General features: G+C 32.1%; 11 protein-coding genes and 1 non-coding gene across 25 annotated transcripts; 5 read left to right on the forward strand and 7 right to left on the reverse strand.

Annotated features, from left to right (window-relative positions):
• The first annotated feature begins 2118 nt into the window (after positions 1 to 2118).
• On the forward strand, positions 2119 to 7402 carry LOC133688792 (serine carboxypeptidase 24-like). The gene is made up of 9 exons (XM_062108404.1): positions 2119 to 2739; positions 4629 to 4736; positions 5103 to 5198; positions 5297 to 5389; positions 5505 to 5590; positions 5696 to 6087; positions 6205 to 6300; positions 6650 to 6755; positions 6862 to 7402. The coding sequence occupies exons 1-9, from the start codon at positions 2481 to 2483 to the stop codon at positions 7003 to 7005; spliced, it is 1380 nt and encodes a 459-aa protein (XP_061964388.1). The 5' UTR covers positions 2119 to 2480; the 3' UTR covers positions 7006 to 7402.
• Positions 7403 to 12012: 4610 nt separating this feature from the next.
• Positions 12013 to 14668, forward strand: LOC133690044 (uncharacterized). The gene is made up of 4 exons (XM_062110188.1): positions 12013 to 12957; positions 13648 to 13718; positions 13816 to 14203; positions 14298 to 14668. Exons 1-4 carry the CDS (start codon positions 12826 to 12828, stop codon positions 14487 to 14489), a joined length of 783 nt encoding a protein of 260 aa, XP_061966172.1. The 5' UTR covers positions 12013 to 12825; the 3' UTR covers positions 14490 to 14668.
• A 3491-nt stretch (positions 14669 to 18159) lies between these two features.
• On the reverse strand, positions 18160 to 30406 carry LOC133689643 (uncharacterized). Its single transcript, XM_062109593.1, has 3 exons — positions 30178 to 30406; positions 29441 to 29847; positions 18160 to 19311 (listed from the first exon to the last, which is right to left on the reverse strand). Exons 1-3 carry the CDS (start codon positions 30269 to 30271, stop codon positions 18442 to 18444), a joined length of 1371 nt encoding a protein of 456 aa, XP_061965577.1. The 5' UTR covers positions 30272 to 30406; the 3' UTR covers positions 18160 to 18441.
• A 7948-nt stretch (positions 30407 to 38354) lies between these two features.
• Positions 38355 to 38934, forward strand: LOC133689042 (UPF0057 membrane protein At4g30660-like). The gene is made up of 2 exons (XM_062108754.1): positions 38355 to 38587; positions 38684 to 38934. Exons 1-2 carry the CDS (start codon positions 38498 to 38500, stop codon positions 38819 to 38821), a joined length of 228 nt encoding a protein of 75 aa, XP_061964738.1. The 5' UTR covers positions 38355 to 38497; the 3' UTR covers positions 38822 to 38934.
• A 5324-nt stretch (positions 38935 to 44258) lies between these two features.
• LOC133690328 (protein MULTIPOLAR SPINDLE 1) lies at positions 44259 to 48749 on the reverse strand. Its single transcript, XM_062110579.1, has 10 exons — positions 48481 to 48749; positions 48286 to 48343; positions 48061 to 48207; positions 47902 to 47961; positions 47549 to 47634; positions 47370 to 47424; positions 45702 to 45815; positions 45250 to 45442; positions 44833 to 44903; positions 44259 to 44602 (listed from the first exon to the last, which is right to left on the reverse strand). The coding sequence occupies exons 1-10, from the start codon at positions 48670 to 48672 to the stop codon at positions 44418 to 44420; spliced, it is 1161 nt and encodes a 386-aa protein (XP_061966563.1). The 5' UTR covers positions 48673 to 48749; the 3' UTR covers positions 44259 to 44417.
• A 2123-nt stretch (positions 48750 to 50872) lies between these two features.
• On the reverse strand, positions 50873 to 57479 carry LOC133689746 (eukaryotic translation initiation factor). Its single transcript, XM_062109753.1, has 9 exons — positions 56963 to 57479; positions 55711 to 55782; positions 55204 to 55299; positions 54793 to 55023; positions 54104 to 54201; positions 53173 to 53260; positions 52737 to 53087; positions 52403 to 52645; positions 50873 to 52319 (listed from the first exon to the last, which is right to left on the reverse strand). The coding sequence occupies exons 1-9, from the start codon at positions 57131 to 57133 to the stop codon at positions 51273 to 51275; spliced, it is 2397 nt and encodes a 798-aa protein (XP_061965737.1). The 5' UTR covers positions 57134 to 57479; the 3' UTR covers positions 50873 to 51272.
• A 6921-nt stretch (positions 57480 to 64400) lies between these two features.
• On the forward strand, positions 64401 to 70180 carry LOC133689830 (translation initiation factor IF3-4, chloroplastic-like). Of its 9 annotated transcripts, none has more exons than XR_009841336.1 (7): positions 64402 to 64741; positions 64832 to 64871; positions 66324 to 66379; positions 67344 to 67416; positions 67515 to 68333; positions 68660 to 69644; positions 69825 to 70180. XR_009841336.1 is itself a non-coding variant. In XM_062109895.1 (5 exons), exons 1-4 carry the CDS (start codon positions 64506 to 64508, stop codon positions 68704 to 68706), a joined length of 534 nt encoding a protein of 177 aa, XP_061965879.1. In that variant the 5' UTR covers positions 64401 to 64505; the 3' UTR covers positions 68707 to 69644; positions 69825 to 70180. The 9 variants fall into 9 exon arrangements, 1 of the variants encoding a protein (XP_061965879.1); XR_009841335.1 differs by having other exon boundaries at positions 64837 to 64871; XR_009841337.1 differs by having other exon boundaries at positions 64407 to 64741; positions 64837 to 64871; positions 68123 to 68333.
• A 1352-nt stretch (positions 70181 to 71532) lies between these two features.
• Positions 71533 to 76308, forward strand: LOC133689358 (cellulose synthase A catalytic subunit 7 [UDP-forming]-like). Its single transcript, XM_062109192.1, has 13 exons — positions 71533 to 71692; positions 71789 to 71984; positions 72091 to 72290; positions 72388 to 72481; positions 72573 to 72687; positions 72814 to 73080; positions 73215 to 73560; positions 73661 to 73924; positions 74030 to 74242; positions 74342 to 74549; positions 74650 to 74846; positions 74966 to 75319; positions 75537 to 76308. The coding sequence occupies exons 1-13, from the start codon at positions 71618 to 71620 to the stop codon at positions 76116 to 76118; spliced, it is 3111 nt and encodes a 1036-aa protein (XP_061965176.1). The 5' UTR covers positions 71533 to 71617; the 3' UTR covers positions 76119 to 76308.
• Positions 76309 to 77309: 1001 nt separating this feature from the next.
• Positions 77310 to 80025, reverse strand: LOC133689359 (pentatricopeptide repeat-containing protein At4g30700). The gene has a single exon (XM_062109193.1). The coding sequence runs from the start codon at positions 79838 to 79840 to the stop codon at positions 77438 to 77440; it is 2403 nt and encodes an 800-aa protein (XP_061965177.1). The 5' UTR covers positions 79841 to 80025; the 3' UTR covers positions 77310 to 77437.
• Positions 80026 to 82405: 2380 nt separating this feature from the next.
• LOC133690139 (AUGMIN subunit 8-like) lies at positions 82406 to 91225 on the reverse strand. 6 transcript variants are annotated; one of them, XM_062110344.1, is made up of 8 exons: positions 90858 to 91225; positions 88884 to 88942; positions 87494 to 88779; positions 86878 to 86997; positions 84600 to 84716; positions 84420 to 84509; positions 83822 to 83929; positions 82406 to 82742 (listed from the first exon to the last, which is right to left on the reverse strand). In XM_062110344.1, the coding sequence occupies exons 2-8, from the start codon at positions 88912 to 88914 to the stop codon at positions 82641 to 82643; spliced, it is 1854 nt and encodes a 617-aa protein (XP_061966328.1). In that variant the 5' UTR covers positions 88915 to 88942; positions 90858 to 91225; the 3' UTR covers positions 82406 to 82640. The 6 variants fall into 6 exon arrangements, with proteins under 6 accessions (XP_061966328.1, XP_061966327.1, XP_061966330.1 ...); XM_062110343.1 differs by lacking the exon at positions 90858 to 91225 and adding an exon at positions 89069 to 89532; XM_062110346.1 differs by lacking the exon at positions 88884 to 88942.
• An 11809-nt stretch (positions 91226 to 103034) lies between these two features.
• LOC133687830 (large ribosomal subunit protein uL5) lies at positions 103035 to 104792 on the reverse strand. The gene is made up of 5 exons (XM_062107163.1): positions 104709 to 104792; positions 104500 to 104607; positions 104352 to 104394; positions 104077 to 104272; positions 103035 to 103411 (listed from the first exon to the last, which is right to left on the reverse strand). The coding sequence occupies exons 1-5, from the start codon at positions 104709 to 104711 to the stop codon at positions 103219 to 103221; spliced, it is 543 nt and encodes a 180-aa protein (XP_061963147.1). The 5' UTR covers positions 104712 to 104792; the 3' UTR covers positions 103035 to 103218.
• A 56-nt stretch (positions 104793 to 104848) lies between these two features.
• Positions 104849 to 104921, reverse strand: TRNAE-CUC (transfer RNA glutamic acid (anticodon CUC)). The gene has a single exon. It is a non-coding gene; the product is annotated as a tRNA-Glu (tRNA).
• Positions 104922 to 118391: the final 13470 nt, after the last annotated feature.

Consider the following 118391-nt stretch of genomic DNA (forward strand, 5'->3'; position numbering starts at 1 on the left):
AATTGAACCAAAATTGGTTCAAATGTTAGGGTTAAGGCAATGTTCTTTCCAAGAATAAAAAGAACACTGCCCAGCAAACCCATAAATGAAGATCAAGCTACCAAACCCAGAAAATGGCCTTTATGCCTTTAAAACATGCTTTTTTAGTTCCAACAAACCACATTACCATAACTATCAACTTAGAGTTCCTTTATCAATCATTTCTCCCATTTTCCTCCTTTTTGCTCTGATTTTTCAGGGGTGTTTATAGGATTTTGCTAGGGTTTTGATGGATTCAAATGTAGTTTGATCAAAACTTAGCCTTTTGATCAAAATAAGAGGGTTTTGGAATACATTTTACAAATGTGAACTTTGTACTTATATTGGTTTTACAATGGTGGTTTTGCAACAAACTTGGTTTTTAAAGGTTTTTGTGATTTTCCAAAATTAGAGACCAAGAAGCATGTTTATGGCCTTTTGATCTTGAGATAAACATGAACAACCTTTGATAAAAAAAAAAAAAAAACCCATTGAAAAGGCTTGAAGTGTGAAAACACAAAAAAAATTATATAGTGGTTTTGTGAAATTGTTATCATGACCATCAATGATTGAATTACCCCACTTTCGAGGATTTGTCAGAGTAACTTTGATATAAACGTCATCGAAGACCATCTGATCTTGGTAGAGGAGAAGCATATCTTTCATTTGGATCCATCCTTACTTAATTTGGAGGTCTATAGCTCCACTTTTATTTGTTTGAAAGTGTTAACTCAATCAGCCTATAATAAAAAAAATATAGTGATATTGGTTAATTAAGGACAAAATATTGTTGAGTTTTTTAAAAAAAATGGGTTGTAAGTGTTTAATAAGAATAATTAATTTTTGTTGAGGAGGTATTTCTAAATATCAATGTCTTTCTTGGTTTGAAAAAAACCATTAGTGAATCAATAGGTCGCCCAGTCAAGCTTGGTTGAATAACTATGGATTGGTCAAACTTTTTAATAAATTAAAGTCATGCGTTTTATTATGAATAGCAACGATATATATGAATTTAACAGGGAGAGCGGCAGTTGGTCAACCATTTAAACCCTCCGGATCTTACCATCAGTCATTATATAATCAAGCTCCAGTTTACCAACTCATTACTCAATCCCACATGCCAATGCTCCTGTATGGATAAGTTGGTGTGCTTGTTAGGTTTTGACTTGTTAAAATTCAGTTATACAATAATTGGTAGTGGGTAATTTTGCCTTTATTTTTGACTTGTACAATTTAGCTTTCGCCATTTAGCAAGTTTTTTCTCTCTCAGGAGCAAGACGACGTACATGATAAGGACTTTTTGTTGTTCGGATATTAATTGTTGAACCCTAATTGATCAGGCTTGGTAGCTAGCTAGCAAGCTACCACCCTTTGTTTCATGCCATATTCGAGGAACCAGATAAACAGGCTGTTAGAGATCACAACCCCACAGCCATTAATCTTGATGAGTTCTTCTTTCGTATACCCTTCAGATGATCAGGACCGCAGGATGACAGAGGAAGGGAGGGAGCCTGCACTTGCACAGTAGCACTTTATAAGAGCTTATTTTGAGGCTTGTAATTAAGATCAAAAGAAACCATAATATGTTTGCGTTAGCTGTTAAAAATATTGTCAGCTAGGCGTATTAATAATACTGTAAAGAGACTTTTTATGGTAAAATCTCAATACGTGTGTGTGTGTGTATATATTTTCTAGCTATTTGATTGTGTTTTAATACGGATTGTATTTTGATATATTTCAAAATATAAATCAAAAAATTTATAAAAATATCTAATTAAATATATCAATCATCATCTATATCTATATAAGACCAAATATCTCTTAATCAACTGTTTTAGATTTTGTTGGTGTTAGGTAAATTTGTTGTTTTAATTAATATGCATGAAATTTTATTAAAAAACAACTTACCCGGAACAATATTTTAATGATGAAAGAACCCCCCCGGAAAAGAACACTTAATACCCGCCATTCCTTGAGTATTTGTTTATTTAGATGGTCCCAATTTAATACCTGTTTTCTTAATACAGGGAAGATACCAAATAAGATATTAGCTGGTCAGCTCTAGTTGCTTGTTGAAGTACTGTGTACAGCTCAGATTGAGAGAGGGACTTGTGATGCATTTATGATCCCTGTTCTGGGTGGCTCCTAGCCAAGTTCTGATCTAGCTCCATCTTCACTTCTTTCTGCGTCTCTTCCTCTCAAAAATCTCAGAGAGAGAGAGAGAGAGAGAGAGAGAGAAGGGATCGAGGTCCACTTAGCTCCCCAACCTCCACTACTACTAGTGTAGTAATGCAGCAACATTAAACTTTAAGTAATTGCCTTGGAAACCCATAGTTGAGGCATCAACACCTCACCCAGCTCCATGTATTAATATCTCACAGTATCTATAGCAACAGTATCTTCTACTATTTCATAGTTTCTTGAAAGAGAGAAGGGACCCTTCTCTCTTTGTGGAAGGTGCAATGGCAGTTCAAACAAAATCCCATCTCTTGATCTTGTCCTTGCTTCTCGTATCTTCACTCACCACCACCATTGCTGCTTTGAATAGACAGCAAGAACTAGATCGAATCTCAGCTCTCCCTGGTCAACCAGCAGTCACGTTTTCACAGTTTTCTGGCTATGTTACTGTCAATGAGAAACATGGGCGTGCACTCTTTTACTGGTTGACAGAAGCTACATCAATTCCTGACAAGAAACCTCTCGTTCTTTGGCTCAATGGAGGTCAGTTTAACTAGCTAAATTATACTCTTCCTTGAATGTACCTTGTATGCTTTCTTGGCTATCATCTTGACATGAACCGGTTTCAATTGAAGTACACAGCATAAATTAAACTATATATCCTTGCTAGGAAACGAGAAAGAAAAGTGTTAATTGGGATCAAATCAATTATGATTTCTACTACATTTTTCAAATTAATTCCATAGTTTGATATGGTTGACTTTAAGCAGAAGTATCCTTCAAGGATTCGATTGTCTTCCTTTTTGTTATGAAAACGAGTTAAAAAAGAAAGAAAGATGCAAAGCAAGTAGCAGTCAAAACCATTTTCAACTATTCCATGAAGCTAATTAGTTAGTCGCTCTATCTCACCATTTATGATTTGGTGTGAGTTAAGCAAGGATCTTTAATAATTATTTGTTGATGTTATTTTGAATAATAATGCCTTAATGATGAGCCAAAATATTTGTGCCTCTCAATAAATAAAGGAAACGTGCATGCCAAAGTATAGTCCCACTCGTGCCTAACCTCTTGTGCGTGACGACATGCCCAGTAGTCAGTCAACAACACATAACACACTCTGCCCTGGGCCTTAATACCCGCCCCCATTCTATCAGTATTTTTGCATGCTGAAATTTACTAATGTCATTACTAGCCAGTACAGAAAGGAAAAACGACTGTATAGGTACACCAAAAACCCAAAAAAAATAAGCCAAATGGGCTCTCGTGATCTCTCTGTCTCTGTCTTTCTAGGGTTTTATCCCACCTTTAGAACAGCCCCAGTATCTCAAAAGGGCCAAGCACCATGAGTTTTTCAGTTCGATTTTTCTTTCTCTCTTGTTTGTGATTCATAGTGTAAGCAAAAGAAAACACCCCCACCACCCCCCCGCGGGACAAAAGGCACCATAAAGTGAACCAACTTTTTTATGTCGTCAATGGTTTCCAAATTATTATTATTGTTATCCAAGAAAAAGGATGCTTCCCTCTCTCTTTTTCTCTGGTGTTTTTGTCTTGCTTGTTTGAGTGACCTCGATCGGTCAGAGAAGGAATAAAAAGTAGTGGAAGATAGAAACTTGTGGCACCTATGAGTCTGTGTAACTTCTTTCTTCGAAGCACGCGCATTCAGAAGAAGAAAATGGTCACGACGATGATGATGATGATGGTTTCTGGTGACCTACAAATGGAGGAGGAATTTGAAAATTCTCAGATCAAGACAAAGCACTGGAAAGAAAGAACAGCAACAATAAATAATATTAATCTGCAAACTGTATTCTCTAAATATTTAATTTTTTAACTAAAAATTAATATTTTTTATGTTTTGAATCATAATTTTTAGCACAATTTTTTTTTATCCATTGTCTAATTAATTAACTATAACAGTGAAATTTACTTTATCAAAAATTTCTCGAATAAAAAAAATAATAAATTACTGATGTTGTTTGTGAAAAGATTGAAGTGATATCATGTAATCGAATATCACTTGGAAAATGCATTTCAACAACTAATAAAGTGACATTTGAACTTGCCGAAATCCGTTCAGTTATTGACATTTTAGAATAAAGAGTACTCCTGGGAATTTTTGCTCTGTAATTTGTAGGTTAAAATTCCCTTTATTTATGTTTTTTAAAAGTAAATTTATTTTGAAAAAATATTAAATTAATATTTGTTTATGATTTTGATATGTTGACATTAAAAAAAAATTTAAAAATCCATTTTATTTTTTTCCTCTTTTATTTCTTAATTTTACCCAATTGTTTTGAATAATTCGTACATATGCCTAAGTAATTTTAAATTGCTTCTGGTCAATATTTTCATGTCTAACTTCAACTTCCAATATTAAATATGGGAGAAATAATTAATCACACGGGTCTCGATATTTAATCATGTGTGTGCAGGACCAGGTTGTTCATCAGTGGCATATGGAGCATCAGAAGAAATCGGACCGTTTCGGATAAACAGAACTGGTTTATCTCTTTACATGAACAAATATTCATGGAATAAAGGTAATTAAAAACTATGATGCAATAATATTTTTATTTTATTTCTTTCTCGCATAAAACATCATTTAATTTTTTTATAATGTTCAAAAATTTAAATATTTTAGAAACAAATTTTTAGATTGAATAATCAGTTAATTAATTAGTTCTAATAATCTTGTTTATTATTTTTAAACAATATGGTTAATAGCTTGTAGTCGGTATTTAATTCATTGTTGAGCCTAAATTTTTTAGATTTGATATATTTACCAGGCTCATTTTATTTTTAAAATATTTTCTATATATAAAAATATATAACAAAAAAAAAGATGGACTCGTCAACTTTGTAAAAGTTTTCTCATGTTGAAATCATTTTGCTTTATACGTTTACAGAAGCAAATATTCTTTTCCTGGAGTCACCAGCTGGTGTGGGATTCTCATACACAAACACAAGCTCTAATCTTCAAGATTCTGGCGACAAAAGGACAGGTATGTATTATATCATCTATAATAGTTACATTTACTGACACAGATTTAATTGGTCATGCTCATCCCATGTGATCGTAAGTTTCCCTTTCATGACACAGCTCAAGATGCTCTGGTTTTTCTTACAAGATGGATGTCCAGATTTCCTCAATACAAATATAGAGAATTCTATATTGCTGGTGAAAGTTATGCAGGTATTTTAGCAGCAATACATAAAAGAAACTAAGTATTTGTTTCTTAAGAATCTCGGGATGATACCTTTGTTTAGACTAAGTAACTAATGTTCTAATCTTATTTTCATGTGCTTAGGGCATTATGTTCCCCAGTTGGCAAAGAAAATCCATGATTATAATAAAGCATATCCACATCCCATCATCAATCTCAAAGGATTCATTGTGAGTGAAACTGAAATATATTTGCAAATTTGAAAAATATTGGAGGACCAAGTTGACTGCAAGTTCAAGAAATTCTAAGTTTCAAGTGATCAAATATTTATACAGGTGGGAAATGCAGTCACGGATAACTACTATGATAGCATAGGAACTGTTGCATTTTGGTGGACACATTCAATGATATCGGATCGGACTTATCGAGCAATTCTTGACAATTGCAATTTCACGGAAGACAGAGTCTCTAACAAATGTGATGATGCTGTGACTTATGCAATGAACCATGAATTTGGGGATATTGATCAATACAGCATTTATACACCATCTTGTATGCAACTGCCAAACAGTACTGTAAGGCTGAAAAATACTCTGCTGCGCAGAAGGGTTTCTGGTTATGATCCATGTGTTGAGAAATATGCAGAAAAATACTATAATCGACCTGAAGTGCAGAAGGCAATGCATGCTAATGTTACTGGAATTCCTTACAAATGGACTGCTTGCAGGTATATCCTGGTTCCTCTGCTAACTTTATATTTTTTGCAATTGAAAAAAAAAAAACACTAAGGAAATGATACTCTGCTTCTTCTTTGATCTGCATGATAAAATTTGTTATTTGGCAGCGATGTTCTTATTAAAAACTGGAAGGATTCTGAATCTTCTATGTTACCCGTATACAAGGAACTAATTGCAGCTGGTTTAAGAATCTGGGTTTTCAGGTACTTTTTTTATGTGTTCCAGTTGACAAATATATCACTGGTTAATTATGTTGTTTATATTAATCTGTTAAACAGAAAGATACAGTTTTTCAAAAGTGAAAGGTGTCAAATCACATAAATAACTAGCGATTGAACGTCTTATTTTTTGGATTGCAAATTCTGTTACTGTAAAAGATAGGGCTCTAGAGAGGTGAAGTGTTTGACTGTCCATGGGGGAGTTTCTGATTGGTTGTTTGGTGTTGATACTGAACTTTTGGGCCATCAACATATGTTTTTCACATCCACTAGCCATGGCAGAGTGATGGAGTTTCATAGGTTACTTGATGACGTCGTTTCTCTCTTGATGCAGTGGTGATACAGATTCGGTGGTTCCGGTGACTGCCACCAGGTTTTCCCTCAGCCACCTTAATCTCACTGTTAAAACCAGGTGGTATCCTTGGTATTCAGGAGACCAGGTAATGCACAAAGTGTCTCATGAGAGTAGTTTTTAACTGCTCTTCAAGTTTGATTTTAGCTACTATTTTATAGCAGAATCAACTTACAGTTCAGCCTATGATACAGGTTGGAGGATGGACAGAAGTTTACAAGGGGCTAACCTTTGCAACTGTGAGAGGAGCAGGCCATGAAGTTCCCTTATTTCAACCTAGAAGAGCTTTCATTCTTTTCAGATCATTCTTAGCTGGAGAAGAATTACCCAAATCTTGATAAAAGCTGGAGAGACAGCGGCGAGAGATTGAAAGTGCCTGATCTGTGGAGCAATCCATGAACAAGTAGAAATCCCATGCAAATGATGGGTGAGGCAGCTAGCTAGGGTAGGCTCATTCATTCAAAGTAAGAACTATGTTTTGAAGGCAACTTGTTCTATTCTAATTGTCATTCCAGATGGTCACTGAATCAAACGCCATACCATCTATAAATATCCAATGCAAGCAGAAGAGTTTTAAGGTTTTTCTGAGAGACAAAATTGCCAATCAAGAACACTACTGCCGCTCATGGCTGATCAAAATTACCAAATGCATGTAGAATTTGACTGACTTACTTGATTCAGTTTAACAACCAAGTATTAAACAAAATTGAAGAAGAGGCATTGTTCTTATTATTATTCTCGTGCTCGGTTATAATAGTCGTTATATTCATATATAGCATGCTTATACTTCTAAGTTTTTTATTGTGGTTCTTCATCGCATGTTCAAATAATGCTTGAAAGTAAGTATTGATTCTACTTTTAGACAACTTATTTTCTTTTATATTCTCAACCTCGAATCTGTACCTCCTATCTCCCTGGAGCTTATGCATAAAGTAGTCATTGAAATCTTTTCAAATTGATAGTAATTTTTCAATAATTATAGTTACTCGACATCTTTCTTCAGCATAAATATCATATAAAATAAATGAAAAATTTTAAATTTGATTAAATCGATCATCTTAAAATCTAGAATTTATTGATTATAAACTTTTTCACACTAGCATTTTTAGCTTCTAAAGCTTTCTATGGTGTATTTGCTATCTTAATTGAATATTATACATGCATATCATATAACGGTTTGTTCAAACTATTCAAAAAGTAGTTTTTACATAAGAAATTGTTTATGATTTCATGCCTCCACAACTGCGCAGTTGGATTTATTTTAACTTATTAAAAATATATTGTATTATTTATTTTCATTTTATAATAAAACTAAATTTATTTTTAAGATAACAATGATACATAATTCATTTTATTTTTTTGTCAAAACAACTATTAAGATGCAATACGCTATAAAAAAAAAAACTCTCTCGCTCAATTTGTAAAAGAAATATATAAAATTTTGTTGTAACAAGAGATATTTTTAATTTCTAAATATGCTTATGAAAAAATTTATGATTTTTTACTTTATCCATTTTAGAAGTTCCTCTAATATATACATGTATATAAACACACTTTGGACTATCCTTATGCCAGCTCAGCTTTATTTTATATGACTTTTTAAAAAAAAAGAATTATTTTAATTATGAGTTAATTACCAAAGTATATATAAAATTAGTGAAGTCTTGAATATCAAACATTTAATTTAACTCAATAAACATCATGATTTTTAAATAATAGCTACACCATGTACATGCACGGCTATTTGATTTAGGTTTATTTGTTTTTTATTTTTAAAAATGTTTTTAAAAAATTTAAAATTATTTTTTTTCCATCAAGTTAATATTTTTTTATGTTTTCAAAACATCATTTTAATATACTGATGTTAAATAATATTTTAAAAATAAAATAAAATATTATTTAATATATATTTAAATAAAAAATATTTATAAAAAAACAATTAATATATTCTATAACATCTAAGAATTAATTCGGCAATCAGTTTCTTCAGGATGAACTGATTGGCCCAGTTTGATTTGCAGATGCAATGGCAGCTGGGGATGCTTTATAGTTGTTTGTAACGGTTCGTTTTGCTTTGCATTGTAAAGAAGAAAAGGACAAAACTGGGTCACAGCTTGAGCCCAACAGAAGCAACCCAGCCCGTTAAGATAACGGTGATAAGCACGCTGTAGCGGCTAAGTTCTTGACTTGGTCCAAACCCAAGCCCAACGGGTAAGGGAATGTTTTATTTTTAAAGTATTAAAATAATATTTTTTATTTTTTAAAAAAAATTATTTTTAATATCACCACTTCAAATTAATTTAAAAATTAAAAAAAAAACAAAAATAAACAAAATGCACACAGAAAGTCCAAGCCCAACGGGTAAGCTAATGTTTTATGACGTGAATACATGGAAGGTGGATGGATATTCTCTGATGGTCAGCTCGGTGGAGCAGCCACAACCACTTGAGTGGTCTATTCTATGGTTCGCTTTGATGTATTCAACACGTGAGAAGACTTCAAGCTCATTCGATCATGGAAAAGTGGCTAGGTGGCTATGTTGCCTTTCTGTTCATAGACCAATTAACTTGTGCTTCATTGCTGGGCACATCTCTTACAAGAAGCCTGTACAAGCTCATTGGATGTTGGAGGGCCCATGTAATAAATAAATAAATAAATAAAAATCAAATATTAATTTAAATTGAAGTTATATATAGTTCATTGACATTTGCTGGCTATATGGCTCTAGCTAATTTGGCAGCTTGCCTTGTTAACTAATAGCTAGCTTTTGCATTCTTAAACCCTACATGAATTTGAGATCGCTGGCCCCTTGTTGCTTCACAAATAGGTCCATGAATCACAAGGCACTAGTAAATTAGTTTTTTTTTTTTTTTTTTTACTTTTTTCTTTGAATTTATACATGTCGAAACCTCTATATAATTTAAGTTATACTACTTTGAAAAAAAAAAAACATGTCAACAATAAAGTATTGGGCGAAGATAAGACCACCTTGTGTATTTTGATTTTCAAGCCCTTTGACTTAATTCAACTAAAATACATCATATTACAAGTATGGTAAATAAAAAAAAATAAAAAAGCGTAGTTATTTTCAACAATAGACATGCATAATAGCTCTCTCCAAACTACAATGATGAAACTCTTTTATTTTGATCATTAATTTTTTTTAATTTTATTTTTTTAAGTGTTTTTCAATTAATAATTATATTTTTTTATATTTCTTTGAGATATAAAGGTTTTGATGAGATTGTAGAGTTTGATTATGAGTCAATTTCTTGAGGTATGGTTTTAATTTGTAGCATTGAAATGTAATTAGAAGAATAAGGATCAAACAATGGAAAAAATTAGGGTGGCCCATTACAAATTTGCATTAAAAAAATTATTTGTAGTCCCTATATTGTTCATTGACTTTGTTTTAGGCCCCTTTAGTTTTAGAATTTTATTGTTTGATACAAAAATTTATTTTATTCACGTTTTAATCGCTAAATTTAAGAAAAGAGAAATAAAATTATTAGAAAATAAAAGGGCACAAAAAAAAAAACTCTCGGTTGACTATATTCCATGAAAAAATTATTCTTGGTGTCAATGAATTTCATTTGACGAGAGAAGTTCATTTGAGGTGTTTTTTACCTTCATCTTATCGAAAAAGAAAATCGAGATTAAGAGAATTTTTTTAATTTTATTTTATTTTTGGGTCCAATTTAGGGGTTTTGAAGTTGAGAAATTAGTTTATTAACATTGCAATGATGTTTATTAGGTTTTTTTATATGAAAATAGGTTGAAAATGTTTTTTTTTTAATTAAAAAGACTCCACCCTAATTTTTTGGTTATCTCTCTAGTATTCAAAATCTAGACAATTAGATAAAGCGTCATCTTCTTAAAAAAAATTGGTTGATGACATGTCATCCATCCCTTGAACCAAGCCAAAAAAAAAAAAACAATAGCAAGCGAGCTTGGTCTTATTGGTCCATAATCTTACTTATTAAATACAATTCAGTTTTTATTTTGTTTTTAAATAAGATTATAACATTTTTTTAGGATATTATTTTATTAAATACCATTTAAATTTATATTGTTTTTTAATAAGATTATAATATATTTTTAATAATATTACCAAGTATTTTTTCTATATAATCCTTAATATTTTTTTTTAAAAAAAATGATTTATATATACATACATAATACCATACAAGTAAATAAAAAACAAATTTTAAAAAAGTTCATTAAAACTAAACAAATCCATGGCCTGGGGTTAGGGGTATATACAATATAGATTGGAGGTTCACTCAACAACAACCTTGCTAGTTGCTACAAATGTTAAATGAATAGGGCCAATAGGAAAGACGAAGAAAAGGGCAACAGAGAGAGACCTCATCGCCTGTCAATTCTTTAAACAGATAATACAGCCAACAGCAGCCCTCATCTTCCAATGTCAATCTCCCTATGGATCATGATTTTTAAGAGGTAAAAAAAGTAATCTGGCCAACGACAAAATTGTAACAGGAGGGAACTAATCGAAGCCCAGATGCAGTTTTTACTCTTTCTTTCTTTTCTAGCCCTGCTGGTAAATTTAGCTTCTCTAGCATCCAAAGCAGCCGTGTGACCTGTGCATGTTTGTTAGAGTTCTTCAATGGTGGGTGGCGTTCAAGTTTGAAATGGGCACACTATCATGGAAAGGATGGGGTCATCATTTATTCTTGGAGTGGCCATCACATGATTGTTGATTTAATATAGAGAAAGAAAATGTTATGTTCAAGTGGAAATCTAGCATAGCATCATTTCAACCTCTTTTCCATGGAGCCTGCCTCTAGTTGCAATTATCAAAGGCCATGTTCTGCTATTTGTCAAATGCAAGTTGGCTAATGGCTAGGCCGGTAGGATGGTGTGCATCACAAATCTAGGAAGGTTGGTGTTCATAAGAAATAGATTTTTCAGAATTACTATTAGTTTGTCCCTGCAGGAACTTCATTTTTTAACGCAGTTTATAGCAGCGGGCTTGAAAATTGATGAAAGATTGACCCTGGGAAATTTGTTTCTGGCTTGAAGCCAAAATTGGGGCTTTACTCTTTCTTTACTTCTTGACAGCAGGATCCTGGCAGGCCGTGTGGGAGGAAAAACAGGAAGAAGGGGGGGAGAAGGAAGGAATCCTTGACAAATGACAACAAAGGAACTTTGAAGGGGCATGTGAGTAAAAGCATGGTGTGCGTGTATGAAATTAATAATGGGGAAATGAAAAGCATCTCTCACAGAGAGAGAGAGAGAGAGATGACCGCAATCCGAAGCCTAAGAATAAGGTACAAGCAATAACTGCAGCAGCAGCACAGCAGAAAAACAGCATCATCCCATTTATCTATTTGCTTTGCTTTTTCAGCCCACCCCGTTCTCTCCCTGTCTCTTTCTCTCACTAGGAGGAAGGAAAAGAGGGTAAAAATACACCCGCAAAAGACCCTCTCTTTCTCTCTCTATACAGAAGCTAAAAAACACAAAGACACCCAAATAAGAAAGAAGGAAGAAACATGGAAACTCCACGCACCCCATTCTCAAAAACAAAGAAGAGTCCACACCACCCAACTCTCTCTCTCTCTTTCTTCAATGGCCCAGCTGGACCAAAATTCATGTTTAGAAGAAGAAAAACAAAAAAGAGAAGAGAGAAGAAAGAAGGATATCATAAGATGTCTTCGAATGGGATGTCTTCAAATGTTGTCCTCCAACCAAACCCACCTCACCTCACAGACCCATAATTCAGTATGCCAGAAATACCCTTCTGCAACCCCCAAAAAATCCCATCTTCATCACTGTCTCATGTCTCAAAAGAACACATTTTTTTCACCGAATTATGTGGGCTTCTTTGGGTTTTCTTTGTCTTGGTCAGAGTTTCACAGGGAAAACAGGAAAGCAAGAACCTTCCCATTCCTCTCTCTATCTCTCATCTCTCTTCACTACCCTCACCCTTCTCGATCTCATCTTTCCTTTTATTATTTCTTGCCCATCCCTTTCTCTTTCTCCTTTCTCATTAAAACTCTCTCTAACCTGTTTCCTTCCTTTTATTTCTTCTACCTTTCTCATCTTTCTCCTTTCATTTTTCTCCTCCTATCCATCAAACATACAAAGCCTCTTCTTTGCTTTTAGTTTCTGGGTGCTAGTTTTTATCTTTTCTCATCATGAAGAAGATGAAAGCTGCTGTTGCTGCTATGGACTTTTCTCCTCCTCCTTCATATGCTGCCATGTATGAAGATCCAAGGATCATGCTCAAGCATCAGAGTCTTATGCAGGACTATGATGAGTTATACAAGGTAGTAGCTTTTCTGGGTTTTCTAGCTTTTCTGATTTCTTTGTGGGTTTTCTGTTAGATCTGCTGTTTTGTTAGATCTCCTTTGTTGGGTTTTGTTCATATGCTCTTTTGGTTGCTGAGATTATTGAGAATAACAAGAGAAATGAACTTGTCTTTGATTTGTTTCAGTATTTATGTGAATCTTGCCTTTCCTAAGCTAGATACTGGGAAGGGTTAAGCCTGCAGCTTATTAAGCCAAATGCTTTATAAGGCTTGTCTGAGGGTGGATTTTGTGCTATTTTGGTATCTTTTCATGATCTCGCACGTTTCTTGCCCTGAACAGCATCCATACAGATCAGTTGACTTGTTATCTGGCAACTGTTTCTGGGTTTAATTCATGAATTCGTAGTGTCTAATCTCTTTGATGTTAGCCCCTGGCATGTGTTTGTATGCATTTTTGGTTTTCACACAGATGATTTGTGTGGTTTATTAAAAAAAAAATGCTTTTACCCCTATTTCCTATCTGCCCGGTTGAATAATTCCCAATATTATGGATTCCCTACCTTTCCCTTTGGATGTTCAACAGAAAAACCTTTTTGGGTCCTTTTGTTTGTCTTTTAATTACTTGATATGTAGTTCTTCTAAGTTCTCCATCTTAGGTTGCAACATAGAACTGTTTATAGATGGATTTATAATCCTAAGCATTTCTCAGGAAACAGAAGCCAAGAAAAGGAAATTGCAGATGATGAGACAGAAAAAATTGACCCTAATGGCTGAAGTCAGGTAAAGTATTCTGCCTTTATATGCTTTTATATATGCATAGACTCGTAATCAGATATTAAAGTTGGAATATGGGTGGTGTTTACCTTGTGAATTGTAGGTTTTTGAGACGACGATACAAGTACTTGACACAAAACAAGTCTCAGAAACCCCCAATGGAGCAAAATTTTGTGCAACCACTGAACTTAGTAACTGCTAGTAAAAAACTAAAGGAGAAGAACTCTAGTGGAAATAATGCTTCTCTCAGACCACCAGTTCCACGTTTTGATTTAAACCAGAAAGGAAAGGCTTACATTGAAAGGCAAGCCACTTTGCGAAACCCTGCTCCAATTTTTGACTTAAACAAGAAGCAAAAGACTCACATTGGAAGGGAGGTTGCATTGCTAAACTCAACAATTCCTGACCTGAACAAGAAGGAAAGGACTTACAGTGTCAAGGAAGCCACTGTTCATAATAATACTCCAATTTTTGACTTGAACGAAATTTCGGTAATTATTTATCAACTGTTATTAACTACCGAGCTTTGAAATCGTGCATTTGCTTTCAATTTTGGGCTAACATGATAATTTAACTCCATTGCAGACTGAAGAGGAAGAACATGTTAACGGTGACATGTTGAGAACAGAGGAGCCAAAAATTAGTTTGATGAGAGGTGCAAGTGATGAGATGCATAATGAAAGGAAGTTATCAGCTTGTAGGAATGTTGGAAGTGGATCCAGCAGGGCAGGGAAGAGGAAGATTACTTGGCAAGATCAGGTGGCTTTGAGGGTTTGAGTCCATTCTTATTATTCCAGTTGTAGGTACTGTATTGTGGCACGTCTGGAAAAGTATCCCTTGCCTCAACTTGTTATGGTTAATTCTCGTTTTCCTATTTGTAAAGAAAAAAAAAAAAGATAGTTCCATATATTGTAAACATAGATGAAATGAAGAAATTGATGCCCATTGTTCAGAAATCAATGTGTTTGCTAAATTCATTAGATCTCTTTATTAGTTTTTGTTAATAATTCTTGCAGTTTGGTCAGAAGGAGAACTAGGAGTCAGGAATATTTCAAGAAGTTGCTTTTAGGTTTGGTTAATTGATGTGGGGCTCCTCTCAATTTTGTTTCTTTGCCTCGTGTTCTTGGTTGTTGAATAGGCTTATACTATTGTATCATTCGACTTTCTTGACCGGCAGTGGCTGTTAGATTTTGCCGGATAGAAATGATATTATTATATTCATATTAATATATATTTATTATTAATAAAAATTCAATTTACTTTTAATATTTATATAATATTGGATTAAAAAATTTAGAGTGAAGATAAAGTTCAGGGACAAAAATCTTGTAAATTATAAAATTATTATTATTATGGGATTTTTATTATATTAAAATATGGATGCAAAAATATTTATGGTGGATGCTTTTTTAAATAATATATATTTATTAGTGTCATAGAAATCGATATATATTGTGTTTTTTTTATAAAAAAAAAACAGTTATTCTTATAAGTTGAGATATAAAGGATATTTAAAACTAATATGTACGTGTTTGTCATAAAACATGTATAGTGAATTGACTCACATGTGAAGGAAAGATCATTCATATCTATGGAAAGGCTCATATGATGGTTGTGTAAGTGATTTTTAAACTTGAAATCATAAAATTATCTTACATAGAAAATGTTATGCATTGATCATATTACATATTATCTTAATCGAGATAACAAAAAGGCATACATTGGATATAACATGAATTATATAAAAGTATTTAAGTGATGAAAAAAGGATTCATCATCGTAGGTGAATTAAAAAAATTATTCTATCTGTTCTCAAATAGTATTGATTGAGAAATTTTTACTTAAGGTAAAATGAGATTTGAAAAGGGTTTCAAATCTTATTTAAATAATCAATTATTATTATATAGAAAACAAACATAATTCAATATGACAGACATACTTCGTATTTTAATATTAAATCAAAATATTATTGGTGAAAGAATTCAATTACACCGAGAAACCATTTACTGAAAAGTTAAGTCAAACACTAATAACTTTTTTAATATTTTAGGAATCATGACACTTTTCTTTATGATGCACCTGATCTCAAATAAAAATTAATCAATTGTTAAATTGATAATAAATTAATTTATTTAATTTATTTAATTATAATTATGATTTATTATTGAGATAATATATTAGGAACCTAATGGGTCACACACATTAAGAATCATCAGTCAGAAATTAAACTGTGATGATTTAATTAAGTATGATTTGATTAAATATATTTTAGAAATTAAGGACTAAATTATAAATAATATATAGATTATATTTTTAGACTTAGAAGAATCAAGTAAGGAATTGGTTGAGTTATTTTTTAAAATTGTCTTGATTTAATGTATGTATATTATTTAGAGGGGAATTGATGTTTTACTAATTTATAGGATTTTTCAGATTTTCTTATAATAAGTAGGTTATGTTTTTTATTGTAAGAAGGTTGTCTGTTAGACAAAAAAAATAATATAAATCACAAAATAAAAATTTAGCATTTTAAACATAACAATCTCTTTTTTCTAAATAGAAATTTAGAAGATTTCTCAATTGTGGTTCGTGTGGATTACCGTTGAAAATCTGACAATTAAATAACTTGTGATTTGCGACATCTTAACCTTTAAAAAATTATACAAAAACAAAAAAACATTATATTTTCATATAATAATTCACTAAATAATTTTAAATTTATCTAACAAGATAAACTTTCAAATAATTTTATTTTATTTTATTCATAGCGTTTACCATATTCAAAACCTATCAGCAGCACCCATATTTCCATAAAGAAACGTGGACTTCGAATCTTGGTGCTGTAATGGCTACAGCCAACAGTTTGTATTTTGACAAGATTGGTAGGTCTGTGATCTGCTGGAATTGAAGTTACTTTTCTCGTACGTTATCGGGCCTGTGCTGGTTAGGACTTAGGAAGGGAAATGCCTTCAAGCTTCAAAGATGGAGTTGATGGGGCCTGCTCTGCTCTCTGGGGTTAGACTAAGGACCAATTCATCAAGCCATGCATAACGATAGTGGTTAGCGCGTTCCTTTCATGAATGAATGGAGATGGAGAGTGCAATCAATGGAGATTATTATTTGTTGCTTTCGGTGGAAGAACAATTCACTACCAAATACTAAACATTAAAGCATTTTTATGGTTTCTCTCACAAATAACTTTGTACTTGAATAGTTAGATTTAAAAAAAAAAAATTGATTCTCAAATTTTTTATACAATTAAGCTCTTTTAAGCTTCAATTTAAGGTTGAAAGTGGAAATAACATGTAACATAGATGGTGGCTCCGAGTTTCATGTAAAAAGTTTATTTTAGTCTCTTATATTTGTTGGTTTAGAGTGTTATTAATCCCTTTAGTTTAAAAAAATTTAATTTTAGTATCGAAATTTATTTCCTGTATTTTTCAATTTATTTCTATGAGAGGAGAGGGAAAAAGAAGACCACTTAATTTTGGTTTAGAGAGAGAAAATCATCATTTACAACTATTATGACCATCAAAATAATTTAAATTTGTGTCAATGAGTTTCATTCGATGGAGAATTTTAAGTAGTTGTTTCAAACCTCAATATTGTCTAAAAACAAAATCTAGACCAAAGATGAGAAAATCTATTTAGTTTGATTTTGTGACTGAGCCTTTTTGGGGCTTATTGGGCTACTAAATTTATTTCTACAAGTTCTTGGATTCTTTTTTTATGTTTTTTACCTTTAATAGTTGAAAAATAGATTTTTTGAGTTACAAACTCATAGTCTTGATTTTTAAACTACCTAGTGGTCGGATCTAGGCTGAAAAATAAAAACCATGTTGTCCATCTCTTTAAATGAGAAAAAAGCTCAAGAGTATGAGCCTGGACTTAAAAGACCCACTAGCTCGGGTTGCATGTTGAACTAGAATAATCTAAGTTGTCTAACATGTTTTTTTTCTAGATAAAAACATTTAATATATAATTAATTTTAAATTATAAAATATTTTTTAAAAATAAGATACCAATATCTTTTTTTTTTTTGGTAAGAAAAATAAAAACTTGGGTTAGTGGCCGCTAGACATGTCAGCGTAATATCTAGTGTTGAACTTATTGGTGGGCCTTTTCACGTCGTAGAAAAGTTTTATTCACTGTAGATGGTAGGAAAAAAGAGTCAACCAACCGCAAGCGCACACGGCTGTTTTACTGTAAAAAGCACGTGAAGGGTTTAGACGCCATGGTACGAGGCATGAAGAACATTACCATTCCCAAAGTGGACCTCGATGCCGAGATTTAGATCTGCTTTTGAAAGGTTTTTTTTAAAAAAAAAACATGTATTAAAAAGTTTTTTATTTTAAAATTTAATTTTAACATCTTCATCATAATAATTTAAAAATATATATAAAAAATTAAAAATAATTCAAATTTTAAAAAAAAAAACATTCCCACGGAAAAAATAAATAGATGCAGCTTTCAGCAATGGATAACACAACAGTTTTAAGAGTCTATGGTCACGTCAGCATGAAGAACATTTCATTCCAAAGACCTTGTCAAGGAGACTATCTAATCTACCGAGTTTCCAGATTTGAATGATCTGCAGGCATCGTCTCACAATTTTACGACTCGAATGAAAAAACAGGGGTTCGAATATGCTACAGAACAACACTCCTTTACAGCCCCAAACCTATGTCTACGATACATTTAACTTTCTGAAGATTCCAGGATGGTTGTTTCACTTGCTCATCTTCTCTTGGTTGCTTATTATTTCTGACTGATGCACCCCTTCTTTCTCCATTGTTATTGTAGAAGGTGGACGTGGTTCATCTGCATTTGCAACAGCAGTTTCTGTTCTCTCTGTGTTTGATCCCCTTGCGGCGAGTCCTGAATCAGTTGCTCCTTCAGCCACAAATTCTGAATCTTCAGTTTCTTTAACCGCAACTTCTGAATCTTTTGCCTTCTTATCAGCCTGTACAGCTTCACCGTTTTGACTAGATTTCTGAAGCCGAGCCAGGTGTTTCTTCCCTTTCTTATGAGCCTCCATCACCATTTCAGAGTAGGCTCCAATCTGGCACATTTCACACCAGAACTTAAATTTCTTTTTCATCTTAATCTCCGGTGTCCTCTCCTTTGTCTGAACTGCTTCTGCCATACTTTCGTTCAAGTCCTCCAGTTGCTGATTTTTCTGCTCTAATTGCACATTGTTTCTATTCCCTCTCTCTTCCTTATTCTCAATTTTCTTGTTTGAAAAGTTATCACTCTTGTTAAGTTGAAGTGATTCATCTTCGATTTTTGCCTCCATTTCTAAGCCTGCAGTGGGGATGGTTACCTTAGCTGTCTTTGTGGTTTCCTTTGGCAATGATGCTTTATTGGGATTCCTCGCCATCTTCTGGGCTCTCAATCCTGCTTCCTTGGCCTTGTGCCTTCTGCCTTGAAGGTGTTCATTCAAACCTCTCTCACTTGTAGCACTAACCTGACATAGGGCACAACTCCATTCTTCCTTGGGTTTCTTCTTTATACCAGCAAAAGGAAGTTCACCAACACCTTCTGCAGCTGGTGTTCCAGCCTTCCTCTTCGCTCCACAAAGATTTGGATCCGGTTTCTTCTGCAACACAACACTCAAACATAGTAAGTACATAACCATAGTCATGTGAAACAGTAATTGCCTTATGAATGGTGCAAACTTCATTGGTGTTTTTCTCAAAATAAGAGAGATCCATGCTCCAATGCTCAAGCATTGATTACTACAAAAAAAAAAAATTAATAAAATACAATAAATCAGATTGTATTTAAAAAAATGCAAAATCAAAGCGTACATTGATTGAATACTTATTGACACTAGTAAAAAATTGTGGTGATAGAATTTTAACAAGGATATCCTCCTATCACTCGTCATTTTCTGCCATAACATACTGATTTATAGAGGGGAAATTTAAATGCAAACATCTGATCCAGTAAAGACTTCCAAAACAGACATCCTCTTTCTATGATCAACAAACATGCTTGCTCAGAATAAGGGTTCCTTTAATTGGTCCATCTCAAATAAGTCACTGGTTTCTTAATTAGTACAACGAACAGTAATGCTATTGAGCTAACTAAAGTCTAAAACGTACCTTCATTCTTCTTTTTTTTTTTTCATAACATAACTTGCATATGTTAAAGGGGACCTCTGCTTCTCCTCTGTGCGACATTCAATTAACAGAAATATATATAGCAGAGTGCAACAATTGCAGGGCACACAACCAGACATAATTCACTATGAAGAAAAAACTGAAACTTCTTTGATAAATTTCTAAAGAGCCCAGGCAGGCAACCATTATGCACTTATCACACTTCGCATCTGTAAATCTTGAAACCATTTCAGAGAACCACCACACTAGTTCACACATAAGGCCAGATGAATTACAGTAGTTAATGGTGCGCAATGAGGGTAAGCATTTTTGGTTCATGTGGAATTGTTAGCGTTTCTCTTTACGGTTCAAACCATGGACTTAAATGATAACAGAGATCAAAAAAACAAAAAGTAAATTCTGAAGTGATCAGAATAAATTTCTCCAAATCATGCATCAGTAAAATTTCTTGAAGTCACCTTCATTTTAGTCAAATTACCAATTAAGGCTGTTAGTTGAACAAAAGTTGAATAATGATTCCTTTGTCAATTTTAAAACAGAGAAAAAAAGAAATTGTTTTTTTTCCATAACGGTGTCCTTTCTTCTCTTCTCAATTTCAAAAGCCTTAATCATCTTCCTTGGTCAAACCAATGACGCCCATGAGACTCACATGTACACTAATCTGACCAATAATGGAGATTGCAAACTCTTTGGAAAATGGCTTCTGATTTTAGGTTGTTTTATTTTATGATGTCCTCGGTCCATACCATTCATCTATCGATCTTACATTTCCAGTTTTCAGTCATGTATGATATTAATATATTACCACCACTCATTCAAATTGTGAGGGGTCTCACCCCATATAAGGGGATATATGGCTTAAATTGTGTAAATTGTACGATTTCAACAAAAAAATTGGCAATATAAACCATATTCATCAAGATTTTTAAAACTGCCAAAAATAATGCTATGAATCTTGACCCAAACTGATAAGAATATAGTTTGAAATCTGTCATGACAGAAAAGTTTTTCATCACTTAAATTTATTAAGTATAACTTGAATGAATCTTAGATTCTAGATTTTATATATTTCTAACTTGACTTATGTTCAAATATTGTGCATCCAACAAAAGCACTGGCTATGCATTTTTGTTTTTTCAATCATCCTCTCTTTAAGAACTGATACATCTAACATCCATTCTAAAGATTCATCTAATCACCATTCTAAAGAGAGTATGATGTCATAATTTTCTGGTCCAAATACTCATAGAGATCACACTGCCTTAATACCAAAATTTTATGACCAACTACAAAAGTATCACGGCTCAAAGTTGCAGATTCTATCATCCAATAGAGCAGAGCAATCTTTACTAGTAAAGTTAGGCCTGAGATTATAAGCAAATGCTATAGCATTTGGGAACAAGAATAGTATATTGTGTACATTAAAATTAACTCATGTGTGCATTTAAACCAAACAAGAAGTGTACCAATGAAACTGATAGCTTAGGCCAGGTAAGAAACAACCAGTTTTAGTACATTTCACAAAAAATCGCACCATGTAAAAAGGTTAATTAACAAACATACTAACTTGAATAGCCGTTTAAGTTCTAACCTTCAAATACCAGCAATCATGACATCTCAACGCACATTTTTCAAAAGAACATGTTTTCTTTCCTGAAAGGATAAAAACCAAAAAATTTTATCAACAACAACTGTTAGATTCCAAGGAGTGGAATCAGAGAAAAAGGAATGGAGGAGAAATAATACTGAAGCCATGCATTTCTACATGTCTTACTACCGGAATACAAAATTCCTCCACGATTAAAGGACCCCCTTAAATGTGCAAAATAATATAGTATGTAGCTCATAGATAGATGCCAAAGTGCAGCGTAGCGGAGCGAGGGGAGCAAAGCGCACTGAGTAGAGCGGAGATATTTATAGAAGACCCTAGCTGTCCTAGGGATATTAGTAATTTTCAATAATACCCCTTTACAGTAATTTGTCATTTAGTGAATAAAAGCTCATCATTCCTATGGATGTAGACACATTACCAACCCACTTTAAATCTGTATGTTTTTCTTGTTTTCTCTCTTATGCAATATTCATCATTATTGCTGCATGTTTTACAATAATTGGTATCAGAGTCTGGCTACAATGTCAAGGATTTCTTATGCAAATTCAACATGGTCAAGTTCGATGTATCTGGTCATTTCAAATTATGGCAAAGGGTAAAAGATCCGTTAGTGCAGCAAAACTTGGTGAAGGTGTTATCTGAAAAACAACCAGAAAGCATGAACATCACAAATTGGCAGGAACTGGAAGCGAGGGTTGTGACAACTTTTAGGCTTTGTCTGGATGATGACGTGATGTATCACATCATGGATGAGGAATCACCAACAACAGTTTGGGAAAAAACTAGAAAGTCGGAACATGTCCAAGTCATTGATAAACAAACTTTATCTTAAGCAGAAACTATTTTATCTTAAGATGTCGAAGGGCAAAAATTTGAATCAGCATATCAATGTGTTCAAATTGATGTAAAGTTTGCCAACGAAAACAAAACATTGATGTTACTAAATTCCCTACTTGTTTCTCCTACGTACAAAAATTTAGTTACAACTTTGATGTGTGGGAAAGAAACAATCCAATTGGAGGAGATCAAAAGTAACCCATTAAGCTTTAATATAAGGAAGAAAGCTAATGATGAAAATTCACAAGGTGAAGGGCTGGTTGTGAGGAGTAATCAAAAGTGTGAGAGAAACAAGTCCCAGAGCAAATCGAGGAACAACAAAGCTCAGTCTAAATCCAGGAAGAGGAAGGACATACAATCTTATAAATGGAAAAACAAGACACATAAAATGAGAATATTCAAAGAAAAAAAAAAGGAGAGATACAAAGAACAAAGAGAGCACATCAAAGTCTGCGAATGTAATGAAACAAGACTCAAAGAGCGGTATTGGAGATATGCTTTCTGTTTCATCTAGTTCAGGTCATCTCACAGATTCATGGTTATTGAATTCAGCATGCTCTTATCACATGACACCCAATAAAGATTGATTAGACACCTACAAGTTAGTTAATTCTTGTTCTATTCTTATAGGTAACGATAATCCATGCAAAGTTATTTGAATAGGAAATATCAAGATTAAAATGTTTGATGATGCTATTAGAACATTGTATGATGTTAGACATATACCGAATTTGAGAAAGAATCTGATTTCCTTGGGCACTTTAGACCGTATTGGGTTCAGTTTCAAATCTGAAGGTGGGAGTACTAAAGGTGAGTGAAAATGCTATGACAGTAATGAAAGGACCATATTCACTAGTGTAGCTATGTTGAGAAAGTGTTAGAAAAGTTTAGTATGAATAATACAAAACCAGTGAGTACACCTTTAGCGAATCATTTCAGAATATCTATCGCTCGGTGCCCAAAGACATATGATGAAGTACATGTCAAAAGTTCCATAAGTTAATGCAGTGAGGTGTTTAATGTATGCTACGGTTTGAGCAGGACCAGATTTGGCAAAAGCAGACAGTGTGATGAGCAAGTTTCAATCAAATCCAGAACGACATCATTGAGATGTATTCAAGTGGATCTTTAGATATTTAAAGGATACTACAAATTATGGCATAATGTTTAGCAGACAACAGAGTGATCTTTTAGTTATGGGATATGTGGATGCAAACTATGCAGGGAACTTGGATGATTAAAGATCTACCGCAAGTTATGTAATTACTTTGGTAGGGGGCCTCTTTGTTAGAGGTCTATGGTCCAGTCACTAGTTGCACTAGCTATTAATAAGTCAGAATATATGGTAGTGGTTGAGGCTGCCAAGGAAGCCTTGTGGCTTATAGTTTTGGTCAAGGAGCTAGGTATTCAACATGGTGGAGTTCGATTACATTGTGATAGTCAAAATGCCCATATACTTGGCAAAAGAACCAGATGTATCATGCAAGGACCGAGCACATAGATGTGAGGTTTTATAGGATCAAGGAATTGGTTTTATCTAGTGAACTATTGCTTGAGAAAGTTCATACTTTTGAGAATGCAGTAAACATGTTGACAAAGCCTATTACTATAGATAAGTTCAAGCATTGCATGAACTTGATTAATGTTTCCAAGTGCTAGATGAGAGACGTCCCAACCTATTGTCCCAAGTGGAGTTCCAGGTTATGGTTACTTCAGTTTTCTCCTACGAGATAGATATTTACCAAGGTGGAAATTGTTGTAATATATAGCTTATAGATAGATACCGGAGTGAAGTAGAGCAGAGCGAAGGTAGCGAAGCGAACCAAGAGGAGCGGAGGTATTTATAGTAAACCCTAGCTGCCCTAGGGTATTAGTAATTTCTAATAATACCCCTTTACTGTAATTTGACATGTAATGAAATAAAAATTCCTCACTCATGTGAATGCAAGTATATTGTCGAATCACATTAAATTTGTGTGTTTTTCTTGTTTTCTCTCTTATGCAATATTCATCATTATTGCTGCAGGTTTCACAACACAAAATTATCAGTGTATTTCTTTATTGATGCAGGTTTCACAACACAATTATTAGTGTATTTCTGTTCCAGAAACTAGGTTGTCAAATAATGATGACCAAAAAATGTGGAGGTAGGTAGACAAGTACACATCAATTTCCTTTATTTTCAATCTTTAACAAAGAATAGAGGCGCAAGGTCATGTCACTTCCAAGAAAAAATAATTAGAAATGTATTGGAACACTCTACTATCATGTAAAATAAATCACATATTATTTTATTAGTAAAGTCTATCATTTTCTAGGAAACAAAAATAAACAAAATCTAGGGAAAATAACACTGACTCTGTAAGAAGACAGTGAGCAGTGCTCCAGGTCATATACAAGTTAAAGCATGCTTACAAAGGCTTACACAGCTTATAAGATATCCTGATGCAAAACTATTTTATTTTCATCGACAATCTGCGTTAACACCAGTGCACTTGTAAATGAACATCTTTCACAAAACTAGTGTTGGCCTGCATGAAGCCAAAAAAGTTAAAAGGAAAGTACAAATACTTGCTGCATATACACAAAACAGCGTTCTCCAAGTAAACCTGCAAATGAGAAATCAGAGCCCAAGGGATCAATGAAGCCATCAATGTAGATCATCCCTTCCCAGATGAAGAAAGACCAATCACAAATTGCTGTAGCAGACAAGAGAGCTACAGTGAACTAGGAAGATATCTTTACTCAATGGCTGCAATGCCCCTTAAGAACAGACTTCAAATTTGCTGGATCACAAGTAGAGCCACCACATGTATTGGCAGCAAGCCTAGATGTAAATCATGGGCATTGATGGCATTGCTCAATCGACAATGGTAGTTTTTATTCCTCCCTAAAATATTTATCATGTGTTTAGCTTACATAAAGTTTTTTTCTTTTTCAATCTTTGAGAGAATTTTCATAAGCATATATTTTCATGTTTACTTTATCAACCTATCACATTTCGTTACCACAACAAGTAAAGGACATGATTTTCCTTCAACAATGTTTCCTGCGACAACATTGGCCTAACACCATGAATTAATATTCCACTTGTAGCCTTCACAATAAACATCAATTTTAAGATTTGTGTGTTGTTTAATTGGTTGAGATTCTCAATTGTTTTCCTTAATGGGATTGTTGTTGTAAGAATGTTGTCATGCATTGCTTTTATGCAATTCCATTATCAAATTTGCAATCTAATTTCTCTAAAAATAAACTTGTTCCTCAATTGAGATTTAATTCAATCTATGCATGGCTGGATTGATTGTAGGAGAAGCACGGTTTGAGAGAAATATGGCCTTCAATATGCTCCTCATGTTCATGTTTTCATGTGTGTTTGGTATAAAGGTGGTACAAGGATGATGTTTGGTATTAAGGTGATGGTGGGGAAAAAAAACTTTTTAAGTGTTTTTTCATCTGAATTGAAAATATAATAGGGTTTCAATTTGGATGAAATTGCACTTAAAAACTCCTTTTTACTCACTGCTCCCTTAATACACACTTGAGTATCTGTGTAAGTTACTTTTCCTGTCACTTAAATAATAAAAAGTACCTCCTTTTTTGTGCAAAGTATAATTTAATGCTTTGCTAAAAAACGAAAGTATTTTTACCATTTAAGAAAAGGAAAACCCCCTATCATTTAGATGAATGGATCTGTGCTGCTTCAAATTATAAAAGCAAGTCCTGCTGCTCATAAGGAAAAAGAAACAACAAATCAATGCACTCCAAAGTTCATGCTGTCAGAATTTTAGAGCACGAAAAAAAAACTGTGCAAACTAAGAATGAATGGGTTTTGTTGAGAAATATATGGTCATTCAAAGCTATTTATATTTCATTAACTGTAATCGTATTTAGTTTTTTTTTTTTTTTTTTTGTACTTAGACTACCCAGAATAGAATAGTGTAAATATAGCAACTCCCTTGTATAAAGTTTAGTCTCCTACTGCAAAACAATTATTTTGAAGGAAAATATTCTTGTTTTATTCTTTACATGATATCAGAGGAGGGAATGATACACAAGCTTTTCTATTCTTTCCTTCTTCTGAATGGTTCCTATTATCATGGAGGAACAACAACCTTTGAATGAAGACAAACTTGATTCAACCAATCCACATTTTCTGCACCATTCAGATCATCAAGATATGATGCTCGTTTTCAAGCCTTTTAATGGGTATGGTACTCATTTCCAAGCCTTTTAATGGGGGTAATTACTTGACATGGTGTAGGGCCATGATGATTTCTTTGAACGCCAAATCCAAACAGGGTTTTATAGACGGAACCACCATAATGCCATCTACCATAGACAAGCCATACGAGTATGCTTCATGGAAAAAGTGCAAAGATATGATTCTATCTTGGATTCTAATTCACTCACACAGGACATTCCAGATAGTGTTATTTTTTTGGTCACGGCACAAGAGGTATGGGAAGATCTCCAGGATTGTTTTTCTCAAAACAACACTCCTCATATTTTTCAGATTGAGAGAGATATTGCTTGTCTTGCTCAAGATCAGATGACTGTTACAGCCTAATACACGAAACTTAAAAAATTATGGAATGAATTAGGATCCTATAATAATACCATTTGTTCTTGAGACATCGACTGATGCAAATTATGGAGCGGACCATAATAGACATCGACTGATGCAGTTCCTTATGAGACTCAATGAATCCTACAGTGCAATTCAAGGTCAGGTTGTGTTGATGAATCCATTACCTGACATTGCTAAATCCTATGCTTCTATTGTACAGGAAGAGAAGTAGTGTAGTCTAGGGAGTACCCGTGAAACAACAGAGAATTCAACTATGGATAAGCAAAGGACTGAATCAGCGGCCCTGGCTGCTAGACATGGACAAGGTATTTCTTCTCGTTCCATCTCTTCTAACCAAAAGCCATTGCACTGCTCTTATTGTGACCGTGACTGTGACCGTGACCGTGACCATCATGTGCAAGAAACATGCTGGAAGTTGAATGGTAGCCACCAGAACACCCTAAACATACATCAAACAAGTTTGCCCAAGGAAGTGCTCACTTCAAGCGCAATAATGGCCATCAGTCTTCTGCCAACAATGTTAAGAAGGGTCAAATAATACAGGAGGTATCTTCGGCGACAAATGGGCTTTCAGAATTGCAGAGTCAGCAAATATTGTTCACCATGCAAGGAAAACGAACAGCACAACCAGCCAATTCCCCTACCAATTCAAAAGCTAATATTGTTGACACTTCCTCATGTTTGTTACCAACATTGTTAAGCCTCTATCAATTGATTATTGATAGTGGTGTGACAGACCACATTACTCCCTCTTCTACTCTACTTGTCAAGAGTCGCAAAAATATTGTTTTGCCATCAGTCATTATACCGAGTGAAGAACAGGCTTCTATTACTTCCATTGGAAATTTACCTTTAAATTCTGCAATTACTTCAAAAAATGTGCTTGGTGCACCATTTTTTAAGGTGGACTTAATGTTTAATGCCTGTGAGCAAAGTTACCAAAGATTTGAATTGCTCGGTAACCTTTTTCCCTTACATTTTGCAAGACTTGGTGATGAAGATGATGATTGATTTGGATAAACAACGAGATGGACTTATCACTTGGTTGCATTGGCATCAGACAAACCACGAACTCCATCATCAACCGCAACCACTTCTTGTCGACCATCCAGTCCTCAAGTCCCCTCTTCCATAGCTTTGTGGCATTGCTAATTAGGGCATTCTTCTTCCTCCAGATCAGGTTTTATGGCAAAGCACCTATTAAATTGTCTTTTTCAGTTGAATAATGCTTGTGATGTTTGTGCACTTGCAAAGCAAAGTCGACTTTCATTCTCTGTTAGTTCAATTTAATCCATTAGACCTTTTGAATTAATTCATTGTGATATTTGGGGCCCTTATAAAATTACTACTTTTTTGGTTCAAAATACTTTTATCTTTGCAAGCTTTTTTTAATCGAATTGGGGTGGATATCTGACATCACGTAGATCCACTATAGGCTATTGTATTTTTTTGGGATTTTCCTTTATTTCTTGGCGGACAAAGAGGTAGAAAATCGTGTCCCTCTCTTCAGCAGAAGCCGAAAACAGTCATGACAGGTACATGTAATGAATTATCTTGGCTACGCTCATTGTTGTTGGATTTGAGAATATTGCATCCAAAGCCAGCATTGTTCTATTGTGATAACACATCAGCTTTATATATAGTAGTCAATCTTGTTTTTCATGAAAGAACTAGACAAGCAGAGATGGACTGTCATTTTATTCATGACGAGATAAAAGATGGTTCAGTTAAAACAAAATATGTTTCTTCAGCAGATCAACTCACATATGTATTTACAAACCCATTTGGGAAGGAAGCATTCTAAACTATGATATAAAAGATGGGCATTCTTGACATCCACTCTCCAACTTTAGGGGGGGGGGGGGGGGAGGTTGAGAAATATATGGTCATTCAAAGCTAAATATATTTCATTAACTGCGATTGTATTTAGTTTTCTTTTGTAATTAGACTACCCATAATAGAATAGCGTAAATGTAGCAACTCCTTTGTATAAAGTTTAGTTAAAGAAAATATTCTAGTTTTATTCTTTACAGGTTTGGGTCAGAGTTTATGTGTTTGGTGTAATATATGATTCATAGTTAAAGCGCAAGATTTGGCTAAGCTGATAAAGGCATGCTAATATGAAGAGATGGAGTGCTAATATCATCACCAATAAATTTTCATCTTTGGATGTTTAATAGACAAAAGAACACTCTTAAAAAAAGAAAGAAAAAAGAAAAGAGGAGAACCTTTCCCTCTTACATGAAAGTATCTAAATCTAATACAGGTTCAAGTGACCAAAAGAAGTCACATAAAACACCACCAAATCAAGCCAGAAAAAGAAAACCACAGCTGAAAATCAACAGAGATTCACACAAGCAAGGCATTCACATGATACTCAATTATCCTTGTGACAATTAAACAAAAACAAAAAAAAATGTTCCTAGTTTGGAAAAAAAAAAAAGATTGCTAGACGGGCAAGTTAATAAAAATATAATGCAGGAATTTAAGGATAAATAAATAAATAAACTATGAGTGAGGGAAAAAAAACTAAGAATATTAGCAAGAGTTTTATAAGACTGACCAGCACGATTACTTTATCCTTGTTATTTTCCGTTGAAGGTTTCATCTCTGACTCTGGTAACCTTGGCACCGGCGGCAACATATAAGACACCCCATGACCGTGAAATGCTAAACGATCTTCGGGCCAGCTACAATCAAATTGGTTCACGAAAGGACCCGGCAGCAGAGGCTTCCTCGAATCAAACTGCATTGTCAATCTTTCTTCAAAAGACATCCCTCGTCCTCCTCGCATTGCCATTTCTCTTTCCACCATCAACTCCCTCCTCACCTCCGCTTCCAGCTCTCGTCGCCACGCCATTTCTTGTGCAATTATTTCCTCTCTTATACGCTCCTTCTCGATTCGGCGCAGGATTAACTCGTTTCGCATTGGCTCGGGAATTTGTCGCGGATCAGCGTTTGGATAGGAAGCTGGAAGAGAAGATTAAAGCATAAAAATTTGTGGCCTTCAATCGGAGAAGAGAGTAGGGTTTTTCTGAGGTGTGACGGTGTTTGGTTCCCAAGAAAATCAAAGAAAGGGAAGCAAACTTCCATCATTTGAGCCACAATGAACTTGGAAATCAAGAAACTCTTCAAGAAAATAAATTCTTGATTAGAAAAAAAATAAAATCAAGCGGTACTGTAAAACTTAAGAATTGATCAAGGCTGTTTTTATTATTATGTTTTTCTTTCCTTTCAGTTTCTTAGGAACCAAACAGAGGTTTAGAAAAAATGAAGGTAAGAAAAGAAGATTGCACGGACCTCGCAATGCTTGTTCGTAAAAATAACCGATACTAGATGACGGGGAGAAGCATACCGGTGGCCTGTTGTCTCCAGCTCGAAACTTGAACTCCATGGAAGCAGAAGAAGAGAGCTTTAGAGATTTTTAGACGGTGGAGGAAGAAGATAAAGATGAAAAGTTGGGCCAAAGTGAAAGACGGAGAGAGATAATGCTTTAGCAGAGATTTTTTATTTATTTTTGGAAAAGTACAGTGATTGTTTTTTAAATTTTTTTAATATTTTACAATAATATTTTTTAGTTTTAAAAAATTATTTTTTTATTAATATATTAAAATAATTTTAAAATATAAAAAAATAATTTTAAAAAAATAAATTAAATTTTCATAAAATCTCCAAACAGCGCTGAAAAGAAAAAAAGTTTTGTTACTCAGTTCTCTGTTCTGGAGGAGAGCTGCAAGCGGATTGGTTGTAATAAAAAAATGAAAAATAAAAAGATAAAAATATTTTTTTTAAGACATGTTTTCTTTAAAGAAAAAAAATTGAGATTGACATTAATTCGATCAACAATTTTTATTTTAAATTTTATTTTATTTACCTATATTTTTTTATTAAAAAAATATATATAAATAATCCACTATTTTATGACTTTTTAGGAGTTGGATACTTCAGAGTATTTTTTATTTATAAATTTATTAAAATAATATTTTTTTATTTTTTATATTAATATATAAAAAAATTTAAAAACACTAAAAAAATAATTTGAAGTAAAATAATAATTTTAAATTTTAGATAAATAGTATTTTAATTCTGCATTTCCAAACATCCTCTTAAAAAAATAATTTGAGATTTTTATTAAGAAAATTCTCTTGTATTTGAGATTTTTAAATAACATATAAATTAACTATTTATTATATATATATATATATAAAAAAGAAAATAATGCATAAAAAATAATAAGTAGCTTTAAGACTTTAGGATTTACAATATGAATATTAGATTGAAATTGTTTTTTAAATATTGTTTATTATAAATATATTAAAATAATATTTTTTATTTTTAATATCAACTCATTAAAATAATAATAAAATATTAAAAATATTAATTTAATTTTAAAAAAAAAATAATTCTAAAATACAAGCTGGAACACAATAACAAAAAGAAAATTACTGAACACACGAGTTATTAATAGAGTGCAGTGCATAGTAGACCGATGTAAAAAACGTGCTGGAATTGATGTGAATGTTCAATGAGTAGAGACATGGTGGACAGCGTTCCTTGAAGATAAGACGTGCTATCTTTCACCTTTGAATGTGACATGAACAAGAAGTCAACACGTGTTATATTTCAAAGAAAAATTATTTTTGTTTTTTTATTAATACCGGTGTTTAACCGACTTACACGTACTTCAATTAATTTTATAAATTTTAAAGTTAATAACTATATAAATCTTCAGTGATTATCATATTAGTAATTATAAGACTCGAATCTGAAATATAAAAAAATAAATATCTTAATTCTAAATTTTTATTATTGGACTCCTTGTAAAATAATTAAAAAATTATTTTTAAAAGTATTTATTATGATAGTAGTAGTTAAAAATAATTTTTATTTATAAAAATATTATTTTTATTTTTAATATTAATATTAATAGATGAAAATAATTTAAAATTATCCTACTTGTATGTATTTAATGCTCAACTTCCAACGAATCTCTGTGCAGAATCATATCAACAGATATGAGATATACTTTTCAATTTTGGATTGGGTAAACATTTATTCACCACTGAAAATGGACCTGCTTCCCTATGCCCATCCCTTATGCTTACACTTCCGAAAATGTACACAATGAAAGGATTCTACACATACGTACGTACGTACATACATACATACATACATACGTATATATTATGGATTACATAGTGTAATTTTTTTTTATTTTAGATATTTTTTTCTTGATTGCATTCTTTCATGCCATGTTTATTATGTTTTTTAATTGATAGTCTCTTACATTGACATTTGATTGAGGATTAAAGGTTTCAATAAGGTTTTTGAACTTGATTGAAGGCTTAATTAGTTATACTAAGCTTGAATTTATAGTATAAAGATAAATTAAAAGAAATAAGATTAAAATGAAAACTAAACGAATTCAACATTCCATTTCTTGAATTCACTTGACAAGGTGTTGTAATCTTTATTAACATACATTTTGATCCCTTTAATTTTAGCTTTTGATCCATAAAATATATTTTGTTCACATTGCAGTCTGTAAATTTGTTATTACATTTTGATCCCTTTAATTTTAGTTTTTTATCCAAAAATTTTATTTTGTTCACATTGCAGTCCCAAGTTTGAGAAATGAGCAAGAAACTTGCCAAAAAATATGTGAGAAAAAAGAAAGTTGTTTATTACCTACAGTTTGATCGTCAAAACAATCAATTTTGATTTTAATGTGTTTTATTTGACGAGGAATTTCATTGAATTGTGTTTTACTTGTCATCTTTCTAAGAAAAGCAGATCAAGTCTCAAATATTTGTGATTGTTTTTGCTAAATTATGTTACTTTTTTATTTTTTTCACTAAGAGTGCATTTATTTTGCATAAAATATTTTACATGTAAAATATTTTTTAATTGTGGTTGTAATGAGGTGATCATAGTAATTGTAGAGGAGGGGGTGGTTGTGGTGGTAGTAGAGGAGATGATGGCGGTAAAGTGGCTGTAGTGATAATGGTTAAAAAAGAGGTGATGTTGATGAAAAAGAAGGAGATAGAGGTGATAGTGGTGATGAGATAGAGATGGTGATAGTTGTAAAATGGTGTTGATGGTTGAAATATTTGGAAGATATTGAAAAGAAATTATTATTCATAAAATATTTTATGAAACTTCATGGGCTGGAAATAATTTCCAGCAAATAACCTTAGTTTGAAGGTTGACTATAAAATATTTTACATTGATTAGCTTTCCTGTAAAATAATTTACAAAAAACAAACACAAAATATAATATTTTCCAGAAACAAATAGAGAAAAATTTAAAAAATATTTTATTGTCAAACATTTTTTATTATATTAGCAAACACTCTTTTTATACAACCCCTTATAATATATTTTTATTTTTTAAAAAAAAATATTTGATCACTTTCTTACACATGTCTATTTTGAATATTTTATAATTGGATAAAGAATTAGATTTAAAAAAAAAACAATTTTTTTGACCTAATTGAGCCCATGACCTAGGTTGGGTGTTTCGTCGGGTTGATTGGGTTAACCCGAGTTGATCCAAAACTCAATATTTAAAAAAAGATAAACATCGACAACTTGAAAAACAAATTAGTCAAATCAAGTTATTTATGGGTTGACTAGGTCACACCTAGACTCACTTGGCCGATTGGGTTACATAAGGTTAACTCTAATCTGGTTCATTTTGAAACCTAAACCAAATAAAAGTCGTTGACGTCTTTGATTTTAATTGAGATTCATTAAGATCAATTAAATAAAAATATATTTTAAATATTATTTTATATTTGGGGTCTATTTTATCAAATTTTTTTAGTATTTATTTTATTTTTGAATAAGATTAAATCATTCTTTTTTTTCTAATACTAGCAACCACTCACTTTGTATAACCCTACATGGTTTTTTTCATGTTTTCCTTAAATTTTATTTGATCAGTTTATTATGCATATCTATTTTATTGTTATATAATTAAATAAAAATAGATTTTAAAAAATTAAATTTATTAGACAATCAAGCTTATGACCAGGTTTCCAAGTTTGGCGGGCTAATCAGGATCATCAAAAAACATTATCATTTCAATATATTTAAAAGAGTTGTTAACAAAAATCAAGAAACTGGAAGATATATACAAATTAAGATATCTGATCTAGAGCCATGAGGAGCTGTGTGATTTTTATCATTCAATTATGTCAATGGATTACTAAATTGACTATCTATAAATTATAGGCATCCTATCTCGGGGTCAACATGGTCCAAGCTTTTTTAAAAGAAAAAAAAAACTTAAAACGAAGTTGTTTTGAAAAAAAATAACCAAAATTCGTGTCAATGGATTACTGAGTTGATTCTTTGTGGACCATATGTATAAATGATCCATCACATCTTGGTATCGATCCAATCCAAGCTTTTTTTTAAAAAAAAATACCTTTTAAACAAAGTTGTTTTGAAAAAAAAAATTGGATCAAGCTTTAGGTCAATGAATTACTAAGTTAACTTATAAAGTCAGGCTAATTTTTTTAACTAGGTTGCAAACCAGACTAATAACGACAAGATACATGCTTGAATTCATATATCATCACTTAAGATTCACTCACTTTTTTTTTCTATTGAAAAACGTTAAAATTTTGTTAATTTTAAAAAACAAAACCTAGACTGGATCCATCTCGGGATGGGATAGATCATATACATATAATTTATAGAGAATCAACTTAGTAATCCATTAACATGAGCTTTGGTCCTTATTTTTTTTTCAAAACAACTTCGTTTTAAGTTTTTATTCCTCTTAAAAAATCCTGAATCAAGTCGACCCCTCGATAAAATGGGCCATATACCTATAGTTTATATAGAGTCAGTTTAGTATTCCATTGACGTGATTGAATGACAAAAATTGCATAACTCCTTACGGCTCGAGATTAGATATCTTAATTTGTATATATTTTCTAATTTCTTCATTTAGTTTTTTTATTATCATTAACAACTCTTTTAAAACTTATTTGTGTATATAATTATTAATTTATTTTATTAAATACAAACATCAAACTTTCATTTAACAATTAAAATATTTTTTTGATATAAAAAATGACAACACTTGTATATTCTTTTTTTAAATGTTAAAAAGTAACTTTTCATCTGACCCATGACAAAGTATAGGTAAGTTGACTAATATATATATATAGTACGAAAAAAAATATAATTAAAAATGATAGATTGAAAGCTTGATCTTGTTACTATTAAAAATCTATACACTAATATTTAGTTGGTTCATTAATGGATTCACGTTAATGAAATAGTTGATTAATAAAAATAAATTAATACAATAATAAATCATTCATCACGTAATTTTATGACGAGGGAGATGAATAATGTGAAGATAATTTTAATATTGATGAGGTCATGCACCTTTTAGGATGAAGTGACTAATTTTATACTGCTAGATGAAAATTGATTAAAGGTAAGAAAAGTAATTGGTATATATGTAAAATGAGTTATCTTGATTATGTAGAGAACTCTTTTGTAATTAATAAGTTAGTGGGGAAAAAGATGTATGAAAGCAATAAAAATAAAGTAAAGAAGAAGGAAAAGATATATGAGAGAAAAAGGTGAAAACATCTAAATCCTAAATCCTATTTGTTAATTTAATATGATATGTAGCCAATTGATTAGTTACATGTGATATTTTTATATTTGTGTTAATATATATTTATTATTAATAAAGGTTTAATTTATCTTTAATACTTATATAATATTATATTAATAAATTTAATATTTGATTTATGATCTAGAGTAAAGATAAAGTTCATGAGACAAAAATATTTTGTTAAGAAAATTATAAAGTTGTTATAATTATGGGATTCATATTGCAACAAAGTATTGTTACAAAAATATTCTTAGTTGGTGATCTCTTAGATACTGGATATTCATTAGATATGTAGAGACTAATACATATTATGTTCTTTCCTTTATAAAAGAAAACAATTGTTCTTATAAACTGAGGTATAAGAGATACCTAGAACTATTATGTAGGTGCTTATCATAAGACATGTACACTGAACTGACTCGCATAAGAATTTCATATGAAGAAATCACCTATGTCTATGGAAAGGTTCACGTGACAGTTGTGTAAGTGATTCTTAAACTTGAAATCACTAAATTATCTTATATAAAGAATGTTATGCTTTAATCATGTTACATGTTATTTTAATTGAGGTAATGAAGGAACAAACATTGGGTATAACATGAATTATATAAAAATACTTGAGTGATCAAGAGAGGATTCACCACCTTAGAAGAATTAGGAAAAATGTTTCATCTTTTCCAAATAATATTTATTGAGAAATCATTGGTTAAGGTGGAATGAGATTTAAAAAGATTTTCAAATCTTATTCAAATGATCAATGACTATTATGTAGATAACAAACATGATTTTACATGACAGACATACTTCATGCTTTAATGTTAAATTGGAATATTATTGATGAAATGATATTAATTACACTGAGAAACCGGTCACTGAAAGGTTGAGTCAAATCACCAATAACATTTCTAATATTTTAAAGATCATGACACGTTTCTAGATGATGCACCTGATCTTCAAAAAAAAATTAATTAATTGTTGAATTGATAATAAATTAAATTGTTTAATTTATTTAATTCTATTAATTATAATTATAATTTATATTTAGACTAATATATTAGGAACCAAATGAGTCACACACATTAAGAACTATAATTAGAAATTAAATTAGGATGATTTAATTAAATATTACTTGATTAAATATATTTTAAAAATTAAGAACTAGAATATAACTAATATAAGGATTATATTTTTAAAATTAAAAAAATTAAGGACTTAATTGAGTTAATTTTGCAAGTAATAGACTTATGAAGACTTTCAACAACTATCTAAGATTTGACCATCTAATTCCATTTAATGGGTCGAGAGAATTAGCTTAGATATGTCCATAATCACCCAATTAAAATGACATGCTAGGGGTGTATGTTTATATATAAATTCCTATGTATGAAATGTATGTTTGTTATGTCATGTTATGTATGGGACCCAATTAATTAATAATAATACCTCATTAATATATTAAGTACATGTTGAGAACATGAATAGTTACCCTTCAATTTTATATGCATAAAACCAGAGTTTTATTCATGAATAACTTATTGAGTCACTCAAGGTTACTGTTACTCAAATATATTTAAGTTGTAAAATTAGATTTTACTTAACTAACCTATATGATTTGGATGAGTCACTCATGATTATATGAGATTAGAGGCATGTGTTAAGTGAAATATATAAGATATGTTTAAATAAAGAGTTGTCACCTAACTAATTTAGGAGTCACATAAAGATGTGATTGATAAACTATGTTATCTACCTAATTTAATTTATTTTGATTTGTTGAGTCACTCAAGGTTGGATAAATTAAATGGAATCCTTGCCCATTAGAAATATCTAAGCGAGATTTTTCAAATTAATAGGAAGAGCTATTAATTTGCAAAAAAAAATAGTGAAATGCCAAATTAAAATTAAAGACCTTATCTAAATTTGAAATTTAAATATATATGCATGAAGCTAATCTATCTTTATATAAATAGGTTGGTAGATCAAAATAGGTAGTAACATATTGCTACAAAACATATTTAATATTAATACATTGACTAGACAAAATTTCTTGGATTGACATCGAAATGTGAGAATTGACCTAAAACAAGAAAAAAGATATGTTCTAGAAAATCCAATTCTAAATGCCCATGTTAGGATGCTGAAAAAAAAGTTAGGAATGAACATCAGCGTCATATTAATGACAATCAACAAACTGCATGTGTGATATTAGCCAGTATGTCACATGAACTACAAAGACAACGTGAGAATATTGATACTCATACCTAACTTTTTTGTTATAACGCAGTAAAGAAGCAAATGGTGCCGCATTAGTTGTATGAACTAGTTTTTTGTTTTGCCTAATAGGTTAATACTATAACATTATAATTGTTATTTTGTTTAGTATTTTAAGAGATTGTTTTCATTTTATTTAGTATTAAATGGATTTATATTTATTATTGAGGACAAATGTTATTTTTATTTATTTATAATAATGATGTTTTTATGAATCCAATAATTATAAGAATGGTTTATATATACCTAAATCTAATGCACTCAAGTTCAATATAAACTACAATAAAATTAAAATACAGATTGAAATAAGTATTAAGAAATTTTGATTAGATCATGGTGGTTAATATTTGATAAAAAGAAAGATATTTTATATTTTTTATAACACTAAATTTAAATGAAATATATTCTCAAGATTAAAATATTTGATGTTTAACATAAATCTTAAAACACATAAAATCTTTATAAAAATAAAAGAACACATGATGCATTGAGATATGGATCTCTTATGAATAACATGTTAGACATAATTTATAAGACTAATATATATATAGAAAATAGTTGTCCTTTAATTAATTTGTGATCCACCGTCCTTGAATTCCCAATTTAATACGACGTCCCATGTTTGTTTTCTTCTCCATTAAGAACCATAAATACTTTTGGATTTTAATCTTGCAGATCTATCATCAGCCTTTGTAGCGAGAGAAAATGCCAAGTCGTTGTGAGATCTGCTGCGAAATCCTCATCGCCATCTTGCTCCCTCCTCTCGGTGTTTGCTTCAGGCATGGCTGCTGCAGTGTACGCCTCTCCCTTTCTCTTCTCTGTTGTATTCTTTTTAGATCCAAGAAATTTAATGTTGTTGATAACTATTTTTGATTATTATTATTTCTGCAGGTGGAATTTTGCATTTGCTTGTTACTGACTATTTTAGGCTACGTTCCTGGAATAATTTATGCTCTCTATGCTATTGTGTTTATCGATCGCAATGAGTATTTTGATGAGTACAGGCGTCCACTTTATGCCCCGGCGTAGCAGTGAACGGTAACTAGTCCCTTTCGTTTTGTAGAACGCCATTTCCTGAATGGAATTTGTACGTTGTGTTTAAACTACTTTTCTTTTAATGGAAATGCTCTTAATTTTCCAAATGTTTTTTTCTTGTGATTTGGTGTTGTGGGTTTTCGATTGATTTCATCAGAGATAGTTTGTTTATTGAGTGTTCATGATTATACTTTTTACTGGATTCTCACCTCTTAGCATCTTAATTTTCTCAATCTCGCAAAATAGCCTTCTCTTCAGACTTTTTGATTGTTAAGTATTTTAGCCATCTTCAGACAAACAGAGTAGGTTGTAACAGGGATTTGCGGTTTGCTGTTTACTTATTTTTTTGATCGATATGAGCAGTCTACTTTCCGATTTGGATTCAGTTGTTCATATCTCTAGCCATGAAGTTCCTCTTCCCTGGTTTCTTTCATTCACATGTTAGACATTTTTATTAATCCGCAGCCCATGTTCATGGATTTTAGCTCAGGTTTAGAGGCATAAATTGTTGCGAAGAATGAGTTGACTGAACTGGGATCCCTGGAAAATAAGATTGTTGAGTCTTCTTTATGGGTTGGGCTAGAGAGAGAATGGTTAGTTAACTGGAATGAAGCCATTTAGCAGGCAATCAGAGCATATCATCTTTGTTTAGAAGAAAATTTATTGAATGATCTATAAGATCACCTTGAGTTCTTGCCTAAGAAAGTTTTCTAGTAGTAGTTAATCCAATGTTGGATTTCTATATTGTTGTGCTGCGGCAACCTCATGCCACTTCTCTCGTGCTTCATGCTTCTCCATAACCCTGTGTTAGGTTGCAGAATAACAATAACAAAATCATGAGATAGGTTCTGCTTGAGTTTTTCAGGTGCGAGCAAGGTTGTTTTTTCCCAATTCTGTAATGAAATAATCATATCATATGATCTGATATCTCTTTGAAACATTTTCTTGGTAAAACGGGCAAAACCTTTTCATTTTCTCTGCTCCTTTATCTATCTAGTCTTGTCTAGATGGGCTTTGAAGCATGCTGCTCTCCTTGAATCAAAAGAGGAATTCACTACAAAGAGATGCAAGCTAGACTCCCTCGGTGCTGTCCTTTTTGATACACCCTCTTGGGCTGTTTCCCCCATCTATTGATAGTTGTATACTCAAATCTTACCTACTAACCTTTCCCTCTGATCGAGCTGCTACGTTTTTTGGCAGTCAGTCTCCACCCCTGACCCCATTCCTTCTAGCTCAGGAACTTCTATTTTAAATCTGAGTTTCTACCTTTCTCATTTCCCGTGTAAGCTTTGGATTGTAAGCTATTCCATGTGATGTCTTTCACAAAGGTACAGGGATTTGATAATCGATAGAGCTGGTGAATCTTTTCTTCCCTCGTAGGAACTTGGTCTCTCTAATACATCAATCAATATGGTAGATAGATCAAGTAGAAGATCAGCTGTTACTCTCACTGACATAAATAGCTGAGAGTAAAGAGAGAGCAACAGCATGATATAATATGATATAATATGATAAATTGTTGGACATCCCCAGCAAGTTGTTTAGACTTGAGCAGATTACTTGTTTCCTTACAATTTGTTTGGGAAAGAAGTGATTGGAGAGGAAGGGAAGGGTTAATGGTATTTTAATTTTGTTGGGGAAGATTATTTTTAATGGAGAAGAGAGGATTAATAACATCTTGTTCAGGAAAATATTTTCAATCTTCATCCTCCTTCAAGTCTCACCCCGGCAATGGAGGGGGAACTAAATAACTTTATAATTTCTTTTTTATTTTAATTTATTATTCTAACTTTATTTTTTCTAAAAAATAAATTCTATCCTTTTTAACAAATAATTCCTTTCAACCTAATTTATCACTTAATACCCTCTCCTCACCTCGCCTCTAACTAAAACACGCTAATGATATTTAATACTTATTACCCTTTTTGTTTTTTTATCTATCCAAACAAAAAGAAAGAAGATTTTCCCAAACAAAACTGCTAATTAATTAATAAGATAACTCCAACATTTGTATATCCTTCCTCGTCAAAATTACCGACACCAAGTCCACGTCCTCTCTAGGGTACTGGCACCTGATCTTGCCATGGATGAGTGTCGTTCAAGATGGACGACAATTATAGCCCTTCTTAGCAGCATTTGGCATCCGATTCCAGCAAATAAAGAGTTAATAAAGGTTGGGTTATTGCCTGTAAATCATTGTGCTTCAAGAGTTAATGAAGGATTATACCTAGAAATTAAGGACTAATAGGGATTGTGTTGGCGACGTTAATGGCTTTAATTTTATTTTCTATCTATTTTATTGTTACTGTTATTATTTATGATATCATCATCAACAAAATAATCATTATAAATTGGTGTAGAACATTAATCCATATCTATCTCACCATAAATGTGATCCTTAAAATCTCCACGATACTTATCCTAGTGCATTTTAATATAATAGCCATAATTATTTTTGTATATAATCATATGATAGTAAAAACACACACGCATGAAAGAGATCGAATAAAATCCAATATATATAAAGCCTATCAATATTAGAAGAAAAAAATGTTACTCTCTCATGTGAAAAAAAAAATAGTAAAAAATAAATGATATTTAACCGAAAACTAAATTGGAAAGTTGAGAGTTAGATGTGGGTCCAGATATCTAATCTCGAAACATAAGGTTATAGACCCGATTGTATTTAATAACTTTATTTTTTGAAACCAAATTTTTATTTAATAAAATGATAATAAAAAATAAATGCATGGAAAAGCAATCGAATAAAATCAAAGAAAATATAAGTAGAGATGCACACAAAAAAAAGAGAGAAGCCTACTGGTATAAAAAAAATGTTGCAATCTTATTTGTAAGTTAAGTAAAAATTAAGAGATATTCTATTAAGAAACATTATAAAAATTAATCTAGTTTATTTATTTTAAATAACCTCAATTAAAACTCAATATTTGTTAGGTTAGGCATTTTACGCATACATTTAATTAACATATTTTAATTAATTAATATTTAAATAAAAAAGAAAAAAAAAAGCTAAAAAGGAACCATACATATAAGAATGGAAGACCAAGTGTGTCTAACCCATTAATACATTAATCCATATCTATCTATCAATTGCGGGGGCATATGATGGTGGATAGTGCATTTATCTTTTGATAATTGAATTAGATGCCTCCATTTCCCCTTTGAGGATATTATATTAAAATGATGTTTTTAATATGTTCTTCTTTATTTAATAACTTGAGAATATGGCTACCCACTACTTCAGAGCAATTGCCTCTTTGAGGAATATTTGTCCAAAACAAGAAGATAAGTATTAATACCAGGCCCCATGCTACCATTAATATCATATACTGCTAATAAAAGAAAAGGTGGTGGTTAGCCAAAGCTGAAAGGCAATCCGCTAAACCTGATACGCAAAACATAGGCTAATATTTTATTTTCTTAACAACATTGTCACGTTGTTCAACACAAGAACCCAGATCACACGGACATCAGATGTGAAAACACATGTATTCACTGCATGGTTGAAGAAAAATAGCAGCAGCACAGGTATCAGTTAAAAGCAACTCCCTATTACTACCACCTTCTCTGTCTATGCAAATACTTTTGAGTTGTCTTAAGACGATCTGCTAAATAAAACACAAGGCACACGCAAACATCAAAAAAAAAAAAAAATAGACATCTTTTTTCAAATATGGTAAAGCACTACTTGGTGTAAAGCCACTCGATATGAGGATAACTTCAACACATTGGACCGATTAACCATACCAAGACCTAGCTAGAGCAGGAAGAAACTGAGGAAGGCAAAAACAGAACCAATCACATGGCTGGAAGGAACTTGGGTTCGGATAGCAGATGATTTGCGGCCAGAGCGTGGATAACCACGAGCCCTTTTTCTGATGTAAACTCCTAACTTCCGAATCTGCAATGAACTGATCACGTCATTTTGTCTTCCCTCAGGCAGCTGGGACGTGGTAAGAGCTTTATCCAATTGCCTGCCGACAGCTGAACCTGGAAGGGATTGAGATAGCAAGAGGAGGCTGAAGAGCAGGAGAGTGAATACATGTCTCATTTGAGTCATGTCTTCTGAGCAAAAGTAGCTTTGATATCTGTTGCTCGAGGGACCAACACGAACTATGTAATCAAGGAGGAGATATTGTGGAGGATGATGGTCTTTAAAATATCCCCTCCTTCAGTAATTAACAAGTTTTGGTGGTTGAGGTGGGCCCAATGTGACTACTATGACAATCGGATTAGCTTCTGCCGACCTGTAAAGCGCCACTACACGTGCCGGTGGAAAGATACCGACAACAGCCCAGCAGGTCGATACCATTACTAAGAGAAGCAAGGATGATTGTTTTGTTACATTGTTGTTAATTTTAGGGCTTGTGAAATTAATCAAGATACGCGCAAGCTAATTCAAACACCCATGTTAAACTAAAAAAAAAAAATGATGTTTTTGTTTGTTGGATAGTAATTTTTTAAATAAAAATTAATTTTAAAAAAATAAATTATTTTATGATATTTGATAGTATAATAAAAAATAAATTAAAAAATATTTTCTAGTGTTTAATTATATCATAAAAAATGAGCTAAAAAATAATTTATTAATGTTTTATTTTTAAAAAAGTTTATTAAAATAATAATAAACAAATCTTACAAATTAAAAAGTTGAATAAGAATGAAATTGAAAAAATATATAATTTCATAAATTATCTCAAATAAAATAAATAATAATTAAAATAATAGAGATCAAATCTAAAAAATAAAGAAATTAAAATAATAATAATTAATATTTCATAAATTATTTCAAATAAAATAAGTAACAATCAAAAGAATGAGGACCAATTTTAATAGATAAAAAATTTCAATTAAAAAATGATAAGGAAAAAACAAATATTTAAAACAATATATTTATCAATTAAAAGTTTGAAGATCAAATTTGATATAATCAACAATAATATGACATTTTTAAATTTTTCACTATTTTCAGAAAATGTTTTCCGTTCAAAATAAAAAAAAAATTTCTGGAAACCAATCCAATTTTTTTTAATTAAAAAATATTTTTTATTGATCAATTTTTTTAATAACACACAAATTAAAAAAAAAATTGATTTCCTAACAACCACCAGAAACACACCCTAAATAAGGGACCACTTTCCGGAAAGAAGAGGGAACATGGAAGAGCATGATTTTACTACGTTTGATTTCATGATCAGAAAAGGCAGAACAGAGTCATAGATCACATGTCAGGAGATAAATTAAGCTAAGACCCCTCTTTATCCTAAGCCCTAGCTTCGAAGTTTCTACAGGATACCCCGACTAATAAAATTCATAGGGTGAAATGCCCTGATTACCTAAGCAGACTAGACTCGAAATATTGACTACCAGGCAGTGATGCAATGTCAATAAACTACTAAAGCGCCGCAAGTGGAAGATAATTCTTAATTGCATAAAATCTTTCCATCTATCTGTTCAAATACAATGCTTCCATAAGTCGGCTTTATTTGGATCTTAGATAGGCAAAGGGCTTCCTAGTCTGTTGTTAAGCATGCTCCTTGAAGAATATCTTAAAGAATTCACGCTTTCGTCAGCAGAATAGATTGTCAAGAATATCTTGGCTGAGTTTCTGAAATGATGAAACCTGGCCCACATGTTTAGCCAGTTCACCTGTGACTCGATCCATGTACAAAACATAAAGCCCATTTCTGCTCTCAAGAAGTTCTAATGCTTTACGAGCATGGAGAACTGAGGTCACCCACTCTTCAAACAGCACTGCAATGAAACTATCGGATGTCATGTGTATGGTTTCTGATGCCTGCTTATAAAGTTTGATCTTGAACCCAATAAAGAGAAGTATACTAACAATGTTCAATGCTGAGAATATATTAAATTCAGATCCAGCTTTAGAGAAATATTAATTGTAAAAAACCTAGCATGAAACCCGAGTGCGAAATGAACAGGAAAGTTTAATCAACAGACACCAGTGCTGTAAGGATACATACCATGGTCAAAGCCCTCGTCCCTCGACCAAGTTAACAAGTAGTCTGATATCAAAAACTCAATAAGTTGGATCCTGTCATCCACAAAAAGTTAAAATAATGGTAATCATAGGATAAATAAAACCAACTTATACTTGCATCTGAGTTCTATATGGAAGAACCAATGTGGCATTTCCATAGTAATGAAAGTCCAACTCAAAATGAGATCGCATATCCTCAAAGACATGTCCGATGATAAGACATAATGGATAAGTAGAGCCAGTAGAAATTATGCACGGATTAGAATCTCATTATAATATGCCGTTACCAAGCTCAAATTAACAGGCTTTGGCCTTTCAATGGACTTAGTTTTGAAAAAACGGTTAGGTTTAGGGATGGAATTGATGATCATGATTGTGAATCTTACCATAGATTACTTACATTATGAACAAGCACTCATGCATGTTTGAAAAGGCCTCATCGAATGGATCCAAGAATAACAAATTTTCTGCTACCATGGAAACTCTCTGAGAAACTGAAAGTATTGCTCGCTGCCCAATGTGAGGTTCACATCCAAGCTTGCGGATCAATTGTTGAATATAGAGCTGGGTGTCAGTGTCAGTTTGACGTGACTCTGTAACAGCATATCAAGATATTAACATGAAGAACTCATTAACAAGCCAAACTACAATAATATAAAACAACCTATAGTATCACTCATTGGAACAGACCAAAACATTGTGTTCTTACAATTTTGTTAACAAAGAAATCAAGAGTTTAGTTCAAATAAAAGAGAGAGGTTGAAAAAAGATCAAAGTTCCTACTGTTTAAATATCATGTGTATTTACTAAGATTTAATACATCTGAAGTTCCAAAAGAAGCCAAATGCTTACCATCTCCATGTGAAGGGGAACACATCCTTTTAACTAAACGCACAATTAAGCGACTGACAATTCCTTCAATGAGCTCCATGTTATTTCCTATTGATAACAGGTTCCTCAATGATGCTACAAGAGAAAGGGAGAAGATTAAAACTGAAAATAGCATAAGAAACAGGGGAAAAAATTAGCAGAAGTGGTGATTGCGGGTAGATATCATGGCCCCTAACCAATCTATCAATGAGGAGAAACTGTACGAAGAAAAGAGTCTGATAACGCAAAGCGGTCCATCACTAGACATATAAATAAACAAAAAGCAGAAAATATTCAAAATTTAATGTTTGAACCTAAAACTTTCTTGTACTGAATCAAACAAATGCCAGATAGTTTCTGGTACTTAATTGAACAAATGCAAGCACCTAACTGATGGAGATTGGCTAGTAAAATAAATAGGCATATTTTTATTTATTTTATTACAAGTTCTCCATCACTAACTACTCTGAATCACTTACTTGAAACATTTTCAAGGTACCAGCACCATTTAGAACCAATAATCAACCCATTGAAATTTTGAGATATTATGTCCTCTAACAGCACTGCAACCCACTTTTGCTCTGTAGCAACTTCCACTTGAATTAATCGACAGCTACTACTGCCTAGGACAAATCCAACCTCTTCCTCCCCTCATCCTATGTTACTTTTCCAACTGCTTGCATGAGTTCATACAGGATATAGCCAGAATAGCATCATGTTTCATGGCATCGACACATTCAATTTAAGTTATGAGGTTTAACTAGGTTGAGAAAATTAAATAGTTCAGGTTATATCTTATAATCCTAGAGGTGTGTTATACCTATTATAGCAAAGACAGCGAGAATACTTCCCTTTCTATCTGCATCTGCTTTTTGTCTAATCAGTTTGCACATTTTTTCCTTAGTGAAAGTTAAAAGCAAAATCACCAATCTACACAATATAACAGCAGCAATGGGATTGCACCCAACTCATTCCTGAAATAAGAAACAGATGGTAGACTCATTTGCCATCACAATTCCTTCACTTGCAAAAGAGCAAACACCAAATCCTAAAACAAAATTCCAAATAAATCTCTTGAATATGATAACAAATCTGGAGGTCTGCCTGGCAAACTGAGTAGAATTCTGTTCAAATTCATTAGAACGCTGATTGGGACACTCCATCATCTTAATATACCAACATATTTGTTCCAAATAAACAGAAAGGTGTCTATAAATTCCTCTCATTGTTCTTGCCTCCCAAATCCTTGCACTTATCATATTCTACTAGATCAATCATATAACTTCCATGGAGTAACCATCAATGAACTAATATGTAGGTTTTGTGACTTCCTAAAATGACAAAAAAAAAGTCAACTGAAGATGTTTTAAGCTTATTCCACATGTATCAAAGGTCAGGACGATGAAAAGAAAAGAAATCTCTATTGATCTCAGTGTCAAAAAATTACAAATACTCATGTGAAGAAAATAAAATATACTAATCAAAAAGCATTTTAAAGCCATAAATATGCCATTCAAGGTGCTTAGAAATTCAAGAAAATGCTATTTCATGGAGATTAAACACTACTCTGTCGAAATAGATGCTAAAGCTGATTGTGATTATTTTTAATACTTCCTTGTGGAATGAGATCTAAAAGAACTCTGTGATTACCTAAAATGAAGTCTGCAGCTTGGTGTGACCAGTTAGCAAAATTAGCCTCCTCTACCTGCAAAATTTAACAGATGTAAAATCAAAACCTGAAAGATAAACTCAACCAAGTAACATGGTTGTCTTGGTTAGTGTGAGAATATTAAAAAAATAAAAGCACCAAACAATAGTAAGTAATTCACTCTTGCAGGCAAAGTAGTGTCACAAAGCTCCACAAGAAAATCAACGGCGGCCCTAAGTTGCTCTGCTTCATTTTTGCTGTATATATCTGCCATTTTATAATAAATAAAACATCCATTATTAGTGTAACAAGAAAAGGTCTAAATGTGCACCCACATTGCTCTGAAGTACTTGAATTTTTCTCTTTTTATAAATTTCCGAATATCTAAGTAAATTAAGCAACAAATAAAAGAAGAAGAAATCATAAGGATAAACAACAAGGAAAGCAATAAACAGGACTTAACTCAATTAAGCACATTTGAATTAAAACGCCACTAATTTGAGGTAAGAAAATAGTCAATATAAGCCCAATTACCTGAAAAGCGTAGTTTTATATTTGAGTTATTTATTCTCTTCCTTCTTTCTTTTATCCGCACTGCAAAATTCAAAAATCCAATCAAGTTATTGAATTAATTGAATGATGAAACTAATTAATAACCTAAGAGTGAAAATCGTATGTCAATCATAATGAGACCTTGTCTAAGAAATCGACGGCGGAGAATATCATTAAATCTGCGATCGGAGCCGTCTCCGACTGGCTTAGGGCTTAATTTCCCCAAATTATCAAAGAAATAGCATTTGCATAACGCAGTTTGAGGAAACAAATCACACTGTGAAGCATCTAGAACACAAAATAGAAACAAATATGAAAAAACTCGAGAACCTAAACTGAAAGAGAGAGAAAAATATATTCTAGAACCTTCGGCTTCCCTGAGATCTTCTCTCAGTCGAAGAAGTTCTTGTTTTCGCTCTTTAGCCTTTCAAGAAAAACATAGAAATCAACAGTGGAGCAATTATACTCTGTTTATTTTCTCAAAACCTAATCGCATTCATTTTGACTTAAACGTCTGCATTTTATAGTGAACCAAACAGAGAATAGAGATGATGAAAAAACCTTTCGTTTCCAGCGAAGAGTGTCGGATTCTGAAGGAGGATTGCGGGGGGGAGGGGGAGGGGGAGGGGGAGGAGGCTGTTTTTGGAGAAGTTTTGATCGGAGAAGTGAAATTGCAACGGCGAGCTTCAGTGACTGGTCATCTGTTGGTGATGATGCCGTTTTGGTGTCCGTTGCTGGTTCGCTAGAGGTCATTCTTTCTGAAGTATTTTGAAAATTCCTTAACGCGGGAGAATCTCAGCCATTTTATAGGAGGCGGAAGCTTATATAGTGGTTTGTTTCGTGTTATTTTTCGTAAGAAAAAAATAAATAAAATATAACGTTTTTTATGATTTGTTTTGCATTTCTTTTTCTCTTTTTTTTTTATTTGGTGGTTACATTGTTAATAATGTGCATCAAATTCTATAAAATATTTGCGATACAAATCTAATTATCCTGGAATAAATTCTCTCTTTTTTTTTTAATGACTGGGATCGGTAGCCATTTATTAAAGTTATCACATGTTAATAGTGCTATTTGACAAAATTTGGAATCTTGAATAGAATTTCTGGAGAGAATTTAGAAAAAAATATTATTACATGAATTAGTCTAGAATTATAAATCAAGCAAAATAAAGACACGTCAATAATTGTATCAATAAAAAATCTAGTTTATTAAATAAAGACACATCAAATAAATTTATTAATCAAAATCAAGTTCTTACTTCGATCTATGGTCATAAATAATATATCAAGGCAATTAATAACTTCTCAAAATTTAATGTGGACTCTTGTTAAAGAAAAGTTAAAATGCACAGCGTTTTCATTGTAGATATGCATTTGTTTATTTTGAATTTTAATAATAAAATAATGATTTCATCTTTGAAAAAACTCCGAGAGTATTGTCTTCTTAGAAGTAAAAATATATTTTTCTTTGGTTAATTTATCATTTGATAATTGTTCAGAGATTTTATTATTTTTTTTATCATGTTTATATATAGTAAAATAATTTTACTATCCTTGAAAGCAAAAAATTATTTAACTTTGATCAATAGCCTTTTCGAACATTTCATATTTTAATATATCAAAGCTTGGAAAGTCACATTTAGGCCTATAAACCTTATAAGAGTGATGGTTGTCCGTACAGTGACAGCAAGCATTAGACATAGAATCGTGGTTTTGAACACCTTGGGTTTCCATAGCTGTACTAGATTCTTCAGCAGTTAAATGTAACTTCTGCAAGAGGGAGCTATGTTCGCTGGTAGCATAGCCCACTGATAAGATTTTTTAACTCTTCAATCTTCAATGTGTGGCTGGATGCGGTGCTTTCCAGCTTCTAACCATACCTTTCCAGTAGCTTCATTATTTGTTCGTATTTTAATTGTTGCTCCTTGTTAGCTGATTCAAGGGAGTCTTCTAGCTTCTTAAGATCTTGGAACCTAGTATCAGGTGCCATCTCTTGAGTTCAAAGATCTGCTGTAATACTACTTGGAGCAAGTTGGATATTCACAGCACCAATTTGGATGTTCTCCAGTAGAAAGAATAGGGAAAAGTTTTTAAATGAATAATATTGTTAGAAAGAAAAGAAAAAAGGTTATTCTCGATCGAGCAACAATAGAAGATAAACACAGTTAGTAGTAGAACAGAGGGAGGGAAGAGCAATATGGTTCCTTAATTCCAGGCTTTCATAAATTCATCATTGTATTCATATGCATAACCTGGCAAGGTAAGTTACATGTTATATAGCCATAATTTTCTTCTAGAGATTGATTCTGCTTCAGGAAAGTACAAGAACTTGGGAGATGAAAACTAGAATCGTTAACTAGCTTAAACGCTGCGTGTATGTAACATTAATAAAACGGTGCGTTTAGTAATAGTCACCAGGGCAACGATCAACTCAATTGATAAAGCTGATGTTCTTCCTTCTGCCCAGTTTAACTCCTGACAGTCTGCTAGCTTCAAAAGGTACAAACGAAAGAATCAAATGAAGTGGAACCTGTAAGTTCAAGCACCGATTTAAGATGTCCTAAGACCAGTTTGACACCTTCCACTGTTGTTTTCTCTTTTCACTAAACAAATCCCACCACTTGCGCCATGGCCACTCGTTCATCCTTTTGAGGTTCGTTTGGCGAAAGGGAATTTGTCTTCTCATAGCCAACCCCAGATAAAAAGAGTCAAGAAAGATCATTTGGCAAAGACTTGTATAGCATAACTGTCGCATGACTCGTTACAAACTTTGCCGGAATCGTGTTTTTCTTAAATCCATGGCAGCTTGCACTCCACGTAATCAACCAAGTGAAAAAGGAAATGATTAATCTTCAAAACCAACCAAAACCAGGCATACAGCACCACCAATCAGGCTAGCATCAAAACTGAAGGTCAGCAGAGAACACAGCAGCGCCACGAACAAAAGTTGATAATAGTGAATGTAGAAAGTAGGATTTATGAGCTGATTAATTCAAACAATCAACTAAATTACTCAGTCTGGAGAACAAAAATTGATAGCTAATCAAATACAAAACAAATGGATCTTTTGAAGGGCCATTCTTCTCGAGCTGAAGGCACTTGTTTAGCCATGCTCGAGACCAAAATCAACAGCATTATGCTTTGATTTCTTTTCTTCGATAACACCCACTACGACCTCAGGCAAAAATATACAGCTCAAACAATGAATTGTTCTTGGCAGCTCCACCTTATCACATATTACAAGTTGCTCGCCTCAAAATGGTGTAGGCGGAGCATCATGATCTAAACGTAAGCACAAAAAGTTGAATACAAGTGCTGAAGTACTCGCATAACAGAATGGCAAGACTGTAACTAAAACAAACTCTGGCAAGCCTTAATATCGGATGCTTGAGTATCTAATACAAGTTGCCCATCCGGACTTGAACTAATGATCCTTGTTGCTGCATCAAATACAGCTCTCTGATACATATCATCCTCCATCTTCTTAAGGACCTCTATTACCACTTTGAAGTCCAATCCCCCCACCAAAACTAATTTCCCGGTAATTTCACCAAAATTATACGGTGCCTTTGGCAAATCAATGCCAATATCTTCCAACATAGAGCCATAGAGTAAGCACCCAGTTCCTATGTCTTTCACTGTGATGACCTTCTTGGCAAACAAATATTCCAGAAGTTTGGAAACTGGTTCAACTCGTGGTGGATTTGCCTCTAATGCAATGGAGATAGCTTCCTTGACAACTTCAGGGTGGTAAGCTGGAGACTTCAGCTCTTCCACACATTGCAATGCCTCATCCAGAAGCAAGACACTGAAATATTCTTTCAGGAGCGAGAGAGTCTTTCTCCTAAGTTCATCAGGATTCACCCTGGAAGCTGGAACAACTGGTCTATCTGCAACTGGAGGCACATAAGGGGCAGGAAGAGTTTTACCAGGTATAGGGGCTTGAGCAGGAGGCTCTGCACCAAAACGAAAGTTGGATGGCCTAGATGGAGGACCACCACGTCCCTGCAAGGGGGCACTACTCTTTCCACTCATAAAACCACCACTGCCCTGAGGTAACAGCTTCGTGTTTACTGACCTTGACTTGTTAAAACTTAGTGATTGGAGACATCCAGCAGGCTGCATTAGACCATCACCCCTTGGCATTGAATGGTTTCTAGGTGCCTCCCAATTGTCATTATCAATTCCAGGCATCCCAGGCATTCTCCTAGCTCCTGGCATGCCAGGCATCATGCCCCCAGTGCCAGGTCGGTTGATGGGGAAGTCCCCAGGGCCAGCAGTCCCTGAAGCAGCAGAAATAACACCTCGGTTATTTCTAATGCTTGCGGCAGCACCTGGACGCAGCCCAAGATTCTTTTCTGCCTCAGCATGTATCTCTGTGATGGTTTTAGCTTTGATCTGCAATGACAAACCAATGAAATTTTCCCATAAAAAACAGCATCTATTTGCTAAATTAGACATTAACAGGATAGAAGTCTTACCTCTTCACGCCTGGGAATCCAGTTGTTCATCCGCAGATCAAGAACATCTTGAACAATGAACCTCAGTCGTGGAGCCAGCTGGGGATTTGATGACAGTTCCTTCAGTTGACCAAAGTACACATCATTTATATGCCGTGACCTTGGGCTCTCATCAAGCTGCTTACCAATGGTGTTAAAGAACTGACATGTGGCCTCAACATTTTCTTCAGCAGGACAAACTTTATTATCATGCCCTAGAAGCTCCTGTTCACATTGCAAAGTAGTTGTAAACAATCCTAAAGACCCCCACCAGTATCATCTGAGGTGTTATACAATTGGAGGCTTCACTGCTAACCTGAACAATATGATGGACAATCTTTTCAGGAACCATTTTCTGCTTCAAAAGCTCTCCAATCAAACGGATGTTTCCAAGAGTGCGAAGCTTGACCAGTCTTTCCTTATCCCTACGCTCAAGCTCTTGCTCTGGACCTGTCATCTGCCTTACTTCCTCCCTCAGTTTATCAGCACCCTCAAATGCCTCCTGACAGATATTTAAGAGTACCCGCTTAAATGTGATATCTTTCCCACCAGGTTCATCTGATGGAAATGGGGGGAGCTTTTCATTAAGATCAGAGCACAGCTGTGCATACATGAAACAGAATGTGGGTTCCAGAACAGCCTTATCGAATATAAGTGATATCACACCCTGCATTCCAAGAGCCAACCTTAAGCTCAACTGGCAGCTGCTATAAATCTTGAGGAATAAAAGAACTATGAACCTAAAAATTAACCTTTAAGATATCAGCTGATGTAATTCCAGAGTTGATAAGTTGACCCTTGAGAACATCAAACTTCTCAGGGGTAAGCTTGTTCAGTATACTGCACAAAAAACAGAAAGCTTTCAGCATACAACTACCATGGGTAATTGTGTTTGACAAGCACTTTTGATTATTTTAAAAGAAAATAGCATGTGTCTGAATCACATAGAGAACCATATAATCCAAATAGTTAAAAGCACAAAAGGAAATGATGAGTATATCCAGCAAATTAACAAGTGAGAAACAACAAGGATTAAAAAAATTAAAAAACGAACCACTAAGTACACAAAGTGACATATACTTTTAAACTATTTGACGCTGTCATGTTTTCTTTGTTGTTCGTAATAAATCACCAGTTCAAGGATAACGAAATTTCCTACATTCATAAATCCAATTTATAATAAAGCATATACTTTGAGCACATTTTAAAACCATGGTAAATCCTTAAATTTAAAAAAAATATACCAGGTACAATTTGATATTCAATTTTAACAAGTGGCAAATTCCAAGCCTCCAGAATTACAGTAGAAAATTAAATTCATAGGTGCTTTTGTTACTCAAAAGTAAAATCAAATTATACAAGTTTTAACATAGAAAAGAATTTGCATAAACCCAAGATGACAGCAATTTGTGGAAAGTGTCCAGAGTTCAAGGTATAAAGTATCACCAAAATGCTGTCAATTTACCAACAAGCCCACACTATCAATATGTATATATAGAACCATTGCTCGTTGGAATGGAAAATGCCTTGAGCTGGCAACCATGTCTTGGGTACAAGCACAGGCATGCTTGTCCCCATACCTTAATGCATTCATCCATGACCATGAAATGCCACACACAAATCCTATTTTGATAATTTCCGATGATAAAAAGATACACATAGAAAATCATTAAATTAAATTACCCTTTTACAGTCTTCAAGACACGGTCCTTCTCTGAAAGATTTTCCCTTCTGGCAGACCATGGCGCCTCAGCCTTGATCAAAGCAGGAGCAGGTCCTCCCTGGTTTAAAAGAAAATACAGGATGTTGAAGCTAAAAGAAAATGTGCACCCAAGTACAGAATTCTGTAAAGCACCAGAATACAGCATGATGATGATGATGATGATGATGATGATAAAATAAACCAGTTACCAGAAATCATCACAGATACAAAGTTAAACAAGTGGCATATTCATAAGAGTGGAGTGGAGCTGAAATTCAAACAAAGAGAAAAATTTGCAATTCTAGACTTCTAGTACAATGTTCCTAATTAGAAGATCAACAACAAGCTAAAGAAAACTTCTAACAACATGCATTTCATCAAAGATGATATGGTTGATGTCAAGAGCATCTGCAACGTAACTGCTTGGTAAAACTTTCCATGATATACAATAAAAAAGGATTCAAATTAGAAATCTTGACGGTAAATTATTGCTCTCAATACAGGTAGAAGTTCTGCTTCAGAAGAAACTCTAAATCTAACAACAGCATTAAATAGATTTACAAATTACAACAAAAGTGTATCAGAATAGCACACGAGAAAAAATAGCTGTATAGATAAAAAAAAAAATTAAAAAGATTACAATAAACAAATAAAAGGAGAAATAAATTGCCTGATTGGAAGAGACTTGTGCTCTTGAAAATTGGGAGTTGAGTTGGTCTTGACGATTAGACTGATTGCCTTCTTGCTGCCTGGAGTCATATCTCCCACCAAAGTCTTGATTTTCTCGATTAGAATCCCAGGACCTCTCCTCTCTAGATGGAGAAAATTGAGCATGTGCATAACGACCACGCCAATCACGATTGTCTGGCTCAGAATAACGACTCTGAGATTGAGTTGGAGGCTGGAAGGAGCAAAAGAAATCACAGCTATAAACGCCATCAATCAACCAGAAAGGACATCTGATGCAATCCAAATAACTAGCTTCCACTCTTATCCAATACTATTTTAAACCATCAGCCTCTTCTAGCAACAAATTGGAAAGATTAAGAAGGAAGCCAATCAAAATGGAAAAAGGACTCACATTGGTTTCTCCACGACTCCAGCTTTGATCTTCGCCAAAAAACTCAGCTTCAATTTCTTGTTTGATTTTTAGAATCTCATCAGAGATTACAATAGCCTATGAGAAAATAAGGGCAAATAGATGAATCATGCCAAAATATATCTTTGTTGACAAGAATGACCCATAACCATGCTATTTACAGCATTTGTACACTTTATTCACCATTATAAACATTAGTATGCCTCAGAACAGAATGTGTATGAAACCAGATTTTAAAACTTAATGGAAAAGAAAACAAAAGAATGCAAAAGTGATTAGAAAGGATGAATATGAAAAAGGGAAAACCAGATTTTAAAAACGAGGATTGAAATGAAACATCATCCATATATTCACACTGGTTTTTGATATTTTATGCCAACAAATAAACACTACTCAAAAATGTATACAAGCCAAGAATCACAGGTTCTTCTATGGAAAATCAATATCAACAGGCTTAGTAGCATCCTCTGGCTTATTTAAAATCACTACCTCTCTAAGCTGCAACAGCTGGTCTCTAGTGTACTGCACATGGTCATGACCCTCAAACCGCAAGTCTCCAGTCTATAAGAGGAAAACAGTTGGAGTCAAAAGCTTGCAACAAAATCAACAAGGTTGAGTATGCTAAAAAAAAAAAAACAGGCTAGCAAGCAATGAGGGAAAACCCCCAGCAATAACTTCATTGAGAAAAATGTATGCCATGGCTTGCAAAACTAAGATGCTGTATTGCAACGGATGCCACCAATATACATTAATAATATATAGCTATTGCCTTGAATCCACAAAAATGACTGATATCATGCAGCTTCATTTCCTCGTTAAAATAAAAGATGAAGGGGCAGAAGAGTTCAACTAGAACATAAATCAAACCAGGTTAAGAGACTTGTCATAATTGGTTTCTAATATGACAGAAAAGGGCATGCGTAAGATCATTAACATGGACAATTAAACTCAAGTTGTCAATGGATTTGATATAGTTCAATAAGGAGACTTAAAGAATAAAAAATGGTGCAAATAGAAATGGTACAATAAATTCAAAAGCTCCATTCTTTTTTATATAATAAACCACAGGAAAATGCAAAGCTGAGCGTCAACCTTGCAGAATATGAAGCTCAATGCTAAACCGCAAGCTACCACCCACATCTAGTAGAATAAACTGGAAAAGCAGAACCTAACTAAACTTCCAAAGTTTCATCATCACTATTACTAAGAATCTAAATGCCCACCTAAAGCTTACATTTTGTTGTTTATCCATAGTTACAGCAGGTACACGTATCAAGTAGCCCACCAATAATTGGGACACTAAAAATTCCCGACCTTTTCAATGCTTACAATGGAATAACCTTTTTCATCATCGTTGAACTACTTAACAATCCGACTCTCAATAGATGAATAACTGAGAACATCAGTTTAACAACATGGAAGATTGCTGGATTTGGAAAGCAGAACTTGAACCACTTTTAAAAACAGTTGCCAAATCCATCCGGGAATAAACAAACTTCAATTTGTAACCCAGGAAAAGCTAATCCCGGACCACTCTTTAGCCCAGAAAACAAATAAAAACAGCAATTAGATATCATAAGTAATGAAAAAATAAGTGACAGGTCCAGGTTTTCTTCGAAATCAAATCCATGCTTAACAGAGCAGAACCAATATAAAACCCAAAAAGCCAATCGCATAAAATCAAAACAAACAAGTTTACATAGCTAAGTGAGTAGATCCAAAGAAAGGCAATGATAAAGACCTTCAGAAAAGGAGCACCGCCACGAGGACGCAAGTGAGGGAGATCACCAAGAGAAATGGAGGAAGATGTAGAGGAAGAAGATGATGACTGCTCCAAGCGAGGATTGAAGAGTCTACTCCCTCGACCGCCACCAGGTCTTAAGCTTAACACCGCCTTATCACCTTGCTGCATAACTCGATCTTTCACTAGTTTTTAAATTTGAATCTCCACTGTCCAATAAAAAAGAAAGAAAAGGAAAGGAGAGTAACAGATGGTGCTGCTAGTGATGATAGCAGCAGCAGCAGCAAAAGCTGAATCACGAAAGAGAGATAAAGGGAGAAGGGTTTGGTAGGGAGAGAGAGAGAGGTTTTTTTTTGTTTGTTTTTTTTTTTTGAGAGGGGGGGTATTCTCTCTCCTCTGCGAAGAGCGAAGAAGAGGAGAGTGTGAGGCCGGCGGGGCAAGAAGAAAAAAACCGAACCCCTCTATAGTTGAGTGTTCTTTCGGTTTTTTCACTTTTCGAGGTTTATCTCCCTGTCGTGTTTAGGAGTGTCCCTCTTGTCCGTTTGGGAATTTTAGCTAGATTCTCTGTATGGCTAATTGACTAATGTGACCCTTCCTCTCGGAAGGGATTTGGTGAAATTTATAGCAAACCTGAAAGCCTTTTTTTCCCCAAAGTAGAGACACCCTTTTTTAAAAATCAAAAGTTACAAGGAACAACCCTTTATCACTATAAAATAATTAAAAAATATAAAGTTTATTTGAGCTCAAACTTCTATGCTAGAATTAAGAATATGTTATAAGCATGTGTTTTTATTTGTTTTCTAGTAAAAAAAAATCAATTATTAACTTAAAATATGATATATATTGAACGATATTTTTTTAATTATTGATATGATAATAACGTATTGAATGATATTTATTTTTAAATATTGAGATGATGACAAATTAGATTGACATGACTTAACCTGTTAAATCTATTATCCAGGTCTTGAGCATGTGGTAACCTTATAGAAAATAAATCAAAATAAATCACGGAGATTAGTTCTTAATCAACTCAATACTGAAGGAAAAAAACTGAAAAAAATATATTTAAATTTAAAAAAAAAGATAGAAAACTACCTGAGTCAGCTTAAGTTAACCTGCAAAACTCATACTCTGAGTTATGAGATTGAAATAATTTTATAAAAAATAATTTAAATATAATTAAGAAGCTCGCTTAAAATAATAAAAAAAAAAAAAACAAATCAAGCTAAATGCACTAGATTAACTTGAATTAAAAAACCAAGTGTGAATGGGTTTAGAAGCCAAGCCCCCACACCTATTTTCTTTTTTTTTACATCAAGAATGGTAAACACGGCATTTGCTATAGACTAACTTGAATTAAAAAGTCCAAGTGTGAATGTGCTAGCAATAGATCACTTGTTAGATAATTGTTGGAATCTAGACCCACTATAGTGTTTGATAAATTAAGGAGTTTTCCTATAAGTTTATTTTTAATCCATCTTTACAAAAAAAAAAACCACTTTATAAGTTATAACACTCTAAAAACTTTAATAAATCAATTTCTTAACTAAAAACACTTCAGTTTAAAAATACAAAATTAAACTAAAAAAAATATTTTGTCTCGAGCTTGATCTATTCTTTTAGACAATGTAAAAGCAAAAAATTATTGTCAATGAACTCATCTCATTGAATGAAATCATTTGATATGAAACTTGATCAATTTGATAATTGAAATATTGATAACCAATAACTTTTTATCTATTCTATATATTCTTGACGAGTTTCTCTCTCATCTATCTAACACAATAACTGAAAAATAAAACAAAATGAATTTTAAAATTAAAATAAAAATTATTATGAATTTAAGATCGACTATGCCTTTTATCTTTGTTTTATATTCCAATTCTTTATCTTTTAATCTAGTATGTTTATCATAATTTTAAATCTAACTATGTTATAGAATGATGTTTGAAAATAATAATAAAAAAAAAAAAGCCCAGCGTTTTATTATTCATGTAAACAATGAAGTTCCATAAAAAAAAAGCTTAGGTGTTCATATATTGTATAATGATTTAATGAAGATATTAGTTGTTAAATGCAAGGAAAAAAAAAATCTCTCGGCAAGTTTGCAGGGAATGATCTCTAAAAAAAGTTTATTATGTATTAAAAGGAACACCAAATATTTATGGTTAATGTGGGACATATTTGGTGTTGTTGTATTATAAGTTAAAGGTAATATATATATTTTTTTAATAGAGTTTAAAATTATGGGGGATTGTTTTTTTATTTTTTATTATTATTTTTTGGTGGATTAATAGAGAAACACAAGGACGCCCCAAGTATTTGAAATCCAACTGACAACTTCCGGCTCCGGGTCGCATGAAAGGAATGATTATACAAGGACAAGATCGGCACTTCACAATACCTTCCCTAAACTCCCCCCACCGTTTCCAAAACAAAACTGGGAGACAACAGGTTTTTTCTGTTTAGTTTAGCTGGTGCTGGCCTAACCTCTGGGCCCCACTTAGGTTTGGTGAACTCACTTCCTTCTCTGTTGGCGGAATGTCAACTAACCTCGACACTCACGTGCCGCTTTACTACTCAACCTTTTGTGATTTTGATTTCCCTTCCTCGGCTTTTTTGTTTTCTCCACGGTTTTTTTCTTTTTTAATATTACGGGTTAATTAAAAATTAAATTTTAATCATATGAGTTATGGATATAACATATTAATTATAGTTAATCAAAATTAATTTAATATATTATTATTTTAATATTAAAAAAAATTATTTTAAAAGTTTTTTAGTTAAATCATGTTCGTAAATTTAATCAGATTATTCATGTTGCTTTTTTAATATTATAGATTATTTGGATTATTTTTGAACTCATAAAATCAATTGAGTTATCATGTCAAATCTAAAAAACATTTATTGGATTCATTTAAGTAAGATTTTTGATACAATTCTTAAATACTATTATAAATTTTAAGTTTAAGTTTAATAATTGTCTTTCAATTATTATTTATTTGATTTAAAAACAATGATACTAATAGTAAATTATTTATAAAAATTTGATTGAAATTATATGTTTATTATTAAAATGTTTAAATAGATTTAGAACATAATTTTATTATATTTATAAATCTTTTAGCTTTTAATCACACGACATGTAAAAATATTATTTTGATTTTTTTTCTTAACTTGCTTTAACAATTATAATTATTTTTTAAGATAGAAATAATGTTTCTAGTTAAAAATATTGCGTTGTCTAAGATAAATAAGAGATATATTAATAGAAAAATTTATATTTGTAAAATAAAAAATTTAAAAAGATTATATTTTAAGGTTTAATAATAATACCAAAAAATTTCTAAAATCTGAAATTTTTTTATATGTTTGAAAAAGTTTAGATACACCGTACCAAACAAATGTAAAAATACAAACTAGTTCAATACATAATTTAACTAATGAAATGTCCATAATACATGAGTGGTATGATTTTAATTATTTGATTGTCTATTATTAAATTAATTTTGAGAAATTTGATTGTATCTATATTTTTTATTATAAACTAACATGCGTGCTCAAACAAAAAAAATAAACCTCTTCACATACTTATGTAACTCAAATTTAATATAAATAAATTTAAATTATAAACTTTTATATGCTAAACCTCTTCACATTTTGAATCTATTTCTAATTAGTTAACAATCATTTTATATTATACCCGTAGAATACGAACATGCCTACCCTGCTTAATCATTTGTTTGATTTCAATTTTATATTAAAATAAAACATATCATTAGAAATAAACCAATAATACAAAAATTTAAACATATATATGATAAATTTCAATTTGCACCATGAGGATTATATGATGTCTCGATTTTACCTAAAACCTATGGTTTGTTTTAATTACCCCCACATCCTTCATTACTGTTCCAATAAACCCCCACATTTTTCATTTTTGCTTCAATTTTCCATAGTTTTTAGATCCGGCCAGGTCCAAGACCTAGGTTCCAGGTTTTAACCGGGTCGTCCGGGTCAATTTTTTTTTAAAAAAATCAAAACGACGTCGTTTTAGTAAAAAAAAACACAAAAGCCAATGAGTTGCAACCGAGTTTTTGACCGGGTCTTGTCGGGTCACACCAGGTTTTTCCTTCCCCCGTTTTTTTCAACCCGACCCGGTTCCAGTCTCGGGTCGGTCGGATCCCGAGTCGACCCACCAGGCCGGGTTTTAAAACTATGCAATTTTCCCTTCTCCATCTATTTTTGTCGAGAATAGTAACAGAAAATGTTGTGTAAATTTCAATTTTGTCCTTGAAATTTATAAAATATCTCAATTTTACCTATCGAGTAAAGAAAAAAATAAATGAAATGAAATACACAAAAATAAAAATAGAAAGTCAATTGAAAAGTATATTCTATAAAAAAAACAAATGTGGTAAAATCTGAGATTGTTAGTTTCTCCAGAAATACCTCATTCTTGCCATGCTTTAATTCTCGTACAGCAACATAATGGTGAGTTGATGTTGTTGTTAATTTCTTATCGTATTTTTTTTTTTATTTTAGTTTTATTCTTGTATTGTTATTTGTCGGAGGATTGGTAGACAGTGTCGGTGAAAAATATTATCATAGTTGTTTTGCTAAGAAAATATATTTTTAATGTTTTTTAATCCCAAATTGTTTACTCTTATTTTTAGGTTGTATTGAGATATTTCATTAACAAAATTAAAATCTATACAAACTTCTAATGGATGGAAATAAAGAATGCAAAAATATAAAAGATGTGGGCTTTGATTGAAATAAATCAAAGGTTTTTGGTGAAATTGAGACAGCCTATAAATATGAGAGATGACAAATTAAAGTTTATCTTATATTACGATTTCAATACATGATTTAGGTGTTATTAATATGTTTTTTTAGCAAAAATAAATAAACTATAAAGAGATAGAATTGATATGATTTGATCGACTTAACATATTGAAAGACAACCCAAACAATCAATAAAATGTAACTTGACTTAAAAAATGCAGGATGACATTTTTTTTTTTAATATTGAAATAACAACATATTAGATCGACTTGAATTAACTTAAATTAACTTGTCAAATCCATTACTCAAGTCATGACACCTTGATAACTCTTTAGAAAGCAAGTATTTTTTTTATTAAACCTAATTCTCAATTGACCTAATATTAAATGATGAAATTGAAAACAAAATTCAATTAAAAAATAAATTGAGTCAACTCGGGTTAACCTGCCAAACATAGGTCATAAGACTAAGATAACTCTATAGAAAGCAAATTGAAACAAATAATGAAACTCAATTTCTAATTAGTCTAGTGTTGAAGGGTGAAATTTAAAAATATCAATTAAAAAATGACACAAAAACCGTCTGAGTCAATTAGCTAAAAAAGAAAAAAAAACTACTAAACAAAAAAAGATTAATTGAAAAGAAAAAAACAAAGAAAAAAAAGCCTACAAGAAAATAAAAACTAATAAAGAAAAAGAAAAAAAATCTGAATTAACTGGGTTGACCCTTCAAACCAGGTTAACCCGTCAAACGTGAGATTCGTGTCATGAAAGTTTGATAAATGATTAGGAAAAAAAATTACGGGTTAACCTAGAATTAGCTAGGTTAACCTGTCAAACCTGTAATCCGTGTCATAAAAATTCGATAACTAAATAGAACAAAATCCAACATGAACAAACTAAATTAAACGAAAAAATTAATTAAAAAGAAAAACCAGAAAAAAAAAATATGAGTTAACCCGTCAAACCCGGAATCCGTGTTATGAAAGTTTCATAACTAAATAAAAAAAAATTAACATTAACAAAAAGAAATTAAACAAAAAAAATATTCATTAAAAAAACAAATAAAAAAAACTTTTTAAAAAAGCAAAAAGTGAAAAAAAAAGACAGCTCAGCTTTTACTGTATACTACACTATGCATTAACAAACTAAATTTAAAAAAAATCAATTAAAAAGAAAAAAAAGGGGAAAAGCAAAAAAAAATACCACTAAACAAAAAAAAAGATTAATTGAAAAGAAAAAAAACAAAGAACAAAAAGTCTAAATGAAAGAAAAAACCAATGAAGAAAAAGAAAAAAAATCTAAATTAACTGGGTTAACCCTTCAAATCAGGTTAACCTGTCAAACGTGGGATTCATGTCATGAGAATTTGATAACTGATTAGGAAAAAAAAATTTACGGGTTACTTCAGAATTAGCTAGGTCAACCCGTCAAACCGGAATCTGTATCATGAAAGTTTGATAACTAAATAGAAAAAAAATTAACATTAACAAACTAAATTAAACGAAAAAATTAATTAAAAAGAAAAACCAGAAAAAAAAAATCTAGGTTAACTTGTTAAACCCAAAATCCGTGTTATGAAAGTTTGATAACTAAATAGAAAAAAAATTAATATTAACAAAAAAAAATTAAACATAAAAAATATTCCTTAAAAAAACAAAGAAAAAAAATGACTTAAAAAAACAAGCAAAAAGAAAAAAAAAAGATAGCTCAGCTTTTACTGTGCACTGCACTGTGCATTAACAAACTAAATTTTAAAAAATCAATTAAAAAAAAAAAGCAAAAAGCAAAAAAAAACTACTAAATAAAAAAAAACAAATAACAAAAAGCCTACATGAAAAAAAAAATTATGAAGAAAAAGAAAAAAAATCTGAATTAACTGGGTTAACCCTTCAAATCAGGTTAACCCGTCAAACCTGAGATTCATGTCAATGAAAGTTTGATAACTGATTAGGAAAAAAAAATCTACGGGTTAACCCAGAATTAGTTGGGTTAACCCTTCAAACCAGAAATCCGTATCATGAAAGTTTAATAACTAAATAGAAAAAAATTTAACATTAACAAACTAAATTAAACGAAAAAATTAATTAAAAAGAAAAACCAGAAAAAAAATCTGGGTTAACCCGTCAAACCTAGAATTCGTGTTATGAAAGTTTGATAACTAAATCAAAAAAATTAACATTAATAAAAAAATTAAACAAAAAAATATTTATTAAAAAAACAAAGAAAAAAAAACTTAAAAAACAAAGCAAAAAAAAAACTTAGCTTTTACTGTAAAAAAAAAAAAAACTAAGTTTTTATTATGGACTGTACTATACCATTTACAGTAAATACTGAGCAATTTTAATTTATTAGATAATAATAATAATAATGGCTTCACGAGGAGTGAGGATGGTACAGTACAAATTTGTTTTTTAATTTTTTTTGGTTAATTAATTAATTATAGATGGAATCTAGAATGCTAGAATTGGAGTTATGAACCCACAGCTAAATCGGGCCTTTTAAATTTATATGGGCTACAAGAAACATAGACTCAAATTTCTCTGTTAACGAGCCCAGCCAACAGTGATAAGCTCTGCGCCACTCCACTGTCTCTCACACACACTCGCTAAACTCACTTTTTTCTCCAAAAAATAAAAATAAAAATAAAAATAAAAATAAAAATAAAAACTCAGTCCGGATAAGGAAAGAATATCTCTCTCCGAAATTTGTAAAAAAGAAAAGAAGAAAAAAAAACGAAAATAGAAGCCATGGCTGGTATCACCAGCACTAGCGGCAGCAGCTGCTTCCCACTACTAACCCGTATCACCGCCACCAAGACGACACCGTATTTCCTGTCTCTGTCTGCTATTCGGGCTCCGATCCCACACTTCTCCCAGCCTCGTCATCACCTCCCATTACGGTGTCCACGGTCCTACGGTGACTCGCGGCGGCCGCAGAAGAGTGCTTCTGATGAAGACCAGGCTCTTGATAAATCTAGAATCAGGTGATTATTATTGTTGTTGCTGCATGCTTTTTTTTGTGACTTTGAAATGAAATGAAATGAATTGTCATTAGAGTTTTTTTTTTTTTGTAGTTCAGCTACTGTGAGGCTCATTGATCAGCAACAGAATATGGTTAGTTTTAAAATTCAAATTTTTTTTTCTGTTTGGTAGCTGAGAAAATGGAATAGAAAAAAATAAACAAAAAAGGAACTTTGAGCATTGTTTTCTTTTTGAAAAAAAAAAATTGATACCTTTTCTTTTCTTTTCGCCTTTTCCTTTTCACTTAAATTGCTTACGTACTTTTTTCCATCCTTTTAATTACGAATGTGATTAATTGCTGAACTGATTGTGAGGATTTATTTAAGGTTGGTGTGGTATCTGTACGTGAGGCAATTCAAATGGCTGAAGATGCTGAGCTTGATTTGTTATGTTATTGATTGATTTTTTTTCTTCAATTGTTTTTAAATAATTTTTAATTTCTGAACTCTATATGTATAAAGAGGAATATAGTTTGAACCGTGGGAAATGGGGCTGGCCCGGACGGCATTCTTGCTTTCTCTTCCTCAAAAAGTATTAGCAACCATGCTTAGATATATTTTCTTGCCTATGAACTTTTGTGAAAATGGCAGATTTTACATGGATGATGAAAATTAGGAATGGCAATGCCCAATTTCTTTTTTATATATCCTTATCAAGGTCATCAACAGTGAATTTGTCCAAGCATGAGTCGTGAAAGATTTTCCATACTCTTGATTAAAATTCATAGGGAATTGTTTGATTGTTTTGTCTGTAACACTTAACAGATAAGTGTTCTAGTTTATGCCCCTTCCTTTTTATATTTCTATATTTGCTGTCGGGGAGCTTGATAATCCCTTGAGTTACAGGTTTTAGGGGTGGCAGGATATATAACTAGGTTCTTTTAATCTGTTTAAGCCTGATATAAAACTTTTTAAAAAAACTCCTATTGGGATTTTCAGTACAACTTCTTTTGGGATTTGTATTCTTTAGAGCATGGATTTTGTATCCTGCTTTGATACCAGTTGTTTATAGAGAATCATGGAGGTCTATTTATTAGCGGCCATTTCTGGTTCTGCCATTGGTTACCTTGAGGGCATAGAGTGTTTGCTTTCCATAGGAGAACCTGTGCCCTTGTACTTGGTAGTTCTTTTACCAAATGCCATATGCCTTATCCAATGGTTACATTTTGACCTGTAAAGTTTATGGCCTGCCTGCTGGTCTATCTTCTCTTTAAAACTGAATCACTATGTCTTTTCAATCAGGCATTCAGCCATTTTTGGCTTTCTTTTCTTCATGTAACTCCTTAAAATGAAAGTGCACCACCCTATTTTTTGTGCTTATCCATAGATTTTGAGTTATGGATAAGGCAATTTGCTGGAGCAATATTAGGATGGAAGAAATTGCTTGTGTTTTTTCTGCTTGGATGGTGAATCCCATTTATTAGGCATGGCATTGTTCAAAATCAATGCCCTGTACAATTCTACAGTAGATATTCTCCTTCAACGTCTGCATTGTGAGCATTGCCAGTTGAAAAGTGTCATAATCTTGATTTACTTCTTTTTTCAGCAAATTTAGATATGAACCGCAAAAGAAAAAGAGAGAACAGCAGAAGAAAAGTGCTGGTGAATGCCTCTTCTATTTTAGAGTTTGATGCTTTACTGCATTTCTAAATTCTCTGTTGTGAGAATGTATACTGACCAAATTGTGCTATTGAATGTTAACAAATCACATGTATTTAAAGGAGCTTAAAATGGGGTAAGTAATGTAGTCTTAACATGTCAACATGTCTTTTCATTTAGCTGCCATCTCATTTATCTTTATTCAGTTTGTAGCTTGCTGTGACTTTGTTAGTGTTTGTTCACCAAGTGCTAACTGTCATTGATAGCTACAAAATATAACCTTTTTTTCATGCTATTATGAAAAATCCTTGCTAAGGCACATTTTCACATTGATTAGCAAGTTGTTAATGTCCTATCTGAAAGTTGATATATCAACATTGCTGAAAGGAAGCTTGTTATTAATAAATAGAAAGCTAAGAAGTTAAATGACAAAATGTGGGTGGAGTCTACTTCCATGTGTATGTTGTTCACAAGAGTATTAGCCTCTTGGTAATGTGAAAGACATGATACAGCAAATAAAATTTTTGCCTTGTCTATGCATATGCTTTCGCTTCATTTGAGGTTGCATCAAAAAAAGGTAAGATTTACCATAGGAGCGGTTCTGTATTTTGCAAATTATGAAGCAGCTAGATACCACTTGGTCATGAGGCTGGTGGCGTTCGCTCAATTAAATTTATAAACGCCCTTCTTTATATTCGTTCATTTTTCTTCTTTTGTCAATATTGCCTGGATGGTATCCTCGCTATTGTAGGTAGAAGTTGGAAATATAACAAGTAGAAAACAATCATTCAGAAATGAAGCATACATGTTTCAAACTGTGTGATTTCTTCAAGATCTTTACTAGAATGCTCAAGCATAATTTAATTTAACTTATAAGCTATACTTATGCATTCTATGTTTAACTTACTTATGCATTCTATGTTTAACTTAAAACTAACATGATTACTCTTATTAATTCTATTGACAGTTACAACATTGACCAACATGATTATGATGTGCGTTTAAGAGCTGCTCGGAATTTTTTGAAAGATGGTGACAAGGTCATCTTTATTTTTCTTTTAACATCTATTCCTGCATGTACTAATTCCATTTGCTGGATTTTTGTTTTTGATTCGTCTATTATGTTTGGTTATTTCAGGTTAAAGTCATAGTGAACTTGAATTGGCGTGAAAATGAGTTCAGAAATATTGCAATTGAGCTCATCAGACGTTTCCAAAATTTTGTTGGAGAGTTACTAATGAAGTATTTGATGTGCTTATGCCAAAAAAAAATAACAATAATAATACACGATACAAGAAGATTGATGTGCAAAATATTGTGAAACTCCTAACGTCTCAATAACTGCTTTGAGTGTGATTGGATACTTTGTTGTGTTTCATTCTATTTAAGTGTTTAAGTTCTGGCAAAGGGTTAATAAAATGAAAAAAAACAAAAGAACAGAAAAATAGCCTGTTTTTTATGGGAGATTTTCTAAACCAGGCTGGACTAGATCTACATGTCTTAGGCTGACCAAATTTGAGAGAACAGTGCAAAATTGCTTATAATAATAGCAGTGAATATTAGCTTTTATACTTTCAAACGGACTCACTGAAGGCCATTCAGCAACAATTAACAATCGTGCTATTTTTTACCAGTATTTTCCCTGCATGTCATGTGTCTGTTCTCAGTTTTCATAATCTTAGAAATGTTGATTATTTCTTCATTGAATTTTGCATTATAACTTTCATTTTATGCTCTGATTTGCAGCTTGCTACTGAGGAGAGCAAAAACTTCCATGATCGGAACATGTTCATTAGTCTGGTACCAAATAAGGCTATTCTACAGAAAGCTCTGGAACCGCCCAAGAAAAAGGACAAGTCAGCTGCAAATGAAGTATCAGCTGGTATGAGTGCATGCAAGTTTACAAGGGGTTTTAATTATGGAATACTTGGCAGGTGCTCCCGATCACATTTTGTAGGTAAGTTTGGGATCCTGGTGTGTGTATAGCTTTAGTTTAATATGACATGTTCAACAACATTATTTCATAATTTTATTTTTTAACAAACTAACCCCTTTATAATCTGAATAATCATGAGGTTAGACAAGATTGTACTTATAAGTTCATTTGTTTATTTTTAAAGTTTGAAGCAGATTAGGGCACAGTGTAATGTTGGATCCTCTATAAATTCATGGCCACTGTGGTTATATGAGCATGCTGTTCCAAGAATGTGAATTTGTAATTGTTACAACATGGTTTCATATTATTTTTATTTTTATTTGTGATTATAGTTTGCCATTTTATAGGTCACATACCTAGGCAAGTAGTGTGTTGCTCAAAGGAGACTGGATAACAAAAAGCTGTAGAATGTAATGTATTTTTGAGAAAGTACAGTCGCGAGACTTCCTCCCATGATTGCTGGATAGGGTGTCAAAAAGTGAAGTCATGAGAACTTCCTCCCGCAGTTGCTGGATATGGTTTTTAATGGGAGGATTGTTTGTAGATGGTGACTTCATAGACACATGCAGTCAACTGCTCAAGGTAGTAATTTGGAGAGACAATTTTGTTGGGATTGGAAGCTTTAATCCCTTGGTAAAATAAATTAAAAAACCCGGGAAGATTATATCTTAAATTTGAAGAGCTTACAGGTTAAAGGAATGGAAAGAGGGTGACTGGCGGACAAACTTGCTTTCAAGTAATTGGTACTTCCAAGATGCTTTTGCCATTCCAGAGGTTCGATTATTCGCAACTGAAGTAGTTACTTGATTCCATGCGGTTTGTCTTGGCATTTGAAGTAGTGGATGAGGAGTGAGATATTATAGTTGGTTGAATAAGTGGTCGATGGAACAGTGTTTGTGATCTTCAAAAGTTCATGGGTTTGAGCAGAACAAGGCGAGGAATGCTTGTGGCAATTTTGGGCATTTGGCAGATATTGATGAGGACTGCTCAAGGACAAGGCCAGTAATTCACTACAAGTGAGCAGAAAGCTGAGGTTAGAGAGTTTCTTTGTTCAAGCTTCTTGCCAACAAGAACAGGGCATGGCAGCAAAGGTGCGTTGAAGTTGCGAAGAACAAGGGTCGCGAAGAACAAGGGTCCCATAAAATGACGAGCTCAGTAAGCAGGCTTAACCAAGCCGGGGTTTGTTTAGTTTTATGATCAGTGGAAGTGTTGAGCTTACCCAGACAGGGCAGCCCTTTGTACCCTTCCTTACCAGGAGGAAAAGCTTCTTTTTTGAGTAAAGCTTCAAGTTGGATACAAGATGTTGTAGCCGTGTCTTGATAAGAATACAAGGTTGGTACTTCACTTTCTTAAACAATGGTGCTTTTCTTTCTAGTGTCTTAGTTTTAATCTCTTAAATTGACATAAAAAAATGAACACAGCACTACCTGTGCCAAACTGCCATAAGCAAATCACGAACAGTTACATTGCGTGGATGTAGCAGGTTTTCACAAATACAAATCTTGTGTGCAGGTAGGAGAGGCTACACTGTCCAGATGGAGAAGCTCCAACATGCCCAACTAACGATTGGAACATGACTTGAGTTTAAAGTTCTTGCATTCTAAGCATGCTCATTCACGTGTTTTTCAGCTTGCATTAACAGTTGACGGGCAGCGGAAGTTTTGAAAGGGAAGGATTTGAACTGTACCAAGTATCACCGGTTGGCAGATAGTAGGGCCTCAGCTAATGTATGTATGTATGTATGTATGCATGTATGCATGTATGTATATGGGATTCTTAACTAGTAATTCACTCATAACAAGAAACTGAAAAGTGAAATATCTTGCGCTCCATGGAAATCAAATTCCTATTTATGATTTAACAAAGAATTCAATGTTGCAATGCTATTTCGTGCTGATAACCTCCTTGCCATAAATAAATAAAATAAAGTGAGCAGGAGAATGAAGTAATACCATTCCTCCCAAATTCTATCCATCTTGAATCTATTTTGTGTTGTTTTTTTATTTAGAAATGTATTAAAATAATATATTTTTTTAAAAAATTATTTTTGATACCGGCATATTAAAATAATAAAAAAATAATTTTAAATAAAAAAAATTAAATTTTTGAGAAAGTCTATTTAAAATGTAATCTCAATTGGCCTCGGAATCAACTCAATTGGGAAAATTTAATTTAGTATGAAAAACTTGTTTGCAAATTATTCTTTTTCATAATGAATAGCATTAGTCAAAAGAGAGGAAGAGTTGATCAAGTTTACAGCCATTACTGAAAGGCCTCCAGTAACTTGGTAGAGCCACGATTACCAAGAGTATTTTGAGCAACAGAAACAATTAATTAACAAAAAGCAATGAAAAAGAAAAGAAGCAGACATGAACTGTTTCAGTGTTAACCAAGAACTCGTCTCCGGCTTCCTTCAGCCTAAACAGCATGCGACTAACGAGCATGCATGCTTAACTCAAACGCCAAGTGATCTTCACTTGAAAAATTACAAAACTAGTACTGTGCCCAAATGTCAATCCCAAGTACAAACGTGGCCTAATCAGCCGTTATATTTCCCCTTTTCTTCTTTCGGTTTTTGCTAGTATAAGAACAACATTTGAGTTCCTATCCAAAGAACAATAAAATTCGAGTCCGAATCCATGCCCCTAGCTCTTCCTGCTGTAAAGAAAGTCGTTCAATTTGTTGTTGAATCAAAGAAGAACACACCCATGTCAATATTATTTGTTGCTGTGTTTATTTTTAGTGGTGGGTTTTATTGCGTGTTTGTTTTTGTTCTTGTATTTGTTATGGGGTATAATTTTTTATAGTAAAAAACAAGTGTAAAAGCTGTGAATTCATGCTTCTTCTGCTATATTTTTTTTCTTTTAGTAATTTTTGTCCTCCATAAAAAAACGAGAGACTAGTAAAAAAAAAAACAAACATAAGTGAAATTAAAGGGAGGCCATTAATTACTAGGACGTACAGTGTAAGATTTACTTCATTTTCCAAGTGTTTTTTTTAAAAAAAAAAAAATACAAAAGAGGTAAAATAAATTATCAAAAAACTAGAGATATAATACTGACACCGAGTTGGTCGTGGAAAGAAGGCATAAGAGAAGGGCACGGTAGTTGAAAAATAGACGAAGCTTAACTTCAAGGCAATGGCGACTCTGCAACCAACTTCCACACCACCACCCCTAACATGCCACATTAGGTGAGAGCAAGAGATCCAGCACAACTTTCTATACCCTACCCTTCCATTCATAAAAAAGAAACACTCACCCCCTCTCAACCCAGTAGCTCTCTCGCCCCTTTCCATTGCTGAACATGGAAGCCAGTGCTGGACTTGTCGCTGGCTCTCACAACCGCAACGAGCTTGTTGTCATTCATGGCCATGAAGAGGTAACAAACACTAACAAAACATATCTCATACAAGAGCCTGCAGCAAGAAACCATGCATGAAGTGACTTCTTTGCGTTTGTTTTTGTTTTGGTGCAGCATAAACCCTTGAAGAACTTGGATGGCCAAGTTTGTGAGATATGTGGGGATGAGATTGGCCTAACTGTAGATGGTGATTTGTTTGTGGCTTGCAATGAGTGTGGTTTTCCTGCGTGTAGACCATGCTACGAGTATGAAAGAAGAGAAGGGACTCAAAACTGTCCTCAGTGCAAGACTAGATACAAGCGTCTCAAAGGTAAAATATCATTCTCTTCGATCTTATCTTTGATTGCAAAGCTATAACAGTACTGTTGTCTTGGCATGGATTTTTCAAGTTGATTTTATTTGAGAAATTTGTATAGGGAGTCCAAGGGTTGAGGGGGATGATGATGAAGATGATTTGGATGATATTGAACACGAGTTCATCATTGAAGATGAGCAAGACAAGAATAAGTATCTCACCGAGGCAATGCTTCATGGGAAGATGACTTATGGAAGAGGCCATGACGATGAAGAAAATAGCCACTTCCCACCAGTCATAACTGGTGTCAGATCAAGACCTGTAAGTGATGCTGCTCCTTTGTTTTGGTTCCAATTCAATGGATTTGTTTTAGAAAATTTTAAGTGGAGAATATAAAAATGGTTTAACATCTGTGCAGGTGAGCGGAGAGTTCCCTATTGGATCTCATGGAGAGCAGATGCTATCTTCTTCACTTCATAAGAGAGTGCACCCATATCCAGTTTCTGAACCTGGTATTTACTTGTCACAAGCATTGATTGAAATGATTAACCGAAACATTATTACGATAATCTCACATGATTTTCATGTATTTGCACGAAACAGGAAGCGCAAGATGGGACGCAAAGAAGGAGGGAGGGTGGAAAGAGAGGATGGATGATTGGAAAACGCAGCAAGGGAATCTGGGGCCTGAACAAGAAGATGATGCCGAAGCAGCCATGTATGTATCCAGTTTCTTATAGTAGGATATGCCTAGACCAATCTTGCCTTGTTTGTAACGACAAATTAGCGTTCTTCCGAAATCATCAGTTGACATTGAATGATATGTTGTGAACTATTATTGCAGGTTAGACGAGGCAAGACAGCCACTCTCCAGGAAAGTACCAATTGCGTCGAGCAAGATCAATCCGTATAGAATGGTTATTGTTGCTAGGCTGATCATACTTGCCTTCTTTCTTCGCTATAGAATTTTGCATCCGGTGCATGATGCAATTGGGCTATGGCTGACATCTATAGTCTGTGAAATCTGGTTTGCGATTTCGTGGATTCTTGATCAGTTCCCCAAGTGGTTGCCAATTGATCGCGAGACTTATCTGGATCGCCTTTCTCTCAGGTCCATAGAATTCTCAAACCAGAACAAATTTAGAATTTCCAAGATTTATATGTTCGGGAAACCGACTCCAATGATTTCTTTTCCTGCTAAAGCAAGTTTCAGAAAAAAACCACTGATATTTTTTTGCAACGCAGATACGAACGGGAAGGCGAGCCCAATATGCTAGCGCCAGTTGATATCTTTGTCAGTACAGTGGATCCTATGAAGGAACCCCCTCTTGTTACGGGTAACACAATTTTATCAATTTTGGCCATGGACTACCCAGTTGAAAAGATCTCATGTTACCTCTCTGATGATGGCGCTTCCATGTGCACCTTTGAAGCCATGTCTGAAACTGCTGAATTTGCTCGAAAATGGGTTCCATTCTGCAAGAAATATAGCATAGAACCTCGAGCTCCTGAGTTTTACTTTGCTCTGAAGATCGATTATCTCAAGGACAAAGTTCAGCCAACCTTTGTCAAGGAACGTCGAGCTATGAAGGTTTGTTTGAAGTTAGTGTAGAACCCTATAGAATTTTTCAAAGCTTGAAGTACTTGCAATCGATTTTAGCTAACATTCTATGATTTTTGGTCTTTGGCAGAGAGAATATGAAGAATTCAAGGTTAGGATAAATGCAATTGTAGCAAAAGCACAGAAGGTTCCTCCAGAGGGGTGGATCATGCAAGATGGGACACCATGGCCTGGAAACAATACCAGGGATCACCCTGGTATGATTCAAGTATTTCTTGGTCACAGTGGAGGCCATGACACTGAAGGAAATGAGCTCCCTCGCCTTGTATATGTATCTCGTGAGAAGAGACCTGGTTTTTCACATCATAAGAAGGCCGGTGCCATGAATGCCCTGGTAAATAAACTTGAGAAAAATTCGTTTATCTTACATGCATCAAGTTCTCTCACCTTTGAAAGGCTAGCATGTGATGTGATACCTCTTACTTTTTGCAATTTTCAGATTCGGGTCTCTGCAGTGCTAACCAATGCTCCTTTCATGCTGAACTTGGATTGTGACCATTATATAAACAATAGCAAGGCCGTTCGAGAGGCTATGTGTTTCTTGATGGACCCCCAGATTGGAAAGAGAGTTTGCTACGTGCAATTCCCTCAAAGATTCGATGGCATTGATAGACATGATCGTTACGCCAACAGGAATACTGTTTTCTTTGATGTAAATCTTGGACTAAAACAAACCCATGCTTGTGTATGTTCTCATACGCCGTGCGTGTGGAAAGCGAGATGATGTTTTGTTTCTCTGTGTCGCCTGCAGATTAACATGAAAGGTCTAGATGGAATTCAGGGTCCGGTGTACGTCGGCACAGGATGCGTTTTCAAAAGGCAAGCTCTGTATGGCTACGACCCTCCAAAAGAACCCAAGCGCCCAAAGATGGTGACCTGTGACTGCTGCCCATGTTTTGGGCGTCGCAAAAAGAAGAATGCTAAGAATGGTGCAGTTGGAGAAGGCACAAGCCTGCAAGGTTTTCAAAGATCTTTAACTGGATAACATTCTTTTCATACTGATTTCCCAACAATCTTCTTTCCCTTCCCTCATCCTAATGTGTAAGGCATGCTGGACAGGAATGGATAACGAGAAGGAGCTACTGATGTCTCAAATGAATTTTGAAAAGAGGTTTGGACAGTCAGCAATTTTTGTGACTTCAACTTTAATGGAAGAAGGTGGCGTACCTCCTTCCTCGAGTCCAGCGGCTCTGCTAAAAGAAGCCATCCATGTGATCAGTTGTGGGTATGAAGACAAAACTGAATGGGGACTCGAGGTAATGTAAACAGCAAAAATTTCTGTATCTCCACAAAGCGTTGAGCAATTGAGGTTGAAAAGAAAGTTTGCTTGTTGTAGAAGTTTCTCCATTGAATAAATTTGCCTTTTCCTGTGCAGCTGGGCTGGATTTACGGTTCAATCACAGAGGATATTCTGACAGGTTTTAAGATGCATTGCCGTGGATGGAGGTCTATTTACTGTATGCCAAAGTTAGCTGCATTTAAGGGCTCAGCTCCCATCAATCTATCAGATCGGCTCAACCAAGTGCTTCGATGGGCTCTTGGTTCTGTTGAGATTTTCTTCAGTCGTCACAGCCCTATGTTGTATGGCTACAAGGAAGGAAAGCTCAAGTGGCTCGAGAGGTTTGCATATGTGAACACAACTATCTACCCCTTCACTTCCTTAGCACTCGTTGCCTACTGTTGCCTCCCCGCCATCTGCCTGCTTACTGATAAATTCATCATGCCAGAGGTAATGATACAATTGTTATTTCCTCCGTTGTTTCAACGGGAAATAAAATAACAGGGTGCAGAGCTTTAAAAGGCAAAACCATTATAAAAAACGACACTGGAATTGAACTCTGAAGTAACAACAATAAGATGTTTTCAAATGCTATGTTAACACGAGAACATGATTTTGTTCATTTATAACAATATCATTACATGTTCTCAATTTGTTTGTGATCCAGATAAGCACCTTTGCAAGTCTTTTCTTCATTGGCTTGTTTTTGTCAATCTTTTCAACGGGTATTCTTGAGTTAAGGTGGAGCGGAGTAAGCATTGAGGAATGGTGGAGAAACGAGCAATTCTGGGTTATAGGTGGTGTATCAGCTCACCTCTTTGCTGTTGTCCAAGGTCTTCTGAAAGTTTTAGCTGGTATCGACACAAACTTCACTGTCACATCCAAGGCAACAGACGATGAGGATTTTGGAGAACTATACGCATTTAAATGGACAACCCTGCTTATCCCTCCAACCACTATCTTAATCATCAACCTCGTTGGAGTTGTTGCTGGAGTCTCAGATGCCATAAACAATGGGTATCAGTCATGGGGACCTCTATTTGGGAAGCTCTTCTTTGCCTTCTGGGTGATTGTTCATCTCTACCCATTCCTCAAAGGTCTAATGGGGAGGCAAAACAGGACACCCACTATTGTTGTTATATGGTCAGTGCTCTTGGCTTCCATCTTCTCTTTGCTATGGGTCCGAATCGATCCATTTGTGATGAAAACCAAGGGACCTGACACCAAGCAATGTGGAATCAACTGTTAAATGTGTGTTTGTTTTCTAGTTGATTTGTGCATCTCTAGAATATACATGTACATATTGCTTCTATGGGAATACGATATGCAATGTAACCGACAAAATGGAGATGCCCAAGGAATAAAATTAGAGTGAAAATCTTGTATAGCAACAAGCATTGAACCCAGTTTTGTAATTGCAATGAAAAACATTTTCCTTATCACACTTCCACACTAACAGCCCCAAGGAGTGCATAATTCTGCTTTATACACTTGGATTGCAAAAGTTCTAACCACTGCACCTATCTCAAAACACCAAGAATCTCAATCTTTGAAAGTCTCACAAGTCATCCTGGGCAAGTAAATAAATCTCTCATAAGTCATAGAGCATGTGTCAATGATGGCTTATATTAAAAATTCACCTAAAATGTTTGAAAACTTCATTCCTTGTCAATCAAGAAACCTCCAAGTGCATGAACATGGATGTCAAAGCAAGCCTGGTGTTTCTTGGGAAGATCTTCACTAGAAGGACTCAAATTATAATCCTTTATTGATTAAGGATCCTATGCTGGAACATGCCGTTATCTATTTATACCGCAGTCCATTTCTGCTTGTTCCTTGAATATCTGATGAGGTCCCAAAAGCACAGACCAAACATAGTTGGTATATGTTATGCCAACTCTGCTGGAAAAGAACGTGAATTCCATGAGGGGAAGAAATGGAAAAGAAGGTAATGTATGAAAGTTCTCAAGGTCAATCTGAAAGGCAAACCTACAGTGAAGATTTGAGGCTTATGCACTTATCTTAAGGTTGTGGCTACAAGGATGACATTTTCTATTCTCTTTGAGAATAGCCATGATGCAAGCCTCAGCAATTGTTCATCATTGCATGTTCAAAATAGCATTTACTGATATCCAAAAGAACTTCCAATTGGCTCTTGTCCAAACTCTTCAATAAACTAGATTTCAGATAACTGAGGGAGGATAATAAACAACCTTCGTGTTCTAGTTCCAGATAATGTAAACAGCATGCAAAAAAGCAGTGGAGAATTTCGTTGATAGATAGAAAAAGCACATGGAGGAAAAACAATGCATGAAATAGGTCATGAAGCTTATTTGAAACACAATTTCCTTTTTCACTAAAATGCAACGCATAGATTTGTTAAGAAATTTTCCCACGATTACCTAGAAGCAACAGGATAAGTTCAAAAGTGCAACCCAGAGAACCAAATTGACTGAACTGTTATTTTGTTTAATCTCTTATGGTATCACAACATGAAAAGCATTTACTTACCAGAAAATATCTGCTATCCTGAAATGACTTGAAAAGATTGAAGCAGGACATCTTTTTTCACCAATAGTCTCCACATGAACAGAGACCATCTTTGAAGTGATGGAATCTATTGGCATCCCTTACCACAATAACTCTCTCTGTGATCTTTGACAAGAACTTAGTCCAATTATGACAGTCTAAACAAACTCGGAGATTCTTGATAATCCTAATTTCAGCTCCAGGTTCAGTAGAGATAAGGCCAAAGGCAATGGCCAACTTCTCACTGTGAACCTTCATTGTCAGTTCCTTCTCTTCCTCCTCCAGATCATGCAAAACAGTGGTAGTCTCTGTCTGGAATCCTGCCTCTGTCATCTTTCCAGTCAATTTATCTAGTTCTGCATAGATTGCCTTTGATTGTGGATGGGACTGGTCACCAGATGTGAAGACATGTGGGACCTGACCAATCTCAATCAATGTACAGCCTGGAGTCTTTGCAAGCCTTTTCTTCTTGGCTACTTGTCTTACTGAAGCAGCTTGTGGATATTTCCTTTCTACTGAATAGATATTCGACATTAAGACATAGTATCCTATATTTTCTGGGTCCAATTCAAATAACTTTTCAGAAGCTACATGAGCTAGGTTTGTGTCCTTGTGGATCATACAAGCTCCAAGCAGGGCACCCCACACGGGAGGACCAGGCTCAACAGGCATTGCCTTGATAAATTCCAAAGCCCTTTTCAATTGTCCAGCTCGTCCAAGGATATCAACCATGCATGCATAATGCTCAGCTAATGGTTCAAAGCCGAAGTCATGGACCATAGTGTGAAAAATTCCATCTCCTTCTTTCACTAACCCAGCATGACTGCAAGCATACAATACAGAGAGAAAAGTGAGACCAGTGGGTTTAACAAAAGAAGACAACATATCGTAAAATAGCTTCAGTGCTTCCTGCCCGTGCCCATGGAGACCATAACCAGAAATCATGGCGTTCCAAGTCACCTCATTCTTCTCAGGCATCAGATCAAATAATTCCCTAGCTACAGTAATGTTCCCACACTTTGCATACATGTCAATCAGAGCAGTTGAAACATAGACATTGGACTCAAAACCATTGCTCTTAATTAAACTGTGTACCCATTCTCCAAGACTTAAGGCTCCAATTTGAGCACAAGCCGAAAGAATGCTGGTAACAGTAACTGGATTTGGATTGACATTATTTTTTTGCATCGTCTGAAAAAGGGAGATTGCTGCATCTGTTAAACCATTTTGGGTACAACCCGAGATCATTGCATTCCAAGAAGCTAAAGTCTTCTCTGCTGATTCATCAAAAAGTTGCCTTGCAAATATCATTTCATTCAATCTACAATAAACAGTAGTCAATGCAGTTGAAACAGAAGAATGGGAAACGATACCAAGTTTCACACAAAAACCATGGATACAATTACAAAGATATGAATGACCAAAAGGAGAATACACAGGAATCAACCCCACAATAGTGCTTGAACTAACTCTCTCTCCAGAACTAAGCAGTTCTTTGAACAACCTCACCGAATCCTCAGTCTCGCCATTGCAAGTAAACCCTGAAATCATTGCATTACAAGAAATCAAGTCTTTCTTACGAATCTCCCCAAACAACAACCTCGCAATCTCAACTTCCCCGCATTTCGAGAACAACGAAATCAAGCCCGTAAGCAACGAAACATGAGAATAGAAACCACACTTTATAGCCAAACACAGAATTTGCATGCCTAATTTCAACTCTTGTAACTCAGCCACAGCAGGTAAAACAGCTATAACTGTTGTTAAATCAAACTTGGGCCCATTACCCAAAACCATATCTCCAAAAACTCTAATTGAGTCCTCGAAACAAGAATTCTTAACAAACCCAGATATCATTGTATTATACAAAACAGTATCTATTTGAGGCAATCTATCAAACACCTTAATAGCTAAATTTTCCCGCCAAATTTTAAAATAAAAGTCGACAAGGGCAGACCCAACAAACAAATCCGAACCAAACCCATCAATTATTGCCTTTCCATGTAATATCCCACCAATTCTAGCATCACCAAGACTCGCCGCAGCCGATACAACGAAAGCATAACTATAATCATCGGGCTTTAAACGAGTGCTTTTTCTCAAATGGGTAAACAGAGAAATCGCCGACAAAGGCTTGTTATTGGTGGAGAAGCCCTTAATGAGAACGTTAAAGAGGAAAAGGTCCGGTTTCGGGACGGAGAAGAAGAGTGCACGAGCGTGGAGAGTGGCATTGAAGTCGAAGAATTTGTGGGTGAGTTTGGTGGCGACGGAAATGTCGTTTAGGAGGAGGCTGTGGTGGATTAGCTGGGCTTGGAGTTGGGTTAAGTGAGAGAGGGTGGCAGCTTTTCTGAGGAGATTGAGAAAGAAATCGCGGGTACGAGGTATGTAATAGCAAGTTTTAGCTCCTGTCGATGATGCTAGTATGGTTTTTGGGAGAGACATCTGAGCGTTTCCTGCTATTTCCTATGCAACTGAGGATTGTTTATTCATTTTTTTGTTGCTGGTTGGTTGGTTGTTAACGAAGAAGAGAGCGGGGGAGGGGGTGGAGCTGAAGACTTGAAGAGAGCTCTCCTCGAGACACCAGGTCCACAGCCTGCAGCCTCCAGGGGTTTTTCCTTCTGTTTTTTTCTTTTTATGCGAAAGTGAAACGATTATTGTTTCATGTTGAACGACAAGGTCGTTTTCGTGGAGATGTGACTGACCTCTTTGCGATGTCGTTTCGTTGGTGTATCTAGCATAAAGACTTTTTATTGGTCAAAGCACTTTTTGATTATATATATATTAACTTTGTTTAACTTTTAAGATATTTTATTTTTTTAATAGACCATGTAATTTATGTAATGGAAATTGGGATGTTTGATTCCAATAAATAAAAAAGAAGATGAATATAAAGATTACAGATTTCTAAACGAAAAAAAATTGATATTTATGTTTGGAAGTGTGGTTGTGATTGTTTTTGAAAATGTTTTCACTTAAAAATATATTAAAATAATAATTTTTTTATTTTTAAAAAATTATTTTTCATATTAATGTATTAAAATGATCTAAAAACACTAAAAAAATATTAATTTGAAGCAAAAAAAATAAAAAAATTTCAAATTTCAAAAACACTTTTGAAAAAAAAGCATCATATAAAAAATAAACTAAAAGGTGAGGGTGGTGTTTAATAGTGTTAAACACTATTTAGAGACTCATAATACATTATGGATTGGAGCAATTCTTTTTATTTTTTTTATTTTAGCCCTTTAACTTTTGTTTTCATCAATTGAGTCATTTAGTTACAAAGTTAATAGCCAATTGATTTGTATTTGCTGACTAAAAAAATTTAAAAGAATGAGTAGCAGCATAAAAAAGACAAGAGGGGGTGTGTTTAAAGTTGGTGAGAAAAGTATAATTTAGTCCTTCAATTTTAAAAATTAGAACTGTTCAGTAGCTTATATTTTTCTAAATTTCATTTTGATACAAAACTTTTTTTATTATTATTTTCAAATCCCTAGTTCATGAAAGAAAAAGAAAGTTTCACTGGATTCTAGTATAAAAAGAGAAATTTATTGTTTTTACACATTACGGCCACCAAATTAATTTATCTTGGTATTTATGGGTTTCATTTGAAAAAAGTAGCTCGATGGTGGTTGTTTAGAACCTCAATAGTACCTAAAAAATAGATCAAAATCGAGAAAGAAAAATCTAACACAATTTGATTTTGTATTTTAGAATCATTTTTTTAGATTTTTTAGATTAATAAATTGATTTATAAATATTTCGATGGTTTTTTGTGAGAATAAAATGAATTATAAAATGAGTTTTTAGAGGGAAAATGATTTTTTGATTATCACTATAATGACTAAAATATGAGCAAATAAATGATGCATCATCTAATGATTTTTTTTTTTTATAAAAAGATTAAGGGCAAGCAACTTAAAAGAATATATATATATATATATATATATATATATATATATATATATATATATATAAGCCACTAGTATTGCGTGCCTGGGCTCTTTTTATAGGGTACATAGTACATACATGCAGGGCCACTAGGCTCGTGGTCCTTGGCTGTGTTTTAGAAGGGTGCTTTTGCAATTTTTTATATTCTTTGTTTTTGTGCATAGGAATCTTTATAAAAAAAATTATTACATCTGATTCAGAAGTTGACACAGATGAAGATTACGATGGATTAAGATATAATTAAAAAAAAGTTATTGTTTTTTTTATTTAACTTAAAATTAAAAAAATATATAATTTCATTATCTTTCATCATTTAATTTTAAAAAAATATATTTAACTAAAATCATATTCATGATCCAAGTTATAAATCATTTTTTATTTAAATTGACTGTGTTGATATAATATGAATTTTTTTTAATTTCATCTTTAATTTTTTTATAAGTCTTCAATTTATTTCCAGATTTAATCTAATTCGTAGTCAATTAAGACCCAATAAAAGCCCTGCTAGAAAAAAAATAAGAGAAAGAGAAAAAAATATTATCTAACTGGATTAACTTATTATAATCATATACATTACTCGGATTGTAAAATTTACTTGTGAACTCGGGTTAATATAATGTATCATCATTTTATTTCTCTCTTCAATTTTTTTTTAATTAATCCCTTGATATTTTATTGTTAGCTATGATTAAACAAGGTTAAAATGACAGCTTTGTAATTTTTTTTAACCATATCACCATTGAAGTAAACCGATAAATTTACTCATGGCCTCTATATCAAAGAAGTCACACCAACTGTTTTTTTATTTATTAACACCTATTACTTTTGTTAATATATTAGTCAAGTTTTTAATCATTATTTCAAATATTTCATGTTTTTTATGTAATTATTAACTTATTAGCCGAGCTGACCCGCAACAAAACTTGGGCTAAATTACAACGGTATGATATATATATATATATATATATATATATATATATATATATATATATATATATATATACACAAGGGATATGAAACTTTTTTTTTTTAACTTATCTGAGATCTGCTTCTACATTGAATTTCCAATCCTTCCCTTCCTTCTCATTTTCTTTCCATTCCCTTGATACAAGAAAATTACAGGAAAAGATGGAGCCGAAGGCTCATTACTGGAAAAAAAGAAGAGAGAATAAAACAAAATAAATTTTCCCACTGAAGTTAAGATGAAAAAAAAAATTCAATTTACATTTGACCAGGGAAGACCCTGTAATTTTATCTCTACCGAGTGAAGAAAAGTTAGTCTAGTGGTTGATCAGGGCCATGAAGGTGTTTTCATGGCCATGAGTGGTGGTGGTTGCTTCTCCAGAGCTTCTTTCGTTTGTATACGATGAGTCCTAATGCTGTACTCCTCTACCTGCTTGATGCTGAAAGCAATTAGATATATCCAATATATACATTCCACGACAATAATATTTTTTTAAAAAACAAAAACAAAAAAAAAACTCTAGAATTGTGCACGACAAGCTAGCTAGCAAAGCTAAAAAACTGAATGATTTTGATTTTTTCCACAGGTGTTTTACGTATATATGCAAGGACCCCAGCTACATGCTTGCCCAGAGACAAAAAATAGAACTTTTTGTTTCTGCTAGAAGACCATCCTTTCAAGCCATACAAGTAATGATGGACTGATCTAGGCCAGCCAATCTGATAGAGGACAGGCCAGATTGTCCACATGTGTAATAATTAATCTGTTGAAGACAATCGTGAGAGACAGGGGAGAGAGGGAGAGAGAGAGACAGTATTGATTAATCCCAACAACTTGAATATCTAACCAGGTAGCACTGCCATTCCTCAACCATATCAAACAAATAAAAAGCTCGAACAATTGATACAACTTAACTAGGATGATGCTGCATGAACAAGTTCTGTTAGGACAGGTAATGCGACAGCAATTTATTGACTGACAAGGGTTTTGCTCTGCATTTACAAGGGCAACACTCAAATCCAGACCTAACCACTCCCACCATGCAGCAAACATGTTTTAAAGCATGTTGGGCGGCCATGACAGCAGGAACATAAACAGTTTATCAATCCATAGAAATACAATATAAGCTTGTTCTAGTACATGTTTGCTGGGATTGGATTGTTGGGTTTTATCGGAACCTTGCAAATGATGGGATTCTTCAAGCCAAAACAAAGCTTGAACTTATCTACTTGTATCAAGTTCCATCCTCAATAAATAATTCTCTCAAGTGTTTCTAGACAGAAGTTTGGTAAAATGAACAGAAAAGGAAATTGATCCACGAGCAGTTAAGATTTCTAATGCACAGAACCAAAAGACTGTTTTGCGTAAAGAGAAATATGGTACATGAAATGTTTAGCACGTTGTAGTGGGTATCTCACTACGCTTCCCCCCCCCCCCCCCCCCCCTATGAAAACCCAACCCCCCCCCTATGAAAACCCAAGTAATACAGCATGCGTTTTTGTTCTCACCTGCATAGCAGTTGTTGACGCCAATAGAGCTTCACATTGATCAAGCTTGGCTTTCTCTTGTGCTGCAACAATGGCGAGCTCATAAACCAAAGCATTCATCCCCTCCACCTATAACACAAAATATAATAAAAGAACCACAAATAAGCATTAGATCTGCAAATAATTTTGGCAACAACAGTATGTAGTTTAAGGCAAGCATTGGAAATTGAGAAGCGTAGCCTAAAATGGAATTAATTCAATTTAAAATTTAAAGAGTTAAAATAAATGAAGAAAATCCATGAAAGAATTGATAAGAATTTTATTTTGCACTTCAACTGAGTGATTCCTACTCATAATGGGAGCTTAAACAACAAGGTGAGCATGGTCCATAAAAATAAAAATTCAATTTGCTAATCTATTTCCAGCTATCTCTTCCCTTGTTATCCACTTCAACCATCAAGTGGGAACTGATTGCGTGATGGCCTGAACGATGCATGGTTCATATAATGGTAAAATGAACATGCAGCTCAAATGAGAACTAAGGGGGGAAACCTCATCATCATGCTTTATGCATTAATTGACAAAATTGAAAGAGAGATAGCTAAGACATGTATCTCACTCTTGGAAGTAAAGAACATATGGAAGATCCCATTGCCTGCATCACATCAACAGCTGAGCAAATAGCAACCTTCAAAGATTCTATATCTGCCTGAAAAAGTACAGCACCAATAATGACATCGATGTCCATAATTTATCTCTCCAGAAATCACTTCTGATTTTCTGTTAAAACAAAACATACCTTTGCCCCACCAGTCACTGGAAGACGAAGAGTGCTTGCCTCCAGATCTTCCACAGCCCCAGATAAAGAATCAATATGATCTTTCTCAAGTAAAGCCCAATCATCAAGGTAGGCGATCTGAATCAATTGGCATAGCAATTAGATAATGGGGTAACTCAATTGGATTCAACTCAGCAAGACTAACCTCAGTTCGAAACTAGTTTAGGAAATGATGCATGAATAAAGAACTTGAACAAATTTAAAATAAATTTTGAAATGAAATTGACCACCAAGATGTTTGAAGTTGACTCTAACCAGGGTATCTTTTTCACAAGAACATGTTTCTTTGTAAGAAGTACATCTATAGAATTGAGAATATAACAGGAAACTAAGCTGGTTTTCTTCAACATCAACTTGGTCCTACAACAGCAGAGACTTCTTCCGATGTGTTGGATTTAAAACCAGCTTAAGACCCTATTTGATCCATTAAAAACATGAAAAGCAACCACATTTTGTCAAATAATAACATGTACATTATTTTTCAGACAACAAACAACCAATAAGTGCTTGATTTTTAGCATACCATAAGATAAAGTTCCCCACTAGCGTGGAATCAAACTTCTTCCCCATCATTTTTAGAGCCACATTTAATCCAGAAACAAGATGCTGGAAGTTAACAATTCTGAAGCAATGCCGACAATAACCAAATCCCTTGCAATTTGTCTCCCTGCAGATGCTCTTGTTCATTAAGATAAAGGCCATCTTGTTTTGATTCTGCCATAACCAAGTTATATTATATTCCCTTTGGTCTTTTGCTCATCTCTTACAAGTTCTCATCAGAATCTATCCTCTCCGTACAGATACTGGTGTTGGCCCCTGATTCACACAGCCTAATGTCTCCAGTAACTTCAACCCATCTTACAACTGCCTTCTCACAAATGCTTCTATTTTGTTTGATGGGGTACCAGTTCATATAAGCCGCATATAATAAAGACATGAAACGGACTGCTTATATCTTTTTTTTGTGTGCGGGTGCGTGCACTTTCATTTTACCATAGAAAGAGAAAGCTAATCACCGAATTATAGCATCAGTTGATGCAACTGAATAACTAAAGTATTTGTGAACAACCATTCCATAGAAACTCATAATGTTTTTCCCTCATGAACTTCTACTCCTCTCCTTCCTCTCCACATTCTATCCAACCGTGGGTTTTAAGAGATTGGAGAAGACCAATCACAGTCCAGTCCAGTTCAACAGCCCTTGCATTTTATTGGCTTGCTCCTTGTGCAAGAACTTGTTTTTTCATAGATGCCCAAACCACTACAATGTTCTATTTAAAAATATAGATTTCAAATTATACATTCACTGCTTTTCAAAATTCCAAATGCTCTAGTGTACATTCGATTCAACCATATCTTTCCAGCTTCACCATGCTTTGGGCACTACATTCATAGAACAGGAGCATGGTGGTGTTCACCTCAGAGAAACAAATGGATTATCATTTTCAATTCAAATCCCATGAAACTAATTTTACAGAAGAGAAGGGATAGCAATTCGCTTTTTTTCTTTTTCATATCAACATTTTTCTTTCCCCGCCAAAAATATCAGAAATCCACATTTCACTGAGAATAAAATTGCCAAGTGATTACTTATAGCTTCGAAAAACTGCTTTTCAAAGCTCCCCTATTCAACAACTGTTAACCTTCACTCTGTCCATATAATTCAAGATCTCCCAGATGCATGTAGGCGTATTATGCACATGATTGGTTAGAAGCCCCCTACTCTTCCATTTCTGTAGACAATAAGTTATGATGGCGGGTGCTTCATCACAAATATTTGCTTACCCTATATGTTGCAAGAACCTTAAACAATGCCAATCTAAGTTGATGCTAGATAGCATGAACATTTATATAGGACTAAAACTCATCTTTCTCCCAAACACTTGACATACTACCTACATGTTAAGTGTTTTAATGAAAAGTGTTTATCCACATTCAGCAGACAGAACCTGGATCCCTTGTTGCAGGTCATTACAATCATGGATTTGAATATAGTTTTTTCCCCTCATTCCCCTCAAGTAGAAATGATTGCAACTTCTATTTATATAATTTTAAATTAAATTAACAACAAATAAGGATCAGGACGAAATAAATCAATCTAAAACACATATTGGTTGCCATAAAGAACCACAACCTACAACATATTGACAGAGAAAACCACTCAGCAGATAAATAGAAACAATTAGATCATGTTGTGAAATACTAGAAACAGTAACGTCATGGTAAAGAGAGGCATTACTTGATCAGTCAATACTGCATTCAGTTTGAGCTCCAATTTTAGCTTTTGGAGATTGATCCTCTTCCTGATTACCGAATCCCACAAAGCTAAAGTGGTGTCCCAAACGTTGTATAAGGTTCTCTGCACCATCAAAACATGTTTTGTGAATTTAAAACATCAAAGGAAAGGAAATTCTCTTTGAACATCAAATTTAAGAACAAAAGCTTAAGCATGCTCTATTCATAAGCCAAGGTTCATCTTCAATTAAAAATCACTGAAACATAAAAGGCCTATCAAACCATAAATAGCGGTGCATTTTAACAACCAGCCCTATTTTTTCTTCACCAGAACACCATTCTTTTTTCCCCATGGTTTTGCATTACTCGAAACAAGCATACAACTTTCTGTGTTTTTTAATAAAAAGAAATCCAATAGTTGTAGCCACTAAAAAGGACTGAAACTAAGAAAATATTGCCTTGAATAATGACTAAAGGCACCATATGGCTAGAATTATATTTAGTGAAAGAAAGCCCACATGAAATATGGCATCAAAAGTTCCATGCAATTAACAAAACATTAAGATAAATGGCAGATTCAGGAAACCTACATTCTAAGGAAGTCGGTAAATGATTACTACCTCGGCGGTCACCTTCTGAAAGTAAAGAACAGCCCCTGCCCGGGCATTAGCAAATCTCCACTGCAAATATCTGTTGTATAGAAGTCGTATCTGATGAGCATCTTCAATATAGCTTGCACCCTTTTTCCCCTTTTTAAAATCCGCTATAAAACTAAGCACAGAAGTAGAATTATTGAATTGACTGGAGACACTTGATGGCCTTATCCGAGATGGGCTAACCCCTGTAGGAGGCGTAGATGGTCTTGTCCGTGCTGGACTTACACCTCTACCAATGCAAGTCCTACTTGGTGATGCAGGACGCGATCCAGGAGTTGGCAAGGACTGAGATCTAACTGCAGGACTTGCAAATGATATTCTGTCCGATAAACTTGATGCAACAAGCTTCTGAGCCCCAGTTATCCGCTGCAATTTATCACCAACTGAATTCACCTCAGACACTATGCCAATTTCTTCTAGCGATAACCTCGCAGTATCACTAGCAGAAACTTGTAAAGGTTTTATTACACTATCAGGTGTGGGAGTCCTCCTGAGTGAAGATAATCCAATTCCAACTGGAGTTGACAAAGATTTCACACTCTTATCAGTGAGATCCACACTTCTATTCAATGATGTATTCGAAGATACCTTCCCACCTATCCTACTAGGCCATCGATGTTGATCAATCAATCTAGAATGCAAGCCATCCACTGGTTTAGCGTTCTCTGATTGATCCTGCGAATTCTTCCCTTTAAGAGGACTCCTCTTTCTCTCTGGTGTAGGCTTTCGGGACCCAGCAGGCATTTCGGCCTGCTTATGAACTACATTTGAAGAAGGCCTCAATGTTCGATCGGAGGTGACATTATTAACTGGTCTTTCCTTCTTACTGATAGGAATAGAAATACTATCTGATTGAAATGAAACACTAAGACTTCTCATTGTAGAAGGCCATAAACTCTCTTGTAACCGGCCACCGGAACTTAGCCTTCTAGATGGAAAATGCACATCTACTGATGAATCTTGAACCGGTGTGGAGGGGTTTGGGGGTGAAGGTGGAAATGAAGGGCGCCTCCTCTCGGCCGATTGAGATCTTTTAGGCAACACTTGGGAAGGTGTAGGCAATGTTCTAGTGAGGCTTGGTGACGGGAAACGCCTAGCAACAGAAGGTGTTGTTGGAGAGGATGATTTGTACCTGGAACTAACTTCCCTCGTCCGAGGACGGCGGGTGGCTGCTGCTGCGGTTGCATTGCTGTTTCTTTCAGCTGAAACCAAGGGAGGTCTTGGTTTATCAAGAACTGCTGTGTGCTTCTCTAATTCACACACATCCATCAAAAACTATCCAAATTAGACCACATTTATGGATTCTTTCACATAATTAAACAACCAAATTTGACAGCTTCATTTTCAAGTATACCACATTGAAAGGAATCAAACAAATTGCTCATAAAGAAGATCCTTTTCCCTGCAATAAATCTGCCACAAATGCACATAACCAGAAAGAAAAGTAAAGTAAAGATACTAGAGAATGGCAGTAAAAACAGCAAAGAATATAAACCAATAAAAAAGAAAAAGAAACCCCAAAAATTGAAAAAAGCTTACATCTTTACAGAGACTCGGATCTGAAAAATTATGAATTTGAGAATAAAAATAAATAAATGCAAGTGCGTATTGATTTTTCATCAAAATAAGCCCGAATCCAAGCAGATCAGGCCATGACAAAGAGTCTAGGCAATGGTTACGATAAAACACCATCTGGGGCCAAAATGTGGCACAGAAAAATCCGGAGAGTGGCACAACGTGCATTAACGGTCATCACTGTTTTTTTGGGTTGAAATAAAACTAACTCTTGGTCTAAGGGGTCCCCTGTGAAAATGGGGAGACTGAAGAGTGGACTACTGTGATGGAGGGGCACAGGATAAAAGACAACAAAAACGGGTGCGTAGGATAAGAATGGTTGTTTTTAATTTTTCTTTTTTTTTTTCACTCCCTCTCACGGGAGTGCCATTGTCGGCTGGGCTGGCAATTGAGGTACACTCACCAGCACAGCATTACCCAACTCTTTCCCCGTTTCCTTCTCCCTCTCTTTTTACTTCTTTTTATGATGAAGAGGTGGGGGGTGTAAAAGAGTATTTTTTATTAAAAAGTATATTAGAAAAATATTTTTTATTTTTAAAAATTAATTTATAAATTTATAATATTAATAAAATTATAATAAAATTATACACAAACTAACCCAAACAATCACATTAATAATAAAAAAAAACACAAAACATCAGCAAAGATAAAAGAATTATTTGTTTCACCTTCTATATTTATCCATAACTCCCTGTGCTAAAATTAGCATAAACATAAACACCATATCTTAGGATGAAACTGTGATTCCCATTAATATGGGTGTTAGGGTTTAAAAGTCTGTAAAATAAGGTAATTGTGTGTGATCTGCACTAACTGTCCAAATCGACTCTATCCATCGCAAGTGTTCTTAACATGTTTTTGGATGAGAAATAAAATGACAGGTATTTGTTCAAATATAAACTGTGATGGGCATTAATGAAACAAAGAGTTACCTCATTGGGATCCATCCCATGGTGAATTAATTTCAACTGTTCTTTATTTTCTAACCTGAGTTTTCTTGAATTGTCATCTAGTGAAACTAGAGTACAAGAAAGAAAGAAAAAAAACATTGGAAATAATGTGATCTGTTCTTATGCAAATAATTTAAAATAGTTTAATGATTAGAAGATTGAAGTTGCAGGTGCTAATGTTCTTGGGGGTTATGGGAACAGACATGGAGGACCACGTGCAAGCAAGATCATTGCCCATCCCCATGAACTACTACTACTTACTCACACTCACTAATTCATAATTAAGTATTAATCCACAGTAGTAAAAATCTTTTTAAGTTATACTAAATCGTAGAACTGATTCCCTTAAGTGCAGAGCTTGGTATATTATACTATTTACGTTTTGACCACTAGGGAAATCCTTATTTCTTGATTTAGTTGCACAGATCCATGAAAACCCAGAAAGATTTAATAAAAAGTTTGGATTTTTAATAAAGAATCTATTTTGGCAGGTTTATGTCTCTGGTATGGAAGACAAGTAATACAGTGATATATATATATATATATATATATATATATAGAGAGAGAGAGAGAGAGAGAGAGAGAGAGAGAGAGAACTGTATAAATCTCTCAGAAATGGCAGAAGAAAGAGACACACTGAACCATACATACATTTTACATTTCTCAAAATTCTGATTAAAAACAGAATTTAACCCATCCCCCCAAAAAGGAAAAAAAAGTAAGAGAGATCAAGGTTTCTCCATAACTGGCAAAAGGGTAAAAATTTAATATATTTATGTTAAAGGAAGGGAAGATTTTCTCACCTTTCATTACTGACACAAGTCAAACTGTCTTTTGATGATGGAAAGTGGGAGACTTATCAATTATAATTAACTCTGTTAATACCGCTCCAGTATTCTGGAAAAAAGATCGAAATTGAACAGAGAAAGACTCTGGCCGCTTCAAGAGATCGCCAGAGACAAAGATGAGAGAGAGTCAACGGTGGCCGGGGAGAGAAAATTCCGGTGATGGGAGTGCATCGATTGTAGTTTTGGAGAGAGGGGGGGGGGAGGGAGGGAGAGTAACATGTAAATTAATAAAATAAAGAAAAGAAGAGAAGGTTTTGAATGAAAAATGAGGAAGAGGGAAGGAATGCAAGAGGCGGTTTTTCAGTTGAGAAGAGGGACCGTTGTTTTCGCGCCACCTACTTTATTGACGGTTTTAAGGACTTTCTTCCGGAGTGGGATGATAATCGGTATTTGCGGTCGAGTTTCTTTATATTTATATTTTATTTATTATTTATTAAATAAGAAATTTCAAAATTTATATTTTATTCATTGAATTTATACTATTATTATTAAATTATTATTTAATATTCAAAAAAAAATATTAGTTTCATAATGAATTTTATAATATTTATATCATATCTATTATTTATATATAAAAAAAAGTATTGTTTGAATTGGGTTAATATCCATCAAATTTAAATTAAATTATAACTGTTATTTTTTTAAAATTTTTTCTTTTTACCTTGTAACTCATTGTTTTTTTCTTGATAGTAGTAATTAATTGTTTTCTAACACTCATTTAAAGCCTAAAATGCTTTTCCAGAGAATGTTTGTTATTATAGTATCTTTTATTATTTATACTGGATCTTATTTATAATTGTGTTTTAAATTTTAATTTTGTATAATTTAAAATAATATATTTTTTATTTATAAAAACATATTTTTTATTTATTTTATATACAAAAATATATCACTTTGTAGTTTTAACTAAACATATTTTTTAAAGAATATAATTGCAAAAACTACTAAATATCAAACACACACTTAATACCTTAAAACTGTCTTTAGTTTCGAGGAAATAAATAAATAAAAATAACATTTGAAATAAATTAAAAATAAAACTTGTAAGTTCTTTTGAATTTTCTGTGGAATAGTCAAAGCATTGGAATCCAATATTAATTAAAAGCAGGTCATGAATCACTGCTTGAAGCTAGATTGGAATAGAGTAAAACAAGATCTTAATCCAGAATTTGTCTGAATCAAACACATATTGTTTTATAATGTCAAAATAGAAAAAAGAAATTAATTACACGATTCATTAATCTGCTTTGTTAAGTTTCATGCAATTACAAAAACAAAAATTAAACGAAATTTATGGTCTCAAATCCCTGCTGAATAGTAGCTGTAACGTGCTGGAATTTTTAAAACGTTATCCAACTTGTGTTTTTAAAAATATTTAATTTTTTTAATTTTTTTTATTAAAAATTAAAAAATATATATATTTTTAAATTGTTTTGATATAATAATGTAAAGATTAATTTTTTTAAAAAATATATTATTTTAATATATTTCTAAATAAAAAATACTTTAACTCATTACCATATTATAATGTAGAAACAATGACATTAAGGGCCAATCAATTTCCAAAGTCCACAGATAGATAGGACAATTCAAAGAAATATCAAGCAATAACAAACTTTTGAACCCGATATTTGTACACTTAGAGCATTTTTATTACTTCTGCGTGTTTGCAATTTTCATTTTTTATTTTAAATCAAATTTTATTAATGTTTTTAAATTATTTCTATGTACTGATATTAAAAATAAAATTTTAAAAATAAAAAATATATAATTTTAATACATTTTTAAAATAAAAAATATTTTACAAACTATTATGATATCAAACACTATTTTAATGAGCCACCATCCCTCCGCCCCACATAACTTACTTCCCTTTCTTTCTTTGAGAGATAGATTAAAATAATAATTATAAGAAAAACCAAGTAAAACGATCAAGAGTACAAGAGAGAAAATACTATAAACTAGAATATTTTTTTTAATTTTTTTTTTATTTCATTCATTGATAGTTTTTTTTAATTATCTTGCTATGAAATTCTCATAGAAAAAATATTTTGACATTAAATTAATACTCAATTTAGTAAAAAAAAATTAATTTTACTACTCAAGACAAATCAACACTTTGAAGAACAAATTTGACACTAAAAAAAATTATCTTTTTTTTTCCTCTTTGGGAGGCGTGTTTTTTTATTTATTATTCTACTTAAAGAGAGTGGACTCCATCATTACTCAGTTGACTTGTTAATACAGGTAAAATCACTACTCTGCTGGGTTTATTGTAGTTTAATTAATCATCAAGAAAAAGATAGCAGAATTGAAGTCATAAAAGAAATGTTTAAAGGGCTTGCCATTTTCCATCAGTGTCGTCATAGAAAATTCTCTCTTCGCCTCCGGGAAGGAACCAATCCTCTCTCCATGTCTATGTCCATGTCTTGTCCTAACCTCAAGTTCCTGTCTGGAAATTGGTCTGGTGCGCACCTTTTCCACAGGAAGTTGTTAACCACATGATGCTAGCTAGCTAGCATCACTAGCCATCTCACAAAATCCCAGTACAAAAGACCCAGAGGAAAAAGGTGAATAAAATAATTATGAAGACTTTACATGCATATATTTTAAAAAGTTTTAAATTTTTTTATTTTAAAATAATTATTTAGTATTTTCAGATGATTTTAATATGATAATATTAAAAATAATTTTTTAAAATAAAAAATATTAATTTAATATATTTATAAATAAAAAACACTATAAAAATTTTTCATAATCACATTTCTAAACCACTGTCACCTTTACTGTTGAAAATTGAATTTATTAAAATTAAAAAATATTTTAGTATATTTTTTAATATAATAGTACGGCAACGGATTTTGTCTAGGACGCATGATTAATAAAGGCGATTGTCCACATCCTTTTGATATCTGTTTATGATGATTGTTAGCGACTTTTTGAGCAGCTGGAGACTTGGTCAATACTTAATACGTGGAAAAATCAAGGTTGTAAATTTTGTTTTGTTTGAAATATTTCATATTAATTTAAAAAACAGAATAAAATGGAATAAATTTTATTTTATTTTAAATCTCAGTTTGTTTTGGATTTTTCAGCTAAATTCTACCCAGAACGTTTCTATTTCATTCCACATGTTCCGTTCCGCTCTTGAAAGCCATTGAATCAAATTTAATTAATTAAACCACCCAATTATAAAAAGTTCTTTTTCATTACAATTTTCAACAACAATGATATTAAAAATAATATTAAAAATTATTATTACTATTTTCATTAACAATGATATTAATTTTTTAAAATTAGATTTATCACTAATATATATAGTTTATATTCATGTTGTTTTTTTCATGTTTATACTTTGTAGGAATTTGAGCAAAACAAAGAATGCTAAATTCCATTAGCCTTGATAACATTAACCTAACTTTATATTTAAAATATTTGTGTTAAAACATTTTACTTTCATAATATTTTGATATTTTGTTTAAGTTGAATTACTTTAAGTTAAAGATCTATTTAATTTTGACTATTTAGAAATATTTTAAATTTTAAAATTATATTTGTTTGGCATTATGTTTGTATTGCATAATTTATAATTAATTTATCTTGAATTTGAATTATGTTTGTTGAATATATATATATATATATATATATATATATATATGAACAGTACAACCTCGAAATGGCACGCCGAAACACTTCGAAACTGAAACATTCCATTCCAATTAAAAAACAAAACACTTATCAAAATGGAATTGACAACCTTGAAAAAAATAAATAGCATGCGGGCTAACATACTGTAGGAACTAGTGGTTCTCTGGTTTGACTTGTTCTAATCTTTTTTACACGTAATCTTCTTAGTTGACCAAACACGATTGCTCAACAACAGCCTGCTTATTTCCGGCTGCCAGGAACTCCCAAAAGGTTATATTTATAATGTTACAGTACAAGAGTTTGGAGCTGTTTTGAAAGTTGTGATTTTTGAGCCACTTCCACACTGATGTCAACATACTTTTATTTTATTATAATGTTATTTTAAATGGACAGTGAAATAAATTATCAAACTTCTAAAAGAAAATATTATGTCAACATAGTTTTATTTTATTATAATGTTATTTTAAATGGACATAGAAATAAATTATCAAACTTCTTAAAAATAAAATATTATGTCAATATACTTATAAACTAAGTTAACTTATAAACTCAATGACAATGAATATAAGATTGGATAACTCGTAGAAAAATACTGTAAAATAAAAAAAATCACTTGAAAGGAAATAAAAGAAAAGCATGAAGATCAATTTTTAATGCATCAAATATTAACCTTTAAAATTTGTAACTCTGATTATTAATCTAAGACTAACTCTATAAAAATCAAATAAAAACATAATAAAGCAAAATTTTATTTAAAAAAAACATAAGATTAAAAAAAATAACTAAGCAAACATCTTAAAGTTAGTCTAATTTTTAAAATTCACACCTCAAAAAATTCTAAACCAGAGTTAAATAAGAAATTTAATTTCTAACCGATTTGATTTTTAAGAATAAATTCATGAAAACACATAAATAAATAATAAAAGTTCTTAAGATGGATCTCAACTTATTTGAAGTTCAAGCACTTCATTTGATCAATGGGCCAGAAGAAAAGGGAGGTTTAAGTTCAATATGAATTAAGGAGCAAATAATTCAAACACTCACATAGAATCTAAATTTAATCTCAATTTGAAAAAGAATTAAAGTATGTTGTAGGTGTCCAAGAATTATTAAAAACTATAGTTATTTATTAAGTGACGTGTCATCATGTAATTAGAATTTTATCAATTACTCAATTTATAATTATAATCTTAATATTAAATTTGATAAGAATTACCTTTCACGATTTGAATGTTTTTTATAATAAACACTGTCATTTAATGAGTAAATCTTGGTAAAAAAAGAAGAAAGAAGCTTAGGATCTCTTTCTAGTATTACTGTATTTATCTATTTGGGAATGTGGTTGCGGTTATTTTTCAAAATATTTTTTATATTGAAATGTATTAAAATAATTTTTTTATTTTTAAAAATTTATTTTTGAGATCAATCAATCAAAACGATGCAAAACATAAAAAAAAAAATTTAAATTTTTTTTTAAAATGAAATTTTAGGGAACTAGCTACCATTATTGTGTTATACCTCCATTCTTTTTTAGTGGGCCATTGCTTTCAAGCTGAAAGGGAAAAGTTCTATTTACAGCTCTTTACTTATTGCCGATGAGTTTGTTTTACATCGGTGGTTGGAAGATGTTTTTTTTTAAAAAAAATATATTAAAATAATTTTTTTATATTTTATATCATTTTATTAAAATTATTAAAAAAGTATATAACAACAACTCTTAAAACACTTTCTACTTTATAAGAATTAGAAGGATATTTTTAAAGGAAGAGCTAAAAAAAAGCTAAAAAGAAAAGATAATTTTTTCGACTTTCCTTCCTCATTTTTATAGCTAGAAAAGAAGAGCTCTGTTGAAGAGCCAAATTAGCATTTCTAAGTTGAAAACTTATTCCTACATGTTGGTCAAAAGAGCTAAGAATTTGTTTAATATATTTTTATGAAGAAAAAATGTTTCTATTGAAGTTGTATTAGTTAATTAGTTACTATTAATGAATAATTGTATCAATATCAAATATATTAAAATACAATTAGATTTTCTAAATAGTTTATAGACGGGTAAGACACCAATCAAAACTCCAAAAGCCCTAGCCATGAGAATGAGTGCGAACACCAACCTAGCTCTTGTGCTCGGATCAATTCAGCAAATAAGCCTTTGTAAAAAACCTTATGTCAAGATTATTCATTCTATATGCGTCTTATTTTAAATCCAATTCTACAAAATTATAAATCAAATATGGCTATTTTATAATATAAAGAGAGACTACATTGCTTGCAATTTGTTTCAATTAGTTTGGATTGATGGGATGTGAGAAATAAAGGGGTAAATTGAAGATTGTTTTGTATAAGGGCTTGTTTGTCGAATTGACACAAAAACAAGGATTAAATTAAAGAATATTTTATTTTTGCTCCATCGCTTCTGCAAAAAAAAAAATAAAAAATACAAACCCCCATTTGTCTTGACTCTTGACCATCTAGTACTTTATATCTTGTGAACTGCAAAAGGCATTTTGGACCCATTTTTTCTGATGCAAGGGACCACGTCATCCTTCCAAGATTTGACCGTTAAGATCGAGGCAACAAACAAGTTGCCTTGAAGATCGTGTTTGACAGTGTGGTTATGCTTTTTAAATAATTTTTCGTATTAAAATGTATGTCAATGATGTTTTTTTATTTTTTTAAAATTATTTTTGACATCAATACATCAAAATAAGAACATACAAGCAATATTAAATTTTAACAAAAAAAAATTCAAATTTTTTAGAAACGCGGCCGTAGCCGCGTCCAAGTAGTTTACCTCCAGATTATACTGAGGGATGATTTAGACACATCGTATGTCATGTAACTTTCAGCTTAAGACAAGGGTCTTTGTCCCCCTTCTTTCGGGGACTCTTGCTTTTCACTCGTCCTTGACCACAGTTCACTCTGGTGGGACACATATATTTGTTTATTTTTTAAAAATATTTAATAAGCTGTTATTTTTTAAATTATATTTTATTTAGAAATGTATTAAAATAATATTTTTTTATGTTAGCACAACAAATTATCTAAAAATATAAAGAAATTAATACGATGTAAATAAAAAATCAAAAAATTAATTTTTAAAAACTTTTTTATGATGTAAAAATAAAAGAGTCTAGAAGATGAGGGCTTTTTTCTTCCTTTTCAAAGCCAATCATTACTGGGTAAAAAAGTTCAATGTGGATCGCAAAAAAGAAGAGGAAGATAATGATGATTCATTTAAAGGCAATTTCGATGAAGTTACTGTAACTGTGATGCGTTCAAATTCATGACATAATGAGATAATTCGGATAATAATTACACAAAGTACACGCAATTAATAATAAAAAGATAATTTGTTTAGTTAAGTTACAATGAATAATAAATAAATTGTAAAATAAAAGATGCAAATTTATGCTGTGCTGTCTCAGACAGGCACGATCTTCCATGAATAAAAGCAGCAAAGAAACCAAAAGCATGCACGGGCAACACAATCATTGCAGTCAAGCCCTTGCTTGTCTTAAAGGTACCCCCAGCAAGTCCTCTTTTTTTTTTTTTTTTTTTTTTGTCTTTTTTTTACACTCTCGTGAGATCAGCTAGGATTTTACTTCTCCAAAAGAGATAAGCTGGCTTGATTGATGTGTTCCGTTTTGTCGTGGAGACATTCCACCATCAAGTTATTACCAGTCCCAAATCCCCATGTGGTATGGAGCGGAGCTACTGTTACTGATTATTTGGAAAAAACGAAGATTCCAAAATGAACACATTAGTTTCTTCATGCTTGTAAAACAGTCCATGATTCTCACCCATTGTGTTTTTTTTTTTTTTTTTATGGGTTCATGGATAGTTATAATAGTGTGATTAATGTTGTGGCAGTGATTCTTTTTTATATTTAAAAATATGTTAGGATAATATTTTTTATTTTTTAAAATTTATGTTTGATATTAACAAATCAAAACAATTAAAAAATACTAAAAAATTTAATTTTAAAAGAAAAAAATAAAAGCAGGGTAAAATTCACATTGGATGCCATAACAAGTTAACAACTTCTGTCGGGTTTTTTCTCCTCAGATTTCCTCTAAATTACGAGATGATTTTTAAAGGGATAAAAATTAAAAAACAAAAGAGGAAATGTGGATTTTAGAAATGGACACAAGAGTTTGAATTTCTCCTATTAAATATTGGTGGAAGATACAAAATATTTTTATAAAGACCAATGATCATTTCATATATTCTGCTTACCTTATCGAAGATAGTTGATGGTAAAAATAAGGCTTCACTAGAAGATGCACTAGAATCTAGTGTTTGATAAAAATCATTTTTATTTTCATTATCTAACATGGTTTTAACCCCAAATATAAACGGTCCTGACACATAATTTTACCTTTAAAAGGTCCATTACATGTTTTATAAACTAATTGTAATAATTTTTATGTAATTTTGATGGAGTTTTACATGTTTTATATGCTTGTTTAGCGGTGGTTGCGTTGACCACTATCTCAAAAGTGGTGTCATCCATATGTTAGTGCTAGTTGATCCTTTCTTCATGTCTTTTGCACAACCTCTTTTTGAGCTGAAGTCAACGTTGCTCCATCTTTAAAACATTTTTCAAATGTTTCCCTTGCATCTTGGAAACCTAGCTAAGCTTTTACTCGAATACATCAAGTTTGATAGTTATCATTTGTCAACATAGAACATTGAAGTGGAAAGTTTTAATTGACCATGTTAAATAATCAAACCTAAATTCTGATACCAATTGTTGAAAAAGAAGGATAAAGTATGGTAGCTAATTTATAAGAACAAAACTAAAGAATAAGAAAAAGAATGAGAGGAATGATATTTTTATTAAGAGTTTTTTATAATATAATAAGAAAGAAAACCACGTGAAAATATAAAAATAAAGTTCTCGCAGCTAAAAGTGAGGAACAAACCTTTCTCCTCGGCCCAAAGCTTGTTCTAAATGGGTATTGGACTAGCAAGTAACTTTCTTTTGCTCAAGAGAGAGACTTAAAGGGTTGAACTTCTAACTTTCATCTTGGAGCTACAAGCCTACAAGGATACATTGTTCATGTTTCTAGGAAGAAAGGAAATACCAAACACGTCTTAGATGACAAACTAGATAATTTGCCTACACTACACGTAGGTCAAGCTAATTTTTTGTAACATTAAAAAAAATATTCGAGTATTGTTAATATTTTTTCAAGCAATTAAAAAAATCATAATTATTAACTTAAAGTTTGATGCATATGTTTAAAAAAATAAAAGGAGGATTACTTACTTAATAATGAATAAATGATAAAAAAAGATCTTAATGCTAAAAAAAATAGAGACATGTTGTGAAGATGAGAAACAAGAACTTCTAATGATATATAAAAATCCGCTCCGAGAAGCCATTTAATTTGTTAACTTAATTACATGGCACTAAATTTTTTTATAAGAAAAACGATAATTTAAATTTGATTGAAACTAAATAATTTGCTAGCAAAAATCTTCTTTTTCTTATTAATATATTTAATTTTAAAAAAATATAATTATTTTTTCCATGTCGTTTATCTAATAAAAACAAAATGTATCTAGAAGACATGCAAGAAAAAACAAATCATGACAATTTAATATAAGGATAAAAAAGATACTTCTCTAACTAGAATCCTTTTGTCTCTTTAAATTGTTTTTTTTTTTGGAAAACTTTAACTCGATTCGGCTGGTTATCCTTGAAAACTTCCAACTTGAATCCTTATCTAGATTGGGTTTCAAATTAAACCATATAAGAATTAACATAATATGACTCGGTCAATTTGATGAGTTTAATGCAAACCCAAAAGATTGGTATAAACTTGGCTTGACTTAAAAAAATTGAAGACGACGTTCATTTTATTAATATTGAGGTGACAACACATTCATTCAACTTAGATCAACTTAACATACCTGTGACTCAGGTCATAGACCCGACTGTGTTCAGTAAATTTGTTTTTTAAAAATTTATTTTATTTTATTATATAATATAAAACCAGTGCCCATAACAAGGTAATCAAATAAATAAATAAATAAAATTGGTTATGATGGGCTGTAAAAAAAAAATTGTTCTCGAACAATGTACAAATGAAATGGAATTTAATTAAATAATATCTAAAATACATTATGAATAAGTTTTAGAAATTAAAAAAAAACTATATATATATATATTATTTAAAATTTTTAATTTATGAAAAATCAAATCAAATAAAAAAACAACCCAAACACGTAGGCTTTTAAAAACAAGCCTAGATGCATGAGCATGCCTAGCCTTTGGCATGATATTTTTTGCTTTTTTAAAATGGATAGATGACTTTCATTTTTGAAAAAAAAAGTAATCATCGGTTGTTGTCCAAAATCTAGTCTTCATATAGATGGTTAGAAAATTAAGTTATTTGATATTTTACCGAAAAATCATAATTATTAATCTATTTTTACCTAAAAACATCTGAAAACACTCTTACAACCTTAATAAACTAATTCCCTTACTAAAACAAATCCCAATTTCATTTAAAAACATAAAAAAACCTTGAAAAAAAACTCTTTGAACCTCAATCTACCTTTTCAAACCATATAAAAACCTAAAAATATTTATATCCTCTCCTCTAGAAAAACACTTTTGACACCAAATTTAGTCATTTTTGCGTGTAGAATGGAAACATTCAACCACTTTTATCTTCTCTTTTACCTAATGACCGAAATATAAATAAAATAAAGTTTTGAATCAAATTATATAATTTTATAACTAAAAGGACCAAAAATAATTTTGAACTAGATCCTAAGCCTAAGAGCCATTTCACCAAGCTTTTAATTTTGATCTCTTAAATTACAAGGTGATTTTTAAAGGGATAAAAATAAAAAATAAAAAAATTGAAATAGAAAATATGGTTTTTAAAGATGGGCACAAGAGTTTATATAATTTGATTCAAAATATTGGTGTTTCCTAATAAATATTGGTGGAAGATACAAAATATTTCTATAAGAACCGAAGATTAATTCATATGTTGTGGTTATCTTATGTGGATAGCTGATGGTAAAATTAAGGCTTCACTATAAGATGCACTGGACTAGAATGTCTGACAAAAATCATCTTCATTTTCATTAAACTAGTCAAACAAAAACATGATTGCGGTGTTTTAGAGAAATGTTTCTGATGGAGTTTTGCTTTCTATACAACTTGAGTTGGTGAAGGAATAACTATAATCCAACATGAAAAGTGAGGTTCCCGCAGCTAAAATTACGAAAAAAGCCTTTTTTTTTTCAGTTAAAGTCCGCAACTACAAATTTAAAATGACATTCATTTTTCTAATATTAAACTAACAATATATTGGTTTGATCAAGACAACCCAACAAACTTATAACCCAATTATAAATTCGCCTGAGTTCAATAAGTTTATTTCTATAAAATTATATTATATTTAATTATAAAAAAAATTAGTGAACACAAAAAGAAACCAAATAAAATAAAATAATTGATTATAACAGGTTTAGGAAAAAACAAAACAATTGTTATCGAACATTAGAAACTAAATGAAACTTAATAAAATAGTATCTAAAAAACAATAATAATAAATCTAAGAATTTAAAAGAAATATATATTATTTAAATTATTTAATTTATAAAAAATAAATAAAAAAGGAAAGAATCTATGACATAAAACTCTATATAAAATTAAATCTAAATGTGTGGGCTTTTTTTAAAAACTTTTCTAAATGAATCGATGATTTTTTTAACACAACTATCAATGTCTAAAATTTTGCCACAATAAAAATAATTGGAAAATTAGACTATTTTATATTTTATCCAAAAACCTAATTTTACTCTCAATGCTTTTAAAAAATTTTGAATATTTTTTTTTGTTTTAAATTAATATATTTTTAATATTTTAAAATTATTTTAATATATTTCTGATTTAAAAACACTTTTTAAAAAATTAACCACCACTTTCAAAACAGGCTAACAACACCCTTACAACCTCACTCAAAAAACCCATTGTCATTTAAAAACATAAAACATAACTTTCAATTTTGATCCTCTCATTTATAATCATTGCTATCAATCAAACCAAATTAATCATGAACCAACTCAATATTAAGACTTTTTTTTTAGACCACAAAAACCCAAAAGCAAAGAGCACAAAACAAATTATAAAATTCAATTCTAACTTAACAAATTTTGTTCATATGAAATAATTAAACAAAAAAATACCTTAGGGAAAAAGTCACTGTAAATTAGTGATGCTTACTTGAATCTGCCAGCCATTATATTCTGTTATTCTTACACGAATCACTAACACCCTATACGAGGCCATAGCGGTTCAATACACTGCCAACCGTTTTTCACTGAATGAGGGAATCCAGCTTCAACTGTTGACCAGCATCTCCAATTTCTCCCTTTAAAGATTATGATCTCATGATCATGCAGCCCAGCATGCATAAACAACAATCATGCAAGCCCAGCTCAAATAACAAACCATGGTTCAGGCAAAGAACTTGCACAATCTACTCCAGTTAGCTTAAATGGCGAGCAAGAAAACCAAGAAGGGTGTAACAGACGCTACCAATTCAAAAATCTCATCAACAAAATTTTAAATTCAGATGCACAATCCTGCCCAATTTAACTAGTAAAAACTTTTAACTCAACCAAGGGAAAAGAACTAGGATCAAATATTTTGGGACTTGTTAAGTATGACTCCTTCATATTTGACTTGGAACCACTTCATTGCGTCGTCCTTTGTAACTCTCTGGTGAATTCCAACACGACTCTTGCACCTACGACGACGGCCAACACGGTATCCAGGACGTTCCAAAACGACATAGAAGTCCATGCCATAAATACCTGTAGAAGGGTCGTACCTGATAGAAGAGGATGAAATTGCAAAGTTAATTACAAAAACAGTGTACCAAGTCAAACTAAACCCTGGCACATTCAACTTCAACAAGGTAGAATTACAAGGGTATAAAAAGCCTAAGACAAAAAGCTTCTTGTTGGAATTCACCGTGCAAGATATAATGTCAACCAATATTATCACATAATAAGCAGTACTGTTAGAAGCTTTATATTTAACATAAGAGAAAATAAGCAAGGCTACATCACTACACAATACAAAATATAGGGTCATTCAACATTTGTGCTTTGCAGAATCATATGCACCTAATTTATAACTAAATTCACAATTACAAAATATGACAGTCCTAAGGTGTTGTAATCACAACAGCATTATTCTTTCTTCAAAAAAATTATCCATAAACTATTAAGTCAGATTAGGTATCAAACAACAACTATAGAGTACCGTGTGCGAAAAGACATTACAAAATAAACAGAAGTGTTCAATTTGAACTCAAAGCATTTGAGATGCTACTGTTCTTAAGCCAACAACCATTAAAGCCCTGAAAATCCATTGATACCCATTGAATTCATTCCATCATACATGCATAACAAGTACTATAAAGCAATTTCAATAAACCCAACACAATATTTAATATTGGAATTAACAACCAAGCAACATAGAAAAACTCACTTGATGCCAAGATCAATGTGCTCCTGAATACCGAATCCGAAGCAACCAGTATCACTGAAGTTCCTTCTCAAAAGCTCATACTCCTTCACCTTCAACCCACTTTCCAGCAACTGCATAGCCTTGTCTCCCCTCACAGTGACATAGCAAGCAATCTTCTCGTTACGCCTGATCCCAAAAGATCTCACAGTATACCTAGCTGCTCAATATAACAAAAAAAATAAATTAATCTTTTTTTTATAAACAATATAGAGATACAACAGCAGAAACACAAATACCCTTCGAGAACACTGGTGTTTGACCACTAAGCTGTTCAAGGACCTAACAAACCAAAAAGAAAAATAAAATGAGAGCTCGAAATTTATTTACTTGCAGAAATTTAAGTTTTCGTTGATTTTATAAAGAAAGAAAAGAAAAGGAAAAAACCTTTGCGGCACGGGTGAGGCGATCACCACTCTCCCCGACAGAGATGTTGAGGACCAACTTCTGGACCTTGATCTCTCTCATTGGGTTCGATAGTTTCTTCTCTGAAGCCTGATTTAAGCACAACAAAAACAACAACACTAAGCAACAGAAACAAGAGAAACAACAGTGATGCAGAAATGGAAATTACGAGAAGAAGAGATGAGACAGACCATTGCTGCGGGCTGCGGGCTGCGGGAGGCGGGAGGGACTGGGGCAGGAAAACAATCTAGTCTTTTTTATAGGATGTAACTAGGGTTCGAATGCTAAATTACGATACTGGCCTTTTATTAGCCAAATAAAAATAAAACATTTCCGTTGCCGGGACTTGAACCCGGGTCTCTCGGGTGAGAGCCGAGTATCCTGACCAACTAGACTACAACGGAATTGCGGTGAAGGTGAAGAATAATATATTTGTAAATAAATGTTACATGTTAAAATAAATTCTGTTTAGTGTTTACACCTTAGCATCACCCGTTACAGGCTTACCATCACGCAAAAACAAATACGAAATTTCTTTTTATGCTACAGCATGATCAATTTTCAACTAAATAATGTTGAATTAATACATCAAGACAAATGTAGAATAATCTAAGGAAAAAAAAACTCAATTTTGATAACATTGAATTATAATACTAATAAAAAAAAGCAAAGAAATACTAAACTAGTTTTGATTGATTTATCCACAAAGTGCTATTTAAAAAAACAAATATTGAACTAATGTTTTTTTGATTCATCAAGCTCACCTTCTTACCTATCTCATGTTTTCTCTATCAAACACAAATATGGAAGAAACATTCAAAACAAATTCATGGTTTAAGACAAAAGCAAACATAAATTTAGTTTTTTCATCATATTCTCTTCTTGTGTTGTGGTGTTAACATTAATTTTTTGTCTGGAACTTAACAACAAAATATATGTTTTCATTCTTTTCTTGAATTGAGATTTCAAGATTTCTAGGTAATGCATTTTTTTATTGTTAAATCATTAGAATATAAGTTTTATTTCTTGATTTATCAAAAAACTTAACAAATTAATTGTTTAAAATTAAAAATGAGAATCCTTCAATAACTCTAAATACTTATATTTTTTATGTTCAATTGATAAATTTTACACTCCAGGAAATGTTTTGAAGAGCGGAAAATTTGTTATTTTAATTTTATGAAATAATCCAAAATTAAAAAATTAGGGTTATTGTTCACATAACCCTAATTTTTTAATTATTGTTCAATTCATGTATAGCTACTATTCAATTAGTGTGTCACCCTAAACAATATAATAGGACACTCTTGCTTCATGCAGTCTATGAATTTAACTATGATTGTGAGTGAATATTTAAGGAATGCATGTTTATTATTACAATAACTCTTTATGAAAGATTAGTCGTTTAGAAAATTTAAAATCTCACTTTATTCTTAAATTATAAAGTGTGATGAACTTTGAGATGACAAGGAGTGAGACTTATTGTCAAATATTTTTTGAAGCTAATGGTGTGAGAATAGTAGTCTCACATATATTATTATATTGTCTCATTATTGCTTGCTTTCTCTTTTAATCTGGACCGTCACTCTTTATATTCTCAAATTGAAAGAATATGACCAAATTGGTTGTATGTTTAGACTTGATTAATCACATTGATTAGCCTTGGTTACTTGATATATTTTATTAGTGGATGGGCTTTTTTGCTATTATTAATATGCAACCTTTCTATAACTTTAATAACTATGCATAAAACAAAATGCTAAATATATTTGTGCATAATGGGAGTTCATCATGCATCGAAAAGAATTACATCTCTAACTATATGTCTTACATAGACATACTATTCATATACATTGTAAGTCTTTAATTTAGATTTGCGTGGCTTTTCACATAAGATAACTAAATATTTGATGATGTCTCGAGCTTATAAGTATTTAGTATGTATAAAAATAAGGAGAAGATGCATTTATATGTTGATGTTGATTCTTTAACAATAAACATCTAGGGGATCTAACATTGTTAGGAGAATGTTTAATGTTAATGGTAAAGGCTCAAGAGTTTTCATGGGGGGGAGTGGTAGATGTGATATTAGTACATCCTCATCTCAACACTGAACCCAAACAAAAGTGATTCTCCTAAACATGCATAATAATTTTATAGGTAATGAAACAAATTACATTTAATAATCAATGTTGTTTTAAATATGTAGGTTTGTACCGCTAATACGTTTTCTCAACAATTTACCCAAACAAGCTACAATGGTTGAAGAAGTATTGAAGACTAGAGATTATTGAATTCTATATTATTGTTATTGATATGAATGGATGCCATATATTGATCATTGTTTTTATTATGTTAGGCACCATAAGTCTATAACAAAATATAATATTTATGGATGCTTGTTGTGTCCACACTTGTTATTAGCATGCTTTTGATATAATTGATATTAATTTGGATGCATTTTGACTATACTAGATAATACATTGACTATGTTTAATTTCTTTAATACAAACAATATAGTTTTTACAAACATTAACACCGCACACACTAAATTAGTTGCTAACAATAACTTTGCACTTGTTAAGATAACTTTTATATTGTGATTACTGATCAATACTTTATGTAATTCATCTTTCATTTTCTTCACTTCATCATTAACATCACGAGCATCTCTTTCTCTCTTATCTCACGCTTTCTCTATCAAACAAATCTAGAAAAAACACCCCAAAACAAATTCATAGTTTAAGACAAAACCAAGCATAAATTTAGCTTTTTTTTTTTATCTTCTCATCTCGTGTTTTGGTGTTGGCGTTGATTTCTCGTTTGGAACTTAACAACAAAATGTATGTTTTCATTCTTTTCTTGAATCGAGATTTCAAAATTTATGGGTAGTGCATTTTGTTATTGTTAAATAATTAGAATATATGTTTTATTTCCTTGATTTAACAAAATTTTTATTAAATTAACTGTTTAAAATTGAAAATAGGAATCCTCAATGTAAATAACCCTAAACAATTATATTTTTTATGTTCTTATTTGAGTTTTTATGAAAAAAACTCAAAATTAAAAATTAGGGTTAATGTTCAAATTTTTTAATTATTGTTTAACTCATATAATTACTATTCAATTAGTGTGTAACCATAAACAATGTCATAGGACACTTATGCTTCATGCAATCTATAGATTTAACAGTGACTGTGGGTGAATATTTAAGCAATGCAAGTTTATCATTACAGTAAATTTATGTGAAAGATTAGTGGTAGCTATATGTAGGAAATTTAAAGTTTCATTTTATTCTCAAATTATAAAATGTGATAAACTTTGAGATGACAAGCAATATAACAACATGTTGGGAGAAAGTTTAATGTCGCTAGTAGAGGCTCAAATAAAGGCTAAATTGTTTTCATAGGAGAAGAGATGGCTGAGAATTGAGATGATGCTGGTACATCCTCATATCAACACTCATCCCAAACACAAGTGATTCTTCTTAACATGCATAATAATTTTATAGGTTTAATGAAACAATTTACATTTAATAATCAATCTTGTTTCAAATATGCAAGTTTGTGTTGCTGACACTTCTTCTCAACAATATACTCAAACAAGCTACTATGGTTGAAGAAGTTTTGAAGACTAATGACTATTGAATTCTATATTAATGTTATTGATATAAATGGATGTCATATTATGGATCATTATGTTTATTATGTTAGGTGCTATGTGTCTATGAAAAGTTAAAATATTTGTGGATTCTTGTTGTGTGCATGTTTGTTCTTAGCTTTTTATATAATTTATATTAATTTGGATGTATTTTGACTATGTTAGGGAATACATTGACTATGTTTCATTTCTTTAATACAAATAATATAATTTTTATAAACATTAACATTACACACACTAAATTAGCTACTACAAATAACTTTACACTTGTTAAGATAAATTTTATATTGTGATTCTTAATTCATACTCTACGTAATTCATCTTTCATCTTATTCATTTCATTTTCTATTTGCTCAACATCATTAGCATCATTAACACCTCCTTCCCCTCTCGTAATTAATTCAATTTTATATATAGGTTTCAATTAATGCAATGTGTTTTTAACAAATGTCTTTATTATCATACTCAACAATGCTAGTGATTGATAGAAAATTTTTTGCATCCTCTAGCTTTTTGCCTAAAAAAGAAATAAGTAGAGAGAACAAAGAGAAATGAAAGGTTAATTAGTCATCCTCACTCATGCATTAAATTGTGGCAATTTTTTTTTAACTATTGAATAAGATCTTCAATTCTTGGAAACTAAATAAGTTTTTATTTATCTACCACAAATCATAGAAAATGGTGATTTATCAAGAATAATAAAAAATAGAATGAGAGATTTTGTTAAAAAATTAAGTCAAATGCACAACTCTTAATTACATTCATTCCTTTAATGACAATTTAATTTTAAAACAATATTTATTAAAAGCAAGTCAAGCTCACCAATCATAAAGTAAATTTTCAAAAAATCGCTACAAACCTTTCATTTACAACTAGTTTTTGTACAACCTTAAGGATGCCATGCTTTATAATGTGATGGCACATTAACCATTTCCTAAATTGCTTTGTATCTACGAATAATGTGAACAAAACCATCAATCCTTCTCTTTATCTCATTTGGATTTGCATCCACTAGCTTATCAACTTTAGCCCATTCCATCATCAATAAAAATGTTGGTATGACCTTTACCTCCATCTTCATAACTACCTCTGGTCATTTAATACAGGCACAACACTAATATATTTTGCCAAATATATTTAGAGCACATCACATGCATTGATATTGGGCATATTTAAAGCCCATTATCGAATATTATTATGGCTCAATAGTGGATTTTGTATAACAACCAGTGTTATTAAATCTGGTCTTTTCTAGGGGTCAACCTGGACCTAATATGGTCAGTCCCAAGCTGGATTTCTAGACTTGCATAAAAAAATAAAAAATAATATAATTTTATCTAATTGTAATTATGTTAAAATAAATTGGCTTTACAACTTAGCATCACATGTTAAAGGCTTAACATTACAAAAAAAAAAAAAGAAAAACTATGATTGTATTAAAAAAAATCAATTAGAATACTTTTTCTTTCTAGAAAATAAACAAAAACTCTTTCTACTAATATGATTTGTTTTTGTATGTTACAACATGATCAATTTTCAACTAAATCATGTTGAATTAATAAATCAAGAAAAATATAGAAAAATCTAAGGAAAAAAATCTCAGTTTTGATAACATTGAACTAAAGTGCTAATAAAAAGAAAACAAAGAAATATTGAACTAGTCTTGACTTATTCATCCATAAAGTGCTACTAAAAGAAAAAAAACAAATAAATATTGAACTAATGTTGATTAAGTCATCATGCATTCAATTATGATATATTGATTGAAATTTATCATTTTTGAAAACTTGATTTTTAACATGTATTATTTTTAATATTGTATATATTTGTTATGGTGATAAATGTATAATCAATTGAACAATTACTAATTTTCTAAAGTCATTTTCTTAAATGCTCATATTTGCATAACAATAACCATAACTTCTATTACATTAACCCATCGCAGGACAAAATATAATTCCTTAATCCTTAATCCTTAATTCATAAAGTTTTCTATAAATCCAATATTCATTTGTATAAGATAGGTTAAATGTTATAGAATTATAGAGAGAGAAATTTTTTTTTTGATTTTCACAAAAACTAATAGTTGCATCGTTTTGGTAAAGATAAAAAATAAAGTTGGTAGTTTCTACTCTTTAAAATCTCTTTCATTGCATTTTTTTTCTCCTTAATAATACATATCATAAATAAAAAAGTAATTGAATGAAAAAAAGTATATTCACATATAATGTTTAGTTATTACTAGTTGGGTTCTTTGGCGTTGTCGCGAGGAACATTTTAACAAAGTTATTAAATCCAATTCAACATGGCTCTAGTCGAGTTTCAAATAAAACTGAATGAGAGTTGACTTGTGATGACATGATTAACCAGGAAAATCCACCCATGACTTACTCAACTTTGCCAAAACCTGATTTAAAAAACAATGTCGTTGGAACATTTTTTTTTAATACTGAAACAATATTGTTTTGATTTGACATGAATTAACTTGGGTTAACCTGCCCAACATGTGACTCGAGTTATGACCTCAGTTAAGTTTAAAAACTTATTAAGGAGAAATTTTTTTTTGTCAATTCTTTTTATAATCAATTCTTTTTATAACAAAATGGTTTTTTTTAATAGTATCATAGTTTATTAAATAAAAAACAACAACAATAAGAAAAATATTCACAAAAACTACAATGATTTGAAACAAAAGGAAGAAACATATATTTTTAATAAAAAAACCTAATCTTCTTACTCATTCATTTCCTTTTTATTTTGATATAAAAATATTTTTTTTATGAGAAGTATTACTTTTTAAACAAAAATTTATTATGATTGTGAAAGCAAGTTACAATTAAGAAATTAAAAAATCATCAATCAATTATTTTTATGCTCCTATATTAATAAATTTAAGAACAATAAATTTGAGCAAATTATATTAAAAAGTAAAAGGGAGATTAAATATTTTATTACCATCAAATTAATGAACAAATTTTATATATTAGACCAAGCAATGGATAATATCATCATAAAAAAGACATACTCTTCTTTAAAATATGGAATAACTGAATAATCACTTAAATATTATTCTAATTAATTGATTTAAAAAGATTTTTTTAAAAAATAAAGATAAAAAGGGATTTCTAAAAAAAAGGCCATTTACATAAGAGCCTAAGCTTCAAGTCCATTTGTACTTGGCTAAAGAAAAACATGTCAGACACACATAGGCCTAGTTGGTTTTAATTTCTTTATGAACATGTAGATGAATTATTTTTGTATAAAAAATAACAGATAACACATCATTTATTGGTTCATTTTCTAGCCACCAGAGGCTACATCTAACGGCCGGAAAGTTAGGATTAAAAAACTCAAACCATAAAAACCCATTTTCCAGCCATTATTACATTAAAGAAAATGCATTAAGGATCTTTATAAATCTATTAATAACATTAAATTACTCTAAAATCTATGCAAAAAATCAAAATTTAGACGAAACAATTTCTTTTTCTAGAGATTTGATTTACTTTTTTTGATGAAATAAACGGTAAAAAAAACACTTTAATGGAGCTCCTCTTGTTAAGAGGAACCCCTTGACATGAATCTTGGCTTTTTTAAAGGTTAGAATATGGTCAAATGACCATTTTTTCTCTCTTTTCCCATTTTTGATGGCTCTCTCTCCTCTAAAATTCTAGAAATTAAAATGTAAAACAAGTGAAGTTTAGAACTTAAAAGTGAAACACATAAAAAAATAAAAATTACAAGGACTAAACTGTAGTTTTATGATAAAAAGTGAGTTTTTTCCTTTTGTTAATGTTGGTCCCTATTTTTTTCAATATTTAAATGGATAAAATCATATCATATCTTGCAAAATTTAGTAGCAGGTTAATGCTAGAACAATGTTTTACAATGCAGGTATATTTTAGCACCTAGACCAAAATAAATTATTTTGCTTCAAATCATGTGAAAATAGTGTAAGAGGATGAAAATTGAAAAAACAAAAAAGTGACCAAAAATGAATAGTTTCTTTAGAATAAAAAAAGAAGAAAAAGGGTTGAACTTGACGCATTGCAATATTTCATAATATAACATTATAGGAAATGAAAAGTAAAAGGTGATGTTTTTTTAGCATGTATATAGTGAATAAAAATAAAGAGGATGGACAATTGCTTTTGTAGTTTTTTATAGTATTTACTTTTGTTTTAAGGAAGAAGGTTAAACATTAGTGGTAGAGGTGTTAAACGAGAAAATTCTTGGCTTCGATGCTCTAAACTACTATTTCTTTCCATCACTTTAATTTGATCTATGTTAGTGTTTTTTTATGAAGTCGTGAAAAAACTTAACAAAAAAACTAGGCTTTTCAAAGATTGCGATCTTGGACCAATATGTGTTGGATTGAGTATATGTCTTGTGTATAGGCTTTATTATTCTTGAAAAGACAAGTTACTTGTGGAACAAAAAACTCTTTGATGCTTAAATCAGTGAATATAGAAGGAGAGCTAACGCTTTGGAGAAATAATGTTAAGAGAAATAGAGATTATGTATTGTGTTTAAAAATGTTCAATATAAGAACTTATCTTATTTACCTAGTGACCCAAGATATTTAAAAACCTTGATCACGTTAGCTCACCTCAAGACATGGAGTGTTGTATGATAATTAATTGGTTGAAAGGTTAGTCCCTACCATTGGTTATAGTACATGACGTGTTATTGGTAAAGAGTTTTGTGATTGTCAATAACATATTGGTAAAAAAAAGGCATGTGCTCTACATATAACAATACAAATTAAATAGGAAAATGTGTTGGTGTTCGCACTGTGACCATTGGCTAGAAGTGTGATGTCAACCTGTATAAAAATATGTAATTATTGATAATTTATCAATAAAGTATAAAAAACTTGTGTGTATGGTCGATGCACAGTGTTGTGTTTTGACTCTTCGAAACTAAAAAATATGATGTGTGGCTGAATAAGGTATTGGATAACCTTGTGGCGAGAAAGAGACGTGTGGTGAAGAGAAAGTAAGAAAGAATAAGTGAGTGAGAAGGAAAAAATAAAAAGTGATTGTTTAGGCCTCGTGACCATAATGACCAAGATTTCTTAGTTACTGTGGGCATGAACTGACCAAAAAATCCAAGACACTATGACTAGGAATTCTTGGCCATGATGGATAGGAAATGGATATGAATTTCTTGCCACTTTGGTTATGAATTTTATGGCCAATATGACCAAAAATTAATAAATGACTAGGAAATCCTGGCCATTGTGGCTAAGAATTTTTGTTTAATGTAAAATTATGCACAATAATTTACCTCCCAAGTTTTTTTTAAAAAATATGTTTTGAAAAAATTTAACTAACATTAGTGGGGAAGAAAATGCTTGTTTTGTACATGTGATGTTATTTTTTTGGTGGATATATCTAATAAGAATTCTCTTTGTAATTTTGCTAATGTTTCTACAAAAGAGAAGATAGTTTTAATTATGTTGTGAAGAGATACATTATAAAAATGTCATTTTATCAATTTGGTTCTTCAAAAAGCCATCCTCAATAGTCCAAAATCTGAGACTATTGGTGTCCATACCTTGCCAGTTGCATAGCAGAACAAGCTTTCTTCCTTAGCTATAATCAATAATTATAATCTCCTTTTGAATCTCAAAGATCAAGATTCTACCAGCTCACAAGCTCTAGAACCTTCTCATTTTTCCTAGGTCAATGAGATAAACACTAATTGTAAGCTAATAACTTTTTCATCCTTAACCTCGTTCACTATAAAAAAAAAATCCTATATATGTTGGATTGGACGTGGGATCTTAAGCCCCAAAAGCCACTTAAAAGCACCATTAAAAGAACATTATTTAATGTTAATATCTCAACATTCAGTGTCATTTTAAAAAAGGAGTACAAGTTGTGTTAAACATTCACAAGTATAACGTTCTAACCTTCCCCCCTTAGCTATGTATTTATTCCAAGGTTGCCAATTTCTTTTTCAATAATAAGATTTGCATCCTGTCATAAATATTTGATAATAAGACTTTTTTTTTTGTTATGCGCTATAAAGTTGAGACTTTCTTTTCTAATATTAAGTTGATGTTGCTTACCATAGGGTTATGTGCATGGGATCATTTTTCTTTTCCCTTCCAGTCCAGTTGTGATATAGTCAAGGAATTAAAAATTTATTCCTTTGTGTTTTTTTTGTAAATAACTATATACAGTGAAAAGGGATCGATGCATGGATTCTTGCCTATTACATGATAAGCCGAGCTTTGTTTAAAAAATCAAATTTGTTTATTTTTAATACTAGAATTTATGAGCTTATAAGTAATATATATTTTTTATATTAAATAAAATCAAATTAAGCCCATCATAAATAAAATAACCCTTTTTTCTTTCTCTCATTTTATTTTCTTTTAATATCAATGATATGAACTTATACATAAGATATATTTTCGATATTAAAAAAATAAAAAAATTATTTTGACTTTAAAATAATTATGTTTGATCTATAAAGTCATGATCCACTTTACTGGGGTGGATCTGCTTTGACCAATAGACAAATTAATAAATAGGAAAACACAACAAAAGCCTTTGTAATAATTAGACAAATAAACAATACAACTTACCTTAGATATGATGTATTAAGAGTGATATTGTCCTCAGTATAAACAATCAGTCCTCTTATCCGGACTTTGAAGACTAGTTAGGGTTCTTAGTGATCAAAATATTAGGTGGCGACTTCAAACCATAAAAAGGACAAGAATTCCCTGTTTTTTCCACACCATAAAATCCTGATTCAGAAGGATGATTATCGCGATGCCGCACACTTGAAACAATGTTAATATTCCATGTTAAAGTAATCATGTTGGATCATAAAATCTAACATGGTTTTAATCTTAAACGTAAGTAGACCTCACATATAATCTGACATTAAAAAACCCATTACATATTTTAAAAACCAATTCCAGCAATCCTCCACTTGAATGAAAATTATTTAACTGGTATAAAGACTCTAAGAATTCATAAAGAGATATTGATTTGGTAAATCACTACATCAACAAAGGTAGCTTTTGGATTTGAACTTTCATTAGTGAAATAATACTATATTTACTCCCTAAATAGTGAACACGATGTCTTGAATTATTTAGTTTTTGGTGCAAACCAAGATAATAGAACTCACATAATTCTTTACCTAGAGTTTCCTTATGTTCTTATCGTTGTGTTTATTTTGACCCTAAACAATTCCTGATTTTATAAGTGTTTTAGAGAATTTTGCATTTTTAAGATTTTAAAGGAAACGACCACATTTCTCACTCATATAGGTTATGTTTCATTAAGAGTATTCTTCTATACTCCACTTGGTATATCAAAATATAAAAATCATTAAGAGCACAACTCATCTTTTATCATGTTGCAACTAACACCACTTTCATCATAGAAACATATAGAAAATAATAATTTTCAGATTCTACTGAGAATGTTATATAACTCAGTTTTTCATTTAAACATAGATCTTGAGATCTTCAATCAACTAGATATGGTTACCATCATTATATTATTTCATCTTTAAAGGCTTTAAACCTACCAAATGCTTAATAAGCATTTAGTTAACGAATCCATAATATTTTTCTTTGACTTTATATAGTCAAAGGAAATAATTCCATTTAAGAACAAATGCTTAATGATATTATGTCTATAATGTACATGTCTAGACTTATCATTATACATACTATTTTGTGCTCTTCCAATTGCAAACTGACTATTGTAATGGACACAAATTCCTGATACTAGTTTTGGCCAATACAGAATACTCTCTAAAAAACTCAAAAGCTACTTAACTTCCTTTCCAGCTTATCAAAACAATAAACTCTAATTTCATCATGGATCTTGTAAACACGTTTACGTAGAGGATTTTCATGACATAGCTATTCCACCAAGTGTGAAGATATATCCACTAGTGGATTTTAAATTTTTAGTATCAAATATCCAATTAGCATCACTATACCCTTCTAGTACCATTGGGTAACCAATATAGTATACTTCATAGTCTATTGTGTACCTCAAATATTTGAGTACCTTTTTTATTGTTATCCAATGATCCATTCTCATATTAATAGTAAATCTAATCATTTTGCTAATTGAGTAAACAATATTGGATCTTATGTAGTTCATAACATACATTAGGCTTCTAATTATTCAAGAAAATTCTAATTGGCTCATTCTTTTACCTTTATTTTTGGAAATAAATACTCTTGTGTTAATTGTTGTTTTGACAGTGCTATTATTGCTTTTAGAAAATTTATCCAGAATTTTATCAAGATAATGAGCTTGGGTCAATATCAATCCATCATATGTCTTATTTTTTTTTTTTTAGTAAGGACATTTACAACACCTAAGTTTTTCATGTCAAACTTGTTAGTTAAGATTTTTTAGTAGATTTGATCATGTGATCATTTTTTTCTAGAATTAACATGTCATTAACTTAGAGACATACAATGACAAAACCTTTATACGTGTTTTACACATAAACACATTTATTAACTTCCTTGATTTTAAACTCATTTTAAAATATAACTTTGTTAAGTTTTTCATGTAATTGCTTAGGAGCTTGTTTCAAACCATATAATGATTTGACAAACTTACAAACTTTCTTTTTTTATCCATTAACAACAAACCCCTCAAGTTGTTTTATATAAACCTCTTTGTCTAAGTCACCATTTAATAAAGTTTTTTTTACATTTATTTGAAGTTTTTTAATAGCTATTATGATTATTAATGTTGTATGGAAATTATTTTTTATACAGATGAATATGTATCAAAATAATTCACACCTTTTTGTTGTTTAAATTCTTTTATAACAAGTCTAGCTTTATATTTGTCAATAGTATCATCATATTTCATCTTCCTTTTAAATATTCATTTATGGCCTAATGGTTTTTTTTTAAAGGAAGATATACTAGTTTCCTTGTATGATTATTCATAATAGATTTTATTTCAATATTGACTGCCTACTTTTAATAAAAAGCTTCAAGATATAATGTTATCTTGAAATATGTCTGAGGTTCATTTTCTAACAAGTATGTTAGAGAATCAAGATCAAATATTGTGTTTTCCTTTTGCCTCTTCATTAGTTAAACTTCATCATCTTTTGATTGTTGATGATTACTTGGACTAGCTTCAATTGTTTTCTTAAATGAACTATTTTCATTTGTTTCTTTAAATGAAAATACATCTTCCAATAATATAGCATTTCTTGATTCTATAATAGTATTAGGATGGATATTCTCAATATTTGATTTGTGTACAATAAATCGACATGCATTACTAATATAAACAAATCTGATAAATACACAATCCACAGTTCTAAGTCATATCTTGACCTTTTTGGGATAATGTACTGCCACTTTTGTTAGACATATGTCCTCACTAGCTTTTTATATGGTACTTTGTTAAGTATAAATTGGTAGTTAGAATTGTCTTTCCCTCTAAGTTCTGAGATGCTCTAAAACTTATCAATATGGAATTCACTATTTTTTTTTTAATGTTTGGTTTTTATGTTCCATAATGCTACTTTGTTGAGGTGAATAAAGAGAGCTAATTTGGTGGATAATACCATTTTAGGAACATGATTCACCAAATAGTGTTTTGTATTCTTCATCTCTATCACTTCTCATTACCTTTATTTTCTTATCAAGTTGATTGTTGACTTTATTTTTATAATGTTTAAACATAATAGTCTCGTCATCTTTGCTTCTAAATAAATAGGTATAACAATACCTCATGTAATCATCTATAAAAATAATATAATATTTTTTATCACCTCTAGTTTGCACATACTTTAAATCACTAATATATGAAAGAATAAACCTAAAGGTTCACTACTATTTTCAATTGAATGAAAAGAAATTTTTGTGAATTTTGATTTTACATGAATCTTAATAAAAAATAATACATGGTAGTAAATTAAAATTTATTAACCTTTGTATATAATTATAATTCACATGACCTAACTTGTCATGCCTCATGTCACATGTCACTAAGAAAAAAAGATATTATTATTTTCTTTCTTTTCTTTCATATTTACAATGATTATTACATTCATTTTGAAGACGTCATCACTAAGATACCCCTCTCCCATGAACTTTTTTTTTTTAGATAGTACAAATTTGAACTCCCAAAGATAAATTTATAACTATTTTTGCTCACCTACAAGCCAAACATTAAGGTCATTATAATATCAGC

This window comes from Populus nigra, chromosome 3 (assembly GCF_951802175.1).
Source record: "Populus nigra chromosome 3, ddPopNigr1.1, whole genome shotgun sequence".
Classification (NCBI taxonomy): domain Eukaryota; kingdom Viridiplantae; phylum Streptophyta; class Magnoliopsida; order Malpighiales; family Salicaceae; genus Populus; species Populus nigra.

Excerpts from the sequence above, each read along its gene's own strand:
- LOC133687830 (XM_062107163.1), bottom strand. Across the intron at positions 104,395-104,499 it reads GCCTCACCCGTGCCGCAAAG|GTCCTTGAACAGCTTAGTGG; the intron begins GTTTTTTCCTTT and ends TTGGTTTGTTAG. Across the intron at positions 104,273-104,351 it reads AACACCAGTGTTCTCGAAGG|CTAGGTATACTGTGAGATCT; the intron begins GTATTTGTGTTT and ends TATATTGAGCAG.
- LOC133689746 (XM_062109753.1), bottom strand. The coding sequence starts at position 57,133 with ATGCAGCAAGGTGATAAGGCGGTGTTAAGCTTAAGACCTGGTGGCGGT. Across the intron at positions 52,646-52,736 it reads TTGTCCATCATATTGTTCAG|GAGCTTCTAGGGCATGATAA; the intron begins GTTAGCAGTGAA and ends CAATGTGAACAG. Across the intron at positions 52,320-52,402 it reads GGATTCCCAGGCGTGAAGAG|ATCAAAGCTAAAACCATCAC; the intron begins GTAAGACTTCTA and ends TTGTCATTGCAG.
- LOC133689643 (XM_062109593.1), bottom strand. The coding sequence starts at position 30,271 with ATGGAGTTCAAGTTTCGAGCTGGAGACAACAGGCCACCGGTATGCTTC. Across the intron at positions 29,848-30,177 it reads TTACGAACAAGCATTGCGAG|CTTCCTATCCAAACGCTGAT; the intron begins GTCCGTGCAATC and ends CTTCTCTTCCAG. Across the intron at positions 19,312-29,440 it reads AGGATAAAGTAATCGTGCTG|AAGAAACCGGATCCAAATCT; the intron begins GTCAGTCTTATA and ends GTTGTGTTGCAG.
- LOC133688792 (XM_062108404.1), top strand. The coding sequence starts at position 2,481 with ATGGCAGTTCAAACAAAATCCCATCTCTTGATCTTGTCCTTGCTTCTC. Across the intron at positions 5,199-5,296 it reads TTCTGGCGACAAAAGGACAG|CTCAAGATGCTCTGGTTTTT; the intron begins GTATGTATTATA and ends TTCATGACACAG. Across the intron at positions 6,301-6,649 it reads TTAAGAATCTGGGTTTTCAG|TGGTGATACAGATTCGGTGG; the intron begins GTACTTTTTTTA and ends CTCTTGATGCAG.
- LOC133690044 (XM_062110188.1), top strand. The coding sequence starts at position 12,826 with ATGAAGAAGATGAAAGCTGCTGTTGCTGCTATGGACTTTTCTCCTCCT. Across the intron at positions 12,958-13,647 it reads ACTATGATGAGTTATACAAG|GAAACAGAAGCCAAGAAAAG; the intron begins GTAGTAGCTTTT and ends AGCATTTCTCAG. Across the intron at positions 13,719-13,815 it reads ACCCTAATGGCTGAAGTCAG|GTTTTTGAGACGACGATACA; the intron begins GTAAAGTATTCT and ends TGTGAATTGTAG.
- LOC133690139 (XM_062110342.1), bottom strand. The coding sequence starts at position 88,959 with ATGTGCATTTGTGGCAGATTTATTGCAGGGAAAAGGATCTTCTTTATG. Across the intron at positions 88,780-88,883 it reads GTTTGATTCCTTTCAATGTG|AGAAGCACACAGCAGTTCTT; the intron begins GTATACTTGAAA and ends TGTGTGAATTAG. Across the intron at positions 84,717-86,877 it reads ATGCAGTATTGACTGATCAA|ATCGCCTACCTTGATGATTG; the intron begins GTAATGCCTCTC and ends CAATTGATTCAG.
- LOC133689042 (XM_062108754.1), top strand. The coding sequence starts at position 38,498 with ATGCCAAGTCGTTGTGAGATCTGCTGCGAAATCCTCATCGCCATCTTG. Across the intron at positions 38,588-38,683 it reads TCAGGCATGGCTGCTGCAGT|GTGGAATTTTGCATTTGCTT; the intron begins GTACGCCTCTCC and ends TTATTTCTGCAG.
- LOC133689358 (XM_062109192.1), top strand. The coding sequence starts at position 71,618 with ATGGAAGCCAGTGCTGGACTTGTCGCTGGCTCTCACAACCGCAACGAG. Across the intron at positions 72,688-72,813 it reads GATGATGCCGAAGCAGCCAT|GTTAGACGAGGCAAGACAGC; the intron begins GTATGTATCCAG and ends CTATTATTGCAG. Across the intron at positions 74,550-74,649 it reads AGAAGGCACAAGCCTGCAAG|GAATGGATAACGAGAAGGAG; the intron begins GTTTTCAAAGAT and ends CATGCTGGACAG.
- LOC133689830 (XM_062109895.1), top strand. The coding sequence starts at position 64,506 with ATGGCTGGTATCACCAGCACTAGCGGCAGCAGCTGCTTCCCACTACTA. Across the intron at positions 64,742-64,831 it reads CTTGATAAATCTAGAATCAG|TTCAGCTACTGTGAGGCTCA; the intron begins GTGATTATTATT and ends TTTTTTTTGTAG. Across the intron at positions 68,334-68,659 it reads CTCCCGATCACATTTTGTAG|GTCACATACCTAGGCAAGTA; the intron begins GTAAGTTTGGGA and ends GCCATTTTATAG.
- LOC133690328 (XM_062110579.1), bottom strand. The coding sequence starts at position 48,672 with ATGACCTCTAGCGAACCAGCAACGGACACCAAAACGGCATCATCACCA. Across the intron at positions 48,344-48,480 it reads CTCTTCGCTGGAAACGAAAG|GCTAAAGAGCGAAAACAAGA; the intron begins GTTTTTTCATCA and ends TTTTCTTGAAAG. Across the intron at positions 47,425-47,548 it reads ACACTACTTTGCCTGCAAGA|GTAGAGGAGGCTAATTTTGC; the intron begins GTGAATTACTTA and ends TAAATTTTGCAG.
- LOC133689359 (XM_062109193.1), bottom strand. The coding sequence starts at position 79,840 with ATGTCTCTCCCAAAAACCATACTAGCATCATCGACAGGAGCTAAAACT.